The sequence below is a fragment of the Phodopus roborovskii genome, unplaced genomic scaffold (assembly GCF_943737965.1).
Source record: "Phodopus roborovskii unplaced genomic scaffold, PHOROB, whole genome shotgun sequence".
NCBI lineage: Eukaryota > Metazoa > Chordata > Mammalia > Rodentia > Cricetidae > Phodopus > Phodopus roborovskii.
Genome location: NW_026126515.1, coordinates 16,847,284 through 16,991,462, shown reverse-complemented (window position 1 = coordinate 16,991,462; position 144,179 = coordinate 16,847,284).

Below are 144,179 nucleotides of genomic sequence, written 5' to 3'. Positions count from 1 at the left end.
GAGAGAGAGAGAGAGAGAGAGAGAGAGAGAGAGAATAAGACTAGTGGGACTGGAGAGATGGCTCAGCAGTTAAGAACACTGGCTATTCTTCCAGAGAACATGGTTTCAATTCCCAGCACCTACATGATAGCTTACAACTGTCTATAACTCCAGTTCTAAGGTACCTGACACCCTCATAAAGGCATACATGCAGGCAAAACACAGATGTACATTATTTTTAAAAGGAATATAACTAGCAAAGTCATTGTAATAAATTGGTTGCCCAAGTGTTTCATTTTTTTTTTTTAATGGCAATTGGATCTATTTATTTTAAAGAACAAGCTGACATTTTATGAAATTATAACTAAAGACCATCATACCTAATGATGGGACATTCTGTATCTCCTGTATTTGTCATATCTGATACTACAAGGTCAAGACTAATTATCCCAATGCATATTTGCATCAAATAAAAGAAGCTATCTTGACTCACCAACTGAGGATCAGAGCTGCATGACCTCGATCTTTGAGACTGAGCCTATGGAAATATGACACAAAAGAAGAAGAAGGCCTTTGATGTGGGGCACCATGCCAAGTTTTCCTCACCATTTATATACTACAGTGAAACTTTAGGACCTTGAGCCTTGGGTCTAATACTTTCAACTCAAAGGAAACCCTCCAGACTTTTGGAACTGCATCCCAGTGGGGATCTTAATTTATAGCTGACCATGGAGATCACACCTCTAAATCAGATGACACCCCGAATACAGACAGTTTTCCCAATGTCATAGGTCAAGAATCTCTTCTTCTCATCACAAAACCCCTGTTCTTTGATCTCTCCTGTTTCTTCCTTTCTACTGAGTATGGCCTGGTAATGAGAAATTAGATTTTTCCAGTCAAAGACATTTGCAGTAAATTTAACTGAATATTGGACTAGCCACACTAAATCCAGGTCTTTCTATGATGTTAGAGACTTTTTAGTATGCATTATGGTTGAATTTCCCAAAATCCTAAGCTTCCCCAAAACCATCAGCTTTGACTTTACAACTAGTCCCACCTATGGGGTTAAGCTTTAATACCCATTTATTTTGTTGTTTTTTGTTGTTGTTGTTTGTTTTAATCTAACCCACCAATGGACTGGGATGAACAGATCCATTTATTGTATTGAATAGAGACTATGTAGCAAAAAGATAGCTTAAATACTGCTATTTGCAAGGGTACCCACATACCTATCCATGTTAGCAGATTTCTGGTATGTAATTACTCAACATCATTATTTTTTGTTTGTTTGTTTTATTTTGTTAAAAACTCCAGTGCCTTGGTTTCAACTAATTCATCCATAGTGAAATCACTCAAACAGGATTCTTGTATATCCCCAACTTTTTGCTCTCAACTATAAGCAAAATAATGGAGAATGAGAGGCAAAGGAAGACTAGGGATTTTGAGGGTGCCATTGTCATTCCAGAACTAGTTGCAAGAAATATATTAGTCCACACCCCTAAACCTATATTCTAGATCACCTGAAACTAACTAGCAAATGTTAACCCTGCTGGGTTTCTAAAGTGTAGTAAGTCCCTTTTATCATGGGCTAAAGTTGAATAGAAGTGAAGTGATAACTATAAATTTATTATAACTACTATGACTGGTCCTACATCTAAGGTTATAGCTACCCAGTGAAAATCTAGAGCCCCTTGCTCAAATAATCTTAGAAGAATAATACTGTATTACAGGGACATGGCAGGCGGAATGTGTGTATTTATATCTTTTCCTATTGAACCAAGACAGGCACTTCTGATGTGGTAGAAATGTAGTTATAAGAGTAAACAGCTTACTTGCTTAAACCAGATTGTCTCCCCTTTGATGCATTCCTGGATTTGTTTGATTTTGGCTGGTTTGGATCATGGGACCATGACTAGGCAGCACACATAGTTCTTTTTGTATCATCATCATCCTGATAAACATCACTGTAGTCTCCCCAGTGGATTGTAGTCTCTCGAGAATTTTAATTGCATGTTCACAGCCACTAACGGCACACCAGATGGCTTCACTGCGATTAAAGAGACAAATGACAAATGAGAGAACAACAGAAAAGGGATCTTTCTTCAATGAGCGGGATGTTGTGACTTACAGCCAAGACAGCAAGACAGACAATCCAGCCATGATGGTCACAAGGAATACTACTTAGACATAAGCGTTCCCCAGTCTCTCCTAAAAAGGAGGCTGGCTAAAAGGCTAGGTTAAAGATAGCAATTGAAGACAGCAAGGGAGCTAGAGGATGAGAGAGCAAGATTGAGAGGGTGAGGTACACACACACACACCAGAGAGAGAGAGAGAGAGAGAGAGAGAGAGAGAGAGAGAGAGAGAGAGAGAGGGGTCAACTGATTTCTGATTCAGGTGGGTCTTTCTTGGTAAGTCAGTCACTTCAGTGCATTTTGTTTTCCTCTAGGCTGCAACAGAAGAGCATTTGTGCCTACTCTCCATCAGGGTAAGGACCTTGTTCAAGAAGATTTTACTTGTCATAAAATTCATCAACTTTCACTTGTCTCATATTTTCTGTTAATAGTATTTAAAGGCAATGAATGAACTTTGAAATCTCTCTCTTCCTGTATCATTTTTTTTACTTAGTATTTTAGTCAGTGTGCAACAGAAGATAGAAACTAGGCTAGTAATTTGAATTGAGGAAGAGTTGTCCTTTAATCTGGAGTTGATGAATAGAACACTGAGAAAACAGGGGTTCTGCTTCCTGTACTTTGATTTACCAGTTAATAGGGGTGTCGGATGTTAAGCTTGGTGGGCTTAACACAAGACCATCAGTAGGGTGTTGCTGAAGAGATACATAGGCCTTGGCTAGAACCAGAATCCTATAGTAATATCTCCCTGGAGGATGCAGGTGACTACCAGAAGCTGGATTGTTCAGTGGTAACTACAAATGAATGACACTAGAGATCACTGATCTACAGCAAGTAATCACCAACAGGTAGAGAAACTTCTTGGAAAGCAAATCCCCTGATTCTCTGGTAGGTATTTAGATGGAGGGAACAAAAACATACCATAATCAGGGAAAAACAAAACAAAAAAACACCCTTCCTTTTCTATGGTGTGGCAGCTGGTTAAGAAGAAACAGAATCATGATACAGGTCAACGAAAGCTGCATTTGAAATGAAAAAGAAAAGTCTGTGAAGACAATGGCTGATGTATGCAGCCAGACATAAACAATAGAATATAAGGTAAAATGATCACTGAGGAGTAAAGAATGTGCACCCAGCTTGAAGTGTAGTTAGATGCTAAACTTTGGGACACAGTTTATTTTTCCTTGTGTCAACAAGCACTGAGAACATATTATACTGCTAGTGGTGTGTAAGTCTCTTGTGTTGGCAAAGGAATTCTGCATATGGTGTTCCTAGAATTTCACTTACCACTTTCCTACTTGTAGGCTTTTTAACTTGTTTCAAAGTTATAATCAAGTAAGTGCTGCATTATACATTATTGCTATTTTACTTAACAAATATATATATGTACAGAGAAAATTCTGGAAGACACATAACAGAATATGGTGTCTTCATCAATGGGAGAGTTTGGAAAGTGCTTTCTTTTTACTTTATCCATAGCAGTTTAAGTTGTATTTTTATAGCCATGAGTTGTTTTTTTTTTTTAATGATTAGAAGTACAAAAATAGTTTCAATGCTGAAAAACACAGTTTAATTGACTTTGAATACTGCCACTGAACATCTGTTTAAATACTCAGATATTTCTGTGATACAGCCTTGTAAGGACCAGCAGCTGGTAACTGCATCATGGGGTCCCATCAACACCATATGGATGATCTTTCACAGCCTGGTTTTCTGATCACGTGCATGGCTCACAGGGAAAGCTTTCCTCTGGTTGAGGCATCTTCCAGGCATTCATGGTGTGAGAGTATGCAGAGGAAGGCTGGTCTGACTCTCATCCTCTCAATTGCAAACCGTGAAGACAGCAGGAGCTAAGGACATGCTATCTCTTTGCTTCTAGTCCTGATGTGAGGTTCACTGCCTGAGAAGTGAGCAATGGCAAAAGGGAGGACACCCCTAACATATCTGCCACCAGATCCATGTGACTATACAGCCAACAATTCTGTCTTTAAACTGTGAACAGTTTTGGTTTTTCTCCATTTATTGAAAATAGATTTTCCCCTAACATTAATATATCCCAATAATAATCTTCCCTTACTCATTTCAGTACTCCCTCCCCTCCCCTTCCATTCAGATCCACCCCCTTTCTATGTACTCGTTAGAAAACAGACTTCTAAGGAATGACAATAAAACGAGATAGAATAAAAACTAACATATCAGTATAGGACAAAACAAACAAATAGAAGGAAAAGGGGCCAAGAGAAGGCAAAATAAACATACCCATTCTTTATTTCTGAGCTACACTCACAAATCGTACACTAAACTAGAATCCATAGTATTACACAAAAGATCTACAGGGTAAAACAAGAGAAGAAGAATATATAAATAAACTAAAACTAGAACCAATAAGATAAACTAAGATAATGTTTTATTAAAAGAAGGGAAGAAAGAAAATGGAAAATTGGATAATCCTTGACACAACACAAGGAACATCCAAAGATGTCATTGAGTTTGTTTCCCATTGACCATCTACTGCTGGATATTCAGCCTACCCATAGCAGTAGTTTGTTTCCCTAATAAGACTTCCTCAGAAAAAACTAACTTTTCATTGACAGTGGATGTCCACTGGAGATTGCTTCCAGGTTAGGTATGCGGGCATACCCCTTTTCTTCTCTGGGGTTCTATCTGGTGTAGACCCATGTAGGCCCTGTACATGTTGCCTTAGTGCATTGCTCCTGTTGATTTAGAGGGCCTTATTTGCACTGTGTCCTTTATCCCCTCTGGTTCTTACTCTCTTTCTGACTCCTCTTTCACAGGGTTCCCTGAGCTATAAGGTGAGGATTTTGATGGAGATATCCAATTTAGGGCTGAGTGTTCAGAAGCCTCTCACTTTCTACATAATGCCTGCCTGTGGATATCTGTTTTTATTTGTTCCCATCTGCTGCAGGAGAAATCTCTCATGATGGATGAACATGGCACTTATCAGTGTGTATAGCAGAATGTCACTAGGTGTCATTTTATTGCTACCCTTTTTGCTTGATTATTTTAGAACAGTGGTGTTTAGTTTTACTTTAGATCCATCTGATCTTGCATTTTTGGTAACTCAAGCAGTATTAACTATGGGTTCCAACTCACGAACTGTGCCTAAAGTCAAGTCAGATATTATATTGGTTATGCTCACAAGCTTTTTGTCACCTTTGCATTAGCGTATCTTGCAGGCAGAACATAATTGTTGGTTGTGTTCCAAGGGTGTGTGTCTGGATTGGTGTTTATATTTCTCCTTTAGGATTATGCAGAGGACCTTCCTATATTAAAGGCTGTAGCATGTTGGGGTGAAGACTCTGTGTAGGCATTGATTCAACTTCTCCATGTTCAATGAATTGTGTAGGTGTTGTCTTCAGCAGTAGGGTCTTGCTATCAGCTTGTGGTAGGTAATCTATAGTCTTGGCTACAGCCTTGGTTGTTTGGGGGATTCCTATGGGATCCCTTTTGCCAACAACTCAATTATATCAATCCTAATCTCAGTACTGGTAGCTTCATTTGGGGCTCTGTTTCCCCATTATTTGGAGATTTGATTCAGATCATTAGGGTAGTTTGATTAAGAATGGTCTTCATAGGCTCATGTATTGGAATGCTTAGTCACTCTGGAAAGGAACTATTTGAACTGATTATAAGAATGAGGATGTGTAGCTTTGTTTGAGTATGTGTAAACTTGTTGGGGAAAGTATGTCACTAGGTGTGAGCTTTGAGGTTTCAAAAAGCCCATGTCTGGTCCATTCTGTCTGTTTTTGCCTACAGTTTAGGATGTAGCTTGTAGTTCCTGCTCCTATGCCTGCCCACATGCTGCTATGCTCCCTGCCATGTTGATAATGAAATAAACCTCTAACTGTAAACTACCTTCCAACTAAATGATTTCTCTTATAATAGGAGCCTTGTTATGGTATTACTTCACAGCAATAAAAGAGTGACTAGGACGAATGCCTTCATATTTGTATGTCTTTTAGGAAGCTTCTGTCTATACTATGACCTTTAATTGAAGTTATTTTCCCATATATTCCCTCTCCTTCCCCCCCCCACTCTTCCTTCCCCTTTTCCACTTGATAATCCTATTCCAGCCCCCCCCCCCCCCGTCTGCTTATAACTATCTATTCTATTTCCTTTTCCAAGGAAGACCTATGTGTTGCCCACTAGTTTCTTACCTTCTGGTTCTATTGATTGTAGCTTAGTTGTCATTAACTGAACAACAAATATCCACATATGATTATATACCATATTTGTTTCTCTGGACCTGTATTACCACACTTAAACTTGGTTTTATTATGGGGTGTCTTATTTTTTTCACTCTATGGTGATTGAAAGCTTTGATTGGTATAGCAGTCTGGGCTGACATTCTGTAGATTCTGGTTTTTAGAATCTACACTGAAAAGTCAGGTGTTATTCTTTTTTGTTTGTTTGCTTACAGGGTTTCTCTGTGTATCTCTGGCTGTCCTGAAACTCACTTTGTAGACCAGGGTGGCTTCAAAATGACAGAGATTCTCTTACCTATGCCTCCCTGAGTGATGGGATTAAAGGCGTGGACCACCATCACCTGGCTAAGTCAGGTGTTATTGTAATGGGTCTTCCTCTATATGTTACTTTTCCTTTTTCCTTTGCAGCTTATAATACTCTTTCTTTGCTTCATATGTTTAATGTCTGATTATTATGTGCTGGGGGAACTTTCTTTTCTGGTTCACTCTATATGGTGTTTGGTATGCTTCTTGTACATTATAAGCATCACAGTCTTTTGGTTAGGTAAATTTTCTTCAATGATTTTATTGAAAATATTTTCTCGGCCTTTGAGATGGGTTTCTCTTCTATTAATCTTAGATTCCTATTCCTATTAATCTATTTTTATTAATCTTAGATATGGTCTTTTAAAATTGTCCTACATTTTCTGGATGTTTTGAGTTAGGATCTTCTTAGTTTTAACATTTTTGTCTGACCATTCTTCCGTGTCTTCAAAACCTAAGATTCTCTCTTCCATCTCTTGTTTTCTGTTTGTGAGGCTTGCCTCTGAAGTTCCTATATTTTTCATCTCCAGATTTTTGTTCAAAATTTTTTGATTTCCAGATCAAAACAAAATCATTTTGGGTTTTCTTTATTGTTTCTATTTCCACTTTCAGGGCATGAACTGTTTTGTTCATTACCTTGAACTATTTGTATTTGTGTTTTCATAGATTTCTTAGAGGCTTTTATTCATTTTCTCTTTAAGGACCTCTTTCATAATCATAAAGGTGTTTTAAGATCTCTCTCTTTTAAGGTCTTTGTTTTATGCTTCAGCTATGTTGCAACACACAAGGCCTACTGTGGTAGGGTAGTTGGGCTCTAGTGGAGAAATCTTGTCCAAGCTGTTATTGATTGCATTTTTACACTGGTATCTAGTCATCTGGGATTTGGAATATTGTAATTCTAGGATATAATGTCTATTCTTGCCTTTTCTAGGATGGGTGTTTTGATCTTTGGTTTTTGTTGCCCTGTCTGGCTTTTAGAAGTGTGGTAGTTGTGTATTGCACAGTAGGAGATTCTTCTGGGTTCCTACTAGGTTTGGCCACATGGGCTTCTGGGTGAAATGTGTTTCTAGATATTGGGAGCTGACACAGGAACAGGGTTGGGCTAGAAGGTAGGGTGATGGGGTCCACAGTAGGGAATAAAGCAGTGCCACTAGCATCTGCTTAGTCCCCTGGGAATGGGAGCAGGGAGTGAGTAGGAACCACAATAGGTAGCCTACTACAGAGCTGTGGATGAGACTGGGGGATAAGATTTGGAGGAGAGGAGGAAGAGTTAAGATTTAAAGTTAATTTTCCTGCTTCCCTGGCCTGAGTGGCCTGTGGGTTCCCATGAAGTGCCTGTTGGTGTTGGCCCTGGGATAAAGGTTTGAGGAAGGGTCTAAGTGATCTGTAGGAGATGGGGGCAGTGAGGAAGAGGTCTCAGCAGGTGTTCTGCTACAGAGCTGGGGCTGAGACTGGGGAGGGGTAGTGATTGGATTTGGAGGCAGAGGGGAGTAGTTAGCCTGCCTCCCTGCTTTCCTGGCTGGAGTGGCCTGTGGCTTTCCAGGTAATGAAATGAGCATTTTTTTTTAAACTTCTGAAATAAGCATTAGGTGTAAAGGGTTCAATGAATGACCTAGCAGGCACTCTCCAGATTCTAGAGCTAAACTCCTTTTCCTGACAAGCTGCAATAAAAATTCAAAACTGGGGCAGGACAAGCTTTGTTTCTATGATGCCTTTGTCCCTTCCCAGAGACAGATGTTGAAGAGTCAGGGTGCATACTTGTGAACACTGACAGCCATAATCGGAGATGGCTCAGCAGGCCTGTGTCCAGGGCCACATGCCTTACTTACTAGGTGAGCATGAAACTCCAATGCCTCTGAGGTAGCAGGGTTGCTGGTGAGCTGTGCTTTATTCTCCCTTTGATAGACTACTGGTTACCTTCAGGGAAGGGGCAGCCAGCTCTCCTAGTGGTGGCAGGAAGGCAGACCACAGCGGGAGAAGACAACAAAGACCACAAGGACTGGGGATATAAAATAGCAGCTTTAGCTAATGCAGGCAAATAATAACTGTCATTTGAAGACAGCATGGTGTGGCCTTCACTCTTTTGTTTCTTCCTTGGTCCTTTCTGTGGAGCTTCCTGGTTGGCCCTGTGTAACTACTGTGGTATCATTGTTGTGTAAGGCTGTGTATGACAGGCCTTTAGCCTGCCCATCACAGTCTTTGTTCTCAATGCATTTTGCAAAAGAAAGAAAGAGAAAGGATGAAAGGCACTTAAAGAGAGAGCAACAACCTTTTTTTGAAGTCTCTCTCTCTCTCTCCCTCCCTCCCTCCCTCCCTCCCTCCCTCCCTCCCTCCCTCCCTCCCTCCCTCCCTCCCTCCCTCCCTCTCTCTCTCTCTCTCTCTCTCTCTCTCTCTCTCTCTCTCTCTCTGTTCAGTTTCCTTTCCAGTGGGGTCAGACTGACAACATTATTATTGTGAGAGGCTGAAAGCAAGCAGAGAATTAATAAGAATTGCATGTTTATTTTAGAGCAGAGACTTGGGAGTCAGATGACTCCGGAGTGCTGGTCCTATGTATCTGCAGTTCCCAAACTGGACATTTAGCTACCCATCACTTTCACAGAAACTGAAATTTGCAATGCACTGAAGCAAGCTTGCAAACTCAGTTAGGCTTGGCATTTCGAGTGTGGCTTAAAGAAAGCATTGGGAATTGGCACTAGGGTAATGTGACGTCAATATTGATTGTCAAGTGGTGAGTTCTAGAACCACCCCAGCTATAAGGGCATATTTAAATTTGGTTAGTTGGAGTGGGAATACTGATTTTATGAGTGTGTGTGTCTGTGTGTGTATCTCTCTCTCTCTCTCTGTGTGTGTGTGTGTGTGTGTGTGTGTGTGTGTGTGTGTGTGTGTGTGTGTGTGTGACCATTCTATGGGCTAGAGTACTGGACTGAATAAAAAGGAGAAAAATGAACTGAGGTCTGGCATTGATTGCTCTCTGCTTTTTGACAGTGGATACAGTATGGCCAGCCTTCTTGTGTCCTTGCTGCTATTGGGTCTTTAAATCCTTGCTTAAGTTGCTTTTGTCCAGTATTGTTTCAGGAGCCCATCAGACTCCTTTGACACAGCTGATATCCAATTGAAAGCTTTTATTCCAGCTGGCTGGGACAACACTTGGGTGTTCAGGGATTGAGGTATGACCCTGAGTGTCTGGAGCATGTGATTTGTGAAGGCAGAAGCAGCATCATCCTCTCATCTTGCTCAGCAGCTTGTGGGATGGGGTGCTTTGCAAATAGGGTTGAAATAGTGCCTGTAGTTCAGGTCTCTGACTTTTCTTATGTGACAAGTGATATCATCACATGTCCTCATCTCAGTACACTGGACTTGGAACTTCTATATATTTTCACACTGAGACCTTTCCTTTCTTATTGGAGACTGTGGCAGCCACCAAAAGGGAGTGTTTCCTTACTTTGTCTCCTGTTCGTTGTGAGCAATGGCACTTGGCTGGCATTTCTAAACTGGGGGGAAAGGATGCTTAACTCACCTCATCTGATCTTGCCAGTAAATGTTTTCAGAGCAAACAGGAGGAGTAGTAATAAATATTTCAAGGCTGAAAAGCATGCTTTACAGCTCCACGGCCTTACAAATGTTCCCGTGCCACTGCAAACCTTCTGTGGGAGTGCATTAAGGTGATTCATAAGAATGGGAAGTTCACCCTCATCAGCCTGGCTGGACAGATTACCAGTGAACACGCTATTAGGCCAGTCTTTCTGCTTCTAGCATTACAGCTGGTGTTCATTTCTAATATGTCATGCTGAACTAGGTAGTAGCATTTACCTGTGCTACAAGATAGAAACATCTTTACAAATGAGCAGACACCATTTTCCTTGTGTATATAATAAATAAACCACTCAGAGAAGAATTAGTCTCCTAAAAGGCTTGAGAAAGTTTGCCCGAAGAACCAGCATGACTTGATAACGAGTCATTGCTAGAATGTCCCTTTCTATTAGGCTGCTTGGAGCTAATGCTCAAGGAATGCACAAGCATGGCATTTGTAACTGTCAATGCTAGTGATCAGCATTATAGTTGTTACTATGTGAGACAGTGTGTGCATGTGTGTGTGTGGGGGGGCGGGTATTGTGCTACAACTACTATTCAAGCAAGAGTTTGTCTACACATATGGATGTGTAAACTCTTCTGCCTTGATCTCCCCTCTTTGATCTTGGGGTTCATGCTTCTTTTCCTTTATCTTGCTTGGTGCCTGGTTTAGAATCCCAGATACCTGGTTGGGTTACTTTGCAGTTTCCTGTGTTCTGAATTGGCTTGGTAGGGAAGGAACAGTGAAATACAGAAATTACACTACTAAGTGGCCAGTGTGGTTGTGTACTTTCTATAGCCATCACATACAGCTGTTAGTCTTCAGGTCTACTTGTAGCTATGGGCGAAGACCCAGGTATGATATTGTGATACTGTTTTCAGAAGTTACAAGCTGGATTGCCCATTGCATATGACTAAGGATATAAATTATGGTTCCTCTTTACCATAGGATGTGATACAGTTACACAGGTGTATATTAATTTGAAACCATTTCTAAGAGGTAATGTCAAGTGATAATGGCAAGTCATAAAGCAATGCTTATTATTGGTTGATTGTTACATAAAAAAATCAAACAAATGGCTCTCTCCATTGTTATATATTATGCCTTAGGCATGAAACAGTGCTGGCCATCAAGCGAGGCATCAAGCTAGGATGAACAAAAGACAGCCATCAGCTCTGCTCTGACAAATAGGAGACCACCAGCAAGGTATCTCTTTGCCCATTGCTAGAGATTTAGAAGAGTTCTTTAAGGAAGCCATGTTACTGTTCTAGGGTCTAGATGTTCCATAGGAGAATGACAAAGACAGCAGAGTTTAAGTAGCAGAAATGGCGTGTGTGTGTGTGTGTGTGTGTGTGTGTGTGTGTGTATGTGTGTGTGTGGTTTTCCAAACTAGAGGTTTAAGTTCAAGGACCTCTAGAAGGGTTAATTATATTCTGATGCTTTTCTTTTTCTGTGCCATTCAGATGGATGCTTTTTTTTTTTGAGATTATAATTATGTCATTCCTTCCATGCTTTCCTTCCTCCAAAACCTTCCCATACATTTCCCCTTACTCTCTTTCAAGTTTGTGGTCAGATGCCACTTTTTAACCATGTCCTGCTGTAGTCTTGCTTCTGTGTACATACCCACACTGTCTCTATGTGTCCTAACCTCTTTGAGAAGGGGAGCTGTCGTATTAGGTTAGGACTTGTTCAAATGGCTTTATTTTAACTTAATCACCAATCTTTAAAGGCCCTATGTTCAAATATAATCACTTATGAAACCAATACACAAATTTTGACTGAGGATGCAATTCAGTCTAAAGACAAGCCCACATACCATTTTTCGAAGTTATCTTAGGGAGGGAAATGTGAGCCTTGGAAGAGTAGGGGTATATTTTTCATCATACAACTCTGACAAGTGTCTGAATAGATCTGTTTGCTAAATTCTTCTTAATCACAAGTGATTTAAAAATAACATGCTTTCCAGATCTTTCTGTGGTCTTTTTTTCCACTTACTGCACTGTGAGTAGCAGCATGCTTTTATTTTATGGAACCATGGGGTCAGTGGTAAATTACATCCATGCCCACTGATGGAATGGCTGTCAAATCATATATGGACCATTTATCACCTTCTCAAGGACCATTTTTTTTTCTTACATTTCTATTTATAATATGGTTGTTTAAGACCATATACTTTGTGAGGCGACTTGAAACACAATTCCAATTCTAACTCTAGGATGCATTCTCATCTTTACCCGGTGGCAATGTGTTTGTCTCAAGTATAATTAGGTCTCTGTTGGAACACAGATGGCACAAGTGTGTGGTAAATTGTCCCTTTTGTTTTTGCCTAGGAATAACAAACAAATGGGGGGGGCATAAAGTTTACTACAACTCCCTCCACCCCCTACCTGCAGTCTTGTGGCCAACGATGCTTTTCTTTTATTGGATAATTACTCCGGAAACTTTCACTTCTTTCCACTGTGTTTACTGAGAAATACTCTCATCCATTACCATCTGCCATGATATGTGGGCATGAATGTGCACATGTATAATGCATTGTGATGCTTCTGCAGTTGGCTAGTGATACCATGACTTCAGACACATGGGCACAAAATGTACATGTGAACCAAAATGTATGCATGGGCCCTTGCTCGTGGTGGTGCTATTCTTGGTGCCATTTCACTTCCTGAGTATTCTTTTCCATTGGCTGAAGGGCATTGGCCAGAAGCACCTGCTGTTCTCCACCCAAGGGATTTCATCTTGGCATAGGATTCAGACCGCCACTATTTCACCTCAGGGATCCAGAAATAGCTGTTGATGTTGGACAAATAATACTCAGCTCCAGTGACTTAGCTCTTCAGCTGGAATGACTTCAGTGAACACTCTCCTTTATCCACGAGGTTTCTCTTGTAATAGTGGCCTTGGTTGCTCATGCTGATAACTTCTTTAGGGACCCAGTCTTTGTTGGCTTCCTTCCTTATGTCCTTCCCTCACTTCCTCCCTTAAGAGTTTCCAAGAATCACTTCCGGATATTCTGTTTGCATTCACATAATCATCATAAAGCTTTCATTTGGGCTACCCAAACAAAATTTCTATTACTTTCCGCTGTAACATAACATATTCCCCAGCATCACAAGTAAGTAATGTTAATTAACAAGTCCCCCTATGTAGTGAGATATCCACCCCCCCACACCTGTTGTACTGACCACGCCCATTGGGGGGCATGGGGACTGGTGTGGGCGTGACCAGTGGAGTCTAGGTCTGGGTCCTGACCTGGATGCTCTCTCTTACTTTCGGGTCAGAGACGAGAGAAGATCGAAGGACATCTTTGGATAGGGAACCACGGTGGTTGTCTGTTTCTTGTGTAAGTGAATTCTCCGTGAATAAACCTTAATCAGCCAGTATTGTGTCCCAGAATCTTTTTTTTTTTTAAAGATATAAAGCTGTTGGCCTGTTATTAGCATTTCTTATTGGCTAGCTCTGCCTTAAATGTTAACCCATTTCTATCAATCTAAGTATTATCTACTGGAGAGAATCTTATTATCCTCTCTACCCCTGCTTCCTGCTTTGTTCAAATCCCCTTTTATTTATTTTGAAATAAAAAAGGTTCTATATCAGAAAGGAGAAACCCCAGAGATATGTCTTCCCAAACAGAGACACTTATCTTTTCTATCTTTTATTTTTGATAATTTTGTATGTGTATAAGCTGTTCTATATACAATTTATCCCCTAGTACTGTCTCTTATCCCTTTCCCATTCTTGCTAGCTTCCTTTTTATTCCATATTTTTCATGCTTCTGCCCCATGTCATTGATTTATGCAATTAGTAACAGCTCTGTGTGATTGTGATGGCCACGCCATATCCAGAAGACAATGTGCCATGTCCCCTCCTTCCTCCAGATCTTACAACCTTTCTTTCTTTTCTGTGATATTCCCTGCACCTTGTAGAGGGAGATACAGACAGACGTTCTTTGTCGTGATCAGAAATCAATCATTTATTCTCGAATCTTCTACCATTTGTGAATCTCTGTATTAACCACTGCCTTCTAAAAACAAGATTCTCTGCTCCAGATTTAGAGACACAACATTCATGAGTATAAACATCAATATTTGGAGGCAGTTGGATGTATGTTCCTGTAGGAAAAAAAAATAAGTAGTACATAGACCTTATAACTCTCCAGCCATAAGCTTTGACAATGTTTATAATGCCAAGTAAATGTTGTTTGTAATGGAATAGGCCTACAGTCTGATTGGAAAGCAGTTGGTTAGATCTCAAACATCGTTGCCGCTATTTCGAGAGCAGTCATACCTTACCTAGCAGGTCAGAATTATAACACACAGAATTCATACCTGGGATAGACTGATGCTTCAAGAATTGATATGATAAAGACACATGAGTCCTGAAAGGAGCCAAGCTATCCACCACTGGAAGGCCCTGCTCCAGGAGCATCTCTTATTGTTGTATTTGAACTGACAACTGTCTTGAACCAATATGGTTTAATCTTTCACTGCATTTTTTTTTCCTGCTCTTTGAATCTGGTCTCCAAGTTAATGCTTTTTAAATGCAGCTTTTGTGAACTTCTCTGCCTCTGAAGGGATATTTAGGAGGAAAAAAAAAAGAAAATCAGTTTTGCAAGTTTATCTTTCCATAGTGATTTATTTCCCTAGGAAAGGCTTAAGCTCAAATGTCATTTCTGGTTCTCATTGCTGCCCCTCTTTGTGCTGAAGGTCTCAGTAGAGGGAGGTACACAGAGAACTCAGCCCCAAGGTTGCCCAGGTGGTCTGGGTCTTATGCCAGATTCAACTTCTCTTGCCTGCTGTGTTCTGTAACTGCTGGAGGCTGGTATTTGGTGCAGGGATTAAGGCACTGGCTCTGAGAAAGGCTTACAAATGTCAGTTCCTCGGGGGTCATCTGGCTTATGGTGAGGCATGGAGGGGACATCATCTGGGGCTCTACAGGGTGTTGCCCAAGTGACTCTGGGAAAGCTGCTGGCTATGTGAGTACCAGCTGTGAGAAAGCAGCTAAGAGCTTCTGCAAGTTTTTAAAACCTCCAATATGGCCACATGCAACAGTGGCCACACATTTGTCTGCTACAGTTCTTATCACATGATCGGAGGGAGATTCTTCTCAGAGATCACTCAGAGGAGGCCACTTGGGAAGATAAGATGGACCCAGGGCACTCTGAGATAAGATCCTGAGGGTGGATGACTGGTGTGGCTCAGAAATGGGCTGACTCTGGGAGTATATAGGTTTGAATGAGAATGTCCCCCAGAGGCTCAGAAACTTGAACACTTGGTCCTGAGTTGGTGGCACTGCTTTGGGGAGGTTTAGGAGGTGTAGCTTTGTTGAAAGAAATATGTTACTGGGTTTGAGAGTTTAAATACTGTCATTCCAGTTTGCTATCTTTACTGCTTGGGGGTTCAGATATGAGGTATCAACTACCTCCTGCTGCCAACATGCTGCTTGATGTCATGGTTTCCTACCATGACAGGCTCTTATCCCTCGGAATTATAAACCCAAATAAACCCTTGTTTAATTTGCCTTGATCACAGTGTTTTATCACAGCAACAGAAAAGTGATTAATGCAAAGGATAAAGATCCTCCTGTATCACTTTGTGTCTTTAGATGTTAAAAACTTTGTATGCTGAAAGGTTTTTTAGGCTTAAGGTAAACCGGACATGCAGGTTCAGCTGGTTGTAAGGACTTCTACAACCATGAATGTGGTATTTCCTTATAAGGCCAGGATGTGAGAGATGATGAGTTCTAAGAGTGACTCTGAAGTGCCTTAGCTTTGGGATGTTAAATCCAGATGCTTCACTCCCTCCTTATATCATAACCCTAATGAGTGCTTGGGTGTGAATGTGTCTCTGTATAAAATAATGGAAGGTCAGGAATTTCACTGTGATGAAATCAAATTGCTTCTTTTTTTTTTTTTTTTTACACTGGTCTCTCTCTCTCTTCCAGTGTTTAGGAGCACAGAAAAGAAAGTGTAGGCAGAAGTTTTCTGTCCTGCAAGCTGCTCCCAAGTAACCACACAGAGGCTTAATAGTAAAAATAAATGGTCATTCAATAGCTCAGGCTTATTACTAACTAGCTCTCACAGCCTAAATGAACCCATTTCTATTAATCTCTGTGCTTCCAAGTGGCTCATAGCTTTAACAGTCTTCCAGCATGTCTTACTCCCTCTGTATCACCTGGCAACTCTTCAGATTCTTCCCTTCTTCTTCCCAGCATTCTCCTAGCTGGCTCTCCTGCCCTGCTAGAGGCAAGTAGTTTCTTTATTAACCAATTAGAGTAAAACATATTTACAATGTACAAAGATTGTTCCACAGCAGGAAAGAACAACATTCTCACTCTGGAGTGTTGGATACAATCATGGTTATTAATTTGAATCCAGACGCTTATAAACATTTGGTAAAGGGGCTGGAGTGATGGCTCCTTCCATAAAGAGCTCCCTGCATGAGCCTGAAGACATGGGTTTTAACTTCTAGAAACCATAAAAAAGCTAGACATGGTGGTTTGTGCCTATAATCCCGATGTTGGACAGGCAGAGAGAAGTAGATCATTGAGGCTTGCTGGCCAGTCAAGCCAGTCTAGGCAAATAATACGATGAAGAGCAACTGAGGAAAGACATCTACTGTTGATCTCTAGTTTCCATGTGCACACAAATAAACATGGACACACACACACACATACTACAAACACAGAACTAGAAGATATAATAAAGAAGCAAAATACCACTAAAACAAAACAAAAAAGCCCAGCCAAAGCTATTGGAGTGTTTTATTATAACCATAAAATATCAGAAACCGGGTTAGTTCCGGCTTCATCTTTGTAGATGAGTAGAAACCAAATTGGACTTCTTATTTGGTAGAACTGTGAATACCACAAAGAATCAAAATAAACCAGAAAACAAATGGACCTATTGCGGAGAGAACAGGTGTTCAGTTTTAAGATTTTATCCCAATGACCATGACAGTTTGCATTATGCAGTAGAAACAGGAATGTCTAGTGTCAAGGATACAGGCCTTATCTGAAGTGCCTTAGCTTTGGGATGTTAAATCCAGATGCTTCACTCCCTCCTTGTATCAGAACCCTCATGAGTGCTTGGGTGTGAATATGTCTCTGTATAAAAAAAAAATCAAAGGTCATTTTTTTTTATGAGGCCAGGATATGGTTTCTGGTAAATAATTCTCCTTATGGGGCTAATCATATTTCTTATTAGGTTTGTGTAAGGATTGAATGAGATGACATTTTTAAGTACTTATAACAGTATTTGGCATAAAAGTATTAAACAAATATCAGTAAATACTGGTCTGTCTTTTGGCTCCTATTTCTTTTATCATTTTGTATCTTTTCAACTAATTCGTACAACTCTGTAAGACAGTGTTGTGTTTTGTCCATTTCTCCACTAGGCTCTGTAACGGACACTTGATATTTGAACTCTCTTACTTCTGCTCCTTTTCTTTCCAGGTGTAGCAAATGCTGACCCTACTCTCTTGCTGTAAGTTTTCTGTTTGTGTCGCTTCTCCCTTACTCTAACAAAGCATTGAGAATTCCAGTGAAATTCTATCGGTTTACTTTCAGACTATGTTCTGTCCCTGCTATCCAAACCTCTATCTTGGCCCTGAATTGTCAGAGGTGTCCTGTTCTTCCAGATTCTACGGCTTTGCACCTTTCAATAATCTCAAATTCAGCCAGTTCATTTCAATTTCCTCCCTTTCACCATCTCCCATCCTACAGGAAAACGGTCAGAATGATTTGAAGTGTGTGTGTGTGTGTGTGTGTGATTCCCTTTGCATACACCTGTATTTATGTCTTCAATGCTATGATCTATTATTATTCTGTGCTCAGCCCTTCTCTCTAATCCTGGAGTGGATCCTCGAGTCAGGGTAGCATTCAGTCAGTTTTCCTTGCCTGGCATGTTCTTTCTTTGTCACTGTCCTTAGTCTGCTCCCTCTTACCTACAAGTTTTATTTTCAGTGACACCTCTTTAGCTGCCCTCACTTGAGGCTCTACCTCTGTCCTGATTTGCCTTTTTGCATAGTGCTTATCATGATGTGACAAACTATTCTTCCTCTCCAGCTAGAGCATAAGTAGGACTGAGGTTGATGGTAGGAGAGATAATTTCTACTTTGTCCATTGCTATCTCCCTGGCACTAAAATAGTGTTTATGAAATCATAGGTTTTTAATCATCATCTACTAAATAGAAAGCCCACCACATTCATGTTGTAGAGGTGAGAAAACTTGACCTCAAGGAGCTAATGTGGTCTGTACTACTGGGCATTCATGGAAGCTGCGAGGCATTAAGGCACTGCTGGACAAGTAGATGATTAATTTGAAATCTCTAATTTCTGGTCTTAAGCAGAAAATAAATACTCTGATCTCCCTCCTCCAAACTCTGTACTGCTTCTATAGTGAAGGAGAGACTGTTATAGAATCATAATGTCCTCCAGAATTTTTTTGATACCCATCTTATAATTGCAGTATTTTGTGAGACAGGGCCTGTAAATAGGTAATTAAGGGGCACCAAATAAGTGTGAGGCCCTAAACTAATAGGATTCATGTCCTGATAGGAAGAGGAGTGAACACCAGGGATGGGCAGGCACAGAGGAAAGACCAGGTGAGGACAGTGATAGGAGACCCTCAGCTGACTGAAGAGACTGGCCTTGAGAGTAATCAATCTGGACTGGGGAGTTTTTAGCTTCTAGCAATGTGACAAAAAATAACATTTTAAACCATCCATTCCAAGACTTCTGCTTATGGCGGTCCTAGAAATCCAAGGAAGGTAGGTAATACATTTCATTTTGTGTGCCCAAGAGAAGATGGGAGACATGGTAAAACATGCCTTTGGGGTTCTCTGACTACTGAGGCTACTGCTTGTAGTAGGTCCAGTAGGAAGAGTGACTGATACAGAACAAATACCCCTTTGCTGCATCTGCTACACTTAGGCGAGACAGAAAGGTTCGGTAGGTAACCTATAAGTGGCTCTTCCCCCTATATCGCAGCTGTCTTCTTTTAGCATGGCCTGAGGAATGCAGACTAGACTATGAAGTTCAGACCTCTCTCCTACACATCCACATGGACTGAGTCTGTGATTCACCACCACCATCCTCTAAAATGCAAGGTGGCAGACTGAGGGCTCCTTTCCAGGGTGCCTCTAATGCAGTCAACATAGGATATTTTTGAAAAGGGCTATTTATTGTTTTAACAGCTGTACTTTCTTGGATTATAAAACAATCTACCTGTGTCCACAAATGACTTCTAGGGCTTGGAAAAGTGTAGCTATAAAATTCTCAACTAAAAAAAAATAAATAAAAAAAAATAATAAAAAAACCCTCCAGGTTTTCCAAACCTGTCTCCAAACCACAGCATTTTTTCCATTTCAGCTTACTCCTTGTTCATGAAGGGTTGAGAAAGCCAGCAGCGGCAATCCTGGCAGCCAGAGTTGGACTGAGATTTTAGTCAAAGGTGTACATATTATGGCAATCCCAGCCAGGATCTGTCTTCTTGGAGAGGAGCTATCTAGGAAGAGCTTCAGAACTCTCTGCAACTTCTCATTTAATTTTCTTGAAGGTATTCATCTTCAAAGAGAGATTTGCTTTGAAGGGCTGCTGATGGCTTTGCTATACAAGCTCTGTGGGTTATTTGTTTGTAAATTGTACATAAAGTGCTAACATTATCATGACACAATTACTAGTAAGTAATCATCTGATTGCCATAAACACATCTCTCTCAAAATATTACAAATTAATATTCATGCTTTTCTCCACCCTACCATTCTGAGCTAATGTATACCTGTATTGTTTATCAAAAAGCAACTTACAGCAGGGAAAGTCTCTTTTGACTGTAGCATTAGTTACTTTGAAAGAGACTGCTCATAGTACTATACAGCTACCCAAAATAAAACACAAATGATTCCAGGTAAAACATCTCCACAGCCTTGGAATTACATTATTCAAAAAGCCATTCTAATCATTCAACCCTGGCAGCTGAGAAATCATGAAACAGCATGATCATATGAAATTGTCACATATAATGGTAGTTGTGGTTATATTTCTAAGCTGATGGCTTAGTTATTGTTAAGGGGACATTCTGGAATCCCACTATGAATAAATAAATACAAATGCTTCTTTGCAAGCTTTGCATCTACCTACAGAAGGCAACCTTCAAGTAGGCTTTGGTTTTGAAGCAGAAGATTAATGAAAGTGATCAGAAAGAAGGAAGGCAGGACCAGAAAAACAGAACTAGGAAATGTTAGTGTATTCACAAACTAAGGACATAAGTGGGTAGAGTTAATTGTATACAAAATTTCTAAGAACAAGCCAGATGTAGTGGTGCATGCCTTTAATCCTAGTGTTCCTGAGTAAGAGGCAGGTGAATCTCTATGAATTCAAAGCCAGGTCTACATAGCAAGTTCCAAGACAGCCAAGGTTACACAAAGAAACCCTGTTTCAAAAAAACCAGCCAACAAACCAACCAAACAAACAAACAAAAATTATTTCAAAGTATAATGATAATATTCTTTTCTGATAATTCAATAGGTGACCACCAAAATTTATTAAGATGAAGACAAAGAGATAGCTCAGTGGTTAAAAGTGTCTACTCTTTTTGTAGAGGACTTGAGGTCAGTCCTTAGAATGTATATTAGGTGCCTCATAAACACCTGTAACTCTAGTTTCAGGGAACCCAAAGCCATTTTCTGGTTTCTGTCCACCCACACACACCTATACCCAATCACCCCCCACACATATATAAGTAAAATATAATAAAATGCATATTATATGTCTATATTTTCTATCATCTATCTACCATCTATCTATCTGTCTGTCTGTCTGTCTGTCTATATATCTCTCTGTCTGTCTATCTATCTCCTACTTATCCTCTACCCATCCAAACTTTACTTTTACTAAGCAAGGAATTTTAAAAACCTTACTGATTTTCATGTATCTGATATAGCTATATCTTTGTGTACAGTGGTGATGTTGGTAAACATTTAGCAACTGATTGTCTTAAAAGGAACTGATAGAAATGCAGACTTTTTTTTCAGTGTCTACATTATAATCATCCTAGAGTTGATTCCAAGCTACCAGCATGCCCACAACTAAATGCAAAGCTGGGGAGGAGGGCACGCAATTAGCTTCTGTAAGTTAGTACTAGATATTTTTAGAACACTGCAGTAAGACTTGTAAAAAAGCATGCTCAATTTAGGAAAGCATTTTCAAAGAGTCACTTCATTTGAAAAGAACAGATTTGTAATAAAATATAACATACATTGTTATAGTAACTTACTGAGAAACAGTGGACTACAAGGGGAAGAGAAGTTCTTGGTTCAGTATTACTTTTGATGAAACCTTATGTTGCCCACCAATTCTCTATGGTGGTGATAAGACTAGGAGAGAGATATGGGATTTGGGGACAGAGAGACCTAGGTTCGACTGTGACTTCTATCATATAATTCATTTATTCCATGGAGAAGGAACTTAGAGCCTCTTAAGCTCAATTTCTTCCTAAGTGAGTGGTATGCTGAAAGTCAGTCATTATAAAACATATCATGTTCAAGGTGGTGCTTGACATATGGTGGTCATTGAATGTTGCTTGGATCTGTCTTGTTCATGGTTTATAAGAAATAATCACAACACATCATATCTTATGTTTTCTTTTAATAGCTAAAACTCTGAAAATTTTTCTCTAATCGTGTACATTTAACCAAGTAAGAGAATCTAAAGTCCTTGATGTTTAAGGAACATTTGGTAAATATTTCTTAAATGGATGGGTGCATGAATTTTGAATTATCTCTTGGATTTTCTCCAGGTTAAAAGTCACAAAAGATACCTTTCTCCATGCTATAAAAATACTATCCAGTAAGTTATAAAGTACTGCCTAATTTTACCTTCTAAATATTTTATTTACTATGCCTCTCTGTCTTTATCTAGGATTCTTCTGTTGGCTTATGGCATCTTTTTATCCTAATCAGTTTTCTGTCTCTTATCTTGAAAACCTCAGAACTATCCTCAATAAGTCTGTTTCCAATCAGACATTCCAAATTCTTTAATGTCAAAAGTTTTCTTTCATTAGTTTTCTTTTTCAAAGGGAGATGGAGGTTTACATACAAGATGCTCAAGGAATGTGTCTTCAAATATATAAGAATTCAAAATAATTGACTTAGTTTTCTGTGTTTAGGAATTACTTTCCAAAATATTCTCTCTATTCTCCCTCATATCCATTATCCTTGATAATTTCAAAGTCTGGGCTGAAGACCTTTCCATGCTTATTGTCACATACTTCAGGGATATCTTGTGTCTAGATATTATGAGGTCCTGCTCCTACTGTGTAAGGGATAACCTGTGTTGTTGTTTCTCTTGCTGTTCATTTTCTGCATCATCACATCTGAGGATGTTGTTTATTTCCCTTTGACCTTCTTCTAACTTGAGGTACCAAGAGCATAATCAAGTTATAACTTCCAAAATTATTAGAGGTTTGTCCAAGGTCTATAAAATCATAGTTGATTAAACAGATCTTCCATGACTCTCTAAAAAGTGGATTTCCGTGAGCCTGGATGAAAGTCAACACAGAAACATGGGACTAAGATGCATTGATATACTCCACAATGGCATGAAGGCCAAAGATTGATGGCATATACAACAGTGGCTGCATATGCAGCAGTGGTTATTACACACTCCTGTGATGTCATGGTCAAGCATACATGTCAAAACCCTTTAGCAACATATTTCTCTAGGCCAGTACCAATCATACATTTATTAAGCATGAGAGATGACTGTGATGACATGTCTAACTGCTTATCTCGGAGTAAATGATGCTATGAAGAAGACAAAATTTCCAGTGCAACCAGTGTAAGAAATCAGATTGTTCTAGCATATTTGACAATGGCTGACTTCTTCCTAATGTTCAGTGTCCAGAATTGTTACAATTAGGATCTTACAGTTGATTTTGATTTTACCTATACACATGCACACAGTTGTAATCACAAACATTTCCATCCTATGACTTTTACTTTTGTTCTTAATCAAAGAACTTGACTTTTGTGACTCAAACTTCAAGGAGACTCCTTCAAGGAGACTTGAACACCCAGGATTTTAATTTGCTCTCCACTTAGTTAAATAATCTTGTTTAAATAGCTTAACTTCTTCAAGCCTCAGTTTCTCATCTCACGTCCTCCCTATGGGTGACTGGAGGGCTTTAGTAGAGGTGATATATTGGTCTTCTATCCTGGGGCCTGCCTGCTTTTTAAGTGGCACTTAGAAACAAAGAGAGCTTTCTGCCTTCTCTGTGAACTATGGGTGCTCTGCCGTTATTGTTCAAGTCCTTTCTTCAATTATACCTGCTTCAAGTATCCAGCAATTCATCTCTTCCTGTTATTCTTCAGCTCTGATAGGTTTCATAACAAGTAGACAGACACATATAGCAGTGTGGTATAGTTCCTTATGACTGAATTTGTGTGTCTCTGCTTTGGCTTATATGATGTCTCTTCTCAATGAGACTTCAGAGATTATGTTTGATATAATAATATTGTTCAGAAATTATTCAACAAACATGCCAAACAATTTTTAGGCAGACAATTTTTAGTAAATGTACTAAGTGAAATATTTGGTTGATGTGGACCAGTTAGTAAGGGGTTAACATTTTAATCCCTGAATCTTTAAATAAACATTGAATGAATACATATCCAGGGGTTTGGGGACTAGCTCAGTTGGTACAATGCTTGCTTAGCATTACATTAAGTATAGATTCAATCTCCAATACCACACAAACCCAGTGTGTCAGTGTATGTCCATAATCCCAGATCTCAGGAGATGAAGAAGAAAAATGAGAAGCAGCATTTTGAGGCCAATATAGTCTACAGAAGAAATTCCTCAAAAGTAAAATGAGACAATCAAAAGTATTCATTTTAGGTCTTTCTCATCTGTGTTTGATCAGATATGCACAGGGTTTCTTACACCTATTTAACTCTTTCATTGACACATTCAAACTATACATATTTATGAGGTCCTTATGCTATGCTGATGCATGTATACTCTATGCAATTATAAATCAGGCTATGCATATCTACTTCCTCAAGCATTTATCATTTCTTTGTCATCAAAACATTCTAAATAATTTCCTCTTTGTTGTTGTGTATATACATTACTGTTATCTATAGATGGCATGAAGGCCATTGGATCAGCAGTACCCATTCCTGTGGTCTAACTGCAACTCTCTTGGTATCTATCTACCAACCTCTACCCATCCCTCTGACATCTTGTCAGCCTCTGGTAACTACTATTCTTTTTCTAGGAATTGGTATATTGCAAGCTAGAAAATATTCTGCTTCCCTTTACTTCTGCATTTGTCACCTCTGTGCTGAATATTACTTGATTATAACACAAATGATACTACCCAAAGAAGAGATTAAGTTCTATGACAAAGGCAAATATTGTACCCCTAATGCCACTAGTCACCCATTGTTACCCCTTATGTTCTTTGTTTCTGTCTTTGAGATCAAAGTTCTACTGTGAAGGCTATTGTTTTGTAGTTCTGAGAATCTGCACTTACATAACATTTTAGTCACCGAAGAACACCGATTTCATAACTATTTGCTAACTCAACACATCACAGTCAGCAGGGACTGTGGACAAAGACACTACCACCTTCCTCTCCTTTAGCTTGACATTTTCTTGGTCTGACACATCATTGTGGGGTCTCAGATCCAATATATTGCAGGAAGAATTTGGCCCTGCCAGCTGGAATGGGGAGAAAGGGAGAGCTGGCATCTGCAGTATCTGCCAGTGATTATTCAAGGTATGGCAGGAACAGAGCTTTCTGTACGCAGGCCAAATGAAATTATTAAGGTTAACCTTCTCACTCAGCACTTAATAGGTAATCAATTTTCACTCCCAACAGTGGAGGGTAAAAATCAAGGCGGGAATGATAATGCTGCCTGCTTACATTTGTGACGGGCTGTTGAGTGTGCCAAATGATTTTTACATGTATTATTTCATTTAGTTTTTGCAGTAACATAAAATTGGCGGAGCGCACATGCATGCATGCCACGCATTAATTCTGCACCACTTATTTAACAAGTATTTTGGATCCAACTACCACACACCAGACTGTATGGTAAGCTTTGGGGACAAAGTGGTGGCAAAATGGACAGATATCTATTATCTTGTTTTTAGCAAGGTGGAAAAGGATGCATTATTACGTGACCCAAGGTCACAGGCAGAAAAGCTGTTTGAAACCTAGAAGTGTTGTCCTAACCTTGATCCAGGATCACAGGGCCATTGTATGTGGAGATTATTTTACTTTGTTACACTCAGCATCTGTACAAAATTCCCCTCACATTGATCTATTGAGCACAGAAAATCTTCTGTGGTTCTCCTTCTGGTTCATTTAAACACACCTTGGGTAGTTTTGTAATTTTTAGAAGAGCCCTCTCACTCTCTCTGCAGAGGTTTATTGTGGTAATACCAGTAGTGAGTGCCCTGTATGATTAGATGTATCGCTACAGCTATCTCCCATTGATGCCAGGAAGCAATGGGCAAATCCCCATTGTCTGCATTTATTATTATTTTTTAACCACACTTCTCAACTTTAAAATTTCAGTGAAAGTTTTATCCCATTCTGTTTTCACCCTGTCTTTTCAATGGTTCAGCCATCTCTTCACTCTCAGACTTGGGGATTTGTACACAAAAGCCAGGATAGCTTGCCTCTAAACAGTGGTCAACAACACAGGGCTGAACTTATCTTTGAGTAGGAAGAGGAAAAGAGCAAATGACTGAAAAAATGGCTGTATATTATTATACCAAAGTAGTCTAATTACACTAAAGAATCCAGTTTTTGATTGGAATCTGTGCCTATGGTGAGGACAACAAATGCAGACAAGGCTGGGCATCAGCCCTGAGTATCTGTTGGGTCTTGCTCACAGTTGCATGGGCATCACCTAAAACATCAAGGTCAGCAGTACAAAATGCTTCAAGGCTAGGGTAATGTAGGAAATAGAGAACAAAGTCAAAGTGACTCATGACATGGAAGCCCTACTTTATGTCGTGGACTTGATAAGAAAATAAAATGTGTGTAGGTTTCTCAACCAATCATTAAATAAGAAAGATGAGATGTGTCAGCAACTCAGAGCAGAAGGTGAAATAAAATGAGCCATAGGGAAACTTTACATGGTCAATATCTGGAGTCCTTTCTCATGTGTCAAAATGTCTAGCTCTTGGGATGATTTCCATTTACAGAGAAGGAAAGTCACTTGTGCAAATGTTTATTAAGATAAACATACAATGTGATCTGAAGTATACATTCCTAGATCTTACCAGTCTACAGGAACATTTGGGGACACAACATTATTAATGATGAACTAATTGGTTTTTTTTTTTTTTCTGAGAAAGAGTCTCACTATGTAGCTTTGGATGTCCTCGAACTCACTATGCAGGCTAGGCTAGCCTCAAATTTATAGAGATCCACCTGACTCTGCCTCCCAAGTGCTGGGAAGAAAAGTGTGCACCCCCACACCATGCTATTTGTATTGGCACTTTTTTTTTTAACATTAAACTTCAAGAGCCACCTCTCCCACATATATTCCTTTGACTTATCTGAGACTCATTATTGAACAGATTTCTATATGAACTCTCAATGCATTTTCTGTACCCTGATTTGAGTTCCTCTTTTTCCCAACTTCTACTTAACCCATTTTCCTCAAGATTTTCTCATACAGCTTAAAGATGGCTATCAATCATGTTTGTGTTATTGCACTAAACAGTTTTCAGAACTCATATATGAAAATCCCAAATCTGAAATTTTGAAACATTTGGAGCACTTATATGATGCTATGTGTAGAAAATTCCATATCTGGCCTCATGTGATGAGTGGAAGTCAGTGCACATGCACATATAGGGTTGTGGGCTGTAGTATAAATGGCTTTCATGTTTAGATTTGCATCCAGACTCTAAGACATAGCATTATACTTTATATCTATGGAAAGACTAGACAAAACTCTATAAAGCCCAAACCCTTCCTGGTTCCCAGAGGTCTAGATGAGGGTTAACAAGCACCTTTATTCTTACTGTGTGAGCAGCACTTGTTAGGTGTCATATTTCTCTACTCTTAGGATACCTCCCTGTGGTCTCTTAGCCATGGCCTCTTTGTGGATTTCATTGCAGCTTATTGGCAGTACCTTCTCAGTCTCCTTTGGTAGTTTTTCTTTATATATTTGCTGTCTATTGCTCTGCCAGTAGAGATTCCCTATGCTCGTGCTCATTCATTCCAAAGGCCATCCCACAGCAGTCTCACAGTCTTGCCACCTGTCATCTGGGGGGTCCTCCAGACCTACAGATTGAGCACACTTGTTTGCCAACACCCCTGACTTCTCAGTGTCTTCACTTGGCTATCTAGTAGACATCTGAAATGTTGAATGTTACAAGTGATCTCCTAATGAGCTGTTCCTCTGTTGCTTTCATGGTCAACTGCCAGTTTTAGTCATAAAGATTGAAATCAGTGGAGACACATTCGACTGTTATTTTTTTTTCTCATTCCACATTTGATATGATCTGTAAATGTTTGTTTTCTCCTCAAAATACATACTAAATGACAGCATTCCTTGTTACTTCTTCTCTGTCCAGGAGTGTGCTAGCCACCTTTGTCTTTGGGTCTTTGTAAAAGCTTCTTTTATTTATTTATTTATTTATTTATTTATTTATTTATTTTATATAACCAAGTCCATTTAAATGAAAACAAACATAGACAATATTTGGGAATTTGGGCGTCGTTCTTTCCAAACTACTTCCTGCTGGTAAGGGGTGCTGTCTTGGGGGATTCAAAGACGATGCAGAAATCCTGGCTGTAGTCTATAAGGCTGCTTTGTCCAGCTGTTTTGAATGTAGGATCACCTGGTACTCTGTTTCAGGAGGTCTGGCTTGATCAAACCACATTAGTCTGGAAGGAATCCACAGCTTTTCATTGTTCTTCCTATCTTCCTCTCCACATTGTATTCCCAATACAGCAATTAGAGGACCTGTTAGTATGTAAATTAAAGCTGAGACTGGTGGTGCAGGAGACTATACTTATAGCTCCCATCATTCCAAGCTACCAGGATATTGAAGCAGGGAAATCAGAAGGCATCATCTGCCTGGCCTACTGAGTGAATTTAGGGCAAGATTTGCTCTATCATATAGAACAGATTTTAATTCAAAAGTTATTACAAAGATCAGAGAAGGTAACCAATGATAATAGATAAATCCAATGGAAAAAATAACAAGCATATGAACCCAGACTTGGAACACTCAGTTATATAAAATAATGATTTTGATTTAGGCTCATTATGTCAATGAATCTCTCCAAATCCAACTATATGAAATTGACCCACTATCCCAATATATCTATCTTTCCTCATTGGTTTATTACTTTTTTCAAATGAATGACATGATATTTTTAATGGTTGTTTGACAGACTAGAAGGTCTGTGGAGGCAAGTGTACATTTATACGTATGTGTGTATGTGTGTGCATAAGTGTGTGAGTGTGCATGTGTGTGTCCTAACTGCCTGATGTATCATTGGCTTTTAATGAATGGTTGCCTAATGAATGAAGGAAGGAATGCAGTTTAGAGCATACCTCTATGTTCTTTCTGACCTGGAGCTCCTGCTTCTCTGTCTTGTACAAAATGCCAGACATGGCTATCTTCTGCTAGTGGTTTCACTTTGCTTCTGAGATGCCAACTCTGTTGGAAGCTCTGTGTCTGAGTGGACTGGATTGTAGGGTCACTTAGCCATGCACACCTTGGCTTATGCTGAATTTTCAAAGGATTTTGTAAAGAGCTTCTTCAATGGCAGGCCTTATCTTCCTGCTCTTTTCAGTGGATTCAAAACCAGCTCAGAACCAGGTCAGGAGGGTGCGGGATAAATACTCTCCAATCTCATTCAGACTTTGGGACACCTGAGCCGAAAGTCTTTTTTCTCTACAAGTGGAATAAAGTAACGATTCTTCCAGGCTTTTTGAGTCAGAGTAAAGACCACATAGAGGTCAATATTCTAAAACGTGTCCTGAAATCTACATTTGGGTTCCATTCAGTCACTCTGCCAGTTATAACTGGACCGGACCAGTCACATCAGGTGGAGAGGACAGATGTGGTTGGTGTGGCAGAGGCTCAGTGCAGGATTTGTTTCTGTTACTTGTAAGGAGAGTGAACCTCACTTTCACATTTTTTTTCTGTAGGGCATCCTGGTTTATCAGAGAAAAAAACAAAACTAAACAAAACGAAAAAACTGCTGGCTTCCTTAGCATTTCTTCTTTTTCCCCCCCATTTCTCCTTCTCTCTGCTCCTTTCTCCTCTCATCAGAAGATGGCAGCAGAGGTCACTCTCTTCTGCTGCTTGCTGCTGTGGCTTCATCTACCATCTGTCCAGCAGGACACAAATGCTCCCAAGTGAATAGATGCAGGGCAAAGTCCTTTCCAAAAACATATCGATTCCATCTGAGGAAAATAAATTCACAAGCTACTACTGCATTCATCAGTTCATTCTGGGCAAGGTGATACAGAAGTTGTGCAAAACTGCACTCTGCAGTGGTGGGCATCCTCAGGTGTGTGTCTTCCATGTGCAGCAAACTGCAAGGCTCACAAGAGGGAGAATTGCTGTCAGGGCTGACAGTTGCTCTCCGAGTGCCCCTGCTTAACCCAGCAGCCCTGTGTGGAGCCAGGCCAGGCTGAGTGTGGAGCCCCTCCCCAACCCTTTGCAGCCCACAAAGTCCAAGTAGCCTGCAACCCCGCCTCCATCTTTCCATTGTTCGTTTTTTCCTTCTGACTTCCTGCCTAGGTTGGTATTCTGGTTCTGAATCTGAGGAACATGTTCCTCTCCCCAGACCCCAGTTTTATCGTTTGTGTCTGTTTGGGTGAGACAGATATTCTTGGGACAAATGTTTTCCCTACCATGTGAGGGAAGAGATTCATATCTAATTTTTGTTTGTTTCTCCCCTGTCCTTCGATTTCCACTTGTATTGTTTTTTAAAAGGTATCGGGATTATACAGAATAGCTTGATATTTGTAAGTTCCATTGACGATTAATGGAAATTTAAATTATTATTTTCAAATTAGTATCACTTTAGCTCCAGCAGAAGACCTGATGAAAATTGGTATTAACTGGGAGTTAAGATTACTTATCAGAAAAAAGGGAGGTTTTAAGTTTTCCCAGTTCTGAATACCAGTGATGTCTGTGCCCCAGCTAGATTCTACCTGTCCTTTTCCTCAATATTCTCAGGAGAAAGGAGTCTTCTTAAAGTATTATATTTCCCTCCAGGTCCCATCGAACAGAATTGGGTCATATGACCATTCCTAAGTGAAAAGCCCGTGTTATAGGAACAGTTTTACCTGGATGTACTTATGAATCTTATTCTATTTTTAGGTCTATTTTCCTTGAGCATGCTGCTGCTAGTACTATCTAGATAATATTAGGTTTCTTTCAGTTAGCCAAAAAGGTATGACGGTTGTTGTTTAAGGAATTGCCATGATAGTCTAATTCCAATCAGAAGTGAAAGGATGTTACAGTAGGCAGAACTTGGATGCATGCATTTTGCTACTCATTTTGCCTGTAAAGAGATATGGCCAGTGTTATAACACCAGGGATTTCTGTAAGTGACTTTTTGCTTGTGGGTCAAAGGTTAGAAGATCAGAACACTGATGACAAGAGGATTCTGGTAAGTGATATATAGATGGATTTGATAGGTGGAGTGTGAATTTATCTCTGCCTATATGTACCTTATATCAACAGACAACTACTAAAGAGGTGTTTAACAATGTGGAGGCTACACAGTGTGTGTGTGTGTGTGTGTGTGTGTGTGTGTGTGTGTGTGTCCACAAGTGTGTACATATCAGAGATAGTCACTGGACCCCTTTCATAGCCTCAGCAATTGGAACAGTGTCATCAAAAAGCAATCCCTCCTCCCTATGGTGATTTTAGGGAGAGTTTTATAGGTCACTGGGACTACTTGTAAAGTGGAAGCATGATATTACTACCACCTTTACTAAGAAATTAAGCAAGAGTAAAACTGTGTTGTGGATTATGATCAAATAAGAGGGTGGACTGTGCTTGGTTATCTTTGTCGATTCAGTACCACCTCCTTCTCTGTGTTCATCTCTCTTCTATATCTGATAAGACAATCTTGGGAACTAACTTTTGTAATTTTGAAGTTCTGGGTTGGAGTTTTCCAATGAAAGAGACTCACACAAGCTTTGTTTGGCAGAATATAGGAATGTCCTGGTATGCTTCCATGGCCATTGCTGTCTAAGTAAGTGGAAATTTGTAGGGACTTATCAGTAAGCCCTGGGGAATAATTCTCTTTGCTGCTGTAGATGGAAAAAGAGGGTAAGAAATCCCAGATGAAGTTGAGAATTCTGGATGTTTCCCAGCAAGAACCTGTAATAAGGGTGCATCAAGCTAAGTTTGCCTGATGCATGAGTTACTTTTCTGTTGCTGTGTTGAAACACCATGACCAGGGTATGATGGGAGATGTCATTCTGTATATGTTTCTCATACTGGTTAATAAATAAAGCACTGTTGGCCAATAGGAAAGGAAGATAGGAGGGACTAGGAGACAAGGAGGAAGAGGAAGTAGTAAGGAGGAGCCAAGATGGAGAGCCTGGAGAGAACAGAACTGCCATTCCTCCGCTCTCGGTAAGACCACATGGAAATAATTAAGACAGAGCTAGCCGATAAGAAACTAGTACCTGGCCAATAGCATAGTATCAAATACAGAGTCTCTGTGCATTATTTGGGGCTGGCGCGGTGGCCGGGACAAGACCAGCAGCGGCAGGCGGAAAAACCGAACACCTTACAAGGGTAACTTGTAGAAGAAAGAGTTTATTTGGGCTTATAGTTCCAGAAGGGTAAATATCCATTACAGCAGGGAATCGTGGCAGTAGGCAACAGACATGACAGCATGAATAGTTGAGAACTCATATTTTGAACTGCAAGCAGGAAGCAGAGAGAGCAAATTTGAATGACATGAGTCTTTAAACTGTCAAAGTCTCCCACCAGTGATGTGCCTCCTCCAACAACACCAAACCTCCTAACCCTCCACAAATAGTGCTACCAACTGTGTACTAGTGTGCAAATGCCAGAGCTTATGGGGGACATTCTCATTTAGACACTTGTTGGGGTTTCTTTACCTCTTCCAGCAGTCTACAGTTGGGGAAGCTCTTGCCCTCTATGTGAATGCTGTTAGTGTTTGGAATATACACAATGGTTTCTTCTTCCTGATATAATTTTGGCACATTTAAAGGTTCACAAAGTTGTAATTAGAGCATCTATCAGCATGGTTATCTTGCATTCTCTCTCTCTCTCTCTCTCTCTCTCTGTGTGTGTGTGTGTGTGTGTGTGTGCGTATGTATGTATGTACACAATGGTTCAAAGGGCATCATCTCTTTAAGTTACAAAGTGGGCCTATTATTCCCATGAGAAGTGAATGATACAGAGCTGCAGAGAAAAGTCTCTCTCATGACATTCTTTTCTCGATTACTACTCAGTGTTTATCTCAGTGTTTACACAGTTATTGAAATTTTATGTACTTGTTTTGTAGCCTCTGTTTTTTCTATAGGTTCCTCTTGAAGCTAAACATGTAATTTGACTATATTTGTCTAAGGTTCAATTTTTCTTTTTTCGACTTTCCAAGTGTGTGTTTGCAGACACAGCCTCCTCATTCTCTTTTGGTATTTCTTGGAATGATGTGACATCATTTATAAAATCACATTTCCCACTGTGGGCATTCATGTAACTTCTAATATTTCCCATTACAAGTAGTATTGCAGTGAATATTCTTATGACTATTTTCATACTGACATGAGGATTTGGAGGGAAAAAAAAACTCTAAATATATCTCAATGTGAGCACATTCCAAAACTGTCTGAAGAAAATCTTAATTTGATTCAGAAAGATAATTTGAATCTTTCCAATAACTCTGATACCACAAATCATCATGATTTCCAACAAAACTAAGAAAGAGGCTTTTGAACTTGATACACAGCACTTGGCACCTGCCATGTAATTGAAGGAGACCAATTTTAGAGTGGTTTCATTGCAAAGGATGCTTGTCTTTCCTGAAGGCAGGAGGGGCAACAGGACAGTCAGAATAATCTTTGCTCTGCCCTTAATTCATTTCCATTTGTGTAATGGTGTATTCCCAGGCACTGCTTTCTCTATCATTTCCCATAATGCATCATGGGTTGTGATATATTTTATATTGGCCTCCCTGATCTTTGTGTTTACTTACATTTAGCTATTCCTTGGAACATTGCATCTTCAAAGGGTTAAGACTACCCAGCGAACGTGAAAATGATCGGAATAGCAAACCTAAAAAGAAACCTTTGTACTGATCTGGATATTAGTCATTAGTGGGTGGAGCACAGTCCAAGAGAGCCTAGGAGCCCCATCCCAACTCACCAAAAACAAACATGCTGAGTAACAAAAGAGAAGACTCAGAAATCTCATGATCAGACCTTTTTTTCCCTCATTATGTGCTTGTGGGCCTTTGGTAGAGTATAATTAATCCCAAATAACCAGACTACAAGATCTAGACTTGAAATTAAGGGAACTTTCGATTTAAATGAGTCGAGACTGGTAATTACTAAACACTTACATCAGGATAGAGAGTTTAGATAGATTATTTAAATTGATATCCACATAACCCTGTGAGGCAATTGGCCATGTTGCATTTTATTGCAAAGGAGAGAGTAGATCTGACAGTATACAGTAAGTCTACCTACACAGCCAGTCATTTGTCACTGGGGTTTTCTTGTCAAGCGTGCCTCCAGAGGGCACACACCACTATTCACTGTGCATTATGGGGACCCACACAAGGGAAAAGATGAAGTAAACATAGAAATGATGGACTAACTATAGAACTAACATTAAAGGGTTATATTTGTTATATACTTTATTAATTCAGTTAAGCACTGCCTTCCAAGAACAAATAACCTCAATTAAGAAAACAAAATCTTTGTAATCAGTTTGTGAGTGCCAAAAGTTCATGCATATGTATCTTATTTATTAAAAGTAAGGCTTGTCAACACACAGCACTATTGATATTTTAGTTTTAGATATTGCATGAGTTTTTGATGTGTGACATAGGGGACATATCCTATGTACTCTAAGAAGTTTCAGTGTCCTTTACTCACTAGATGCCATAACACCTCCTCCAAAATGTGGAATGTTGACATGGTGGGCGAGATAGCTCAGATAGCTTGAGGACCTGATTTTAGATCCTCAACACTACATAGAAAATCTAAGTGTGGTAGAATGTACCCAGTAGATATAGACAAGAGGATCCCAGGAGTTTGTTAGTTGGTTTAGAGCAATGGTTCTCAACCTTTTTAGTTCTATGTCCTTTTAATACAGTTACTCACATTGTGGTGATCCTCAGTCCCAAAATTATTTTGCTGCTACTTCATAACTGTGACTTTCCTATTGTTAAGAATCACAATGTGAATATGTGATATGTAGGATATCTGATTTATGACCTCCAAAGTGGTCACTACCCACAGATTGAGAATTGCTGGTATAGACAAACTTTTGAGCTGCAGGTATAATGAATGAGAAGGACACCATTTCGAAATTAAGGCTGAGTGTGGTTAAGGAAGATATCTTAACATTCATCTCTGGCCCTCCAGTCATGCACACATAGGCAAGTACCTCTGCAGACATACGTGCACATATGCATATGCTACTATCTTCCACCCTCCCATACATCTCCAGACATTGTCTCTTTGAGAACTACTGATTGAAAGCAAGAGAAGAGGCAAATCAATAAAGGAGGAAAGATAAGGGAGAACCTTCTTCCTCAAAATCAATAAGAAAAATTTATAATGAGTTTCATCAAGGTCCCGCTGTACACAAGTGTATGTGTCTGGATCAACTGGGAAGCAGAGGACCATTTTCAGTATGATTTTTGGTGAATCAGACCTACACTAATTTGTTAAACATAAATAAGAATGATGTATGTAAAGACAGCTGACTTGAACAAGGAGGAACTAATGGGCCCCCAGACTGATAGCTGGGAATCCAGCATTGGGCTGACTCAGACCCCCTGAAAATGGGTTTTAGTTAGAAGCCTAGGAAGTCTAAGGGACCTCTGACAGTGGACCCAGGATATATCCCTGGTGCAGGAAAGGACTTTAGGAGCACATTCCCCATGGAGGGATACTCCCTTAGTCTAGAGGCAGGAGGGAGGGCCTAGTCCCTACTCCAAATGACTTGACAGATTTTGTTGATCCCACCTGGAAGTCATCACCCTCCCTGTGGAATGGGGGGAATGGGATGGGATGGGGGCTAGGGGCATGGGAGGAAGGGAGGAAGGAAGAGGGAACTGGGATCAACATGTAAAATAAGAAAATAATAATAAAACAATGATGTATGTGTAGTTAGAGACTATGTCATTGTTATTCATATGGAGTCTCTGGGTGGGTGTTATAACTTTAACTTTTTCAATTCTGCATCATGATTTCTCAGAGAAGTAAAATTAGGTAAGCAATCTCAAAGTCTGATTATTGAACTATTTCAGCATTGAACTATTTCCTGACAAGGTGGTGGTTCAGATATAAAGTTACTCACAACTATGCAGTATGAATCACTTGTCCAAACTCCAGGAAATTTTACAAGATTTTTTGCCAGGTTTCCTAAGGACATAGAGGAATGAAGCCCTTTATGTTTGATGGCTTTCAAGGTGGTGGCACAGTGAAGTAGACATATTGAACTAGGGATCTAATGATCATAATTCTGGCCTGGAGCTGTCCCTAACCAGTTGCAGGCCCTGGTCCAGGTCACATGGACTCCTTAAGGCCCAATCATGTAAGAATAATGAAATAAAACTCCAAACTGACCATGATTTGTTCTGACTAAATGAAGATATGTGAGACCGATTGCATCAGTGGCCTCCATCTCTATTTCTTTAATCCACCACTGTGCCACTCTGTAGACAATCCCTCCCTAATGGCATCAGCTATGCACATTGCTTTGGCAAGTATGACATTAGCAGGCCTGATACAAAAGGAGACTTGAGAAAATGCTCACATTTCTGCTTATAGTTGTTCTCTGTTGTCTCTGTAACTAGGATGTGTTGCTGATCCCAGGAGGAGGCAGGAGAGACGTGAAATCATGTAGTCTTTCTGTCCCAGATGAGGTCACCGCCCTTGAGCCTCCATATGGGTAAGCGGCCCTGCTATGATCCCACAGCTGAATGGCTGAACCATATGGACATTAGATGATAGTTCTCTGTCACTCAGTTTTGTGGTCCATTCTTAGAATCTATACCTTATTTAAGAAAAACTTCAGTGGGCCTCCCAGAATATAGAATTTGAGTCTATTCTTACACAAATTAAGTGTCTAGAAGGACATGAGAAGGTTGAATCACTCTGTATATAAAACAAAGTGGGAGGGGGGTAATTCTGAGAGTTTTTTAAGACAGCTGCAGAGAAGAGAACATGGAGGCTGACCTGGGAGAAATCAATCAGTTATGAGATGGTGCTATTCTCAGCATGGCTGAATTTGTAAGGCATCTGAATCAAAGGTTTGCTGTTTTATTGTTTGACATATCCATCCAAACCACAAGTAAAATTCAACAATACATACAGTTCCCACAACAACATACAATATACACACAACCATCCAGCATAATTGCCACACATATTTGAAACGAGTCATCTCAAGTCTTGGCTTTCTTATAGCCCAGCCTGACCACATGTTTCCTTTGCTACCTCTCCTCCCAACCCTGTCAGGTTTCAGTCATTTTGGTTACCCCTCCTGTGATACCTAGCTGGTATACTCCTAGCCCCTAGCTTGGCCAGACAATATATAGACAGCCAGGTTGCCGTTTGGTGACCCAATAACTATGTGAACAGTTTAGAGGATCTTTGGCAATCCAGGAAAATAATCTGTATCTTCAATGATTTAAGGAGGAGACAGTATAGCTATAGGAGGAGAAAAGAATGTTTCCAGGGAACCTATAGAATGCATAGAAAGCCAGAAGAATCCATACCAACCCTGTTTTATCTAAACAGTCTAAAGACTGGTAAACCCAGTGTGCTGGCAGAACTGGGCACATCCAAGGGAAGACAGGGGAACCTCACAAAGATTTACATTTAAAAAGTGACTACCTTGGTTGTAAACCAGGCCCTTGTGAATGTCCTTCTCAGCCATATGATTTTTGCAAGCCATCTTAATAGGTTGAGGTAAGGCAGGGAGGTAAACACAGGTAAGAGGGAGTTGGGTTTTGGGGGGGGTGGCTGAGGGAATGTATAAAGGGGAGTGAGGCCATTGGTTGCTTATTCCAGGAGATAGTGGGAACCTCTGGGCAGATGAGTGATGCTCCCTCCCTCCCAAGCAGGTCTTCCTTTTTTCAGGGCTCCCTATAACAGACCGGTTCCTTTATTTGTCTGGTGCTCAGTGATTCTCTATGTAAATTAAAGAAAATTCAATGCATGCTAAGTGGTGGGAATGTATTTGCAGCTTAAATATGTGATATTTAACTATGATGGATTACCCAGGCTAACGAAAGGTTGACAAACCTCAGCCGTGCGTCGCACACTCTGAAATGAAATAGAAATCAATGAAGCAGCTAAATGCCCCCTTAAATGCCAGTCCCCCTTTTCACTATCAACCCCCTTCTAATTCTTTCATGAAAATACATGGAAGGATTCTTCATTACATATTCATTTTCTGAATCCACTTTGCTCATTAGGTTGAAATAAGGGGTAGGTGAGGGTTTATTAGGGAGTAAGCATATCTGATAAGCATTAAATTACTTCTGATGGCTTTATGTATTTAACAGAGTTAGCAAATTAGCTTAGTATTTGATCTAATGGAGCTGATGCTGATGAGGGCTGTGGATTTAACCCTGCATTAAACAGAACACTGACCCCAGGAACAAGGTGAGGGACTGAAGCGCTGATGCTCACTCCCCACTCTTGTCCTTGGAAACATTACTCTTGTTCTATTTCCAATTGCCTACAGATGGGTGACATTGCAATCACTGTCTCCTCTCCTGTTCCTCTGAATGTTAGCCTTTGTGTCACATCCCTGCTGAACACTGCCTGGTCATCCAGTGTTCCACAATCAACAAGTCATGAATCCTTTCATTTACTGTTTTATTTTTCCTTGGCCTCCAAGATATCTTAATTTTCATTTGTTCCACCACTCTCCCTCATGGCTCAGACTCGAAATCTTACTGTTAAGATGGCTTTTTCCATGCTGTGGTAATTTTCTCTCTAACCCTGGCATTCTGACACTGTTCCTTACTGTAATCAGAGAGGGAGAATATACAACTATGAGTTGTGTATTAGAAATGAGAGACTGTAAGAAAGGTCTCTTACCTCCCTGGATCAAAATCAAGACAGGAGTAGAAGCCATTGATTGGTGGCTATAGTATAATATGTACATAAATCATGTACAGAGGATAGGAAAGGCCATATGAGGGTAGGGATGAGCCAGAGGTAGCTTCGGAGATTAAGCAATATTGGGTTTGACACAGATGAATGAATAGAGTTAGCCAGTGGTTAGTGTTAGGGATGGCAGGATGCTTCAGGGGCTGGTGCTAAGTACTTCTGTAGTTTTCCTTGGGTTGTTAACTCTGTAAAGATAATTGAAACCTTTCTATTTCCAGTTATATCTATAGCTTATAAGCCTTGCACATTGGGGACTTAGGAGAAACAATCTCAAGTTTCCCTGCCCTCAAGCCCAATGCAAGGCACATGGCAGATAATGAGAGATTATGGGTTAGAGCATAACCATATCCCAGAAGCACATGCATGAAAGACTTAGTGTCTGATATAGTAGTGAGCAGAAGTGGGACTCTTGGGAGGTGATTGGTCATGAAGTTTATCAAATTACCAGTAGATTAATCCATTTGGAGATTAGTCACTTAAAGGTTATGGGGAGGTGGTGCAAACATGAGGGGTGTGTCCTGATTGGAAGAATCAAGCCATTAGTAATGTCCTTAGAGAGTTTATCTTGACCCTGCCCTTCATCTACTCTTTCTCTTGCTTCCTGGCTGCTGCGAAGTAAGCTGCTTTGCTTCCCTTTCATGCTGCTTTGTTTTAGCATAGGCCCAGAAACAGCAGGTGCAAGGATCATGTACCAAAACCTCTTTGCTCCTTCAAGCTGCTTTTTAAAGTTTGTTACTATCCCCCATGGAAAGCTGACTGACCCATACCATGTATCAAGCTTTTGTTAGGAAATGGCTAGTTCTCAGGAGACTTTCTTATAAAAAATAACATTTTTTAGCGGGAAAAGCAAGGTTGAGGACCATCAAGATAGTGTCCTATGCTCCAGCTCTAACAATGGCAGACAGCTCTCATCACTCCTCTCTGAGGAGGCCATCAGAGACTATCAAGAGAATAAAGCATAAGGAAGCAGACTGCTTCCAAACAGGAGAGTCACGGAACAATGCCAGAACATCACCTAAACAAGAAAGATGCCAACAAAAGTTCTTTATGTCCCATTTTAAAATTCCCTGTTCTCTATAAATCCCTTTGCATATTTTATTGGGCCAAAACCAACCAGAAGTTAGCAAGCAAAGGGGATGTGGCATGCATTATGAAGAAGTCAACTTCTTAGGTAGAGTTCTTAGGGTATAAGTTCCCTGGCAAGGTTGGGAAACATACAGAGTCAAAAACATTAAAAGTCAAAGGATGATTCTACTCAAAGTGAATTTTTATAGTCAAATCTGCCTCAGCTTTCATCTGCTGGAAGGGAGTTCCCATTTGTAATGTGTAAGAGCAAAAATAGCATGAAAACAGCTGGAGGAAGTAAAAGTATGTGTGTGTGCGTGTGTGTTTGTGTGTGTGAGAGAGAGAGGAAGAGAGAGAGAGAGACAGAGAGAGAGAGAGAGAGAGAGAATATGTATTTGTATTTGGTGTTAAGACCATTGCAGAGTCAGATGGAAATCCTAAGGCCATGCATGAACAAATACCTCAAGTAGGTCATGTGACTGTTGTGTCTTTGGAGCATTCTAGTCAGTCTTTGACCCAAGAATGCACAAACTACTAGCCTGGGGTCTGGGATCTGTATCCAGCTCTCAATGCTTTTTTTTTTTTTTTTTGTAAAGTTCTTTTTGTATTGAGGCTACTGCCAGAGTAAAGTTTTATATTTATCTCCAGTTAATTTTGTGCTTCATTGGCCAATTTGAACGACTTCTCCTAGAGCTATGTGGTCTTCAGTGTCTAGAATGTTCTCTAGTTATTTCTTGTGCCTATTTGGGGCCTTCTGCTCATGGGAAGTTTGGCTGTTATTTGATATTTTAAGTTCACGAAAACAGCAGTATCTGACTAGAATTTATTAAATAAAATCAGTGGGGTTTATTTAATATATGTTTCCCCTCCTACCTTTACCTCCCTCCTTAAGGAATGTGCCAGAGTGTTTCCAACCAGTTGGCTGTGGATACCAGTCATGTTGTGTCTCAGGTTAAAACATTCACCGTTGGTAACTCCATAACCATTTGCTGGGAACTTTGAGAAGTGGATTATTTGGATTAACTTAGAGGTATTTATAGGAAGGTTGTCACTTTGTACAGAGTAAAGTTCTAGAACTTATCTTGTAGGAGTTAAAGACTCCCTAGCTACCATCTTTCCCTAACACACTGTAAAGGTCCAGTAAAGAAATGACCAAACCTCATATCCTGATAGGACCCAGATTAAATTTATCCATTGAAAAACCTCCAAGATTTCTTGATTAATTAAAAAGAGTTGAGGAAGCTGGGCAGTGGTGGCATACCCCTTAAATCCCAGCACTCAGGAGGCAGTGGCAGGCAGACCTCTGTGAGTTTGAGACCAGCCTGGTCTACAGAGTAAGTTTCAGAATAGCCAGGGAAGTTACACAGATAAACTCCGTCTCAAAAAAACCAAAACAAAAAAGAGTTGAGGCTTGTTTTTACAAAATACTCTATTGTCTGTACTTTTAAAAGTATGCACATAGAATAAGCCATAGAAACAACATATTAATAATTGTTAGAATCAACTGAGTTGTCAATCATACATATAACTTAGGCTAGAATCTAATACATTTTAAGCACCCAGTGACTGTTAAATGTTATTGTTTGAATAATTATGTTTCAGTGTGCACAGTTCTTTAACTTCTTTGATAGATCATAAAGCTATCCTACTATCAGGTAGGGTAAGATATTTAGTTAGGCAATGTGGATATGTTTATATGCCATTTATTTCAGCATTAGAAACTCAATAAAAATTGCCTTGCATAGTAATGTCAAGTTTTGGGTATCCACTCCCCACAAATAAAAAAAAATGAAATATGGCCATGCATTTACGAAGTTGCATGTATATTTGTTCATTAAATGAACCAGCAGTTTCACTTTACTTGGAGAATAGACTATATTGATTTGCACCATAATTTAGGAGACTTACCTATCATTCTGAATGAATAAAAACTTATATGAGATTGGATTTCAATGTAGGAGACAGGAAAAAACATACTCAGCTGAAGGCAGCTTATGGCCACGAGGCCAAATTCAAGAGGTGTCATCAATATATCAGGTTCCTGCTTTCAGTTTTTAATGATCTCTGTCATCTCTTATAAAGATAACCTCACTTTTATTGAAACAGGATTTTTCCTTGTTTCCCCTTCCTCCGCATTTTTAAAAGCACATTCACTATACATTCACCCTGCCACTATCCTGGAATTGATATATCCGCCTTCTAGATTTGTTAGTCTTGAAGAATCAATAAGATCCTAAGAAATTTTGTCTTCCTTTGGCTGTGGAATGTGGCTTTTTTCTGCACAAAGTTCAGCTCATTTCCAATCCACCTGCACAGAAAGGGAACACAATAAATTCTGAATTCTGAGTTCAACCCCCATGTCTTCTGACCTTTCCTCAGCCTAGTCTTGCAGCTGGATAGTTGATTTAAAAACTTTCTTAAATATGTATCTAGTTTCAGACTCAATCTGTCCTCTGAAGAGTCTAGATGGTTCTCTGTATCCTTTTCCCATTTGCTCTTTGATAAAAAAAACTCTGAGCCCATGTTTATGTAGCTAATAATTCTAATTTCCTAGCATTAAAAAAATACTTTGGTATGCCCATACGACTCTTCTGGCTTACCGGCTTACAGTGATGTCAACTTCATATTATATTATATTATATAAGATTTTTTGTACTTATTTCTTGACCTCTGTGCTCTTCACAGTACTTGCTACCCTTTATTGTGTCTCCCTGGGGACAGTCTGAAACACACAAATTGTGTTTGGGGTCTGATTTTGAAGCTGCCATGGCCCCCATTATCTGGCCAAAAGCACTTTAGGAAGGCAAGGAAATCTAGGATCCATACACAGCTCTTAGTTCTTGCTGTTACTCACTATCTTGTCCATGATCTTAACATGGGAGTGTCCATTTAAAGATGTGAAGCCAATAAATAGGATTCTGGAGTCCTGATTGCACAGAGCTGATCAATCACCCCTGACTATTTAAGCTAAGACAACCCAGAAAGTGGAAAATTAATTTTGTTTAATTCCTGGTTATTTTAGATCTTGCAAGAGCACCTGAACAGGAATCCTCATCAACATAGGGTGTGACAGCAATAAGACAAATAGATTGTGTTTACTTCCCAGTTGGCCAGGGGTGACTGACATCCATGTTTCAGGCTAGAAAGTCAGTACTGAATTGTTATGATATGGCAAAATATTTAAGAAAATTATCACCTATGAATTCTCAGAACATGTCACACCAGCAGAGGAAAATATGGAAGATGATTCTTGCTGTTGTTTCAAAGATATTTGCTGCAATAAACTCAGATGAACTGAGAAGTAGCTATAGCAAGAGCTGAACATGAGCTTTATCCTTTCACAGGTAATTTCTTCTATCTATCTATCTATCTATCTATCTATCTATCTATCTATCTATCTATCATCTATCTATCTATCTATCTATCATCTATCTATCTATCTATCTATCATCTATCTATCTATCATCTATCTATCTATCTATCTATCATCTATCTATCTATCTATCATCTATCTATATATCTATCTATCATCTATCTATCTATCTATCATCTATCTATCTATCTATCATCTGTCTGTTATCATCTATTATCTAATTATCATATCGGTCTGTCTATCATCTATCTATCATATCTATCTACCTATCAATCATCTATCTAGCTACCTGTCTGTCTATCCATCATCTACCTATCTATCATTTGTCTGCTTATCTATGTATCATCTAACATCTATCTGTCATCTATCATCTGTCTATCTGTCTGTCTATCTTATCTACCTATAAATCACCTATCTATCATCTATTTATCTATCTATGTATCTATCTATATCTATCATCATTGTCTATAGGTCTGTCTATCTATCATTTATTTAGTGTATGTGTCTGAGGGGGAGAAGCTTCCATGTCAAGCATGTGGAAGTCAAGAGACAACTTTTAGGAGTTGATTCTCTCCTTCCAACCATGTGGACTCTGGGGATTGAAGTTAGGTCATCAAGCTTGCCAGTACATGCCCTTGTCTACTGAGCCATCTCTCAGCATCCTTCACAGTCTTCCATAAGTGCCTTTGTCCAAACAATGGGAGCCATTCCAGAAGCAAAGTCAGATCCCAAGTATTGAGGACTGTATTTCACATGGCCTCAAGAGAGTTACCACATAGAATAAAGAGATTGTTGGAAAGAGCACAGAGGCCAATAAATTAGAATATAGGTTTTCAGCCACCAAAATAGGATCAAATGAGGCTTGTGTGTGGTTTGGTAGGGTTGGAAGGATTTGGAAAATCATGTTTGTTTTTGAGGAATTGGTATATCCCTGCAGCCCTGAGTGAGGAACACAGTTTGATATCCAGTTCATATAAGTTTGTGGAGGATAACAGACAACAAAGCAGAGAAGATCCTCTGATTTGTTTTGCTTCCAGCAGGGAGGGAAAGTCACCACAGAGACAAAGACTACCTTATGCTTTGGCTTTATGGGAGTTCTTATTGCAGTCTGAGGACTCCCTGAAGCCTTGTCACTCTGAAAGCAAAGGCTTGTAGGAAGCTAGGGCATTGAGCATGTAGATTGGACCTAGTTGAGTGAAGTGTAACACCTGACATTGCATTTGAGCTTCAAGCAGAAACCGGACACAATCTGTACTATATACTTGACAATAATGGCTATTTCTTGACTGGAAAGAGGAGTGTGCATCAATGTTTGGTCAGTAAAACGGGAGACAGTGAAAGAATGCTAATCTTCAGTGACATCTATTATGTTTTTTCCTTCAGTGATAGAAATTCCTATCAAGGCTTCTTAGCTCAAGACTTTATATCCAAGCCTCCCATGTGGCCAACTTGACTACTTGACTAATTTCTGCACATGAGTGTAAGATATGAGTGCTAATCTTTATTGAGTCCTTAGATGATCCCATGGGTACATGTCATACTGCTATCAGATTGCCACACTCTGATGGCTGAGCCCTTAAAAGGATTGCAGTTAATTTTGAATAAGATTCCCCCTCAGGTCCAGGCTGCTCAGCCTGTTGGGTATTGCCCACCTGATCACTGTTCCAGTCTGGAGATGTTGTATTATTCCAGCTGCTTCAAAACTGACTTGTTTGAACCTAGATGGAAAAGACCTTACACTGCAATTCTGTAGATTCCTACTTCTATTAGTTAGTATTTCTGCCTGGATTCATCACGCAGACCTTAAGAAGGCACTTGAGGAACCCACAGAAGTGGAGCCCTACTCTACAAGGTGGAAATTAACTGAAAAGGAACTGTTAAAAATCAAACTTTCTAGGGTTTGACTCACATACCTTTGTGTTCTCGCTGTTAAAATTTGCATCATGATTGTGGCAAAAAAATGATAAATAGACATAGACATTGTTTACCTTCAACTTGCCAACCTCTCCATTCCTTCTGTGTGACGTATGGTCATGATGGAAGGGTCTGAGGCAGCCATCACAGACCATGAGCTATAATTTGCATAGTATATGTTCCAGTGTGCCATGGGTACAAGGTGTCTAAGTCACTTCCATCAGAGTGCTCTGGGCTGCTGTATGTGGAGTCTTGTGTATCAGAAGAAAAGCCTTCCTGTGGCTTCTGGTTGGGGAGCTGACATCTACTTTAACCAGTGCAACAGGACATTATTTCTTGTGAAATGTAGAGCTGAGTTGCTGTCAGCTTCTCCTTCAGATTGGAACTGTGGGGGCATTAATCATGGTCTCAGAGATCCTCCTGTCTGTTTCCAATTGCTCCAAAGTAAGATCTGCAGCAGCTGTACAGTGACTCATCCCTTAACCCTGCGGAGGTGGCAGGATGTCTCAGGGTTTACTGTCTGGCCTCACCTGGGACAGGTCGATAGGAGTATGTGATATGGTTATGTTAAGCATCCTGCCCACGATCAGACACAGTCTGTCTTAACGGCAGAAGTACCAGGAGCTGGCAGGGCTAGAGTGATCTAATTGAAAAGAAGGTTGTGACCTCTGTCTCCCACTCATGAATCCCTACAGCTGTCACTGTGTCCCCAACAGCTGAAGCGCCCTGCCCCCTGCTCACATGCTCTGCCTTGGAAACAGCTTGTCGCCAGGCCTCTGGCACAGTTTATATGCAAGCGGCCAGCTGCTGTAAAGGCCCTTTTTCTGTCCAAAATCCTCAGGATGAGGCAAGATGCTTTTTCCTCATAGAGCCAAGGTGATTATATTAAATTCTTCAATTTCATCCATAGATCTAGAGCATGACATACTATTCAAGGGGAGGTTCTGGAAAGAGCACAGGACTGACATTTTCATGATTTTGAAAAATCTCCTGGTGGACATTAAGCTAGGAATCAATGAGATTTGCATTGTTTGATCAACTCTTCAATCAATTAGCCTGGATGGCTCTTGTGCCAAAGCAGGCAAATCACTTTTGCTCTGTAATCATGAGCCTAATTGCATGACCTGTGAAATGGGTTCTTTAATTTTTGTGATGAAACATCACTCACTTAGCTCCTATGCAGTGCCTGATTGAGAATGAGCCCTAGGGAAGTATTGGATGTTACTGACATTTTTATCATTGTAACTTTTGGTTCACTAGACATGTATATTACTAATCATAAAAAGTCCTTCTGGTATCTTCTGGCATCTAACCTTTGAGAGAACAAGAAACTCCTACTGAGAACAATGGCACTGATGGTTAAGTAGGGGTTATTGGAATGGCCATAAATACATCCACACTGCAGATAATAACCTTGAAAAAGTAGTGTCAATGAGGAGCCCATAGTCCCAAAATGAATTTAGATACTATGCTGGGCTAAGCTTTCCACTGTTGTGGCTAGCATCTGAAATGTCCACATAGGCTGTGTTTCCCACACTTGTTCCCCCAGCTGATGGGGCTATTTTAGGAGGTCAAGGAACTTTGCGGGTGGAATCCAGCTGGGGGAAGAGGATTACTAATGGAGGGCTTTGAAAGTTCCAACATGGCCTGGGGTTTCAGGTCCACTCTACTTCCTGGTCTGCTGAGATGTGAGGAGCCTCCAGTACATGCTCCAGTCACCATAAACCAGGCTGCTTCCCGTGTTCCCTCCCATGGTGACACTGAGAGCCTTTGCAATCAGGGGACAAAATAAAGCTGTCCTCATTTAACTGGTGTCTGCCTGGCATTCTGCACCAGTCAGAAGTTATTTCACGCACAGACTGTCTGTTCAATGGGGACTCATATTGTGGAAGATGGCTCTTTGGGAGCAGTTAACATTCCCCTAATGCACATAACTCACTCTTTGGTATCTTAATTTCCGTATTGATTTCCAGTGTTCAAGTGACTTTTCACTTCTGGCCCATGAAAATGTATTTGAATGGACTAAGTAATCACTTGGTGACTGCATACAAAGGTGAGCAATGCTCACCAAAACTCTTGTTGGTTGTAATTTCCCAGCAGGCAATTGTTCTTTACTGTTTGTAGCATAGCATTGACAGAAAGACCCCAGAGACCAAAGCATAACAGAGGACATTGGCCAAGCCATGCAAACACTCAAAAGGCAATTTTGGGTAACTGGGGCCTTGGGAGGCACTGGGTGCATTTTTCTGTTGGCTTCTTACAGCCACCGAGTAAACAGGCTGTATGTACTTTAAATACTACAGAGAAGTTGTGAAGATGCTTAAGCCAGTAGATTCCATCCCTTATAAGCCTAGATACCTGATTTAAATTCCCAGAATCCATTTCCAGGAGGGTGGTGAGACAGCTCTGTTGTTGAGAGGCTGGCTGCTCTTGCGGAAGATCAGAGTGTGATGCTCGGCTTCCATGTCAGGTGGCGCACAAGTAACTGCCCGTGACTTTAGCTTCAGAGGATCCAATGTCCTCTTCTAACCTCAGGGTCATCTGCACTTATTATAAAGTGGGTACACACACACACACACACACACACACACACACACACACACACACACACTGTGCAAGATTTGACACTAAATGAAAGCCCTTAACTTGGTTGGTGGAGAAGTTCTGTTTGAAACTATCCCCTAACTAGAGACAGAGAGGCAAGGCCCAGGATCTAGCTGCTGTGAAGTGGGGTATCTGAGAGAGCATATTTAGAGATCAGAGTAGCATTCAAGAAAAAAGGCTCCAGGAAGCACTAGAGATTATAACAACTATTAAGTGGATGCAAGGTTAGGAAAAATACTCTTTTGAAATGAATGGAGAATCGTTCAGACAGTGAAGAAGCTAATCAGAATAGGATATGACATAATAGTAGATAGAATTGGGAAGAGCAAAGTAAAGGAAGTGCAGTCAGATGCCCAGGCCTTGGCTGCCCTCCATCTCACCCATGGTTGAACAAATAGAGAAAGGGATGCTTTGATGAGAACCCAGGCCTGCAAAATAGGCTCGTGTGCACTGATCCAGACCATGACCACACATCTGTGCCTAAAGCTTCATTTTTCTCAATCAGCTGTAAATTTTCAAGTCTTCAAGGTTAAGTGCATTTGTGTGATAGAATGAAGGTTAGGGTAGCCCTTCATCTAATACAGAAATGTCATATTTTGCATGATATGCCAGTCTTCAGGCTGTTACAAAATGATAAATCAGTTCCCTGTATTTCCACCTATAGTTTCTCTTTAAGGGACAGGAAAATAGAATAGGAAAGGAGTAGGAAATAAACTCTAGTACCATGAGACCTAGGCAAGGATGTTACTGAGCAGTCATGTGACTTTGGGAAAGCCAGGCAACATCGCTGAACTACTCTGTTCCATAGTTAATGTACTATACCTATGTCATATGAAGATTCAAGATATGTACTCTAGATACAATCTTAACTTATAATAAGCTCTCTGCAAATAACAATTATCCTCATTTTAATAGTTTAGATAACACAGGACAAAATGAATGGTATTACTTTTATTAAGTCTGTATTTTGTTGTTAGCTTTAAATATTTCTTATTTAATTCTTTAAAGAAATGAAAATGTCATGGTCACACTGTGAGTCCAATGGATTGCAAAATGTATTGTTTCTATACTTTCCCTCAGTTTTCTTATTATTTTTAAGCAATTTAAAAAAAAATCAGTAAGAAGCAGACATAAAATAAGAATAGAATTATGAAGGCAGTTGGAGGCTGGAAGTTCAGGAGTCCAAATTCAGCTTAGAGTACATAGCAAGTTCCAGGTTAGTCTGAGCTATTTGAGACCCTATCTCAAAACAGACAAAAAGAAATTAGACTTAAAAGTTTTTTGAAGCAATTTTAGGTAAAATACCAGATCCAGGTGAAAGTTGTTGTTTGCTTATTCCTTGTGTGACCATTAATTCTACAATAATTTATTCTGCCTTTATTTCCCCATTTTATCCCTTTCAGTATCACCCAGAGATGACACAGATGAGACCTTTAGTCACTGACATATTATGAAGTTCTCAGAGACAAGGCATCACATGGTACCATGGTGCCCTTTAAAAGCTTATGTGGTCTTGGTCGTAAACAGGTTTTTCAAGCAACTCCAAGCCTTGTTAGAATCAACCTCTTTTCTCCCAGGTACTTCTAGCACTCTGTTCTATGTTCTAAGGTTGGAAGTAAGTACTCCCATGCACAGATCAGTCATTCCAAACAATGGTGCTGTGATCTCAGTGGCTGAAGTGCTGCTGCTATCTTGTAGTTACACAGTTCATTAAATGGCATGGGAGGCGTATCCCTGGGAGCTTTTTCTGTTCTCTAATAGTCTTAACTGTTCTTTAACATGGCACCATGGACACACCAACATTCAGACTCCCCAACCACAACATGTTTAAAAACCATAGTTTGGCCAAGTGATTGTCCTTTGTTATTAAATGGGTGAGAGAGAGTGTTTTAAAGCAATATCCTTGGTCTCCACAAAGCAACAGGCCATAGGCAATCACAATCAAAAATGACCCCGTATTGACAGGTGAAACTCTTAAACTCCCATTTCTATTCAAACTGTGGAGCAGAGCCTGCTTCTGCCGTCTGCTGCACTCATTGCTATGTATACTATCTGAAGAATAAGAGATCCATCCTGTGACATATTCCTGTGACAGCTAGCCAATCATTCCAGGGAAATCACGCCCCACCTGCTCAGCTGTCCGCCTATCTTAGTCTCCCTTCCCTTCCACAATGGGATAATGAAGACTGGGAGAGAAAGCCCCTGGCCCTTAAGTGTTTGCACCGGGCGCTTGAGCACTGTGAGGCAGGGAGATAAGGGATATTTCAGACTTTCTTCTGCTCGTGTGAATAGCACATGATTGATTTCAGAAAAAGAAATTTATTTCCCTGCAGACATATTTTTATCATTTGCTTGAATTCCTTGATGCCTTACTCACCGTGTGTATAGGAGAGCCAGGTCCCCTTTAGAGGGGGATGGAAGGAAAAATGGATAACACTTTAAGCCTGAAAAAAAAAATGTATATAAATGTACTGCCAGATAAAATGTTCTATGACCTATAAGCTTTGGAACGGGTCAAAGGGATTATGCGAAGGCTGACATTTAGAAATGATGAGATCCGTTGGCTGCTGCGTTTGCATGTAGCAAGCCAAAATATCTTCCAGAACTTCCCTTCTGGGGGATCCTCAACCAACACCCCTATTGAATAGCAGGCACTTTAACCCTGTGGGTGAGAACCAGACTTAGGGGGTCACTTTGTGCAGACTTTTACAGGGTGAGACGACTTTATTTAAAGGGGCAAGTTCAATTTAGTTAAATTCTCAAATGTATCTACTCTTTAAAAGAAGACTGAGGTGTGAATAATAAAAATGGAAATTATTTCAGGGAGAATGATGACAAGAGGGAAGGCAGTGGTGATGGTCTGGTTTGCAGAAGTGGGTAGAGACATAGGGATTTGAAATCAATGAGTTTGGACACGTTTTTTTTCTCGTATTCGCTTGGTGTTTAACATGTAAGCAAGTCTCAAAATGTTTGGGTAGAATCATTTTTTTTTTTTTTTTTTCTGAGCAATTTGGCAATCTTGACAAATTTCAGGACTGCTTTCTTCCCTGGTTAGGAAGTTCATCGGCTGAGGCATACCCCTTGATTTCACCTATGAACAGGGAACACAGGTGAGGTAGTTTGGATGTTAAGGGTCTGTTTTGGTAATTTGTGCAGGAGCCAATCTGAAGTGGAACAGTTAATTCACCCACCAGGGCTGTCTTGTGAAGGTGTTATTGCACTTATGTGTGAATGCCATGCAGGCTGATATTTGGGGAATGTGTTTCACAGCAAATGCTCCAGAGACACAGACCTATCTCTGGAATGGCTACAGGCTGCCTCATTTTCCCAGCTGGCTTCCTCCCCAGCAGGCGTCTGCTTCTTCTGCCCTGCCAGCAGGAAGACATTTAGGACTGACCTATGGTTTATCCTGATATTCTCAGACTCCAGCAGGAAGGGGTCTCTGGAGTGACTTCATCTGAACGAGGGGTAGACCGTGTCGTGTAAACACATTGGCTGCAACTCAGCAGGTCAATGGAATAATGCATGTTGGCTGCTGATCAAGGTGAACAGCACATTATTTACCCAAGACCATGCTTATGAAGCTAGGGGGTGATTAGCAAATCTTGGAGAGTGAAATGTGTACATCCAGAGTGCTGTTTAAGCTGATGCAGATTGTAATTCCAAAGAATTTACTTTCCAATCATTGATTTGACCCGGATTCATGCCATGTTTCCCAATTCTTTCTTTATGGATACAGCTTCATTCTTTATCCTTCTGCTTATATTTAATATTTCTTTTGCTTTCTTTCTTGGATTGCTATGCTTTCTCAGGCTCTAGGCAGTCCACTTTCCTTTTTTGTGTACTCTTATAGTTGGCCATTTCTTTGATCTCTCTGGGGTTCCATCCTTTGCTTACTTGTTTTAACCCATGCCCCTCCCCCCTCCACACACATACTGTAAAGAACCTTAACTATATGTGTGTTGATTTCTCTTAATTCTGTGAGTTTTACTTATCAATCATAGTCTCTGAGATGGGTCCTGGCTATCTCTGACATAGGAAGACCACTATACTCTGGTCTCCCAGTATGTTAGAACCTGTCTTTGTGGGCCTTCAGTCAGAACCAGCCTACTTGCCCAGCCTGTGCCTGAGAAGTGGAGTGTGGATTGAGAAAGACCAGGGAATGAGGCAAAGAAGTAGACAGAAATACAGGATCAAGTCAGGAGGGCAATCTCATGAATACTGAATGCCCCAAGTTTATTCTTCAACATTCTTAAGTACCTGAACCAAAAGGGGGACATGGTAGAAGACTTCTATTATCATATATAAAGAGCAAACAGACTTTCTTCCCTTAATCATCCAAGCATTTGGTAACCACACCTGTAATCTGGCCTTGAGGGTCAAAAGTTAACACACCCGAGTGCAAGTCTGTTATTTAGATAAGACATTGGCTACCAAGGCCAAAATATCCTTCAGTAGCCAAGCCTTAGACCTTTAGGTCTTTTGACTAATTAAGGACAGTTTTGAACTCTGACCTTGAAGCAAGATGAAACTAACCTTTTTGCTGCACCCCCCACACCTATAGTCATCACAATATCAATATATAACCCAAAGGACCAATTTCTCAGAGCAGGCTTTACTGACTTGTTTTGCTTACTCACATGGACATATACCACTTAACACCATGTTAGTTGAAGATAAACATATGCATATATGTCTGTGGTCCTGTAAGATTACAACTTGACTGGTTCCCACCACTTACTTAGCCATTGTAACATAACTATGCAATATCTTACAGACATATGACTAGCATACACACACGTATCATCCCTGTGAAGGCATAGTTCATGCACCAGAGTTCTTAACATTTCCATTGTTGGTATTAATTGCCATCTTGACAGAATCTAGAACCATCTGGAAGACAGAATTCTGAGCATGACTGTGAGATATTATTTTATTGCATCAGCTGAAGTGGAAAAACATGCCTCCTGGGGTTTCATCATTCCCGGTGGGTGATCCCAGAGTGTGCAAGTGAAGGAAGAAGCTGAATGGCCACATGCTTTTATTACTTTCTGCTCTTCTAGAGTGGATACAGAGAGACCAGGTACTTAAAGTTCTGGTCACCTAACCTTCCCCTAGTGACGGACTTTACCTTTGAATCAATATAAACACTTTATCACTTAAGTTTCCTTTACCAGAATGTTATATCACAGCAACAGAAAAGTAACTAAAAATTAGTTGCAGTACAGGAAATTTATATTGCTGCTTTGTGTATTTACTATACATTTAAAAACCATTACTTTAGTTACTTATTTAGTTCTTTTGAGACAAATCTCACTGTAGTTCAGTCTGATCTGGAACTTTTTCTGTAGTCTACCTAGGCTGCCTTTAAAGTCACAGAAATTCTTCTGTGTCAGCCTGGGATTATTTCATGAGCCAGTACTGGGATTATAGCATGAGCCAATGTGTACAGCTATGTTAAACTTTTTTTGTGGTTTTGTTGCTAGCCTAAGTATTCAGTAAGTAGTCAAAGATGACCTTGAACTCCTGACCTTACTTCTAATTCCAAAAGTGCTAAGATATGGGCTTGTATCATCACTTGTGTTTCTTACAGTGCTGGGGATTGAACCCAAGGATTCCTGAATGCCAAGTGAGTGCTCTACTAATATAACATTATTCTTAGTTTACCATTGCTTTGGAGTATATGCCTCCTACTTACAGACAATAAAGAATTAGCTGTAAAACACTGTGAAAACTATGTTGTGTTTGCATGTTTTTCATGTTTACTGTTTCTTCATTGCATTGTTTTCCTTTTGTATTTTATTAAATTTTATATTGTTTTGTTTATTATGGCATGAGGTACAATAGGCTACACTAGAGGTGCTCACATATACACATCCATTATATAGCTTGGGCATGCCTTGGGCCATACCACTTAGATTTGTATTAAGTACTTTCTGATGTTTGAATAATAACAGAGTTGCCTAAAAATATACATTTCTCAGAACATATCCTGTGATCAAGTGACACTATTGTACTGTGATTCCTTCTGCTGACATCTTCCCCTCCAGGACATTTGCAGTGTTGTGCTTAGGTTCTTTTGAAGGAAGCAAGCATGAGCACAGGCATTTATCTAGCTTTAGTTCCCATAGTGTTTGCCAGAGAGAAATAGGGTATTGCCAAGTGTGAGTGCTGTCATACTTGTCTGTAGTGTTTTGCGACTGCTTTAGATGAATCTAAACATTCAAAAAATAGTCCTTTGACCAATACTTATAAGTACATTTGATAACTCTGAGCCTGTCATATAGTTTATTACAGTAGGTGTGTGTGTGTGTGTGTGTGTGTGTGTGTGCGCACGCGTATATTCACTCATGAAAGTATGTCTAGAGACAAGACACAAAATATCTTATATTTTTGTTCTCCACCTTAGTTTTAAAGTCAGATTCTTTCACTGAATCTAAGGATCATCATCATTTTGCTTAGGGTATCTGGCCAGATATCCACTTGTCTTCTTCCCTTCCCTGAGAACTAGGCTTTCATATGTGTGCCTGGTCATTCTACCTTTAAGTAGGTGATAGAAATCCAAACTCAGGTACTTGCTTCTACCCAATAAACAGGTTATCTACTGAAACATCTTCTCAGATCCCCACACCCTCTCTCTAATTTTGAGATGGGGTCTCAGACTTGCTGTACCTGAGGATGACTTTGAACCTCTGATCCTCCTGACTTAATCTCTGAAGTACTGTGATTGCAAACTTGTGATACAATATCTGATTTACACAGTGCTAAGTATTGAATCCAGGACTTTGTACTGTTATATGTATTTTACCAGCTGAGCCACATTCTAAATTCTTATACTTATTTTTATTTATGAAAATTTGCTTCATTCCTTTAACCCATATTTCAGCATTTTGTCTTTCTTTTCCTATTTAATTTTGTGCCTTCAAACTTCAAAGACAAAGCCATGGAGTTTGAAGCACAAGTGAAATAATTTTGTGTCTATGTTTTTCTCTCTCTCTCTCTTTCCATCTTTATTTCTGTTTATTTTTCTGTCTCTGTCTCTCTCTCTCTCTCTTTCTCTCTCTCTGTGTGTGTTTGTATGTATGCGTATGTGCTTATACATAGTACAGGATTCAGCATGGTCACTGGTGTTGGAGAAGCACTAAAATGACCCAAAGACATGCTTTAGATTTCTCATACAAGCACCTATCAAAGCAGAACAGTGTTTATTCTCTAAAATCTTATACCATTTAGATATCAGTAACAAAGAAAGCAATATTACATTATCTTCCAAGTCACATAAAAATCCTCTTGCATCTCTGCTCTCTCTTTTCTAGATTAAAGGATGCCATTCCCTTAGAGCCTCCTCGACTAGCCATGTGATTCTGTTCTTCATCCATTTCGGAGCCCTTTCTGCTCTGCAGTAAGAACAACATTCACTCACTATCTGGAGCTGAGTGCAACAAGAGAGTCATCTTTAAGGATCAGCTCTCTCTTTTCAAAGCTTATGATAGAAACCAACAACTAACTCAGCAAAATTGGTGATTGGAAGCATTATTGGTGACATAATTACAAGGGGATGTGAGAGTGACCGATTAGCTTTGCCCATATGATAATTATTTTTTGTTAATAACTTCTACCTTCTTTCCTTCTACCTCTTAAGAATCTAAGACACTTTCACATTAAATTTACTTTATGTAAAGAGCCCTGATTGGTTGACCTTGATTCATGCTCACATTTGAGCCAATCACTAAGCTTCTGACCAGGATTAAATTAAGAGTCTTCCTTGGACAGTGCCTGTTATCAGGAGATGGGGAGATGTAAAGGGGGGGGGAGTGAGAACCAGTCATTATGCTTTTGGTACAATAGTGGGTGCTTATTTTCCATCTTTTAATACAGGTTACAGTGGCATTGTTTATCTTCATAGTGTTGTGTTAGAGACCCATGTCACGCTGTAAATCTTATCTTCCCTGAAGTTACCATTTGATAACTGGTTATCTGATTGATCTATATGTTATAGTGACCTGGCTTGCTTTGAGTTACTATTGAATTACAACCTTTTTTGTCAAATGGTTTTTGTTCAGCCACCACATACTCTTCTAAAGAACTGAAAAGAGCAAATCCCCCAAAATTCCCCTAGGATAAGTATTGGACGGTCATTTAACATTCTGAAATTCTGTGTATTTGTGTTAAATCCATTCTTACAGCCATCACATGATTGTCTAAATTGGAGAAACCTGCTTGCCATTTTTCACAAGGACATTTGTGGGCAGAGAACTCAGTTAGCACTCTGTTTGCTTATAACATCACTTGATTTAGTGGGGGCAGAGAGAGTAAGGTAGGAGGTTTGACAGGCAGCGATAGCTCAGCCAGGAAGACTCAAATACCATTGCAGGGGGATAAACCCGTTAGCCAAACAGTCTTTCTAAATACCACCACAAAGCAGGAATAAAGCATGGAGACAGGAATGAGGCTCCTGTCCAAGCATTACAGAACTGCTATCACACATCAGCAAACTCAAAACACTCACACACATGTGTATACGTCCTTCCTTTTATTACTGGTAACCAGAGAGCTGATGGTGTAAACTTAGCATCATACAAACTCATGTGCTGACAACTTATTTTTATAGGGTAGCCTAGAGAAATCCATAAGAGGTAAACTAAAGGCAGAGACAAAGTCATAAAAGAGGTGGGGACACATGATTTAATCCTTGCTATTGATACACACTGGCTTTTAAAACTATAAGCTTTAGTGGTGAATGGGAAGTCAAAACAGGGTTAGATGTGGGGCTAAAAGTGACACCATGAATTATGTGTAATTGGTGTGTGTGTGTGTGTGTGTGTGTAGGCAAAGAATACAGGCTAGAATATGAATTGATAATCATCCTGATGAAAGGGGCATTTTCTGTAAAGTTGATTCTTTCTGATGAGGAGAGGAATTAGGCTACTAAGGTAAGATCCTAACACAACACTTCTAGGATTTCTGTCAATGATGCTACCTACTAGAGTGAGCAAGAGTATAATTATTCTTGTCTACAAAAATAACCACCTATGGTGGATACACATGTCTGTTCAGCACTGTAGAAATTATACTGAACTCAGGATGAAAAATCTAGTCAAACTCTTGTTTTATTTCCTGTTGACCCTATACTCTTAAATGTCTTATATCTTTCAGCACTAAATGGGGCTGTTAGTACTTTGTTGATAAGAGGACTGGAAGAACTTGTAGAAATATCCAGGGAATCACTTTTTAAGATACCCCAAATGCTTGACAAATACAGGTAGATGTTATTGGGTTTCTGATAAGAAAAACTTATAAACAATAACTCTAACTGAAAACTCTAAGGTCTTTTACTTTTGTATGAATTGTTTTATATGCAGTGTATCTAAACTGTTCTAGAAGCTCTTAGGAGAATATTGTAGAAAATGAGAATGAATAAATCCTTTAAAAAGAGTGAAATGAGGGGAAGTTTACCTCTGTCACCTTGGTAAAAAATTCACTGGTTTTAATATAATGGTCAGATTGAATATGGCATATTCAGCAATATATACAGATATGTCTTATCTATTGAGGGGCTTCTTAAGACATTTAGAACAGCAAAAGTTGGAGTTAGATATCCTGCAGTGTGTAGCACAGCTCCCCACAACAAAGCATTACCTGTTACTACCTGTTATAGTGCTATTATCTGCTTTATAGGAAGGACTCTCCTCATTGGGTTTCCCAATAGGTCTGCTTTGTGGCAGGCTTCTGGAAAGAAGACTGTATCTACATCTCTATTGTATTTCCTAATCTCACATCAAAGCTTATATAATGTCTAGAGTTTAATAAAATGATGTTATAGACCAGATGTTATATGTCTAGAAATTATCATACTTAAAATTTTGTTCTTTAACTATCTGTTGCTATGATCAATATAACCAACCAAGGCAACCTGAAGGGTGAAGAGATTTCCTTTGGCTCACAGTATTAGGGGATTCAGTCCATTGTAGAAGGACTCCTTAGAGAATGGTCGTGGGAGCATATGGTAGAGAAGTACTGTTGACTTCATGGTGAACCAGGAAGCAAAGAAATGTAACTCTGATGCCTTGATTTGTTCCTTCCTCTTTTTGTTCTGTTCAGGTTCACAGCCCACAGGATGATGCCATTCACATTAGGGGCAGTAGTGTCTAACAAATTAAGTGACTTTTCTCTGGAAAGAGTTCTCTATCCATAGAAGTATGACTCTAGTTTCAGGTTGACAATGAAGATCAACCATCACAAATCCACCTCTTGTCAATTTGACACCCAAACAAAATTCTCAAATATGTGTTCTTCCCCTGTCCCTTGAAAAGGCTTATTATGTCTATCTCATAGTGTAAAATGTGCTCAGTCCATCCTCTGTGATGTGGGTCCTTACCATCTAAAATCGAATTGTGTGTTTCCAAGTTACAGTGGTAAAAAGTAAGCATCACTGTTTCAAAATGGAGAAACAGAGTATCAAGGAATGATATGACCAAAGCAAAAGAAACACAACAGTTCAAACATTAAATCCTGTAGTGCCAGTCCTGGCATCTTGGGCATGTGAGCTCATCAGATTTGGAGAGATGCAGCACAATGAACTTATCAATCACAACCCACATAATATCTTTTGTGGTATGATTCGATCTACTGTCTAAGTTTTCCTTAGTTGGAAGTCAATGTTCCTGGCATCTCCTGCATCTAAAGTTTATACTGAAGCTTAGACTTAGAATAAGATCCTACACATTTCCTGGAAGTTCCTTAAAACTATTGATGAACACTTTCACAACTCTTGTATGTTGAATGCCTTTAGAATCAGAACAATAATGATACCCCAAAGATTTGACACTAGCTTGGTCAAGAAAGGCACCCCTTTGAACCTAGGGTACAAGTTTCACAGAAGTATTTCCCTAGTGAGGGTGGGATGCTATGGTGGTTCTCACTTTTTAAAGAAAGGCTTTTAAATGAATTTACAGTCTTATACTTTGAAACATACAGTAGGTGGAGTATTGCCAGTTCCCCCTGGTTTGGGTGGAAGGTGCTTAACTTCTCTTTAATGATGCTAATCTCACTAAAGATCCTGTTTTCCTTTTTCTGTTATTTTTCAACTTGTCTCTTCCTTGGCCAGTTTGAAATCCTCCTGCTCTGCCTTTTGTGTCTGTCTGGTTTATGCATTACATTGGACCAAATGTGTGTTTTCTTGAAAAAGCTTCTATCAATTTCATTAGTTTCTCATCTTTAAACTCAGCCTCCCACAAAATCTGAACATACACATAAGGTATGCTGATTCTTTTTCTAGGTGGAGCATGAGTGGGCTGAATGTCTGTTCCCATTTGAGACCTCGTAAGTACATTCTTACTGTCTGCTTTCAGTTCAGTATTTTGATCTGAGTGTTCACTTAGGATCACCTAGTCATCTCTGTACACAACAGGCTGGGGCTTCTTCAATACACATGAGGAAATCCTGTCAAATTCCTCCCACACACCAGTTCCAAAGACCTATGAATCCCATAGTCTGATGTAGTTATAGAGACATCCCCACTCTTGGGTCAGTTTTCTCCTGTTATTTATGTTTTTATCTCTGTGACCAAAATCCATGATGCCAACAAAGTGAGGGTGGAACTGATTTGTTTGGGTTTGTGGTCTCAGAGGGCTTAGTGAAACATGGCAAAGCAGTTTATATCATGATGGCGAGAAAGCTCTTTGACTCGTGGCTAAACAGAAAACAGAGAAAGGGGAATTACAATTTTGGGCTACCAGTCCATGGAAAGTGCCATCCACATTCTAGATCTTTCTTGTCCCCTCTTTAATCCTCTCTGGATATGCCTTTGCAGATGTATCTGCAAATGTCACTCTTCATCACTTAAGTAATTTCAAATTCAATCAGCTTGACACTGAAGATTAAACACCACAAAGATGTTACAGATGGCCAGAAAGAAATGACTGTAGGTTTGGAGAGATGGCTCAGTGGTTGAAGATCACTTGCTGCTCTTGCAGAGGACCTTAGTTTGGTTCCCAGCACCCACAGCAGGTGGTTTACAACTGCCCTTGGTTCTATTTTGGGGAGATCTGAAAAACCTCTTCTGGCCTCTGTGAGTCCCTCCATGCATGTGATGTCCACACTTCCACATACGGTTAAAAAAAAAAAAAAAAAGTAAGTCTTACTTAAAAAAAGAAATGACTTTAATATTCTTTTGCCTTCCCCATAGTTTTGAACAAATTTTTACGCCCCATAAGCCTTTTAATATAGAAAGTTTGAAGGTCACTGTGGTTTCTGCCTTTACTTTTTGTTACTATTAAAATATAGTTTCTTGAAATAATTAAAACCTGTTGTATAATTCATACAGAAATGTGATGCCTATAGTAAGAACTGCAGAACACTTCAGATTAACCTTATCTCAGAAAATGTCACCATCTTTAATTTAGTAGTAATTTAAAAAATTAATTTTAGTATTTTGAAATAAAAACTTCAAAAAGTTAGTATTATATCTACATATTCTCTTTTCATATTCTAATTATTGCTAGCATTTTTAAACTTTTGTCAAGGCAGTTTTTTCCCTCTGTCGCAACTACACACACATACAAGCACACATGCACAGATACACACATTCATGCATGTGCATCCTACATCCTTCTTAGCCTACTTCCTAAAATGAATTAGGTGTCTGTGCCTATTGACACTGCTAAATTGAGCCCTCTTTCCTTTGTGGTATACTTTGGTTGTAGGTCTGTCTTGTGCTCAGCTTCGAAACCAACCATTTCCAAGTTTTATCTCCTTTCCGTGGACAATAATTTAGAAGTCATGTTCTCTGATATGGTGTGCTCATTGTCATCAAGGTGTCATTAGTTCTAGGTTCTAACATGCTATCTAGTGGGAAATATACATTTGTAATTCTGTTTTCAGGATCTATTTATTTTCTAGCTATCTTTGTATCTATTTATTTATGGGCATTAGCTATTAGAAGCTAATATCCACACATGCAGTTTGAAAATAACTTCAAAGATTCCCCAATTTTTTTAAAAAAAAAAAAAGTATTCTATTTTTCCCATTTTCATGTTTGTGTTCCTTTCTCTGGCAGTGGAAACTTGATACCATGCTGTGTTGATTTTATTTATTTATTTATTTATTTATTTATCTGGGAAGTAAGAATCTTAACTGAGAAAACACTTCTTCTGTAAGCTTGTCTATAGACAAGTCTGTGAAATGTTTTCTTGATTGATGATTGGTGTGGGAAGGCCCAGTTCCTTGTGGGCAGTTCCATCCCTGGGCATGTGGGTGTGTGTTGTATAAGAAAGCAGGCTGAGCAAGCTAGGTGGAGCAAGCCAATAAACAGTACTCCTCCATGGCCTTGGCATCAGCTGCCGCCTCTCTGTTTCTGTCTTGACTTCCTGCCCTGACTTCCCTCAGTGATAGACTGTTTCTCAGAAGTGCAAGATAAAATAAACTTTTTCCTTCCGAAGTTGCATTTGGTCATGGTGTTTTATCACGATAGATACCCTAACTTAAGGCAAATATTCTCATTATTCACTCAGCCCCTGGTGTCTTCCAGTCTCCTAAACTATCCTAGTCAAACCTTAGTGGACCATCTTATTACTTAGCTATTTCCTCCTTCACTGGCATAATCATACAAAACATACAAAGTTTCACTTTAAGGAAAATTACAGATTTTCCTTTTGGAAAGGAAGGACAGGACCTTGCAGACAGTATGAGCATAGTCATTGTGTTATTTAACCCTGGGCCTAAGAGGTATACCCACTTCCTGAGCCCAGAAAACTTCCACTGTAACACGTTGCTAACCTTAGATGTGTCTGTTTTAAAACACATGGAAAACAGGTAGAAAGGCATAACAATTAAATATATTATTCAACCTTAAATTAGATTCTGGGAAATCATTCTCTCTCTCTCTCTCTCTCTCTCTCTCTCTCTCTGTCTCTCTCTCTCTCTCTCTCTCTCTCTCTTGTATTTGTTTTTATGTGTATGGTTGTTTTGGCTGCATTTATGCCCATGCGCTAAGTATATAGAATGCCCACAGAGGCCAGAAGAGGGAATTAGAACCCAACGAACTGGAGTTACAAATGGTGACCTGCCATGTGGATCCTGGAACCCAGTCTGGGTCCTCTGCAAAACAATTAGAGCTCTTGACCGATGAGCCATCTCTCCTGCCCCCAAATTTCTTTTATAAAAGGCATTATTAACACAGCTGCTGAAGTTGGTTGTACAGTTGTCACAGTGGTAACATCCTTTCTCATACTGTGATTGCATAAGACTATACCTTCCTAATCTGCAGAAACACAGTGTTTGGGAGTATTTAGGAGTAAATGGGAAGATACTTGCATCTTATTCTGAATGGATTCATTAGTCATGCTGATCCCTACTTCTGAGCAAGAGACTGATTCCCTACTTTACACTTAGCAGCTGAAGGCATTGGGGGAATTAATATACCTTTTGCATCTCAATTTTTCAGTTTGTAAGATAGGTGTTAACAGTTTCTGATTCGGTGGCTCTTACAATAATTACTGAAAATGCACATACAATACCAGCTATAACAAGGGTTGCTGTGTTGGTATGAGTCTTTTCACAAAGTAGTGGTTTCATTCTCAAAGGAGCCAGGACACACAAAATTGTTATGGCAGCCATAAGTTTTCAAGAAATTCTCTTCTGCTTCTTCCTCCTCCACAATCTTTTCCTCCTCCTTCTTTTTCTCTAAGCAAAGTTTAAGCGAAATTTGGAATACAGAATTACTCCCACAGACACACAAGGAAAAGGCATGTAGAGGGAGTAGATAAGTTAGTTGTTCAAGGTCAGTTCCATGTTCTCTAAGTAGTAGGGTTAGGTTCATATCTTGAGCACAGTTATGCCACAATGCTGGTGATGGCTGGGCTCCTCTTCAACTGGTCAGCATTATATACAGTTTTAGCCTTTGTTTCCCTTAGTGTCAGTTTATTCTAGAGTTTGTGGCTTCATCACATCCATTGAAACCAACAAACAAACGCAACAGTTCTACGTAGTCATGTTGCTTATCTTCTTGATGGTGAATTAAATACCTTTGGGCATTAAATACATTTTAAGACAGAGTGCATCCATTCTCAATGGTATCCAGCAGCCTTCTGACTTTGTAATTAAAATGGCACCTGAGAAATAGACTTCGTGGAATTATGCAGACAAGCTTGAGAATGAAAACTTCCTCCCTCTATTCTTTTGTTAGCATTGTTCTCTCTGCCTCAAACAGCCCTTTGACTCCACCTACTTTTCTAATATTAAAAAGAACCTCTTATACAGCATTCTTGATTTCGCTATTAATATAAGACATTTATCAGATGTTCATTGGTACAGAGGTAACAAAGATAAATGCTCTCAATGTTGACTTTGACAAGAACATAGTCTAATTAGACTAATTATTTCCCTCTTGTTTTCATAGTTAGACTTGACTCTGGTTGTCCTGGAAATGTCTGTTTCTCTTAAAGCAGTTTACTTTTTTTCTTTAAGGAGGGAGACAAGCTTTATCGTCTTAAAAATATTCAACACCCTAATTTCACCTTTAGTTGGTTTTGGTAGGGCAGTCTATACATTTTCCAAATGATCTGTGCATTTGTTCATTTATCCTTATGCAAATATAGCTGCTGTTCATTGAGACTGGCAAAATGCCATGTATTAACATTGGGATTGAAAACCAGAAGTACAGACTAAGACTTCTCACTCTATGAGAACTTAGGTAAGTGGGGACAATTTCACCTCTGTGTCCTGCCTCCAGCTGACACTCAGAAATGTCTAAATATGCCAGGTTGTCACCAGTGAAGAGGCATTTATAGTAATTCATGTTTAGAAGCCAAGGAAGTTGCTAAAAATCCAGCAGTGCACAGGATGTTTCCCTCCTAGCTGACTCACCTTACCCACCCAACAAATTACCTAGCTTAAAATATCAATGGTGCTGAGGTTGAAAGATCACAATATGGATTCTGATAATTCTGAGTTGGACAGAGTCCCACACTTTAGTCTCAGAAGTCACCTATATTTCTCTGCAACAACATAAAGACGGTGATCACCCTCACCTGCAAGCCACAAAGCTTAGATTACTTTAGTTTCTCCTCACAACACCTCTGAAAGACAGAGGACATTCCTGTTTTACTGATGAGGCAACTCTGCCTGAAGAGGTTAAGTAACTGTCAGAAAGAGTGTGCACTTTCCTCTTTCATGAAGTATAGCAAAGAGGTTATTGAGTTTTTACTGCGAGGCTTACCCTGTGCAGTTGGGTGTCAACACTAGCACTTTTTGGAGGAAATTCAAGTCCTTCCTCTATAGAGCTGTCAAGTCATGACTCGTCCTTAAAGGTGGGCCAAAAGTTCCTCTATAGTTTTTCAATTATGTGAGAACAACAGTTAAGGAGTTATCGATCTCCAGAGTACGTGCTGGCACATGGAAGGCTGCATTAGCCAAGAAACAAGACAACTGTGGTCACTGGTAATTTTTCCTACCCTGAAGTTTCATACAAATCTGGCTGCTTTTGAAGTTCCATTGGATAACTTTTCCTTCTCATGTTCCTAGTTCTCCTCCCATCCCAGATACTTGGATAAACATTGCACTTGACCATTGAATCTATACTTATTTTCTATATTGCTTTGTAAGTTTCCCCCCACAACTTTACTTATGCTTAGTTTAGACTAACTGATGAGAACCTTCTTTGTGGGCAAATAATAAATGATATCAACCGATAAATGTGGTCACAGAAAGGTCACTCTCCATTCACTGAAGTCTTTCACTGTATTTCAAAAATTATATATACATATATATATATATATATATATATTGTTCACAAAGCAAACATGTAAATGAAACTATTAAACATTGGAACATAAAAGATGCTTAATGATGCTATAAGCTTGTGTCAGTTTATTTTCTGATAAAACACCCTGACTAAATAAAGCAACTTGTAGAAACAAGAGTCTATTTGTTCTTGTAGTTCTAGAGCGATAAGAGTCTAACATGTTGGAGATCACGGCAGGAAGTGGTGGGCAGAACAAGATTTGAGTTCACGTCTCACCTTTAAGCATGAAATAGAGTGACAGAAAGAGCAAACTGAAAGTAGGGCAAAGCTATGTAATTTCAAAGCCTACCCTTAATGACACACCTCCTAAATTTCCCTAAACAGTGCCTCCTACTAGGAGCCAAATAGTCAAGGCTCAGTCTATGGGAGACATTTCTCATTCAAACCACCACAGAATTCCATGGAATCGTGTGAGGAAGTGATGCAGCATAGTGTTTGAGACACAGAAGCATGTACTCAGTAAGCATCAAAGATGGTTAGCATTCTTCCCAATACATAGAAGAATACTATAGAGGCATTTGGTATTTATACAACTTCATTGTAGGATTGAAGGAGCCTTCAGTGGGACCCACAATATATGACAAAATGTTGACAGATACATTTGTAGACCTTAAAGAAGAGATTGGGTGAGCAAACATTTTTATAGATGCATCATCTATTCCCAGAGATGGCTCTGGGAATATTTGACAAGAAAATACATTTTTCAAGTCAAGCGAATGACTGGGCCTGCACCATGAGGAGGAATCAGACTGGAGCATACTGCTCAGCTGTGGGTGTAAATGTCATTTGATTTTGCTGGAAATCTGTCAGCTGCTCTTTACCGGGTGAAACTTCCATCAGGAAGGATTCTGGCAAACAAGATGTGCAGTGCATCTTATGAGAGAAAAACCTTGTAATAAGAAAAGTCATATCTACACCTGGCATTTGAGGAAGCCCAATAAACAAATCTGAAGTGTCAAAACCCAAAGTAAAAGAAACAACTGTCTAACTGGAAATACATAGAGTTGTAAGTGTTCAACCATCTCTGATGCATTTATTCCAAGATCAGAAAGTTGAAAATGAGATTCTGGCTCTGCCTATGGTAGCATTGTTCCATATTTAATAATACAGGCTTTGCCATTTCAAGAACGAGGTCAATGATCAAATTACTCCTTGACAACAAATGCCCCTGTGTCTTGTGACAAGTAGATAGCAAATCACAGCCTAATCTAAGTTGCTGAATGGGTATTAAAGTCAAATGATGTACTCTTACTAAAAATCCTGGTACCCCTGAGTCTATATTATTGATCTTGTCACATTTCCCCAGGTTTAGACCTATATTTCTAGTCTTAGACATGTTCAGTGTACCTCAACTGAGGTCTTCCTTTCCAAAATTTGGTTTCCTTTAGTATTAAGCATTGTTTGAGGGGTTTAGCAAAATTTTCCTTACTAGAAGGCTGGATTCCTTTTTCTTCTAACACTTCCACAGTATTTGCTTCTTTTCTATTCATTACTCGACATAAGGTACATGTTCTGTAAAGAGTTCTCTTTAGCTATTTGTTGACTAAATGAATAGTTATTGGTGGTGTTTCTCATTTCTGTGAGCAAATACCTGACAGGATGATTTAAAGGGGGAAGGAATTATATTTGTTCATAGTTTTAGGCAGTCGTGGTAGAAAAGATGGAATAGAGTTCATGGTGGCATCAGTGTGTTACAAAGGCTCCTCAAATATTGTAGGATTAGGTACTAGAGAAAGTATAACAGGAAGAAGCCAGCTAGATTCTACCTGCTAAAATTTACAGTCTACCAACATGTACCACCATCTGGAACTAAGTATTCAAACACATGGTGATTTGAGGAATAGTTCACATTCAGATCACAGTGAAATAGGTTAGTATTTCCAAATCTACCTTAACACTATACTTTCTGCCATGCTTCTTTGGATGCCTCCATGGCTTGTTGGATTGAAGACATCATCATACCTGCTAGCTTTGATTATTGCAATAATCTCTTAACTCTGTTTATTCTCACTGCTGTATCTTCCCCTATCTGTCTCCACTCTTTATAAAATGCACCCATGCCTCTCCTGTGCTCAAAACATCATTGTCTACTCACTGTGTTGCAGTGCAAGGATGCTTATGATTCAGGGTGTGTTTGTAGGATAATGCTGACTTGGTCTCAAGCCATTTTCTTCTTCTTTTTTTCTTTTTCTACTTATTTAGCAGTCCTTGTAACTCAGATATGTTAGTGTCCTGCCTCATCTATGACTTCATTTTGATTATTTTACATGCCTCAACTTCTATAAACATGATCTCTTTTTAATTATTTCTTTTCCTTTGCCACCATCTAGCAAATATCTACTCATCCTTCAGGATCAACCAGAATGTTACATCTATTCTGGAACAGTTAGTAGACATACTTGGATTTTCTACAAACTTCTGTCAACATTGTCATTAAATTTTCCTATTCAAATATTTTTTCAGTACCATTTAACATTTTTTGCATGGCTTACTTATTTTATCAACTTGTTTGATTTTTGGATAAATTGTTTAACAACATTTGTGGCTAGATGTCCTCATTTGTAAAATGAAGACAGTAATGTATGTGTGTGTGTGTGGGTGCATGCATATGAGCACATATGTCTATCTGTAAGTGGGTATGTATGCTTGTATGTGTGTTTCAGAGGTTAACATTGGATATTTCTTAGTCACTCTCTATATTTTTATTTTTATTTGTATTTTTTGAGCCAGGATCTCTTGCTAAACCTCGAGATAATAGATTCAGCAAGACTTATTATCTAGCCAACAAGCTCCAGGGATCCTTTTGTCTCTGTCCCCTAAAATTAAGAATATAGGTTCATGCTATCATGATAAGCTCTCTACATGGGTACTGGGGATTTGAACTCATGTTTGCACAGCACTTCCCTGACTGAGTCATATTCTCATTGATTCCTATAAAATATATCAGAATCATATGTGGTTTAAGTGCTTGGATGAGTATATTATATTTAGCACAGTTACTAACAAACACTTGGCAAATGTTAACTATTCAATATTTACCTTCCAACAGTTCCGTAAAAGAAGTATTATTATCTTTATTTTGTAAATGCAGGTGCTAAGCTTACGAAAGTGTGAAGGACTTGACCCAAGATGCAAAGTGACAAGGATGGAACTTGCACTGTGACTCTAGACACCTGGGGTCCCACCAGATCTCGGAGTACTGCTGCTGTACTGTTACTGTATAGCTGAAGTAGTATTCCAGGACTAGGATGGCCTCTTTGAGGGTTTAAAAGAGAGATCAGAGAGGCCAACACACTTCTATGGGTGAGAAGAGGGTTTTTATTATAGATATGAGAAAGAGAATGGCCAGAGACCTTTGGGGGAATCCCTAAGCAGCCATGGCTACCTCTCTAGGGCAGAGAAAAGAGAAGAAATGGGAAAACATGTGGCTTGTAAAAACAAAACAACCAGCCAACAAACTGGGAGTTGCAGGCTTGGGAAAGGGAATCTTGTGAACTGGAACAACCTGGAAGTTTTGGTTAGGGGTGGGGTTTGCCAGCCATAAGAGCCAAATCAATTGGGACCCAAGGACTCTGAAGGTTATTAGGGATGTGGCTCTTCCTGGACTATGAAACCCATTTCACAGGTTTCTGAGGAATGATGACCCTGAGCTTTGATCTATCTGCTAGCAATCCTTCTGTCACACGCACTTCTCTATCACTTTTGGAGTTTGGTACCTAACAGCAGAGGCTTGCTTGTATACCATCACCATATTAAAAGGATATGAGCAAACACACTCAATATGTAATGTAGCCTTGAGCTTGGTCATCAGTAATTGACCTTGTTAGCTTTTTCCCATTAGAACACAATCGAAATTTTTAGCTTGAACATGCAACTTGCCCTAGTTTCCCATTGCTGTAATGGAATGCCCGAGACTGGACTCCTTTTAAAGAAAAGCAACTTACTTAGATATTTCTTGAGGTTCAAGAACCTGACACTGACTCTAGTAAAGGCATATGGCAGATGCTATGACAGCTGTGGGACTGTGTCCAAGACGGGAAATCACAAGGTGAGATGGCAAGCCAGAGTGTGGCTGGGTCCCATGAAAACATTCCCAATGACCTCACAACCCTCCACTAGACCACATGTTTTAAAAGACTTAGTAACTCTGAACACTGTGGCATTGCAAACCATGCTTCTACCATGTGAACTCTTAGGAAATATATTCAAATCATATGCCCTAAACTAGATTTGTAACACAAGGAGCCCTGCAGGCAGACGGAGTGTGAGTGAGACGGAGCTTCCCTTTCCATTGCTTCTTTGGTGGCTACTTTCAGCATGAAGTATGAAACACTATAAAGGCTGCTATATAATTTTCAGTCTTTTGAGTCTGTAACTCTAGAGTGCGAAAAATGTCATATTCTTTTATTTCTCTAAATCAATTTTATTCTTTTCTTGGCCCCTTATCACCTGGATGGTGATAAATTCAGCTTCAGTTCTTACTGGGATTCCCTTTCCTTCTCTGTAGACTCTAAAATAATCTTAGGTTTATAAGGTGTTGAGAGCTGGAGGAAGCCTGAGTCCCTTGTGCAAGCTGTTCTTCATCTTTGCCAACACTTCTTGTTTCTGACTTCTGCTGAGTATGTGTTGTGCTCAGTCCCCTCGGTGGCCAACCCTGTGGTCCATGTAGTTGCATAAGGAATTGGCTACTTTGATCATTTGGAGTCAGCAGGTGCAAGCGTTCCAACTAGGCTAAGGTAGGCTCATACAGAAGGAACCTCATCTCCATTCTTACTGTAACATTTTGCAGCACTCCTGCAGGTCCGAAAGCTTCCTCCATTCTTGTCATAGCTCTGTTTTCCTCATGCCCTTCTAACTCATCCACAATCACCCAGCACAATCCTCTTTTCTGCTGGGTGCTAGAAACCCATGCTGGATTCTATTTTTCCAGACTGTGGTAGCAGAAAGTGGCCAGTACTGGTTATGATTTGATTTCACAACAAGCCTATTTATACAGGTGTGCCTGTGGCTTTGGGCAAAGGAGATAGCAGCCAGTAAATGTTGGGTGGAAACCCAGAGAAAGCATTGCTCATGAGGCATCTCTCTCCATCCTTCTGTCTGTCCAAGTCCTTGCTGCCTTTCCAGCTTTTCATTCTCCAGTGACTCTTCCTCATTTCACAAGTATATGGGTGTGAGTTTTCTTAGTCTCTTGTGACAAACCAGGCCTGAATTCTATTTCCTTTTCTCCAAAGGACTTATTGAAAAGAATAAATCATTTTTTGGTCTGCATGTTACCTTTGAGTTTTCTTTTGAAATCCCACGTGTAATTTTGCAGGCTTCACCTGTACAAAGAACCCGCAAGCATTTCTTATTTGGCAGCCCTCTCGCAGTTTTTTTCTGTATTGGGATACAGCAAATAATTTAATTCTATCTCTTTCTATACATCACATTTAAGCTTCCTGCCAAAGATGCATGTTGCTTTCTTTAGGTGGATTTTGTAGGGCTTAGCAGATCTGTTCATTTTTCTCTTTATTGACCTTGGGGAGTAGGAGATACAAACATATTTTTAGGGCATGGTACTTAGATAATGAGGCTGTGACTACATCTAGGAGGCCTTATGCTTCTAATTTTATCCTCCATGCAGGTGATGGATGGTACTAATAGGGGTTTTTGCTCTAGATTGGTGGAAATGCTTTTCTTATTCAACAATCTTTCATATTGGGAAGATGGTGTCTCTTTTATAGTATTTCTGCCTGTTTAAGCATTTAATATAAATTTTTTCCTTAAGAACACCTTCAAAGGAAAATATTATTTAACAATAGAAGTCTTGTTGGCCATGGCACATGCTTATAATTCTAACATTGTGGAGGTGACAGGAAGAAGGGCAAGATTTCAAAGACAGCTATACAGTGAATATGATGTTGGTCTGGGTTATATGAGATTCTTCATCAAAATTAAAACTTAACAAAATATATATGGGAGGAAAAAGTCTTGGAGGGTTCAGATGAAGTCTTTTTACTCAAGGATGTGGGGAACCAGCTTGCTTCCATTTTAGGCTTAAAAAGCCATCTTATAATAAAGACAAACTAGGCTATTTCCTGTTCATGGTTAAACCTCTGTGTCTCAAGGATTGTACTATGCCCCATCTGTAGTTTTAACTATAAATGGTTTTGTACTTCCTGTTTCAGGGAATAGCAACAATTTCTTTGTTTCAAAAGTTGTTTATAAGCATCCTGCAACTCTACTTTGTTTCAAAGGTGGTAATGACTACCTGTTGTTACAACTACCTTGTTAAGGTGGTCTTGAACCATGTATTTGTTACTCCACCTATTTTGTCTGCCAAATTCCCCATTTGGAAACCCTCAACTCCTGAGTTATAAAAATCTTGCCTTCCTAGCATCTAAGGACAACCTCTTGAACCCCACCTTAGTGGGAGGCAGCCCATGTACACAAATAATAAAGCTTGCTTTAATTAATTGCTTTCTTTAATTAACTTGGCTATGACGACTTGGGTCAGTGGTATTTCTTCCCCCATCTTTGGGATTAAAAGATGCTTGCTTCTCATATATCCAGTTCTACTTCTAAATGCATGAGAGGGAATCCAGGCTGAAAATATAGTCAAATTCTTATTAAGGACCAAAGATTCAAGGTTGTCAAGGTTAGTTGTCTTGGTGCTGGGAGGATGCTGACTACACCAATAATGACATCTCACTTAATGAAGCTGTCAATGAGAGGCCAGAACCTCTGTAAGCAGGCTGAATAATCAGAAAAGTGGGGGACATTGAGAATGATTTCTCTGTATCATTCATAGGAATTTTTTGCTTTTGGCCTGATATCAGCCATCCATGATCATGTGTACTGTGTCAGAAACTACTTTATTAGAATTCTAGGCCATTTCTGAAAGGAAACTACATTTGATAGATGTGTGCAGTGCTGGACATTGTGATAGACACTTCACATGCAATCATTCTTCACCAAGGATTAATATTGCTAAGTGCTTAGAATAGGGATGGACATATCATAAGTACTCAAACAAAAGATGTATTATTGTTACTTTTGATATATTTTATGAGTGCACTGAAAAATTAGGTTTATCATCTCTCCCCTGCTGGTAAAGGTTAGAACCTTGCTGTACTCAAAACAAAGCTGGAAACAAGTCAGCAGGAAACCTGAGCCACTGCCATGATTCCAAATGAATAGCTTGCATAATTTGACTAATAAACCATCAATATTCTATGTAGTTCAGGATGTAAACCAGATATCTGTGAACCTGTGCTGATTTGGATAAATGATTGCACAAGTAAATAAATGTGAGATGGGAGGCAAGTCTTTTGGGACAGTCTCTCCCATTGGAATTGTCTCTTTGTCTGTCACTTAGTTTTGCATCATGATGGTGAAATACATAAGGCAAAGCAAACTAATACAGAGAGTTTCCATGACTCTCAGTTTTGAAGGTTCATGTTTAGTACTGAGTGGACCTTGTTGTTTTGGGTCTTTAAGGATGGTCATGAATGGTCATGACAGGTGTGCATGCCAGCGAAAACAGCCACATTTCATTCCAGGAAGTAGACAGACAGGTATGTGGGTAATCTCACATATCTTATTGAAAGTAAATTCCCAATGAAGTAAGGACCTCCACAAGGCCTAAAAGTCCACAGGACTTCCCAGCATACCACCCTGGGAACTAACTTTCTGTGGACTTTTGAGGAAAACTACTCATTTGTAAGACACACACTTTTCCTTTCCTCCACCTTGACATGTGAACTGTATCTAACGGCTGTTTCCAAAAGCGTAGGGTTTGGAAAATGAAAAAGTGTTTTATAGCGCAAGAACCTGGTAAGGGCTATTTTGGCCAGGCAATCAAAGTTTTAGCATCATCTTAAAATGGCTATGTTGATAGTGTGCAGAATGATATTAAGGACAATGCTAATTAACTTCATGATCCTCTGTGCTAACCCCATGATTCTAATGTAATCATGGGGAAAACAGCAAAACAAGCTCAAATTAAGAGGCATTCTGCAAAAATGCCTGATGGGTACTCTTCAAAACTGTGATGCCATGTAAATCAAAGAAAGGGTGTATGTGTGGGGCAGTTAATAGCTTGGGCAAGAGGAATTTCAGAGTAAAGTACCATTTTATAATTTGCTGGGTATATGCCACCACACACTATCTGAACTCATAAAAGTTACATTAACAGAAACCCTAATATAACCTGTCAGCTTTGAGTGACAATGATATGTTAATGCACGTTCAGCATTTGTAACAGATGTATAGCTCTGGCATGGGAATGCGGGCTGTTGGAGACTTCGTGCACATGTGAGCATGGGGACGTAAAGAAAATCTCTATGCCTTCTATATTTAAATGTAAATCTAAACTGCTCCAAAAATAAAACCTAAGAATAAAATTAAAAGTCAAAGATCAAGAAGCCTGAGAAAACTTCTCCTTGTAAGAAGGTGTCACAGGTTAATAGAACCCAAGAAAATGAGGCTTTCGTGTGGTATCATAGCCTAAAGACAGTCTGTAACACAGAAAGGCCATGTGGTGGGAAGGAGGAGCAGTGAATTTTGATTGAGATGTGGGGATGAGTTAACAGTCATGTATTAGAAGGTTTCATTAGCAGAGGGAGCTAAATACTGAAGGGAAGCATGGGAAGGCTATGGGTAAGCTCTGGGGACAATACCTTTCCTTAACTGTAACATTTTCCTAAAAAGAAAGCTGTAAGCTACCAGTATCCAAATGGAAACGATTCTGTCTATAGGCAAATTTTCTTCATATAGTTTAGACAGTTGTTTACAGAAATTTAGTTTTTAAAATGTATTTAGGGTCTAGCAAGGTAGCTCAGCAAGTAAAAGTGCTTGCCACAGAGGTTGACTTGAGTGGCAGGAGAGAATGAACTCATTCAAGTTGACCTCTGGTCTGCATTTGTGCTGTGACATGTATGGCACACCCCTGCATACAAACAAACAATAAATACATGTGATAAAATATGTAAAATGCATTTAGGTGTTAAATTACATTTTTTTAAAAAAAAGCATGTTCTCATACAAACAAAATAAACGTCAAATATTCAATTCATTTAATTAATGACAAAACAATGTAGTACATTTAGGAATATTTATGAATCTTTTTAAAAAAAGGACTAGTGGGTTAGAGGCAATGTTAATTCATATTTCACAGGGCCATAAATGGAACTTCTGGGTTTTCCATTTAAACGGAAATTAATTGCCTCTCTATCTGCAAAATCTCTAGAAGAATCTTTGATCCTATTTGTAAAATAGAACAATCAATAGAAAGTCAGGTTGAGCATGGCATAGAACAAAGCATGGTAATCGCTTTTGTTTATTTTAAAATTTGGATATTTTTGTTGTGAGTCTCCTACCTTTGCTGATTATAAATAATCACCAATGATTATTCACAATCACACTAATAGGTCATTGCCTTTATGTGTAGCTAGATAATTCATAAAGGCAGGGTACAAGTCAGGGTTTGGTTATAGAGACCATACAGATTTTATTTTCCAGAGATATGCAGCTTTGAGATCTACTAATTCTGGGAAATCAGCTCTTACAACAAAATGAAGCAAACAACACAGCAACAACAAAGCCAAAAAACAAAAAACCAAACAAAACCAAGCCAAAACAAACAAACAAACAAACAAACAAAAAGCACAATGAAATGTATATTGGACTTTCAAAACATTTTTGTGTGTGTGTGTGTGTGTGTGTGTGTGTGTGTGTGTTTCTGTGTGTCTATGTGAATGTGTAAAGGGGTTCCAGAGAGTGAATCAGATCCTTTGGAACTGGAGTTATAGGTGGTTATAAGCTGCTCGAGTGGACGCTGGTAACCAAACTTAGATCATCTGGTAGAACAGCAAGTATTCTTAACCACTGAGTCACCTGTCTACTCTTTTACATTGGACTTTTTACAGTTCTGCAGTATTTGGCTTATTTGTGGAGGCTACAAACCTCAAGCTGAGATGCAACATCCTATTTGAATTGTAGTTGACTGTAAGATGTAACTAAATGTTTCCTTTTTTTAATTGCATCTGTGTGTTTATGTGGTGTGTGTGTGTGTGTGTGTGTGTGTGTGTGTGTTTGATTGTATAGGTTTGAATGGCACCTACCAAGATGCAAGTATGCCAGAGGATAACATTGGGTGTTGGTCCTTATCTTCCACTTGGTTTAAGGTGGAGTGCGTGTTTTGCTCACTGCTGCATACAGTAAGCTAGAGGGCCCACAAGCTTCCAGAGATTCCCTTCTCTCTGGAATTAGACACGTGTGGTACTATGTCCAGATCCACATGGTTGCCGGGTGTCTTAGTGGAAGTCCTCTTCATTGCATGGCAAGTGCATTATCCTGTAGGTGTCTGTAGGCAATCTTTTCTGCCAGCCACTCCCCGAATAATCACATAGAGACTTCTTATTAATTATGAAAGCTTGGCTTGTTACTAACTAGCTCTTACAATGTAAATGAACCCATTTCTACTAATCTGTGTGCTGACCCAGGGCTCCTTTATCTCATGTACATACTTCCCATTCAGCTGGTTCTGTCTCATGGTGTCTCCTCCTTCTCCTCCTTCTTTTTCCCAGAATTCTTTTAGCCATCAGCCAGTCAATGAGAGCAACACATCTTCATGGTGTACAGATGAATCATTCCACAGCAGTCGTCTCCCTGGCTCTGAATTCCTTTTTCTGAGCTCTTCTATACCTACTAATTCTTGATCTGTTCAGGAATGACCTTCCTCCCTACCTCTGGAACTCAGCAACTACTGACGGTGTTTCTTAGAAGGACTTTAGGCATCGACCCATCTTGCAGAACCTTTCCTTATTCTTTCTGAACTTTGTAGACCTGTGGCATTCTCAGTAAGGCTTTGGACAGAGTCTATTTGTCCCATTTTATCCTGGTCCACCAGAGAGTGGATTTGCACTGAACTTAAGCCAAAGTTAAGAAACTTAGCCCAAGTCTTGGGTTCTGAGTTTCAAGGAGCCAGTATGTGTCAGCTAACACTTAAAAAGTAGAATCTGTTAAATTGAAGGTCAGAGATGGTTCAAAACAGAAAAAGAGCTTCTTCATAGAAATTAAACCCAGGGAGATTAAGTCCCACAGAGATCTCCCCTGATGCTGTATTGTCATTTTGATTTTCCAAAAGTCCTTTCACATCTAGAGGCTGCTTCCTGCCTCCCAGCTCCAGGGGTCCCATTCACAACCGATGCCACCTGGGGCTGTGACCAGAGTCACTACAGCTAATCAGACTTAGAGAGTGTAACTGAAGTGCTCTAACTCCATCATGACAAAGCTAAGAGGGAGATGGGTGAAGAAGAGACAAAGAAAAGTCTCAAAACTCTAGTAAGTACACTGTGGGACACAGGGCATGAAGCAGAATGTGTGTTTCATGTTTCTGCCCCGGTGATAAAGAAATCGACAATAGAAACGGACACCGTCCTTTTCCTTTAATGGCCTCATGTTCTGCTGCTTGTAAAGCTACTGTAAAATCCTATGGAAAATGAGCTTTTCTTTTTTCCACCTTGCCTTAGTCAACTCAGCACCCAAGAGAAAGCCCTGGAAGTCTGAGATGTAGTGTAGTTGTGGAAGATCACAATCTTGTGTTCAGCATTTGCTTGCATTTAAAGTGTTTCTCCTTCTCCGCGGTGTTGATGTTCCAGAAAGTAGCGATGCTTGGTGGAGACTGAGTACGGGAGAAAAGCAATATAGAACTAAGAGTCCAGGACTCACCTGCTGTGACAACAACTCACTGAACAACAAAACACAAAGGAAATGATACAGACAGGACCAAACACTGACACAAACCATCGCACACCTGATGGGAAGTTATTTGTAGCCAGTTCCTTTACTTCCATGGAGTGTCCAGGAATGAAAACTCAAAGCAGATTAATTTCCCGAGGAGCTACTTACTCACCAGACACTAAAGCACATTTGAATATTATCTCAATTTAAAAGTACATGTGGAGAGAAGAAGCAAGGACGTGTTAATGGAAAATCAATTGACCGGTGGTGTTTACCAGAGTGCAGGACAGTTGATGGCTCTTGGCTGAGTGGCCACCCTCTACAGCACAAAGGAGGCTGGCTCTTGCAAATGTTGTGGCTTTGTGTGCAAGAATGCACTCAGGTGTGTTTGTGTTTGCTAGCTCCCTTGTACCATCTTTCCCTGATCTATTTACTTTATCTGGTGACTTTACTGTATGGGCATCAGCTCAATTTATTCTATAATATGGGCTCCATTTTAGTTCACGGTGCTCACTTAGACATAAGGCTGACCGTAGTTTTTTTATGGAACCTTTCTGAGATCTGGACTTCATTTATCAAAATGTTTGTAGCTTTGGGGCCTGATCCATATTGTTGTTTATAAATACCATTGTATTTCTTTTTAGATATGTGACCTAATAACTTTTATTTTGATATGGTAAGAAATCCTGCTAGATTCTAATGGCTGGTATTTTTTATTTAAACAACCAAAACTCCATTTGGCCATGAAGGGGAAAAAAAACACAACACCCCCCCCCAAAAAAAAATCCTGCATTACCATCACTTTAGTATAACTATAATGAAAAATAACATCCTTCAATTTTGCGTCTTCCCAAACTTTTTCATAAAATTATGCTCTTATACAATGCTGTTACACAAGTTAAGGCTTGGATATCCATTTTCCCCCATTACCAAGGAATTCCCAGTAAGCCCAAAGGCCTGTCTTTCAAGGTGACTTGTGCATGGCCAATAACAAGGCCAGCCTTCTCTGCAGCAAAGAGTCTCTATCCTCTGAAGCCACAGGCCTTCCCTCACCCTGGAAACCTTTATGGTTTTACCTCTTGTGTCTAGAAGGAGAAATGATAAACCTTCCATTCCATGGCCAACCCAGGGAGGCATTCAATCTCCCTGCTGGTTCCACTCTAATTAAATGTGGATTTTATGTAAACCACAACCCAGACTTTTTATGAATTCAGAATATACTGGCTCCATTATTCTTGTCAGACAGCAAAACTAGACCATGACAGATGAGTTTCTGAGCATTTGCTGATCACTCATCTACAAAACATAATAGTTTGATTCTTTCATTTAAGGCTATTTACACAAACAGAAGTTGATTAATTGAAGCACCAGCATTGGGTACATTCCCATTTTTTCTTTCTCTCAAATCTTCTCTTAACGGGTTTCAAGGAAATCCTCATGAGCAATGTATTACCTAAGGAGGGACACAGTAACTCAGTCCTTATAGAGAATCATTGGATTACATCAGCCTCAGACACATGTGCAAGGATTTCTTTAACTCTGCTTTATATTTGTTAAACATAATCGCACATATTATTAGAGTCTACACAAAGTTTAAAATATATGAATTGTCTACTTTTAAAAGTCTCATGAAACAGGGTGGCAAGAATAATAACAACAGCCAGTGTGATTTTAATGTTGAATGTAGATAGATCCCTTTTTCATCTGTTATTTCAAATCTTGAATGATGAGTCTGGTACATAGCCATGTATAGCCGTTTCTCCAACAAGGAAATGACACAGAAGAATTGAGTAATTTATTCCTGGTTAAATTGCTAGTTAGTGAAAGATAGGTTTGGGGAGTAAACATGATTGTTCCCAAAGCTTACTCTGTTAACTACTCTCTTACTTTATACTGTAGATAGATACAAGTAGACCACAAGCAGAGGGTACAATGAGCTGGTGATAGAGAGGGAGACCTCTTGTTGAATGTTTGGACTCCCTACTGCTTTCAAAGATTTTATCCAAACCAACATCGTTCCCCACCAGCACTTTTGTTGAACCACCCATTTCGCCTGGTGAGCTCCAAATTATAGAATAGGAAAACTTCCCCTCCAAAGTCACAGTGTGGACTAGTCAAGTTCTGGATGCTTTTTCAATAAAACAGGATAGGAACATTATCTCTCTAGCTATGACAATTGGCTACTATCAGCTAATATAAATGGCTAATTCAACTAAGTTGGCAAGGATGTCCATAGTCCCCATGGCTCATAAAACGCCTTGGGTTCTTAGGCCCTGGCCTTGAAGATGTTTCTTTGGAGATTTTCATTCTTGGCAAGGTGGTCTTGTAGTCCTGTAAGGTGTTATTTATAGGACTAGGAGGCCTTAAGGGAGGGCTCTGTTTCATATCTTCGGCTTCTTCCTCGGCCTTAGCCTACTACATGGTCATGGAAATGAGAAGGAATGAAAACAAAGGAAAGACTGATAAAAAGTTTGTCTTACAAGGATTCAGTGTATCTTCCTAGGGGGCTGCTGCCAACTATATATTGGGGACATGTCATGACATCACTTTTGATCAGAAGACCTGATGGGAAGAAAGCAAACTAGAATGAGTCAGGAAATGAGATGTGCATCTTAACAGCCCTGTGACCTAGAGTTCATTTTATCCTTTGAGTCTCAGTTTTCTCATCTCTCAAATGGAGTTCCTACCTGGTAGCCCACCTAAAGACCACTGTTATCATGACTGAAGGTAACAGGTTTCTGGAGACCAGCTTCCAAGGCAAGAAGTCTTTTATTTAGAAGGCTGTAGGGTTACTTGGCTAATTGTTTTTTTTTTTTTAGAGTTTTTGACATCGCAGACTCTGAACTTTTTCATATTTATGCATAAGTTCTATAAAATCCACATCACAGCATCTGCCCACACTGCCTGTCTTCTGGTTAAGATGTTGAGCCAAATTTTCATCCTCTGTAACTCACTGGTATATTTAGCAGTAAAATAAGTGTGTCTTTATCAAGCTTTCAGGAACAAGGCAATGGCACCGTTTAATTTAGCATTTAATTACAATATCCCGCTTGAGTGACAAGTTGCTTGGCTCTGGCTAACCAAACTGAATGGAAGATAACTTTAAGTTTTAAACTTCATTTTCTTGTGAATTGCCCTATTTAGCCTCAGTCTTTCCATTTGAATCCCAGATATAATAGAGAAAAAGCAGTGGGGATGGAAGTGAAGAGATAATGTGGATCTTGACTGCACAAAATTCTAATTTGGGACCCTTTGCTCATCCAACTTAAGTCTATGTCATGAATCATTTAGTAAGCAAAGTCCTAGACTCCTAGGTGTGTATGCTCCTGTTGTTGCTGTGATGGTGTGCTTTTAAAACTTGGAGGATTAAGACATCACAAATGTATTCTCTGATTCAGGAAAGGACAGCTCCAAAACGAGTGTTATGAAGCCAGAGTCAAGGTTTCAATAAGACATGCTTCTTCTGGAGATTTCCAGAGAGAACCTAGTCCTTTGCCTTCTTTAGCTTCTGGTGGTTGCTTGAACTCTGACTTGGGGCTTTCTCTGTCTTCAAAGAGCACCATGGAAAGCTCTCCTTCCTCACATGGGTTTCATTCCATACTCTGAACCCCCCCTTTCCCTTCAGGACTCCTTTCATTCCATTGGTCCTTAAGTTAGCCCTGAATTATCTATCTCAAGATAGATCATTTAATCATATCAGCAAACTCTTAATGGCTATTAAAGCAAGGGGTTCTTAATTGCTGTAGGTTAGGATTTGGATATGTGTCTGCCATAACTTCTCTCCATAGACATAAGGTGTGCTTAAGGCTAACCACTGTGTCTCTAAATCTCCAGTCTCATGTTAGACTACCTAATATCTTCCCTTCACCAGATGCTTAGCTTTCTGCTACTTGAACCTCTTGGCAAGCCCATGATTTCATTTCTGCCAGGTATCTTGGAAATCTGGTCCACTTGGCACTTACATAGGTCAAGATTAAGGTACATTTTATATACCCTGAAAATCACACTCAGAATTTCCCAGCTGATGAATGTGGAAATGATAGTTAAAAAGGTTCTGCTTTGTCTGGTGACTGTATAGTCTCTACATCCAGCAGACTCACTGTGTTCAATCTCAAAGAGCATGTTGCCTCTGTTTCTGAGTAAGAAATATCTCAGTGTTTAAAAGTATCACTTACAAGCTCTGCATTTCATCACTTTCTACATCCTCTAGGATCTTGACTTCACTTCTATCTCTGTCATATTGGTTCCTCCCTTATCTTTATCTTATCCTCTTCAAATCTGAAACCACAGAATAGTATTTCCAAAATTTCCCTTACTTTCTCATTGTTCCATCTAATATCTGGCCTTTGCTGTATTTTTCATAAGAAACGTTTTTTCCTTCTGTTCCTTGGCTTCCTACCAGTTGGCTTATACAAAAAAATTTTCCACGTTTCCCAACATCTTTGCTAAATGTTGCTGTATGCGCCACACATTCCATCTTGTGTGGGCCATGAATTTCATCTTGGAATCCTTTCCTTTTTGTCTTTCAAAAGCCTTGCAATCTGTTGATTATTTTCCTATAATTAGTCCATTCTGTGGTTGCTTTCTGCTATGGTTTAAATTCAACCTGAAATTTAATTACCATTTTAATAGTGTTAGAAGATGGAATCTGTAAGAAATATTGGATCTTGAGCCCTCATAAATGGATTAAGGCCATTGTTTCTTGGAAGTGAGTTAGCTTTGTATATGTTGGAGGGGGGAGGGCTGTTTGTCTTCCTTTTCCCTCTGTCTTGTGTGCTCAACCATCTTTCTATCTTTCATCATGGAATGAGGTAGTATGAAAGACATTACCAAATGCCAACACCAGCATATTGGATATTTTAGAGTCCAGAATCCTCAGTCAAATAAATCTGTTTTTTAAAATACATTACTATGTCTGTGATACTCTGTTATAGTAACACAAAAATCAGCTAAGATAACTTTCTCTTTCGGAATTGGCTTTTTTCCCACTGTACACGGACCATCATCTATGAATGCAGCCATCATCTTAATACTGATGACTTCCTAAATTAGATTTCGCTTTACTTTTTTATGATAATATTTTTTTATTTATCTTTGACACAAGTTTGTTTTACACATCAATCCCATTTTCCCTCACCCCCATCCCCTTTTTGCTCTCCAGGGAGAGTAAGGTCTTCCATGGGGGATCTTCAAAGTCTGTCATATCATTTAGAGCAGGGCCTAGGCCCTCCCCCATGTGTCTAGGCTGAGGCCTCTATGTGGAATGGCCTCCCGAAGTCCATTTGTATACCAGCAATAAATACAGAGGTACCACAGACTGCTCAGTCCTCCTAACTAACACTCATGTTCAGGGGGTTTGGATTGGTCCTATACTGGTTTCCCAGCTATCAGACTCAGGTGCATGAGCTCCCCCTTGTTCAGGTCAGTTGTTTCTGTGGGTTTCTCCAGCCTGGTCTTGACCCCTTTGCTCCTCACTCCTCCTTCTCTGCAACTGGATTCTAGGAGTCTGACTCAGTGTTTAGCTGTGGGTGTCTGCTTCTGCTTCCATCAGCTACTAGATGAAGGCTCTAGGATGACATATAAGGTAGTCATCAATCTCATTATTGGGGAAGGGCATTTAAAGTAGCCTCTCCAATATTGTTTAGATTGTTAGTTGGGGTATTCCTTATAGAACTCTGGATATTTCCCTAGTGCCAGATTTCTCTAAACCTATAATGGCTCCCTCTATTATGTTATCTCTTTTCTTGTTCTCCTCTATTCTTCCCAAGACTCAATCTTCCTGCTCCTGTAAGTCCTCCCCTCCCCTCCTCTTCTCCCCTTCTCTTCCTCCTTACTCCCTCTCCCCTCCCCCCATCCTTCCAATTTGCTCTCGAGATCTTATCCATTTCCCGTTCTTCAGGGACTATGTATATCTCTCTTAGGGTCCTCCTTGTTTCCTAGCTTTTTTGGTGGTGTGGATTATAGGCTGGTGATCCTTTTCTCTCTTTCTAAAATTTATATATGAGTGAATACATACCATGTTCCTCTTTTTGTGACTCAGGATAGTTTCTTCAAGTTCCATCCATTTGGCTTTGAATTTCAAGAATCCATTTTTTTTTTTTTTTTTTTTTTTGTGTGTGTGTGTGTGTGTGTGTGTGTGTGTGTGTGTGTGTGTGTTTTCTACTGGGTAGTAAGTAGTCCATTGTGTAAATGTACCGCATTTTCTCCATCCATTCTTCAGTTGAGGGGCATTTAGAATGCTTTAAGGTTCTGGCTATTACAAATAACGCGCTTTAAACATAGTTGAACAGATGTCCTTGTTGTATGAATATGCCTCTTTTGGGTATATTCCTAACAGTGGAATTGCTGGATCTTGTAGTAGACTGATTCCCATTTTCCTGAGAACCCGCCATATGGATTTCCAAATTGGTTATATGAGTTTTCACTCCCACCAGCAGTGGAGGAGTGTTCCCCTTTCTCCACATCCTCTCCAGCATAAACTGTCTTTGTGTTTTTTATTTTAGTCATTCTGACAGGAGTCAGATGGTGTCTCAGAGTTGTTTTGATTTGCATTTCTCTGATGGGTACCAAGGAATTGTGGCCTGGTAAAAAGAGTTTGGCAATGACCCTTCTTCTTTGTGTGGAACACTTTGAGGAGTATTGATATTAGCTGTTCTTTGAATTTCTGGTAGAATTCTGCATTGAAACCATCTGGGCCTGACTTTTTTTGTTTGGGAGATTTTTGGTGACTGCTTCTATTTCATTAGGGGTTATAGGGCTATTTAAATTGCTTATCTATTCTTGACTTAATCTTGGTAAGCGGTATCTATCCAGAAAATTGTCCATTTCCTTTAAATTTTAAAATTTTCTACAATACAGGTTTTTAAAGTATGACCTGAAGATTCTCTGGATTTCCTCAATGTCTGTTGTTATGTCCCCCTTTTCATTTCTGATTTTTTTTTTTTAATTTTCATGTTCTCTAAGCACTAGAAGGCTCCTAAATTAGATTTTCAAACTGGGACCTATACTTTGCATACCACCCTCATGCTGGGATTTCCCAATTATAATATGTGCAAATGTCCTGAAACTCACATGTTCAGTAGCCTTACTTGCATGCTATGTATGTATCAAGAGTATTCTTTGAATGAAGTCCAGACATTAGGGAAATTTCATGAAACTACATTATTGTAGTTGAATGGGATTGATAGTGAGAGATATAACTTGGGGTACAGCAAAGGTATGGAGAAAAGTTCTTACTCTGCCTCAGCATGTAGTTAGATCAGAAATGTTAGTTAACCTGTAATGGGGAGGTTGGGTGACAGAGAAGCAGAAAAGATGATTTGTGCAAAATGGACAGGGTATAGTAACACATGCCACTGAATATGGAAGGATCTATTTTTTATTCTGTAGGTCTCTCTGCTTATTAAGTTAAGGGAACCTCCTATTTATCCTAGTGCTGGTCTGATATATGTGTGAGTGTTCAGAGCAATGTGTGTGTCTATAAGTACATGCTGAACAAAGAATAAGATGGGTGATATTCATTTCATAGAACAGTGCTACTGTCCTGGTTGTAGATTGAAAGTATCCTTTTATGGTAAGTGGGTGTCTCTCTAGAATTCTTTGATAAGGGTACAGTTTTCCTGTATCCTCTTGCTTCTAGATTCAGGTGCTATGATTCCATTTGCTTGCCGTTCACTTGCCTGCCCCCATTGATATCTAAATCTTTGTGCATCCATTTCTGATTCAAATAAACTCCAAGCAAGGGTCTGAGAATATTACTGGCACTGTGTGTCCTTACCTCCTAAAAGTATTCCAGGAATATTTAGTGAAAGAGTAATAGTCTACCAGAGAAACTCTAGACCTTTGCATGTGGAGAAAGTGATATTTTTAAGCAGACTCCTTTTGCTTCCTTGGTGAAGTCAGACCCATTTTCCCCAGAGAATCACTCAGATAGACCAAGGTTCTAAGCTATAGAAGGATTTAAAGGCTCAGCTTTTACCATGCGATCCCATTCCCAATGTGACTGTAATGGGATGTTGTGCTTTGGGAGGTTAGATCACTAGGTGAGGCTTTCTTTTGAGGAAGAGTTGGTGAGCTAGCTAGCTTCTTTTCCATCATGTAAAAATCCAACAACACTTTCCAGTCTTTCACCTTGGAGAATGGTGCTCATTAAAACTAAGTATGCCTTTACCATAATCCTGTATTCCCAGCCTCCAGAAATATGAGGAATGACTGTTTACTGTTTTAGTCACCCAGTCTGAGGTGATTTGTTATAGTGGTCCTAGCAGCCTGAGACAGCTGCCATATTGTCAAGTACCTGGGTGAAATGCTTATGAGGGAAAGCTGACCTTGACCTGGTGGGCTGTCCAGGCATTTTCTTCTTAACCTGACCTCAGATAATGAGTTCAAGTTTAAGAAGAGGAAACATGTCAAGAGATAAGTTTCCTTTTGCTTTCCTCTCTAAATCTAGACATATTCAAGGTGCCAATAGTACTTGGGACCCCTGTGAGGGTGAGCATGAGTGTGTGTGTGTGTGTGTGTGTGTGTGTGTGTGTGTGTGTGTACACAAAGGCACACTCACTTGAAGTTGAGTGTGAAACTTGCCCCTCTAGGGCCTAATATTGGGAGTTGAGTCCTTTCTCCTCTTTTCCCATGAGGCTATTAACTACTTCAAGCTAAGCTAACCCTTCTTTATCTTAATGTCCCTATACAGTAATATCTATATAATAAGTGCTCAGTAAGTATTTCTGGGATAAATGCGTGAATAATAAAGTAGAAGGTACAAGCTTTTTACTCACCCCTGGGGCATTGTGGGACATCATTAGTTAACATATGCAAAGACTTATATGAGCCTTAATTACCAATGTTATTTTATCTGCCAACCTCTGATGGCTTAATTTTGGCATATGAAATGACAGTTGGGCCTGGAACAGAATTCCCTGCTGTCCACTACAACTTCAGCTCCTGCACTGAATCTGAGGTAGTGATAGAAAGCATCTTAGGGGATACCTTCCCTGAGGCACATGTGAAGAGTGTTCCTTGGCAAAAGCAACAAACCATGTAAGTGGTCAAGACCTGTACCCCTGGTGAGAAGCAGATGAGATGTCAGTTCTTCCCACATCCTTATGCTATCTGGGCCCTGTTTGTAGAGAAATAAGTGCAGGGTTCATCTGGGTTTTCCACCTTGAAGATGTGGCAACCTTGCTGTTCCTGCTCTACCAACTGCCTGTGTGAGAAACACTAGGAAACTAACCTACATGGTTAGGGAGCATTCAGGGAAGTCACAGATTGCAACTTTGGTGATCTGCCATTCCCTTTTTATCGAGAAGTAGCCCCCCCATTTTTTCCCATAAATTTCTGGGTAGAGTAGAGATAAATTTTGTTCTCCAAATTTCTGATGGCAATTATCTTGAGAAGATATTGTATATATACTTGTGTACATATGTATCTCTGTGTGTGCAGAGATGTGTGTATATGTATGTGTTGTATACACATGTGCATATGGCACATATGTAGATCTCATTAATAAATGTTCATGCTCAGAAACTGGTGGTTTTGCTAAATTCTACTAATGTGTCTTCTGAGGAAAGGATGTTCAGTATGTAAGTCTTTTGGGTGCACATGTGTGCATACATATATAGATATGGCACTGTTTAGAAATTTATTGGGGGATAATTAGTACTATTAATGTGGAAAAATAATAGTAACAGAGCATGCTACTAATTAACCAATGATTGGAATATGCAGGAGATCCTGGAGATTTATTCATGTTATCCTGGGAGCCATATAAAAGGCTGTTTGGGCAGCTGGACAGCTTCCTCATGGAGCCATGCCCAGTTTCCTTTCCATACCTCCTTTTCTGTAACTATATTGAATTGCCTCTAGTTCTTTCTTAGTTGAAGTCTCATTTTGATGCTTAGACACTGGTGACCTCCCATGGACACTGTGTAGGCACCTTCACATAGGTAGTTCACTATGTATCACATACATTTTGAGCAGTCTATTCTGTTTATTCTGGTCCCTTGTTATCAAACAAATGCAAGGCTCTGGAGTTCTATAGGTAACATAAATGCTATAGTTGTCCAGGTTAGGAGAAAGATAACAAATGGTATGTTTTAGTAAACTGGAACACACATATTCTTCCAAAGATTGGGCAGGGTCATCCAGTTATGATTATAATTAAAGAATGAGAATGAATGCAAACACAATATTAGCTAATCCATTGGTGAACCAGAACCCATGTTAACCAGGATAGCTTATTTGAATCTTTCCAATTTATAAACATTAAAACCTGTCTTGATTTTAAGAAAACCTTGGTTTATACAATCAAAATAATTCCCCTCCCCCTCAGTGTACATGAGGTTAAATTGCTACTGGTTCATGGACAACATATCAGAGCTTGCATTTTGATAAGAAAGAGTCCCTCTGCCTCAGTAGCCATTAACTGCCAATAGGTCCTCAGCTTGGGGGGGGGTGGAGCCTCCTGTGACACTCCAGCATCGTGCAGGAATATTGAAAGTCTCCAATTTGGGCTGGTAACTGTAGCTGCTATAACTGTTAGTTCAGCATCCCCATGTCCATAAGGCACAGCACTTTCCTTCATCCTGTATCCATGTTCCTTTTATATTATTTCCATCTACTTTTTTTTAAATGGTGCTAGATAGTGAACTTTGGGCCTCAGGCATGGTAGACAAGGACTCTGCCATTAATCTGTATTCCCCAGTCAAATACAATACCTTTTATCATTGGAGTTTCAGTGCAAAAGACCTGTCTCCAGGAACTACACCTGATTAGACTGGATCACATGTATACCGACTAAAGGGATGGGTAATGGTGAAAAGAAAAGAATGGAGATTTAGTGAATATGGAACATTGGAATGATGGGTAGACAATGGGGTGTACACATTGGACTTCTCCTCCAGGTTTCTGAAAGTTGAGTTTTAGGTTTAAATAGAGGAAAGATTGGGACAAGAGGCAAGTATAACTAAGCAGTTTGGTCCAGTGTGATCTGGTTCACTGTTATTTCAGGTCTGTGTCTATCAAGTGGCACAGGGAGGAAAACATCCTCTTCCCACAAGATGACCACTCCTAATCCAAGGTACAGCCTTGCAATGATAGCTAATTACCTTCTTTTGTGGGATGTGGTTGGGAGTGGTCTGTTCTTTCAAGTATTGTATTTATTTGGAAGAAGTTTTAGTTTCTTGTCATAAGGCTCTACTGATCAGTTCTGTTGTTCCTGGAATACAAGGTGGCTTGGGTTTAGATGCCTTTTCAGGTTCTGGAATAGGACATTGTAACAGTTGACAACTAATTTGCCTGAAGGAAACTGAGAAAAGGCAGAAATGCTAGGCTTTTGAATTGCTTTTAGTTACCTTGTGGTTTCAAGTGACTCATTGCCTCTAAGTACCCACTACAATCTCCATGCTACCTCCTACCTGTAGACCTATAGCTTACAACATTTGACAGTTAACAAATGATCATGAAGTCTTGTGTCCCTAACAGAAGAGAAACAAGTTGTAAATCTTTATATTAAAAAAAGAAAGAAAGAAAAAAGAAAAATGGCAGGACAGAATGAAGCAGGAGATAGCATAATACAAATCTTTGATCACTTACAAAATTCAGCTAAACCACCTCTGGTATCATTGAGTCAGGGAAGATAGACCACCACATGCTTCCAGAATCCTGTTGTTGTTTACTGGGTTCTATATCCACAGAAATGGAGACCAGTGTGTGTGTGTGGGGGGGGGGGCTGTTCAACATGAGACTGAAGCACAGGAGAGAAACAGCAGCTGGACCCTGAGGCTAGTGTCTGAAAGCAAAGTTATTCTCAGAGACTTCGGGGAAAAGCCTACTGAGAAATGTCTGCATGCCTTTCTACACAGAGGTAGGGGTTGGGGATGAGAAAGTGAGCAAGACAGAGCATCCATCACAGGGCCTCCTAGGGCTGGATATGGGGCACAGTGGCTGCCTTTAGTCTCCTCATTCTGAAAATGCTATTCTTAAAGCCAGTGCCCTTTCACACCCCAAGTTAAAATGACTATTTTGAGACACTTTACACTAGAAATCACATCTTTTTGATTTAAAGAATGTTTTAAAGGTGACACATTCCACATTCCAACTCCTGAACAAATTCACAATACAGCAGGTTGCTCCCCAGTCTATGGAAGCAGGCTTAGCACCAGAGGGCTCATGCTCTGTTTGCTGTTCTTTCCATGGATTCCCAAAGCTGATTTCCCCCCCCCCCCTGCTATCTTTGTCAGTACCATATCCTCCCTCCATCTTTAAAAAATAGTTGTTCAGAGTTATGGGTCCTTTGGCAAAGAATATCACTAAACAAGAATTATTCTGAATCCTTATCTTGGGTAAAATGATTTTCTGTTCAGGCACTCTATTCCTTTTGTTTTGTTTTGTTTTGTTTTTTTGGTGTGTGTGTGTGTGTGTGTGTGTGTGCATGTGTGTGTGTGTAAAGCAGCTTACATCTTTCTGAACAATCAATGGAATTGATATATTTAGTTAAGTGTTTGAATGAGCCAGGTAAATGAGAACCTGTCTTATTTCTAGGTAAGGGATAGTAGTTGATCTAAATCTGACTCTCTTGAAGTGTCAATCTAGAATCTAATGGAATGACCCACAATGATAATCACTTATTTAAAGAACCTCTATAGCCAGATGTCAGTCTTGCTTTACCTTCTCTCCATCCTTTTTCTCTTCCCTTCTTTCTCCCGTCTCTCCTTCCTTTCCCCTTATTCTTGTCTTGACCTTGGGTAACTGAAATTTATGCAGAAAGTACTGGGAGGCATCATTCCTTCAAAGAATCCATAAGAAAACAGTGAAGGCTCGGTTAGCAATAAGTGGGGATTAGGGTTAATCTGGAAGCTCTCTGAGGGAACACTTCCACAACACAAGAACACTCCAAGTGGTGTCATGTCTACTAGGAATCATCACTGTCCCTTTTTAAAAATTGTCATATCTCTTGCAAAGTAGAGACTTTGCAAACTTAACAACACGGGTAGTGAGGATAGGTGGTCTTGCCTTTGCATGGTTATTTCTTCTTCATATTTTCATACTTGCATACTTTCAAACTAGAAAGTTCCCATCTTCACATTTGGAGAGATAAACCAACTTATGGCAGATAAAATGGACTAAAGTCATGTGTGTCACTGTCAACTATGTAACTGAAAATCCTTTCACACATAGTTCACCATTATCTTTATTGAATCTTTAAGCTAAGTGATGAAGATACACAGGGATGTCCTACTTTTTGACATTGGGGACATGATGTTTCCATCCACACAGTTTGCACTCTGGAATCCCATGATTGAGTAACAACATCAAAAACACTGTACCAAATCCACCTCACAAGATTTTTGATAGGTGTACAGTGTTATATTGGGCTTCATTCACTTTTGAGCCACATGTGGCCTACAGGCCATGAGTTGGATATGCTTGATAACATATAGCTTTAACTACATAGGCTTGATCTTTTCTTAAATACCTAATCTATAGTGGAACTAGTGTGTCAGGTGATTTGGGTCATATTCAAAATAGTCACTACCTTTTTTGACTGAGGAAAAAAAAAACAAAAAACAAAACAAAACAAAACAAAAAAAAAACAACCAAACTGCTTTCCATGTACTTGGACAACACAACAAGGTTAGACTTCTCAGTTTCCAAATGTTCCCAGTGTCTGCACTCACCTCATGGCAGCCCATTAACAAGCACCTTCTGGCTTGGCACTGATTCATTGATTATGCTGGCCTCCAAATGAAGGCTGGAAGTGTAGTAATCGAGAGGAATTGGGTGTTGCAGTGGAGGAAACTTGGAGTGGAGCTGTACAGGAAAACCACACAGTCAGCGACATCTGTGTTGTCACTCTCACAAGGCAACAAAGCATCTTTGTTTTTCTTAGCTTCTGACACACTGAAGCTGGGTGACAGGTCCTAACTCATGCAGCATTTGCTGACTTGGGAGTGCTAATCATCTTTCAGTTGCACTTTAAATGTCAGAAGGAAGGGAACACACAGGCTGAAGGTGATGCCTGTTTGTCCTTAGTAAGAGACAGAAAGGGTATGGATTCTGATGGACATAAGGTACAGAGATCTTGGAGGAATTGGGGGGGGGAACCATAATCAGAATATATTATATGAAAAAAATCTATTGTCAATAAAGGAAAAGTGAAAAAAAAAAGCAAAATAATACAAAACAAAGCCAAACAAAAACAAATGGAAGGAAAATGAAATATGACTCATAACATGTTTTCCTCTTAATTATTAAAATGAGGTACCCACTCACTTCTACCCTACAATGTATCACTAAAGATGCAAAGAGGGTGTGGAAGTGTTTTTGTATTTGACTCTGTCATCTCATGTGCACATTTATGTAACTTCAGTGTTGCAGTTTTCATAAGTTCTAGGAACCTGGCTGAAAGGTCTCTTATAACTGTGATGATTTGATACTAATTGGGGGTGGTTGATAAATATAGTGGAAGAAAGAAAAGCCAGGGACTATTCAGTGGGTGTGGGTTGCACGGATTCTCTAGAAGAGTAATGTTTTGGTACTTTTAGGAATGCCAAGAAATTACTGAGTTTCATGATCTTACTATTCTTTATTAGAAGAAAAATAGAATTACAATATTTAAAAACAACAACAGATATAAATGAACTTTGTAATGCAATTTTACTATACTAACCCTCTCACTGACTCTTTTATGTCTATCATCTATCTATCTATCTATCTATCTATCTATCTATTTATCCTTCTATCTATCTATCTATCTATCATCTATCTATCTATATCTGTCATCTATTATCTATCATCTATCTGTATATATTCTATTCATCCTCTATTTACCTAAATATAATGTTATCTATGTATCTACCTGTCATCTACTTACTGATTATCGATTATATCTATCCATTGACCAATTAATCATTTATTTGTCCACCCACCAAGTGGAATCTGCAGGTAGAGGGGGTAAGAATAAAGAGTTTCTTTAGTTCATCTCATCATCACAAGAAACACAATCATCTGGTTAAAGCTTCATATATTTTCATTGGTAGGACAGTTATACCATTAATTTCCACATTTGTCTTGGAAGCTATATTGCTACACAATCTCCATTTCACCAGCCCCACATATGCACAACTGGCCCATCATATGTACAGCTGGCATATCATCTCTCCAGATTTCCTTATATACCCACCCCAACTGTAAAGTTTCCAGCATATCCTTGCAGGATAGTTGTTGAGGTAGATCTGAGCAAGTCCAGTCTTCCCTGCTTTATTTGGAGTTGTTCTCAGGAGTACATGTAGAACACACTAAGGATGTCGTTCTGGGATAGGGCAGGCTGGCTGGGATGGCTCAGCTCTGTTCTAATCTTCTTTGAATGTCAGTGTCCTGCATCATAATTCAGGTTTAGCTCAGCATGCCCTTTTCCTGTGTGTATAGAGCATAAGATGGGTGGGTTACTGCTCTGGGTCCCTTAGCTGTAATGCAAGTGAGATACCCACAGAGAAAATTGATTTTGCTTTAGATTGCTTTCCTGACTCATGTGTACCAGCTTATAATGACGCTTGGCTGGCTAGTGTTTAGTGTTTTCTTGTAGTGTGTGTGTGTGTGTGTGTGTAATAAATCCATGTCTTGAAACCTGTTGTATATGAGACATGTTCTTTGTCCTTGGACTCAATTTGGTTGTCATTGCATAGTGAACCTGATTGACATTTATGATCTGTGCTCACAGTCACATTCTCCACAGTTCTGATCTGCTTTTGGGGATCACAGACCACAACCATTTGAGATAAATATGTCCTTCAAATACCAGCACCCAATGCCCCAGTACCTCTCACTGTGTAGTAAGCATGTGTTAATCTCCACTAACCAGTGTGACATTGAACTGTATCACCATTGTATTGTTGTCTGCACCACACTAGGAATAAATTGCCTCCTACCCACCAGCCATCCAAAATGCCCTGGCATTGAAGGCAGTCAAATACTCCAAAATCAAATCTGAAACTTTTCATTGATAGCAAGTTACCGTTAAGCTTTAAGCTTTAGTTGACCCAGCTGCAAAACTATAGCTCCTTAGTGGCTTAGAAAGAGCAGTATGTTTGTGAGAATTAAAGGACAAGAACATGGGAAGTGCTTAGTTGATGGACCAGATCATACATAACCATTCAAGAAACATTAGCCATTAGAAATGTTAATAGCACAATTACCAGAGTTACTGTAATTATTCATCCATCAAAATGATTTATCCACTTCTGTCTTATGCTATTGATTCTCAGCCCCAAATCAAGATTTCTCCTTAGTCCTATAGTGGTCAGTGTTCTTTTAAAGACTTCAGTTTTGTTTTATACTCTTATCACTGAGTCTTTAAGATATTATTTGTACTACTGGTTAGAGTATATTTGAATTTACTGGAGTGGATATGAGTACAGGAAAGGAAGTTTCCAGCCCCTGCATATATAGCTATTATATCCAAAACACTATTACTGATTATGTTTTATTTTTTGTGAAGGCATAATATTCATCTATGCTGCTGCTAAGTACAGGCACAAGAATATTTTTCCTGAACATCTAAACCAGGCAAGCATACTTTTTGGTGATAAACTGTGCAAGTTTTGATTTTGGAAAAGTCCCATGGATTGATGTAAAAGGCTGTGGCTGCCCATTTTGCAGTTATGAGCATTTAAATGCTTGTATCTGTCATAGGTATACATAATCATGAAATATGTCACTATCTAAATAGACTCATGCAAACAGGCCACACTGCAGAACAGTGTTGCATCTTAGAGTAATGCAGTGTATATGGTTGAATGATCTTTTTTAGAATGAGCAGGTATAATAATTTTCTCCAAAATATTATCTCAATTGTGCTAGCTAGATATATGTCACTTTGTCACAAGGTATAGTCATTAGAGAGGATGGAGCCTCAATTGAGGAAATGCCTTCTTAAAGTCAGGCTACACTCAAGCCTGTAGGGCATTTCCTTAATTAGTGATTGATGGGTGAGGGCTCAGCCCATTGTGGTTGGTGCCATCTGTAGGCTGATTGTCCTGAGTTCTATAAGAAAGCAGGCTGACCAAACCATGCGGGAAGCAACCCAGTAAGCAGCACTGTTCCATGGCCTCTGCATCAGCGCCTGCATCCAGGTTTCTTCCTTGTTTGAGTTCCTGTCCTGACTTCCTTTAGTGGTGAATAGGGATTTGGAAGCATAAGATAAATAACCCCTTCCCTTTCCAAGTTGCATTGGCCATGGTGTTTCACCACAGCAATAATAACCCTAACTAGACCAACAAGCTTTCTTAGGTTTGAGAAAATTCCAGAAATTATGATTTTACTGGAAAATTGCCCAGCTGTGCCACAACAGTTTCCTCACTTGTATTTACATATGGCATGCATGAGTGCCTTAGAAGTTGTATTTACAGAGATGTGTGATAGAGACTATATTTTTAAGTAATTGGAGTAATTCCTTCCAGCCCTAAAGATACACTCACTTGCATTATGATAATAATTATAATTAATTGCATCAGCCTTTCTATTTCTCATCTTTGATGCTGCAGTGCGTATGGTTGAATGATCTTTTTTAGTATAAGCAGGTATAATAATTTTCTCTTGATCAGTAGGGTAAAGTTTCTCTAGTTTATTATTGCATCTTCAATTCCAGAAACTGCACAATTGATCATATGCTGACAAGATTCAGGGATTGGTTAACATTGTGAAATAGGTACCCTTACTAGTTTTTGAAACTGTTCTTGTCCTTCCCATCATGAGCCTTTGAACTTGAACATCTTTGTCAATTTCCAGTGTGTGTTTTCCCCATCTGTCTCTCTCACTAGGCTGCCACCATTTATCTATAGAGTGTACATTTGGAGAAGGACCCAGGCATTGCATTTGCAATGCTGTAATGATAGAATGGCAAACTAACTAGCACACTTCTAGGTATCAGTGACTCTAATTCATGGGTAGAGGATAATAGTTTTATGACATAAAACATCAGATTTAAAAATTTCAAGTGTACTGATGTTTCCACATATTTTCAGTTGCACATAGAATTAATTGGGTGTTTTGATATTGCAAAGGCATGGGACACCTGCATACTTAGATGTGAAATCTCTTTTATAGGGCATCTTTTGATATTGACTCCTCCTGCTAGCAGTATTGGTGGATGTCAATACCGAGCCTTCCAGCTATATTTTCTAGTTCCATATAAGATGTATCTATAGTTGAATCAACTAAGTTATATCATTTTTATTTATCTTCATACTTCTAAGATATACACATATATTTTTAAGTTAAGTGAAGAGTCTATTTCTGTGCATCTAGGTCAGAATGGTTGCTCTTGGGTTCTACAGATCTTGCTTGTAAAGATGAATATATCAACACTGGTATAACCACTGGTAAGCTGCTTATGCATATATGTTGAAATATTTCCTCTATTTTTCTGAAAATTTCAGAGTTTTAGGTTTTACATTAAGAGTTTTGATTTTTTTGAATTGATTTTTGTGCACCGTGACTGGTAGGGATCTAGCTTAACTCCTATATATGTTACCAGTTCTGAATATCATTTATTGAAGAGTTTGTCTTTCTCCCATGTATATTTCTAGTATATTTGCTGAAAATTAGATGACAGTAGGTATTTTTTTGGGGGATTGTTCACAGCTCTATTCCATTTAACATCTGTCATTGTATGTTTTCTAGCCTTTTTATCTAAAATGATACAAGATATTATTTAAGTTATTTTGCATATGTTAAAAGTTGCTTTATTGACTAAAATGTGATTTTTTTTTTCAGAGAGCTCTATGGGCTGCTTAAAAGAATTTATCCTCTGGTGTTGGGTGAAAGGTCTTTCAGATTTCTGTAAGGGTCATTTGTTCTATGATGAAATTTAATTTTGAAGTTTCTTTATTGACTTTAATTTTTATTATCTGGATGATGTACTTATTGATGAGAGTGCAGAAGTGAAATTATCATCATGATAGTATACTCTCTGTCCCTTTTTGTCCAGTAGTGTTTGTTTTATGAAATTGCATATACCAATATTCAATATACATATATTTATAATTGCTATTTCTTGATGAGATTGATTGCCCCACTCATACATATATTCAGATTTTTAAAAATTTAAAAATTGCTGAAGTTTTTTTTTTGTCCTGCCAGTTCCTGCCACCACTTCAGCCCCAAATAAACACATATACACTATATTAATTATTAAACTATTGGCCCATGGTTAGGGCTCCTTATTTGTTGGCTCTGTCTTAATGATTAAGCCCCAACTACTAATTTATGTATTTCTACATGGTCTTGCCTTACTGGAGATTGTCCAGACCTGTTACTCCTTTGGCAGCTTACATGGTGTCTGTTTCTCAATCTTCCTCTACCTACCTTTTCCAGAATTCTCGTTTCCTTGTCCTGCCTATCTTCCTCCCTCATTAGCCAAACTGTTTTATTCATCAACCAATAAAACTAATATGCATGCATATATGTATATGTATATGTATATGTATATGTATATGTATATGTATATGTATATGTATAGGTATAGGTATATGTATATGTATATCCCCCATCAAATCTCTAATTTTGGTTTTAAATCTACTTTACCAGATAGCTACTTTTCTTTCTTTTTTTTTTGGTGCGGGGGTTGGGGGCTTCCATTCGCTTAGAACATCAACTTCTATCTTATTACTTTATATTTGTGTGTGTGTTTGCTAGTGGGGTATTTCCCTCAGGCAACACACAGTTATATCTTGTTCTCAACCAAATCGATTATTACAAATCTTTTTTATTTTTCTTGTAGTTCTATTTTGCAATTTGCATATCTGTTCATGTAGAAATGTATTTCTGTTTTAGCTGCACTACCATGTAGAAAGGAGAAAAGAAATCAAGGTAATAGCTACAAATTAAAACTAAATATGGACATATACCTTAGATTAAATTGAAAAAAATCATACTGCCAATGATCATAAAACAGAAAATTATAAAAATAGTACAATAAACAATGAGAGTATATATTAGGGTAAAAAGAAAGAAAATAAATGAATTAAGGATGGGACAGTGAAAGCAGAAAGTGAAAGGACAAACAAGTTTGAAAACATGGGAAAATAAGCAGAATGAAGTAGAATATTATGAAAAGAGAGAAAATAACGTGGGAAAAGTATAACAAAGAAAAAGTGATGGTTGTTGTGGTGCATGCCCACAGTACATGCTGCAGAGGTAGACAAAGAGGATCAAGAGTGTGTGGCAAGCCCCAACTACAAGTTTAAAAGAAATGGGCTGGAGAGATGGCTTTGCGTTTAATAGCACTGGCTGCTCTTCCGTGAATACTGCATGCACCTGGTCTACAGACATCCACTTACACATGTACAAAGTAAATAAAATCTTGAAATAAAAGTACATTCAATAATTAGACAAATATAAGAAGAGATATAAAATGAGAATGCACTCAATTAAAATATAATAGCAAAACTGATAATGAAATATAAGGGTAGAAGAAAAAGAAAGTAGTAAAACATTGACATTTTGGGTCAACTTCTTTCTGGATCCTCTGACACTGAGTCTGTTTGATCAAGGGAGTGGCCACCTGAACATAGATCTCTTACCTTTCCTGCTGTTTAGGCTAGTGCTGAGCCTGGACAAATGTCAGAAATTTCATAGAGTTTCTTTTTCCTCTTATTTGTATATTGTAAGCAGCTTCTCCAATGCTCCTAAGATACAGTAGTTCATATCTCTTGAATTACTTACCGAGGTAAGTACTGGAGCTCTACTTGGTGATCTTTAATTGAGTTCAGAATGAGGTTCCTCCATGGGAGGAACAATGTTACAGGAGTCAAGTGCCCTTTGGGACATGAGCTTTAGTGCTATGGTCAGTGACATGCATGGCACATAGGTGATACTCGTCAGGCTACCCATTCTTCTTTGACTTGATGCTGACAGGTTTGCAGCTATCCTCAAAGGTAATAGGGTCTGTTCCTAGCCATAGTAGGCACGGCTATGGAACACCATGACATCAACTGGGAATCTGTTGTCACAATTGACTTTTCTGCTGGCCTTTTTCTGCTCCATAACTGTCTTACATTCAGTCTCCTATCCAGGTGCTATAGCAAGTTGGGTCCTTGATCTTTGCCTTGGTATCATTCCTTGTTTTCAGGCTTCCACAGTAGCTCAGTCTTCATCAATAGCCTTCTTACCAAGATGATGATGCCCAACCACAACAATCTCAGACATGGAAAGTGGCAAAATAATCCTCTTTTAAAATACTGACCCATTATGTGATGGTGATAACTGTCACCATATACTCTACCTGGACCCAAACTTGTAAGAAACAGAGTCCTGTCTTATGTGTGGGACTGCTGGTCTCTTTATACCACCACTGACTGACATACCTTTTGGATGAGGCTTGTTTTTTATATGCCAGGGAACTATGGCTGGAGCTACTTATTGTCCCCTCCCCACTCCTTTACTCTGTATCATCCTCCAGTTTCTTGTGCTTTCCTGCTCTCCCATCAGTTCCTTTGTGACTTTGGACTCTTTTCTAATCTTTTTATTTTCTTTTTGGTAATAGAGTATATTACTTTTTATTTTTATGATCCTTTTACTCACTGTGAATGCAGCTTCTAATTGGGAATCTTACTCCAAAAGTCTTAAGTCCCATCTGAAAAATTCCCTAAGATAAACATTTACATATATTTGTCCTTCCTTATAAATTTACAACACATGGATGTCTCTAACATGAGTAGTAGAGAAGCCAAGCACTGCCAATTATGAATGATATCATTTGTTATTGTCTATGAAGAACCTTTTACCTATAAGTAGTATTGGGATCATCATTCACAATTCTAACAGAACACTACAAAATGGTAATTTGTAAAGAACTTTTTCTATGACTATTCAGAGAAGTAGTCCAAGTGAAGGCTTGCTTTAGCATCCGCTGTTTGGTAGGAACTTCCTGCATGGTAGAAGGCTGAAGAGAAGAATGGGCATGATACCTTGTCTTACTGTGACAGAGGAGCAGAAGAGAGAACATATTTCCACAAACTCTTTTTATGATGGCACCGTTTTCCATTCATGAGGGCAGAGCCTGAGTGACATACATGCATCCTAAAAGGCTCCATCCTTCAACCTTGCTGTCTTGGAGATGATGTCTATAACACATGGATTTGGGGGCGTATGCAGAGCACAACAGCTTTATTTCATGAATCACCTTAGCTATGATAACCTTTCTACTTACCTTTGTCAATTCTGGATTAAAGTATCATGATTCTATTTCTATACCATAATTAACTCAGGACTTTGTCCCTGGTAAATGATCATGCTAATTTTTATATATAACTCTTACACAAAACCACTATGGAGCATCCTGAAATGAGTAAAAATGAAGTTATTAGAAATTTAGCTATCTTACTGGTGAATGTGTACAGGAAGAGATGTAATCAGTATTCAGAAGAGTTATTAGTACCTTTATTTGAATTACAGGTATATACAAAATCATAACATTTTGTTCTTTGAATAAATTTTTATGTGGCAAGTACATTTTTTTTTAAAGAAAAGAATATCAGGAAAAAAAGTTTGCAGATGAGATTATACAGAACAAGGGACAAAGTCACTTCCATTTCCAGAGCCTCACATTATAGGATTACTGAAACTGTCTAATGATTGAACATTTATTTCTTTTCTCACTATAGTACAGTTCCATTTGCAGATATATAACTCAACAATAAGTGTGCAAGGACAATAGGTTGCCATGGAAGCTGTTATTACATTGCCCAAAGTTATCTAATTCTTTGACATTGATGCATTAATTAGATATTTCAGCAGCGAATGTGCCCTGGGAATGTATGTTCATACAAGGCGATAAATGTTCCTTTCTAAATATTTAATGTAAGAATCTCATCTTTAGGTAGTTACTTTGTACATCATCATGTGAGATAAAGTGAAGATGGATAGTTCCATTACTCATCTTTTTGGTAAAAAACGATAAGCAGAATCTGCAAATGCATCACTTTACTCTTCTCGTTATTTATCCTGTGGCTTTAAGAATAATGGTTCCATTAGAGTTTCATGTATTTCCCGAATCAGGGAATGGTCAATTATTGGCAACAATCACATTCCCCACACTTCACTAATGGCTGGTGGCCCACACTGTAAATTAAATAGGAGACAGAGCAAGCATAAAATGTGGACCCCTGCTCTGGCTAATTTAAAAGGTGTTTCATAACATTAACCCTGAATGGAGAGACATGCCAATTGCCATGGAACCATAGGAATATGTATAGAATATGGCTTTTGGTTTGGGGTGCTGCATTTTGAGACTGTAATTACCTATCTGGATGGTTACCAGAATAACAAAGAATGTAGGAATCATAATCATGATGGCTGGCTTAATAAATGATCGGAGGAAACAGGATGACTTTCACCAGAGAAAAGGAAATTTGAAGATGATTTAGTAGGTGTCTTTAAATGTTTGAAAGCAGGAGAACTGACATATTTTGTTTTAAAGGGCCATACTCAAAGTGTGGTTACATGTTCCTATTATTCCTGCTCCAAGGAAGAGCATCACAATGGAAATATCTAACAGAGCAATAAAATAGTCTTTGAACTATTCTTCCTTTAAAAATATTCTAATCAACATAATGAAGGTGGATGCAGATGGGTTTGTTACATAGCAGAGTTAGTTGGGCCAAATGATTTCTTGGGTTTCTTCCATGTCACTGTTTGCTGGCATTCCCCATCCCTCTGATATTCTGTTTCAGTACCCATTAATAGGATGAATCCTCAAGACAGAAAGTAGGGGAGATCGATAATAACATTTCATTCACTCAACAGCTAGCACCATATACTTGCCATATATGTGAATCATCGTTGTTTAAGAGAAACACAGGGACACCTCAGATGCTTACGTTTAGTGATGTGTTTTCGTATCATGGTGCCGGAATGGTGGTTTTGTGTGCATTGTCTGCTGGAAGAGAGAAGAATCAAATAATAAATCGAGATAGCACAAAATGGTCTCTTGTGATTGTTACATCCACAGAGGCCATTGTACCCTTCCCTATAGCAAAGGCTGACTGCTAAATGTAGCCTAATCACCTACACTGTTTTATGATACCCCCACTGAACTGAAGCAAAGTGGATTAGTAGCTTATTAATAGCATATTAGTACAATATTGCAGTTGTAAAGCATCCCAGAGTGTAGCTTCTCAGTTCGGGTAGCCTAATTCTCAACTTTTGAGGGGTTTTAGATAAGATTCTTCTCTCCTGAGAAAGTTGGCTATGGCAGTTGAGTGATTCTGCATAATGGAGAGTGTCAAGGTTAGTGGTGAAGAAAGACAGAGCCAGCAGCCCCACTCTGACAGCTGCTTAGATTTCCTCTTTATGGTGTCTTCGTGTTTGGTGAAATCGCCATCTGTAGCCCCAGGCCAAGTGCTCTGTCAAAAGTCTCTGAACATTAGTTGGCAGAAATGATTTGTTCAGAGTCTGTTTCAATGTAGCCAAGTTCTGATCCACTCACATATAACTGGCTTAACAATTTCTCTGTTGAGGCTCTATAGAGGCTCTCTGTGAGATGGCAGGAAAATTAAGAGATGAGCAAATAACATTCATGTGTTCTGGTCCCTGCTTCTTGGCAAACTATTAGATGATGCAAGAATTTCTGAGGACATTAAAAACATTCTATGAAATTTTATTAAATTTTTTTTCAACCCTGAAAAGACAACGGAAGTTACACCAAACATTTGGGGAAGATTGAGGAACTATAAAGTATTAGTAAGAATTTGACAACCTTAGTGTAGGCTCGGGCAGAAGGGATTGCTATTAATTGAGAAATGACAGGGAGAAGCTGTGAGACATCTTTTACTTAGTGTGGAACTGTGTTCTCAGTATTCTTTTAAAACTGAGGGGAAAAGTGAAAAGAGAGGCAGGTTGTTGTCTCACATGAGTGACCTTTATTGTCACAGGGATTGAGTAGAAACACTAACTTTGCTCTGTTTTTTTCTTTTTAGACATCAACATGCCTCAGAAAGTCATCAATAGGGTGTGGGAATGACATGTCGAAATTGTTACTGGTTCCTGTGAGTAAGAAAGGGCTGCATCAAAATGAAACCTTTCCAATCCAGGGTTATTTGAGCATGGGCTGCATTTCTGACCCTAATCGGGTGTTCTTTCTCCCTCAGAACCACCAGACTACCTTTGAGCTTGTGTGTAGGCAGCTCACTGTTCTTGTTCTCCAAACCAAAGTCAGTTTATGTCAATTCTGTTTCCTTTCCAGCTTTCTGTGAAGTGAAGCCATTCCCTTCATTATTTTTGACACACATTCTTAGATTAGACCCATATGTTTATTAATTCCAGGAGAAATCAGATCGGGGCAATTTATGACTCCTGAAGCCCTCTAAAGATTACAGAAATTTTTCAATAATAAAATACAACATGCAGTTAATTCTGGAAATTTCTGTTCACTTATCTTCATAATCATAAATTATTTCATACCTAATTACAAACAGGCAGACTGAATAATTGTCTTCATTGAGGGTTGTTTGACAGTGAGAAAATATAGCCCTATTTTATAAACCTTTTAATGTTCAGTCTATAAATATGTCACAGCTAAGGAGTACTGCATCTTTAAGTGTATTAAAGTCACTCTTGTGTAACAAAACATAATGGGATTTTTAAATGAATTATAACTGAAGTACTTAACAAACAACTTTTTAAACTTCCAACATATGTAAAGCGATTTGAAACTGTCCGTTTCATATTAAATGTCCCAAAGTACAGTTCATTCAACTCATTTGGCAAAAAAATTATATTGGTGGAGGCTTTCCCAAGATACAGAAATAACAGAAAGGAAAAGATTCAATGGGAAATTTAATACCTTATTCTCCTTTCATATGTGCAAAAAAATCTCGCCAATGAGGTGTCAGATATCTGTTTATGTTTGGAAGAGTTTTGGAGTAAGATCAGGGCATATGCATTCAATTTTTAGTAAGGGGATTGTCCATCTGTATTCTGGTGCCTTGGAATGAAGTAATGAAGTTGTAAAACACAAAGCCTTGCCTTCTGTTTGAGATCTCAATTCTGCAGACTGGCTGGCCCATTTATAGAGAGAACAACTTTGTGTCTCTTTCCATTCATTTGATCATCCATGTCTTTTTTTTCATGTCTTTTTTTTTAGTTTTAAATATATTTTTATTTAAATTAGAAATGATCTTATTTTATGTATCAATCCCAGTTCCTTCTCCCTCCCATCCTCTCATGTTTCCCAAGGAGAGTGAGGCCTTCCATGGTGGATCATCAAAGTCTATCACATCATTTGGGGCAGAATCTGGGCCCTCCCCTGTGTATCTAGGCTGAGAGAGTATCCCTCCATGGGGGAATGGGCTCTCAAAGTCCATTTGTGCACTAGGGATAAATACTGGTTCCATCGCCAGAGGCCCTATAGACTGCCCAGGCCCCCTACATTTCTTATTTCATAATCCCAATGACAGATTGCAATGACTGTCTCATTTAAATTTTCAGTTGACACCAAAATTGGTCCTTGCATTACAGAATAACAAGATCTTTATCTGTTTTTATGACCGCTGTACCCTAGATAGTAGTAGCTCAATGAATGGTTTCTAAATGAATGGATAAGCATTTGTGGAGTGACTGTATTCTAGAGTTTGGAAATGCAAGAACAAACAAAGAGCCCTACTCTCAGAACACCCCCCTCACTCCTATGAAAGACAGTGTGGTTTCTGGCGACACTAAGAGTCAAATGGAGGCAATCAGAGCATCCTTTGCTTTACTGCTTTTGTCTATAACCAAGAATTTACAAGAGTAGATAGAAAATCTATAGATAGTGTTTCTGGAGGACTGGCTCCAGGGTTGTCTTGTGATTGATTTAACTATGGACAGAAAGGCCTTATAATTTTAGTTTTTTGAGGACCAGTGCACTAGAAAGTTCTGTTGTTATCAGAGCAAAGGATGCTGCTTCCGTTTGCAAGAGAGAGAATATATTAGACATCTCCAGCAAGGTGCGTTGACTTGGTACATTCTTTGTAGTAGCAGACAAGGTGATATGCTTGGATTTATGAGGGAATAACTTCATAGCATCAGAATTCTAGTTCTACACTAGGAAGTTTTCCATTGAATTAAATGTAACACCAAATGGTACCTACAATATAGGTGTCTCAAATCTAGGGTGGGATCTTAGTTGTAATTTCCCTAAACTGGCTTCTGGATCAGAAAAGAACATATTGTTGAGCTTGGGCAGGCCACAGGACTCAGTTACAATTCCAATGAGCTAATATAAGAGAAGCTTAAGGCTGACAAAGCAAAGAATCAAACTGTGTCCTTAAATACCATTCCATTTTTATCTATTTATTTTTTCTTATTTTACTTATCAATCCCAGTTCCCTCTCCCTCCCTCCCTCCCATGCCCCCCTAACTCCTCCCTTCCCAATCCATTACTATCCAGCTCATTAAACAAAATCTAGGAACTCATTACCACACTTTGCAAAAGGAATTCTTTTTCCTTCTTCTTTCTTTTATACATTCTGTGATGATGAGCTCTGAGTTCAGAGTACACACATGATCATCAGTAAATATTTCTACAAGGTGGTTCATAGCTACTAAGAAACACTCAGCAAATGGAGGCAATTGTAACTGAATCAAGAAAGAAGGGTTTGTTCTGCCTTTCCCAGCTGCCTTTGCAGCTATAGAAAAGCCAGAGAATTCTAATTATCCAATGGGGTTTCCTTTCCATTACCAGAATCATAAAAACACAAAGCCCGGAGGACTGGGCCTTGTGCTTTTCACTTCATCTTTCTGAGATCACTTCTGGGAATGTGGTTGTTCTGAGGGTACAATTTGTCTTTGGGCCCTGATGCTGGTGAAAGGGAACACCTTACTGCATCTATTTGAGATCCTGGGTTGTTACCGTGGATTAAAGAGAGATTACAAAACAGAGAAGAATGAATAGGCCAGGCAGGGGTGCTGTACAGAACGTCATCTGTTGGTTTATTTCAAAGAAGGCTCCTTGGAGACATTGCATCATACAGAATAGTTTTGCTAAAACTATATTGTTTCTTCATCTTCCCATCAATGTTTTGCATTTATTTCTTCTACTCATTTCCAATTTTGTTGATTGTCTGCTGCTGCTGTTGCTGGGTTTCAAAAAACAAACAAACAAACAAACAAACAAAAAAAACTAGAGACTGCTTTACATATCTCTCCCAATTCTTATTTATGATATTAAGAGCCAAAGTACACAAGAACTGTCAACATATCAGGGAGAAGCCAAATGAAGTATATTTTATGCCAGGAAGAACTCAAAAAGGTCTTTATTTTTATTTAAGATTAGAATATGTTCCTTCTTATAAAACTGAGAAGTTACAATGGCATTCAGTAGGTCAGCAGAGGTTAACACGCCTCATTACAACACATTGGTTACTCTTTTCATACTTGTTCATACTCTTCTCATTCAGAAACAGAAGTAAGTCATGGTATCAAAGATTCCTGTAACTGCTTTAACCCTTTCAGAGGTCACAGAAAGCTCTTGTGAGCTTGCAAGTTGAGTTAAAGCTGATCATTGATGTTTTCCTTAGGTAACCATACAATGCCTAGAATGGAGGTGGAGGTTGTACATCGATATCTTATAGATGGCCTCTGTAGTTCTGAGACAAAAGACTGCACTTTCTTCTCTTTTTTTATGAGCCTGGTGTGAGAGGTAATTTACATCATATTGTCAGACAAACCATTGTTTTGGTGAAATGGGAATCTCTTAATTGACCTTTCTGGACAATAGAGATGAACAATGAGTCACTGGACCTCAGATGGGATAGGGTAGGGGTCAGCTCATAGAGACTTGATCCAAAGCACACGGATGAAGTCTGGTTTTGCCATTTATTAGCAGACAGCCTGGACACATTTAACTAGGTTCCAGAGTTTCCACATGTCTTGTGATACCTCTAGAACACACTGAGAACTACAGGCCTCAGTCATGATACTGTTATTATTCCCATTTAGTCATCCACCTACTTCAGAATTCGTATCCAGTAAGTGTCAACTCTGTAAAGTACTTTGTTATGACTTGACCTCTAGCGTGGGAAAATCAATGAGATTTTCATTTTTTTAGAGACTTCTTGGGGAATAATATATTAAAACAGCATATTTTCAATGATTTAAGATATGATAAGTGTCAAAGCAAGTGGTAATTGTCACAAGAAGAAGATAAAGTACAGTAACCTTTGAGACAAGATGATGGAGATTTCAGATCAAGGTCCTCTCTGAGGATGAAAGGCAGCTTTACCAGTGAAAGTACAAAGCATGAACTTAAGGTCCTCCTGTACCTGGGATGCTGTAAGGCTTGAGATCTGTTTCCATGTCAGGTTGTGTGGTTTCTTCCTTAAGAAAGCCTCCTCATATTTGTAGCAGCAGAGATCAGCATAATTAAGGCCCAAGACCCAACCTCCAGGACCACAAAAAAGGAAACATACTTTTTCATTGTCTGTGTTGTTTTAAGGCTCCACCAAAACTACATGCATGTCTACTGTGGAGGTGACATGTGAGAGTGGGCAGTCATATACATACTGGGAACAAGTACCTTTGGGGAGTAGGAGGCCCTATGTACAAAAGCAACAATGACCTTATCAAGTTCATAAGAATAAAAGAGGCCTTTGTGCCAAAGAGGCTCACAAAGGTAATGTCTCCCAGGGACTAAGTGGGTAAGCAGGCTCTCAGAGGTAACCAAAGCTAGTGTTTGCTGGTTGGACTCTATCCCACAGACACATGGACACCACAAAGAACTTCTAAAGTTGATTTTATTTAGAAATAGAACCTTTTAAAAGGCAGTCTTGTTAAAATGATGTCACTTGGTTGGGTCCTATCCCAGTGTCACTGGTGTTCTCACACAGATGGAGGCATTGAGCCTGAACTCAGACACCCAGAGACAGCAGATGATGGACGCTGCATGCAGAATTGCCACTTGACCCCAGATAGTTGGGCTGGCACATGTATCGGCCTCATCACTAAAACTGTCCAGAAAAACAAAACAAAATAAAACAAAAAACAACCATAGGGTAGGAGATGTCAGAGTGGGCTCACTTATAGGGTTCAGAGGCACAGTAGCCCTTGCTAACATACTGATACCAGACTTGTCACTTAGGGAAATTATAAGGCAGTACATTTCTGTCATTTAAAACTACTCAGTTTGTGGTACTTTGTTTCAGAAGTTCTGGGGAACAAATGAAGACGGGAAGCCACTGGAAGAATTTAAAGACTGTGAGAGTGGGTGAAATTTACGAGAATGAGTGGATAGAGAGGCATCAGTCTGGTTTCACATGGATCCAGCTGGTAGACAGATCTGGTGGCTGCAGTAGAGAAGATGAGGGATCCTGGGTGAATGTCGGCAACTGAGCTGATGGTATTTGCTTATTAGTTGGGCTTGGGGATAGGACAAAGAAAAAAGGACCCAAGGATGCCTGAGTCTGTGAGGTTTCCCATCCATCCTATTTATGTGTTACATCACTGAGAAACATCCACAACAAAGTCCTCCCTCCCCAGTTTCATGGCATCATTTCACTTAATAATCTCTCTTGTTTATTAACTTTAATAGTGTTGTAGCATTTAGTTTCCTTGCTAAAAGGGATGTTAGCTATTATGCCAGATGGTTCAACAAATAATTATCTTCATACTTACACAAGTGCTTTATTTATTTATTTATTTATTTATTTCTGATTACGGGTATATTTTTGAACGTATTAAAAGTCTGAAAGCTCTGCCGATGGGCACCTACAAGAGGCCCTATAATCTTCAAAAAGGATTTAGTATATGGTTGTTGGGCTCCTAAACTCTCCCTAGCTACGCTACTGTTTCAGTCATTGAGAGTTTAATGGAGGAGAAAATCAGAATGTATTGATTTCCTCTTCTGCCCCTTAGAAGATACATTCCAAGTTGTTTTTGTAATGTTTTGAAGCACCCGTGGCAGTGCCTTTTAGAGCACTTGAGAAAAGTGAACTCTGTAAGGTGAGCAGGGAGGCAGCTTTTATTGGGGTCTGCCTCTGAGTTAATATAGATGAAAGAAAGGAGATGAGGATAGGAATATATTCCAAAATGTGTGTGTGTGTGTGTGTGTGTGTGTGTGTGTGTGTGTACCACAAATAATAAAAACCCAGAGACTGATATTGGTGTTCAAACTTCAAGCTGAAGATCAGAGATGCAAAGCATCCAAGCTAGTAGCTGTTACCTCTTTCTAGGCTGAAGCAATCCTGCCCTCAATGTGCCTGGAGACTAATTGCTCAAAAGTGACTGGAGACTAAAATGCCCTAGACTGAATGTCTGCCCACAGACAGACATGGTTCTGGAAAGGCAGCTGAGAGTTCTGCATCTTGATCCACAGGCAGGAGGAAGAGAGACACCTCAATGCCAATATCCAGTGACACACTTCCTCCAACAAGGCCACATGTACCTCAATGAGGACACACCTGCTAATAGTGCCACCCCCTGATGACTAAGCATTCCAGTCTATAAGACTATGGGGCACATTCTTATTAAAGCACCTCTCTGTGTGTTTGGATGCTCTTGTACGTACATGCATGCGTTCCTGCATATGTGTGTGTGTGTGCGCGTGGGCCCGTGGGCGCGTGTGCAACCTCAGACCATAGGTCACATTTAAGCTTTACATTTTCCATGCCGATTCCAAAGTCTACTTCACCTACCTCAACTATGTTAAAACCTTTCTACATTTTCTATGGGCTTGTTTTTATCACTTTACTTGGAAAAACAATATCTCACTGGGAAGATTCAATTATGACCCCACTACCCTTTGTCTCTCTTGCTCTTCTCTATTAGTTTAGAACAGAAGGTTATATACTTGTGAGAGTATAAGTAGTACAGATTACAGAACTTTGTCCACGTAGTGCTTTAGTGACAAACAAGTGTCAAGTGGTCATACTATAATTATCAAGCTTTTGTAGGCAAAAATACTGCACAAATAGAACATTGGGTTGGAAACTCTGGGCCTGGCTTTCCATTCTCTCTGACCCTTGGAACTTTTACCTATAAAAAAATCTGTATAATGAACCATGAGTAAAGATCAGATGAAGTTGTTCATATGAAAGGACTTGAGAAACTCTAAAGTGTTAGATATATGTAAGGTTCCCACTAGTGATGTCTGAAACAAAGTGAGGAAAGTGTTTGTAGCAACTTTGAAAGAATGTTAGCATGTATTGTCAATAAAGATACACAAAACGAACAGGAATGTGCCTGGTGTGGTTTGCATTTGTAGAAATGTTTATTCAATGAAAACCAAAACATAGGAAAACTTTGTGGGAATTTAAAAAAAAAAGAAAAAGAAAAGAAAAGAAAACAAAAAAGAAAACCTGCTTATCCCTTATTCTCAACTCTAGGCCTGGGCCTTCTTGCTTAGTCCGTCCATTGTTCTAGCATGGTAAGTTCCCTGGTACCCCACTTGTCCACATTATCCCCAATACCCAGCTTGTCTGGTGGGACTGGCCTGGTGAGTACCTCATACTTCCAGCAGGGTTGGGGAGTGCAGCTTTCTGACCAGCCCGTGTAGACCCAGCCAGTCCCATGTGCACATTTTCTTGTCTGCCACTGAGTGGAAATCACCCTGTTCTTCCAACGAAAACAAATCAACACTAAGTGTTTGTAGGATTGACTCACTGACTCTTCAGCTCTAACCTCAAATCAGCTAAACTAGAACAACAAAAACAAAACAAAGCTTCCTCTCAGCCATGTTCTGGAAATGTTCCAGGGTGTAAGGAGAACAAGCTAACCCAGTCAAAGGTAAAATTACAATGGCCAAGTATGGTGGAGTCTGTTAGTTACTTTACCCATTTCACACCCTTTCTATTGATAAGCTCTTGCTGATAACCAGGCCCTGCCCTACGTGGCAGAAGGTGACATCTAAACTGTCTTCTTTCTTGTTGTTTGAAGAGAATCTGTGTGGCACGGACTGGCTAGGTGTCTCTAAGAGTGGGCTTTGCCTTTCCATGTAGTGGGCAAACAAGGTGGTAACATTCCTCCCTGATGGATTATGAATTTGAAGGTTGAAGCTGAAGCAGCCATCTTGATATCACAGAACATGCTGAGAACTGAAAAAATATTAGTTCTTCTTGAGTTTGATAAACCATTGACACAATGCCCCGCCCTCCTTCCTCAAGTGACAAACTTGTTGCCACTTGAGGAAACAAAACACTAATTAACAAAAGTGGAGCAGGTAGTTAGTTGCATTTTGATGGTTTTTTAAGTAGTACAGAAGTGCATGAAAGTATATATACTTTAATATGGCAAAAATGTATATTTGACTCATTTTATATTTAAACCCAATTTTACATAGGAAATCTCCAAGGAACCTGATAAGCTTTTGGAGAATACTGGTATGCTACCTCATTTTGAAAAATTCCTGAGTGTAAGTTGAGAAACAGAAAGATTTGGTACCAGAGACCTATGTATGATGCTGGGTTGGACTTTGTTCAGAAAGCAGGGATGGAAATGTAGATAGAAGCACAGCAGACCCAGGTTGTTGGCAGGTATAACACATCCAGTGTGGTCATGTGTTCAGGTCTTTCCCTGCTTCCTTACAGTCAAGCTGTCAGATGTAAAACCTAAAAGCACAAAGTGATGAGTTTAATTTGAATGTCATGTGACAAGTAATTTTGAGTGTATGAGTATGCTCTATTTGCTATTACTTAACAATATAATCTATGAATCAGCTAGTTTAGACATTATTAATTTCTTCTTAAGTTTCTGGTGCTGGGCCAGAGTGTCTCAGATTCAGTTTGGAGCTCTCATTTTGTCCAATAGTGAGAAACTGGACATTGTCCTATCTTTCCTGTTGGAAGTTTCCTGGGCCCAGGCTACTTCTGTTATCCCACTGGATCCTAAGATGGGCTAGTTCCACAACTGCAAAATCCAGAGTTCATCAGCAGCAAACAGTATAAAACAACCTGCAGGCGCTAAAATTAGGTTGTAAACAGATGTCAGAAACACAGCCCTAGGTATCCAATGTGTTCAGGTTCGATTTTCACAAGGCAGCTGTCCAGCTAGATAACCGGAAGGCTTCTGGAAGCAACAGCGCACAGTGATGACAAAGGCACAGACAGATTAAATTAAGGGAACACATGAGCAGCACATACATAGCACATTATCTCCAAAGCAGGTTACCGGGGCGTGCCCTTCAGCCTTCTCAGAAGGGTTCCCTGCACCCTGCCCCATGAGTGCTGTCGATTTCTTTTCATTGCGTTCTCTCGGTTTGTATCTAAAGATGAACACTGAGTCATGACCCGTTCCACTTACTTAGGCACACTGTGGGTTTTCTGGAGTGTTTCCTTTCATTCTTACTAAATCTGTGTGGGGACTATAAGCAAAAAGAAATATCCTTGAGGGAGACAGCTAGATAGTGGACAGTTTTGGCTATGATGCTTCAAATCAAACCCAGCTTGGGTGTCACAGCTCTGCCACAGTGCCTCAGGCAGCCCTTTTCCATACTTGAAAGGCACTGTGGTTATCAGATAAGCCTGCCATCAGCATCGAGCCAGAATCACTTTGGTTCCTAAAACCTTTTCTCATAAATCTCCACCTAAATTAGCAGGAGGAAGGATGGCGAGCTTCAGATCCCTGCCAGGCTTTCATTAATCCTCCAGACACCGCCAGGATCTGTCTCGCTTTCTCCTTCTCTTTGCCAGCAAAATGACAGTTAACGAAGAAGGTACCCTCGAACATGCTGGTACATTCCTGACAAACGTTCATAAGTATGCCCAGCTGTTTTCCCCAGCTCGGCTCTGTGTAGCCTGCAAATCACTGATTAATTTGCACACAGCTTCTACAGATTCAAGGCAGACGAGCTCCCTAGAAACATTCCATGTTGCTGGTATTAAGCCTCTAATTTCCTTAAGTGAAAAGTTTCTAAAGCTGTTCAAATTTTGGGAAAAGGCTGCAAAGGCAGGGCCCCTGGGCTTCCTCCCCACTTGTCTGACAGCCATACTGTCATGCTGAAAAATCCACTTAACCGTTGTGTGTCTGAGCGCTACTTTGTAGCCTAGCAATTACTAGGTCTCTCTCTGTTTAGCATTGTCTGGACGATTTTTGAAGCCCCCCCCCTTTTTTTTTGTGCAAGGCCTGAAAGGGAGACTCAACCCTCTTGGGGGTAAGACTTTGAGTTTTAAAGTCAAGCAGATTAAGGTTAAAATCGCTCTTCCCTTCTTTGGGTCTGGGGCACTGTGCATCTCTGATAATTGAGTCTATATCAAAAAGCCCCAGGGAGCCTGGTGGTAGTGGTGCATGCCTTTAAAGAAGAGGCAGGCGGATCTCTGTGAAATCGAGACTAGCCTGGTCTACAGAGCTAGTTCCAGGACAGGCTTCAAAGAAATACAACAACAGCAACAACACAAAACCAAAACAAACAAACAAAAACCAACCCCCCCCAAAAAAAGTTCTAGGGAGTCTTTAAGAAGATAATTTATTCAATGTGAAAGATTTTAGTGAGTTCATAGACTTTCTCCTCAGTCTATGAGAAATTTGAGTCCTTGTAGTGTAAATTAGAATAAGGAATAAAGAGAGTGATTTGGAAAGGTGTGGAAGTTACTCTAGGAGGGGTAGGAATCTACTTCTGAAAGAAATACTCTACCAAGTGGCTGAGAGGCCGAGGGACCCAAAATAGATTGAACTTTGAGAAAGCATTTGGGAGTTTGCGGCCTATGGGGGAATGATGGGAAAGGCAGAGGTAAGAGATGAGCAATGAACCACATATCCGAATTCTCTGGCCTTCCTGACCTCCAGTTAGAACATTCCCCGGAATTGATGCTTTGGGGTCCATTCCAATGATATTCTTCAACTGGAAAAAAAAAAATCCTAAACACATAGAATCACAAAGGTGTCTAAAGCCAAAGTTATTCTGAACAAAAATAGTAATGGAGGTATCATAAAACTTGATTTCAAATTATAGTGCTTTGGTAATAATCATAGCATGGTACCGGCACAAAGGCAAACCTGTAGATAAAATGGAATAGAAGATGCATAAATAAATATAAGCATGAGAAACACTTGCTTCTTAACAAAGATGTCAAAAAACATGTTGGAGAAATGAAAGGGATTTGGTTTTAGTTTTCTACATGTGGATGTCCAGTTTTTCTAGCACCAGGTTTTGAAAGGAGTTTAATTCCTATAAAAATTATTTTAAAATGGGGAAGATATCTTAATTTAAGACTCAAAGTGTTAAAATTGTTAAGGGAAAATACTTCACAGTATAAATATACAGAAGGCCAGCCTGAATAGAACTGTGATTGCTCTGACAAAAACAAAACAAAACAAAAAATAAACAACAAAAAATCCCAAACCAAACCAAACCAAACAAACAAACAAACAAGCAACAAAACAAAACAAACCAGCAAGGCCTGACAGTATGGGGTTTATTCAAAGTAAAAGCTTTGTTACAGCAAAGAAACTAACTTACAAAGGTTAAAAAAAAATCATATAGAGTGAGTGAAGAATCTTTGCCAGCTTTTTATGTTTTTGAAGCAGGGAATTATTACCCACACTATATAAAGAACTCAAAACTTTAAATAGTAAAAGAAAAAAAAATCTAACCATGGTTAGAGAACTGTAGAGAAACCTGACTGTTCAATGAAAATGAGATCATCTGCTGTACTTGTGATGAATTTTGAAAATTATTCAAATACCAGTACATATAGGCATGTGTCATGTCGAATTCCTGAACTAAATCTGGGACTCACCTGGTGTTGGGATCCAACACCAACAGGCTAGTGTTTGAACATACTCACATACAAGTTGTTTCTTCCTTCATTGAAATCTGTCAGAGTATTTAATTTATTAATATAGGTACTTGAAAGGTTATATATTATAGAAATTAATATAATGCTTACAGAATACTTTTTCATAGTTTAAATAAGATTTGGTTTTGTTATTGGTTTTATTTGCCATTTATTAGTCCTTCGAGAATTTTGTACAATTTATTTTGATCCTATTTACCCTTTGAACCCCAACTCTTGCTAGATTCACCCACCCTCACATTCCTGGATATTCACCTTTCTGTATTTTATGAAAAAGAAATTTCAAGTCCAATTTGTGCTGTCCATTTGGCTTTTCAATGGATCACTTGTCAACCTACCAGGGGCTATAATCTTAAGAAAATTGGCCCTCTCTTTCCCAGAAGCTGTTAATTGCTAATAGCTTCTCAATTAGGGGTGGAACTTCTCATACAAGATCCAGTCTGGCTTGAGCTCAAAAGTAAATACTGTCACACCATGGTAAATTCATGTGTACATCTACTCTGGTGTGTCCAGAAAGCACTTTTCCTTATAGTCTTCCATTACCTATGGCTCTGACCATCTCTTCACCCACTGTTCAACAATAATCCCAGAGCTTCAGGATGAGGGGGTGTGATATTGATGGACCACTTAGTCTTGAGAATTTTTCAGTCTCTTATTCTTTGTACCTAAACCAGTTGTGGGCCTTTGTGTTAATCACTATCTTCTGAAGAAAGAAACTTCTCTGGTGAAAGTTGAGATAAGCATTAATATATTGGCATAACAATAAATCACGAAGAGTCATTTTGAAACTGTGGCCATTTAACAGAATAGTGGTAATAGGGTTTTCCTCTATGACCAATGACCTGTCTAGCCACAGGTTCTTGGCCTTGATAATAGTGCCAGATGTGGGTTTCGTCTCATAGAGTGGGCCTTAAATCTCTAATCATAGAGTAGTTGGTTATACCATGATGCTTTTGCCACTAATGTACCCATAGTTATGTTTGCCAGCCTGGTTCTGTGTAGTTGCCAGAATGTACATTTTAAGTAAGATTGATAATAACTTTTCTCCTCTAGCTGTGTGTGTAGCAGTTGTAGAAGGGTGTGGAAGGAAACTGTACCGGTACAAAAAGACTTGAATAGTCTTTTCTAGCTGTGAGTCCTGTGAATTATAGTAATGAACAGCCTGGCTAGATGTGTCCACTGGTGCAATAACAGCACACATTTTTGAGATGTAACCAATTGCTTTATTATTGTGTTTAAGGCCCACACCACAGGGGGGACTCATACCTGGTACTAGAAACCTGGTTAAGACCTGTGGCTATTGAAATTATAGACTCTAGGGAGAGTCTGCTACTATCATTTTGTTAAATGGACACGATATCAAACTGTCTTCTAAATATACCCTTATACCCCCAGATTATTGTAGTTCTCAGCATTCATCAGAGATGTTTCTTTTTTTCTTCGGTGGGCAGTGGCTAATACAGAGATTCATGATTGATGAAAGTGCAGAGGAAAAGTGACAATGAAGTGATCATTCCTAAAAAGGACATCTAACTCATTCCTTTCCCAAGCTTAAGGGGATACCACCAGAGAAGAAGCAGAAAAGGGGCAAGTGTCAGGGGTTGAGGGGCATACTCTGAAACAGGGTCCTCTGGAAATTGCTGATCTACTCATGAATCCAGAGCAGTTATAGTCACTAAAAGAATACTTGCCTAAGACTGATCTCCTCAGCATCCTACCCATATTTGAGACACTATGGACAGTTAAAAAGGATTGGTGGAAGGGGGGTTACTGTATTCCGTGTATAGCAACTGATACATTGACCATGTCCCAGTAAAGAAACTCCTACCCAAGCTCATGTAGGAAACCTCAATTAAAGCCAGTGGATTTAACACATATAAAAGACAGAAAAGGAGGAGGCAGACTTGCTGGGAAGGAGTAGGGTTTCACCAGGAAGAAGGGGATGAGACAAGGTATTAATGAGTGACTTGTATCCAAACTATTATATTCATGTATGGAACTGTCAAAATTTAAATTATAAAACCAAGAGAAACCACACACCAATATCTTAGCTAATCCAAGAGCAAGGCAGGTAAAGCCTATGTCTGACAATGAAAAAGACTGGAGACTGGGCTGGCGAGATACTTTAGTGGGCAAAAGAGCATGAGGATCTGAGTTTGATTTCCCAGAATGCACTTAAAGCTAGATATACTATGTGAATTTCTTTAACTCTAACACTTCTATGGAGAGATGGGACATAGAAAGGGGAAAAGTCATATACCAGGACAGATAATCCTTCTATATTCAGTAAAATAAGCAAGTGAATGAATCCTGTTTCATACATGAATTGAGTTTGAAGTTGTACTCTGGCCCCATACATGGCACATTTTAAATAAGACTAGGCTCTCGTGTGTACACACACACCTCACTTTGCACACGGTCACACATATATGAATAGATGTAGGAAAGGAGGGAAGTTACTAAAAGTCTTCCTGGAGCCATGTGCTGAAGCCTTGATTATCACGGTGCAGCGATATTGCAAAGTGGGAGAACCTCTAGATGCTGTGTCCCAGTTTAGGGGGACTAAGTCATCGGGGTTCCTTTGAACTCAGGGGATGTTGTGATGAGGAAAACTCATTCATTCTGTGCTGCTGCCTCACGCTCCTTATGACATCATGCACCAAAAAGCTATTCTCCAGCACTGTTTTCCAACTGATGCTTAGCCTCACCACAGGCTCAAAGCTTCAGGGCCAAGCAATCATGGATCGAACTTCTGACACTGTAAGTCACAATAAATCTTTTTCTTTATGAGTTGATATTCTTTGGTATACACGGGGCTGAGAATACAATTGGCACAAGGATCATGTTCTAGAAAAACACATAGTTGATTTGGCACCTATTAAAGTATGTGTTTGATTCATGCCTGCTTTCTCAGTGATAAACAGATCTTAAAGGGCTGAGAGAGAATGCAGCCAATGGAAGTCAGTATCTGACCAATGCTAATCATCCTAGTTTCATGTTGTTAACTGACACCTAAAAAGATGAGGACATTTAAAAATAGCCCATTAAATGATAATAGTTTAGTACTTGGGGGAATCTGGCTTTGAAAATACTTATGGTATAAAATCTTACATGATCTGTGCATGAAGGGATGTCTAGCAAATAAATCACTTGTAGATAGATTTTTTTAAGTTCCTTTAAAGACAGCCAGTGCACTCAAATTATGATTTGATTATGAGATATTTGGCTTACTCACAAGTTATTATACAGAAAACAACATTAAACTTGGGCTGTTAGGTTAGTTTTATTTTAACCTGAATTAGAAGTGACCAATATGACTTAAAAGGTGCTATTTCTTTCACATCAGTTTTCACTTAATTTCCTTATAAAATGTGGAAAAAAGGTTTTATACTGTATGTCTTTTCAGCATAGATATATATATATTCTTAGGTGTGACTAAACTTTATCTTCCATTTTCTTATCTGTCTAAGAAGATGCAGTTGTTCAAAACCAATTTACTTGGTTAATTCTTTTCTCTGTCACCTTTGTAATTATTTCCAATAGGCTTTGGCCAAACAATTCATTCTCCATCATGTGGTTTCATCTTAGCTAAAAGTTTGTGTTCACAAAGTCAGTTGTCATGGCAACAGCTAAGCTGTTACCAGACTAATATTGTGATTATACTGTGAGAAAAGGAAAAGGGAAGTGATGGGGGAGGAATCAATTTTTTGGACATTTCCTCATATCTGTGTTTTAATAATTAATCTTATCACTATTGTACTTATTCTCATATGCAATTCTGTTCTTAAATTCTCCAAGTTCTAGTACACTGATCATCTTACACACATTTGTCATACATTTATAATTTAATTGATATTTATTAATAAGAACCCATGATGTCTGGTAGAGTGTAAGTGCAGTAGTTGACTTATTTGTGAATTTATTCATAAATATGTATTGTGCTAGGCAAGGTTTTAGGAATTGAACCCAATAATGAACAAGGCAGATAGTATCCAAGCTGTCCTAGAGAAGTAGGAGACCTGGACAGTGAAGAGGTAAACACACATAGGAGTACAATTATTCATGGTACGACAGGGAGAAAGCATAGTACCATGGGGAAGTGATGAGCACTGACATTGAGGAAAAGCCAGATAAATTGACATTGGAATGGGTACCTGAAGGATAAAGAGCGAGTCATGCAAACTATGTGGGGAGCATTTATTTCAGATAGAAACTTCAGTGGGTGTGAAGAAAGGAAGGCACAGACATGCTTAACTTGTTAACGTGTTTGTTTTGAGACAGAGTGTCACCATGTAGCCCAGTATGGCCTTGCACTCATGGCAGTCTGCTGGAATCATAAGTATTTGCCATCACATTGGCAAGCACATAAACTGCCTAATGAGTGTGGAAGACAGGGAACAAATGAATTGAGAACAGGAGGTGAAATCTCAGATCTAATCTCCAATGACAAGAGGGCCAAGTTCATGAGTATTGTGATAGTTACTTATTGTTTGACAAAATACCCAACAAAAGCAACTTAAGGAAACAGAAGTTTATTCTTCTGGTTCACATTGAGGGGACAATCCATCATGGTGGCAGGAGTATAGGGCAGCTTCTCACATCACACCCATATTTAGGAAGCAGAGATAGAGGAATAAACTTCTCAGCTTACTTTCTTACTTTTGTTCACGGCAGGACTCTAGCCCATTAGGTGATTCCACCATGATTAGGATGGATCTTATTTCTAGACCTTGATTAGGATGGGTCTTCCTATTTCTATATATTCAATCTAGAAATTCCCTAACAGACATACCCAGATGTTTGTCTGTCGAGGGATCTGGATTCCGTCAAGTTGACAGTTAACATTAGCCACCACAGGAATGTTACCTGTACCATTTTTAAGGTTTGGGACATGCCAAAGGGCCTGGTGTTTGGTCTAACTCTCTACTCTGAAGCATGGATATGGGTGGAGGAGACATGCATAACGCACAGCATGAACATCAGCTGTTCCTCATCTCCCTATCTGCATATAGAATTCACAGTACATGTGAATGTAAACTTCTGGCAGCCCCATGGTGTTACAAGTTAAGCAAGACTCAAGGTGCTTTTGCCGTATAAATCACTATATATGTAAAGGCATTAACGTCTTAGAGTAGCTACATCCTCCGAACCAACTTTGAAGGAAGGGTGAATATACAATGTTATACTAACAAAAACCATTGAGGGTTAAGAAACTATATTATGCCCTTTCTAATGGGCGTGTCTTCAGTATTACCCAAATATTCTTTCAGTGAAAATGAGGACATAGAATTAATGGGAAAGGACAGTTCTGAGCTCCATTTCCTTATGCCCATTCCTTGCTCATCAGTAAGCCAAAGAACAGAAAATTGTACCTGAAAATTACAGTAAAAGCTAGTCAAGACTGTAGTTATTCTGCTTAAATGGATATGTACACTCCCAAATATGGGTTTCATATTCTGTGGCTTCGCATTTAGTTAATGACACGTGTTTGCATCTAAAACTAGCATGTTATTGCTTTAAAATAAATAAAAATATGTTAGCAATTTAAATTTTATGATGGTTATTATTATGCTTATTTTATTAATCATTTTAAGTTTCCTTTACTGAGAACAGCATCAAATAGCACTCAGAAAATAGAAGGGTGTGCCTACAGAAAGGCAGCAGATGGAAAATCTATTAATTTAGAAAAATTTTCACTGCTTTTTATGAATTCATGACCAGTTCTATAACACAAGACATATAATAACACATATTATTGTATAAGAGACTCTCAGACCAATTACTTAGCAAGTCTGAATCTCTAATTCCCCAGCTTTCAAACAGAGTTAAAGAAACTGATGAACAATGTTGTAATGAAGGTTAATTCTCAAGATGATGCATGGGTAAATCCTTCACTGGGAGACTAATTTTGTTTTGGTCAGGTATTCCATAAAATATGTGTGATGTTGTAAAATTACCTTATAAAATACTGGGTTCTTTATGGATACAATTTATTTTAGGGATGTAAGCAGGACAATTTTGTATCCCTAAAGCAGTATTTTTTGCTTAAAAGTAAATTGAGAAACAGCATTCAGGAGTACACCTGTGGTAGTTAATTTTATGTGTTAACTTGGTTGAGCCAAATGATATGTAGATAGCTGGTAAAACATCACTTCTAGATAAGTCTGCTTCAAGAAGAGATTAGCATTGGAATCAGTAGACTGAGTAAAGATTTCCCTCATCAGCCTGGGAGGGCATTATCAGAACCTTGTGAGATCCTAATCAGATTAAAAAGGTAAAATATGGCCAGACATTTTGTTTGTTTGTTTGACTCAGGACATCTGTCTTCTTCCTGCAGGTTCTCTGCTCTTTAGATTCTTATCTTTCTTTACACACAGTTGATCCTTCCACCCTTTTGAAGTTGAACAAAAATATGTAGCTGCAGGGTGGCATGTTATGGACTTCAGCCTCAGCAATCATGTGAACTAATCCTACAATAAAACTTAGTTTATATATCTTTTGTCTCATGAGTTTTATCTCTCAAAAGAATTGCAATATAGTACCTTATGATAGTCTAGCTTCAGGAAAGTGTCTGAAAATTTATTTATTTATTTATTTATTTATTTATTTATTGATGGTGGAAAACAAAGAAGAACAGGCTTGACTATTATGTAGATAGATTTGTATTGTTTCCATAGCTGTCTTTAAAAGGTTTGATTGATGCATTGTCACTTGGGAGAGGCTTCCTGTGAGAGACCAGGAGTGTCTGTTGCTGGTTCTTTATCACTATCTTATTTGAGAAGATATTAGACATTATTATCAAATATGTGACTGATCCGATGTTAGAATGAGGGAGCTGAGGAATGATCCAAAATAACTGGAATTGTGAAGCAGTTCTTTGTTAGCATGGGATCTGATAGGCTTGCAAGTAGTTAAGGTAAGAAAGAAGATGGAGTTGGTTAGGAATATAAGTTTACTGTAGGAAAGGCATTAACAGCCAGGACTGAGTGAGCCATGCAGTGGTTCTAAACCTGTGGGTTACAACTCCTGTGGGAGTCTCATATCAGATATCTAGCATATCAGATGCTTATATTAAAATTAGTAACAGTAGAAAAAGCAAAACTACTGTTATATAGCAGCAACAAAATAATTTTATGGCTTGGAGTCACCACAACAGGAGGAACTGTATTAAAGTGTTGAAACATCAGGAAAACTAAGAACCACTGGCTTAAAATATTTTGCTTAATAGTTGCTGGCAAGTAGGTTGTTAGTAGAAATATGAAAGAACTAGAAAATGTGACGATAGTGGTAAACTTAAAAATAAACATAGCATAACCCAGCCATGCTAGGTAATAGAGGGAAGGTCAAGAAACCATGCCAGCTCATAGTGGTGCCTTTTCATGAGTTATTTTATCCATAATCATACTGAAGATTGATTTTTAGTTCTAGGAACAATGATTATATTTCATAAAAGAAAGTTTTGCAAGATACATTGATGATGACAGGAACAATACAAACTTCAACACTATTAAATGAGGAGTGAAAGGGATAATTGATGATCTGCCATTGATACTGCAGCTGTAATTAACTAAAGCTCATTCTACCAAAACCAAACCAAAAGAGGAAAAAGAATTCCTAACTCAGCGAATTCTATATATTTAGCCCTGTAAAATGCAATTGGTAAGTGTTTAATTGCCATTTTTAGACACTTAACAGACTTTTATGTGGAAACTAAAATTGGTCTTTCTCTATTGAGCTTTATTTAGAATTGGGACAAATAAGAGGGCATTACAGGAAGATGGATTTTGGCTCAATGCACAGAATTTTTTTTTTCTCTACTAAAAGTTCTTCCCATCACTGGCCTTGTCCTTCTCTAGCCTGAGTGACCATTTGTCAGGCATGACGTCAAACTTGAACAAATTAAGGCCTGAACCAAATAGCTCCTAAAGCTATTTTTAAGATTCTAAAATGTTGTCATAGAAGGAAATTAAATTAACAACCATTTGGTGAGTTCTTTGGGGGCAGTCATTTCACTATGTACTTCAGAAATTATGCTAGACTTTGAAAATATTTTTCTCTACCCAATTCACAGTGTACATGATTCATCAAAGATGCTCAGCCAAAGAAGTTATCCTAACACATGCCATTTGAGTAAAAAATTTAAAGTTTATGGTTTCATAACTAAGTGGGGAAAATGAAAGAAGAGAGAATATGCAGTGAGCATTCATATGCACTAGAAGATTAACTGTTTATTTGGAAGCAGACCCCGAGTTCTAAGACACAACATGAATATTAGGAAAAGTTACATAAAGGTGTATCTTAAGTGGCCTATTTTCCATGTTTCCAGTACCTGGAGAGATGAAGAAAGGGAATAAATTATGAAATGGCTTTAAAGACATTATCCTGCAGAGGTGTTGAGTTCCAGTCTTGCCTGAATGGCATCTGACACACAGGTCATTCTTTTTTTGTTTGATATTAATGTATTTTTTTGTCACCAAATGATTCTGGCATCCTATCCTTGGTTGATAATAATGAGGACAAATGTGCTAAGGGTCACTGTATTCCAGTGTGAGGCTGATGTGACTGCTGTAGTCAAGTCAGGTTCTCTACAGGCAAATGGCTGTTAGGGCCCGATGCTTTTGTTTTTTATTGTGTATGTGAACATGAAACATCCTAAGCAGTCAGCTAGTAGGACCTAGTCAAAAGAAGTCATGCATGCCAATGACAAAGAGTTGTGACCAGGATGTAGAAAATACAAAGAGATCAGGGGAAGGGAAAACAGAGATAAATACAGAGATGCAAGCCAGAGAGAGTGGTACAGCAATGCAAAGCAGAGACAACAGAGAGATACAGCAATACCAGGGAGAGAGAGAGACAGAGAGATACAACAATGTAAGGCAAAGAGAGATATAGCAATACAAGACAGAGAGAGGAAGAGAGAGAGAGAAAGAAATGCAAGGCAGAGAACAGGGAGAGAGATACCAATGCAAGGCTGAGAAAGAGAGAGAGAGAGAGAGAGAGAGAACAATGCAAGGCAGAGAGCAGAAAGAAATACAGCAATGCAAAGTAGAGAGAGATATACAACAATATAAGGCAGAAGGGGAGAGAGAGAGAGAGAGAGAACACAATACAAGGCAGACACAGGGAGAAACAATAACTAAGCCACAAGCATCATATTAGAGCTCTGGAGGCCAAAATAATGGGTGCCAGGAGCACAAGTCAGCAGACACCCTAAGAAGACAGCAAATGCTGAAGCACTTGAAACCAGAAGACAGAAAGAACCTAGTGGCTGTGAAAGAGGAATCCCTGGCATAAGAGGGGTCTAATGAATGCACGGATAGACTTTGGGTGGCTCGGGAAACTACTGATGGGAAAACACAAATGAGATGGGGATGCAAAGACCACCATTTGAGAAAATCTATTCTTAGGAAAAACATGGGTATCTATGCTAAGTGAGAGTAGGAAAGACTCACACTACTCAGAAGCTATTGTGTGCTTTAAAAGTGTCAAGATAGTCTCCATGTAACACTTCCAAGGGTAGCCTTCTCGCACAGAGAGGCTTAAAGGAAGACCATGATAGGCAAATGGCCTCTGATTACTTTCTCTGTCTTCAGTGTCTCTTGCATAGGTGCACCGAACTCTTGGAATATGCATTCTCCTCCACTGTGACAGGACAAAAGGGTTGTTCTTATTGCTTGACACTATCTACCGATGAAATCATAAATCAGGAGGATGATTTGGGGATATGGACAGCTGACGCTAGCTAGGGCCGGCATAAAGGCCTTCTAAATAATTTTCTATAAACAAACTGAATTTTTCTCAGCTGGTAATGATTTTCTGTCTCTCATGGTAAGGCTTGAACTTGAACCAGGAAGCACATTGTTCTGACCACCTCTTCACCCCTGGGTCCTTTGAAAGCACATTGTTCTGATCCCCCCCCCCCTGCTTTTCCAGGTCCTTTGATAAACACCAGTGTGGAGATGATCACCCATTAAGGGTGCTTCAAGGTTTGATTTTTCCCTTTTGCCAGTGATAAGTTTTAAATAAATAAACCCAGATTTTATACTAGGGATCCATCTTTGTTCCATGCACGGTGCATATAAGTTTCTACTTTGCGCCTGGCTGTAGGCTAGGGAAAGACTGTTTCCACACTCTTCTGAATAGAAAAATTTAGGCACAATTCAAAATGATGGGGAGAAGCCACAGCAAATGTGTGAGGCACAAGGCAAGGCAGAGTCTATTACAATCCCATTAACTGGCTCACAAATTTCTTATTTTCATACACACTTAAAAAAAAGAAACCTGCCAAGTTTGTCTCTTGGCTTATTATTCATACATGAGAGAGCTCCTTGGAGAAGATCATAAATAGAATTTCTGTCAGCCAATTAGATGGAGGGTTTCTGATGAAGTGATAAGAATGGTGGAATTCAGAGGGATGAGGAGATGAAATGGAAAAATGAAAGCGGACGGGCATTTCTGAAAGTTGTCTTGCATGAAGAAACTGGAGAGATGAAGTGAATTAAAGAGTATGAAGCAAAGCTTGTGAGGTGATTGGTGAACCTACCCATTGGCAAATATGGGCGGTCTAACTGCTGGCTTCAAGGGCCAGTGCAGGACTCCTCTAGCATGGGAGAGTGAACCTGTGAGAGCTGTAACCACTTGGATGCAACTGCAGATTATCTGCACAATGCCCTGTGAATGCAGTATACTCTTCAACACTGCCTGCTTTTGCAATAAACCTTCTGGAACAGCTAGGATATGAAACAACTTGATAGAGGGATTTGTGTTTTGACTAAAATCACAGGGCTTTGGACTATCAAGTCCAGGGAACAGTGATGTTGGAGACATGGCCAGAGAGGGTAAAGTTGCTCTCAGTAACATAGGCTACAAGTCACCTGCAAGTGCCTTCTCTAAGGCATTGGGGCATCAGGTGTCCACTGGGACTCACAAATAGGTTGCTCTATTCCCCAAGAAGAGTTGCTTTTCTTTATGGTATTTGAAGAACTACAAGAGGACTTAGTAGCTTTTCCTGGAAGGCTAGGTGACTTCAGATAGGGAACTTATATTTATGTCTTGATAGTCTTGTAAGTAAAAGACAAGACTGATGATTACTGGCACACATGGAGGGTGGCATGGTGACCTGGGGCTCTCTTATCTCCTATCACATGGGTCAGGATCCTAAATGAACTGGTGAGTGTAGAGGATCGACTCCTTGCTTAAAAAGGGACATTTACTATTTTGAAGACTAAGAATGTCAGCTATCCCTCGCTCACAAGGGCAAGATTGTATGTCCAGGTCATGACCTTCTGGGGTAGACTTTATCCAGTGACTTTTTAGCACCAGAATGAAAAACCCCAACCTTCTCTCTTTCATCCAAAGCAACTCACATGGGCCATCTGAGTTCTTTGGTACAAACTGGAGTCAAGGCTTCATTATGTGATCAGTGTCCAGCTTCTCTTAGCCTAACCTCATTTCCCTGTCACTTTCCTCCCAATCTATCCAGCAGATTCATGGTTTGCTTCACAGTTTACGACTCAGGAGGATCAAATTTAGAGAGTGAGAGTCTAGAATATTGATCTTTATTACAGAAATGGGTAATGTTATTTAGGTGGGTTATTTAATCTCATCCAAAGTTTTAAATACCATTGGAGGAGGACTTGAAAGATGCATATTGTGATGGATCACGAGTTAGAAAAGGCCTGTCTATGTTCTCATAGAACTTCAGGAACCAAAATGAAGCAAGAGGTTGTGTTTTGTTCAGACATAGTAACTATTAAAACTGCCAATGCTCCCTGTGTGTCAGGTTCATGAGTGGGTTTGGCTGATTTTCATTGTCACTAACTATCATGTCATGATTTGAAATTAATTTTTCTTTCAATAGCTTTACTGTCAGGGAAGCTGCAATGGTCCAACAATTAACCTTACCCTGAAGATGTGAATGCCCCCACCCACGTTCTGCTTTACCTCATTCATAGACAGGAAAATCAGGAGCTCCATTATCATTATTGTCCTTCCCTCCTTCTATGCCGAGGCAACACCATTGCTTCCAAGGAGAGTGTGGAAAGAAAAAGTTGACTCCAGAGCTCCAAAGTGATATGTTGGAAAACAGACATAAGATGGGAGTGTTTGAAAGACAAACAAACACATGTCTGGGGAGCTGTAGGGTGATGAAAAGAAGGTTTTCAACTGAATTACAATGAATAACCAAAAGTTCTCATAAAGCTAAAGTGTATTTACTTAGTGACTATTCAGTTGAGTTAGTACTTACCACGGGCAGCATGCTCAGCAGCTGTAAGAGAAGTGGCTTTGGACATTTAAGTACAAGAAGTGGAATTACAGAGGACCAACTTTCCTAACACCTGTCTTGGTAGGGTTGAAGATGATCATCTGTTTTTCCAGTATCCATCCATCAATGTAATGCTCTCTTGTCAGTTTCTATAGGTCACTATGATATTCTCCTTAATTCCCTCCATTTCCTTTAATAATGCACACGTTTTTGACATTTTTAGAAGAGATAAAAGGTAATAGGTTATTATCAAAGCTTGCTGTGTTCTTCTGTATTCAAATTAGAATAGGGAGACGGGCTTTCATCTGACACAGTCCCAGTACCACTGTTGAATGCAATTTAAGGGCTATCAGTCTGCTGTGTGAGTGGGCAAAGGGAGGCAGCGAGGGAAGAGTGAGAGCAACATAAGGCATAAAGACTCCATGAACAGGAAGTGGAAACAAAGGTGGAAGAGCAAGAAAATCCCAGGCAGTGGAAACCTGTCATATAAGTCAACTGGAGGGTGAAGACTGCTTTTACTGAACTGACACTAGAGTCAAATACTTCATAGAAATAAAAGGGCTAGACATTATTTCCCGCGTCTTATTTTGATGTGTGTATATTTAAATACTACCATATTGTTTACCCAGCCTTACTCAACAATGACACACTGCTTCACTCTAGGAACAGCCACTGTGACCAGTTGCCATGAGAGGGCACCAGAGAGCTAAGAACCAATAGTCCTTGGGACATAGTGATACCCAAATAATCTAGCACCTAGTTTGCTGAGTATGGAAAAGAGTGTGGGGGATGCTCGACAATAGTGTTGAGGTGATAAGAAGTTAAAACCATAAAGTACCAGTTTAAAGGTGCTGTTCCTTCTGAATGCTAGGAGAGATTGGTAGAAGAAACAAGTTTAGGAATGGTGGCTTTGTTATTTATTTATTTACCCTTGATGACAATTTTTTTCATTGCATAAATATATATGAATTGAAAACTTAGGGTCTTGCTGTTTTCAAAACATTAATGCTCAAGAAGGTTAAGATTGAAAGAGAGGTAAATTCTGACTTGTCCCTAAACTCAGTATTCCAGGAAAACAAAGACTTACTGAACCGAAGATGTGGTTGTGAATATTCTGCTGTATGCTTTGGGAGACTGAGGCACCATGGCCAAAACAGCTTTTGCCACTGTTCATTCCAGTGGACATTCTCTGACAAGACAGAAAGCTAGAGGCCATAACTCACCAAGTCTTCCAACCAATGACTCATAGGGTCGAGACTCTGGTTAAAAGCCAGAGCCATCTTCTGTTCACATGCGGGGGATATCATAAATATTATCAACTATTGACTTTTCTCTACCACTTTTCTCCTTTTTCTTCTGGTTAATGATGCATCAAAGTCGGCTTAATGGACAAAGTTTCTCACTAATCACTGGGGTAGACAAATAAACAAAAATGATCTATAGTGAATGTGTAATGTGGGAAGAGTAAATGGGAGTTTTGGGTGAAGTAAGCTAAATATAAGTCAATGGTGGGAAGTGGCAGGCAAGAATGCAGTGTGAGACTCAAGGGCAGAGTTTAGAGAAGAGGGAAGAGTGAAGCCAGGAACCCTCAACATTCTTAGAGACCTTAATTTAATTTCTTTATGTCTTAAACAGCTTTAGATATTGTGACAAACAACTTTAAAAAAATTTTTTTTGAGGTCATAATTATACCATTTTCCTGTTCTCTTTCCTCCTTCTAAACACTCCCATTTACTCATCCTTGATCTCTTTCAAAACAAGGCCGCTCTCTCATATATATATATATATATATATATATATATATATATATATATATATTTTAATTTAAATTTGAAACAAGCTTGTTTTACATGTCAGTTCCAGCACCATCCTGTCCTCCCCTGTCTCCCCCGTTCTCCCAACCAACCCCAGTCCCATCCCCTTTCTGCTCCCCAGGAAGGATGAGGCCTTCCATGGGGAGTCTTCAAAATCTGTCTGTCATATCATTTAAGCAGGGCCCAGGCCCTCCTCTATGTGTCTAGGCTGAGGGAGCATCCTTTTATGTGGAATGGACTCCCAAAGACCATTCATATGTTAGGGATAAATACTGATCCACTACCATAGGCCCCATAGACTGCCCAGTACTCCCAACTAACACCACATTCAGGGAATCTGGGCCAGTCCTATGCTGGTTTCCCAGCTATCAGATTGGAGTCCATGAGCTGATTCTGTGGGTTTCTCCAGCCTGGTCTTGACCCTTTTGCTCATCATTCCTTGCTGTCTACAACTGGATTCCAGGAGTTTGGCTCAATGTTTAGCTGTAGGTATCTGCCTCTGCTCCCATCAGCTACTAGATGAAGGTTCTAGGATGGCATATAAGATAGTCATCAATCTCATTATCTCATTATAGGCGAAGGGCATTTAAGGTGGCCTCTTCATTATTGCTTAAATTGTTAGTTAGGGTCATCCTTATAGATCTCTGGACATTTCCCTAGTACCATAAAGGAGGGAGCCATTATAGATTTTAAGAGAAATCAGACACTAGGGAAATGTCCAGAGATTTACAAGGATGACTTCAACTAACAATCTTTTCTTCAATTGTACACACACACACACACACACACATACACACACACACACTTCTAAATATATAAACTCAACCTGCATAAACTCAGTCTGTATAATGTAATTTGTTGGTATTGGATAACCAGTTGATGTGTTCTTCCCTGGAGGAAGCAATTTCTCCTGCACTCAGCATTCCTTAGTTATCTATAGTTCTTTGTGTAGGGCTGAGGCCTCATGGTCTTTGCCCATCAATCGTGTCAATTGCTGTCCTCCTTCAGGTCATACTCAGGCAGTCCTATAGGAGAGACTTTATTCCTTTGAATATGATTGTTGTTTATGAAATTCTCTCCTATGAAAAGCTATGTATGCATAGATATTCATTTAGAGTCAAATAAAATGAATTCTTGTCCCAAACTACCAAATTTTATGGTGATATGCAGCACTGTTATTTACCAAGCATTGTCCATGAGAAGATATGTACCATTCATTGCCTATCAACTTGAAATAGGTAGATGAGCATAGTGTACAGAAACAACTCAAAGACAAGAGCCTGTCTGGCACTATGATTAGGAACCAGTTAAAGGACCTATTCAAAGATTTGGGGGCTCCTTTTTATGACCAAATTTGAAGATCAAACTGCTTTGACATTCAAGGTCAAAGTAGAAATGAAGACAGACTCTAATACCCACCAAGTATATTGAAGCCAACAGAGCTGGAAAATATAGTGGTTACCTTAGAAGTCACAAGTTAATGAGATGTTGCAGAAATGGCAGGGAGAGTGTATGAAGCTCTACTGCTTATTCTAAAGTATAGCAAAGATTACAATACATTGATGAATGGATAGAAATAAACAGATTGATGAACAAATTTGATAAAATAGCAATATCCAACTTCAGTAGTGTATACTGTGATTTTTTTTCCACTCCTGAGTTTTGTATGTTAAAATGTCAGAAACAAACTCTCTGGAATTTACTTTATCAGGCTGATCTGAATAGCAATAACCAAATCATTAGAAATGCTACATCACCAGTTAGTCCTAGGAAATGAAAGTTTACTCATAGTGCCTGATGCAGATTGGATTTGTTATCAATACTTTGGGAATCCATGTGTTGTGTTTTGTATTATATCAATCTATGGACGTGTAAGATTTTATAAAAGAACATGTTCTCCTCCTGCTCAAAGACACAGGGCAATTAGGATGAATTTTTGCAAAGGAGCAAGGCATGGAGGAAATATGATAGAAAGATTCAATGTTCACTGATGTAAACAGTAAAACAAAAGTTGAACTTCTCGCCAGCCTAAAATTATTCATTTTCTAGTAAAATAAATAAAACTATGCCTTTTACATTTAAATAATTTCATTCATTCTAGCCCATGTCCTGTGCGTATTAGTTACACTTGTCACAATGTTTAGGGTTGCTGCTTTATAAAGAGACCCCTGGCCTTTTTGAAATTTCTTTGTATTTCTTGACAGGTGTGTGTGTGTGTATGTGTGTGTTCATTTTTTTCATTCTCTCTGCTCTGAAGCCTGTAATTGTCACAGTTAGTTTTCATAGTAAAAAGATAGTTCCTTCTTATTAAATTAAAACTACAGATAATGTTTACTTTTGTTCTATTTCTAAATTTTCATCTGAACTTTTCTGAAGGCTTATAGAAAAACTCACAATAATAATCAGAGAATTATTATGTGTTTGTTGCTTGCCTTGTTACAAAGGCAGTGCACACTTATCAGAAAATTGGCATTGCTACAGCATTGTAGACTAATTGGTAGACTGCTTGTTTCCGTAAGTTCTGAGATGTAGGCAAAGACCTCACATTTCATTTAGTAGTCATATCCTTCCTATAATAAGTCAGCAATTTTCCATTTTGTTTTGTTTGAAACTGGGCTTCATATGATAGAATGACATTCCACTTACTTTGTAGTCAAGGCTGGCCTTGATTAACCAATCTTCCTGCTTCTGCCTCCCAAGTACTGGAGTTAGTGTCTTTGTGGATTCTTTTCTTTCCCTTTCCTTTTCTTTTTCCTTTCCTTTTCCCTTTTCCTTTCCCCTTTCCTTTCCTTTCCTTCCTTCCTTCTTCCCTTCCTTCCTTTCATGACCTTGCTGATTTTAATAAGCATACACACCAGTTTTCTTTTATTTGAACTTGTCCAAATGTTTTTTGAGATAATTAACATTATATATTTGGGTACATCAAGTGTGATATCGGTGTGGATGATGTCCATGTGTCTTCTGGTTGTCAATGCTAATGAAGTATGGTACACTGACTATCAAAGTCTCAGCAAGGACTAATTTTCCCTTTGTAATTCATTAAGTAGCACCTATCTGGGTAAACAGAAAAACTATCTCCTACTTTCACCAACTTCAGCATTTGTTTTTGGTTCAGGTTTACTTTGTGTTACTGTGCTGTTTGACTTATTGAGATTCATTGTTTCCATAGTTCTTTATTAATTAATTGTTGTTGCTGAAGTTTTCTTATCCTGCCAGGTCCTGCTGCCAGTTCAGTCTCAAATAAACACACAGAGACTTATTTTAATTATTAAATCCATGAGCTGATAGTTAAGGCTTCTTATTGACTAGCTCTATTGTAATTATTAACCCATTTCTATTAATCTGTGTATTTGCACATGGTCTTATCTTACTGGAGAATGCCTGGTACATCCTTTCTTCCTGGTTCTTACATGGCGACTGTTTCAGTCTTCTTCTGCCTATCCTTTCAAGAATTCTCCTCATCTCCTTGTCCTGCCTATCTTCCTGCCTCATTGGCCAAAGAGTGTTTATTCATCAACCAATAAGAGAAAAATATATATAGAAGGACATCCCCCCATGGTACTATAATTAATTAATTAAGAGCCATCACAAATCCCTTATTTATTTACACACATATCTACTTTAATGTATCAATAAATTCATTAGTATTTATTTTACAATTTGTTGGATTATAATTATTGCTTACATGGCTTTTTTTGATGCTCACAGGTTTCCAGATTTGTGCACTGAGTCTTCTTTCCAGCTGGCTCTATGCCCTTGCAACATGCTTTCTTCATCACTAATTGAGAATTTCCTCAATTCCCAGAACCACAGGACTTTCCAGGATTAGCTTAATTTCCTTGTCCCAGAACTGCTGTCAACCCATGTCCTGAGATGTACTGGCTCCCGTTATTTGGGAAGCAACATATAGTTGTGCCCATTGCCTCTAGGTGCCGTTTACTCTGGGCACTTGGCAGGTAGAGTGAGAGCATGCAGAAACCACCATGTGAGTTTTCCTTTCTTTATTATCATCATGAATTGACAAAAGAATCAAATCCCTCACTCAGAAGTAATATAATCAATAACTGAGAAAAGGATTAAAGAGACAATTCTTAAAAGTGCAAGTGGCCAGCACATACACAAAAATACCCAGCATTCCTTTTCATCAAAGAAATGCAAATTATAGCTACACTGAGATTCATCTCACCTCATCAGAATAACTACCAACCAGAAAACACATATCAAATGCTAGTGAGGAAGTACAGGAAAAATAAGCCTTATATGCCAGTGATGTGAATATGAACAAATCTAACCCCTGTGGCAATCTATGTGAAGGACCCTCAAAAAACTCAAAAAGGAAATAGCAAATCATCCAACTTTGCCATTTTGAGCAATGTGCCCATGGGAATCTAAGGTAGAAATACCTGCACATCCATATTACAGCCATGTTTCTGATAGTCAAGTCATAGAATTAGCCTAGATGCTTATCAAACAGGTGAATAAAGAAAATGCAATGTGTATAAGCAGTAGAGTAATGAAGCCCCAAGTAAAAAGGGAATTTTATCACTGGTGGGAGAATGGGTAGATCTCAAGTAGACTGGAGATTATCAATCAATGTGTAGTAAGCCAGACTGGAAAAAAAATAAATTCCCATACACAAGACTTTAGTTCTAAAGAAATTTTGTATATACACAAATGTAATTGTACATATATATCATGAAAGTAGAAAGTCCTTTTTTGTATGTGGAGTCTCTTAGGTAATTCTTTGATTTTGTTTTCCAACATGCAAAACCAAACTTAAATGCTACACAATTGTACCTGTCAGTATTTGATCGCTTTTTGAACATCTAATCTTTTCTAGGAATGATTTTTCCTATAGATGTTAAGTGGGAATTCACTAATGTCATCTAAGACCTGTGTAGATCTTTCTTTTCCCCATTTCCTCTTCATGCCTCTCCTTTCTTTTCTTTTCCATTTTTGTCTCTGACCTCTTTGTAGTTTCTTCTTGTGCATGGTGTGAAGTATGTGTCTTTTTCTAAGTGACTATATAGTTACACTGATCCATCTATTTCAAAGGGTATCCCTGTTCTCATAATTTGAAATGCTGTCAACTTTAAGTAAATGTTTACAGGTGTTTGTGGTGATGTCTAGATTTTTTTTGTTTCATTATTCTAGCTTATTTGTGAATTTGTGCATCAGCACCACCATGTCTTAATTACAGAGATTATGTATTATGTTTTAAATTCTGGCAATCCTAGCCTACATAGTTTTTGTGTTTCATTTTTTATTCACTCTTCTTTTTCAACTAGAATGTTCTTTGTTTCAGTTAGGCTTCTTATATTGAATTCATTTTTTTTTTTGGTATAATTACTATTCCATCTTCTTTTGTTGACTTGAATTTATTTACATATGAAAATATCTACATATAACTACCTAAGTAGGGGGCTGCATTTCTGGCTATGTTATCATGCACCTGATATAACCTTCTTGTGGTTCTCTTATCGCTTTTATAGTTAATTCTTTACTGTCAAGGAATATATAGTTATTTTATTCTTTATCATCTCAAACATCATTTAAACACCATGAGATCAGATTACTTTCTCACCCTATGCTCTTCTTAACCTTTCACCAGAAAGATCTTCAACTTCTACTTGTAGACTTCCTGGGTGATCTTATCCTGGGTGTTTCCCCCCATAACACAGCTAGACTATATGCATTAGTCTTTCTTTTCCTTCTGGTATTTAAAACATGGAGAACGTTTTTATCCACATAAATTTAATTTGACTATTTTGCTAAAATGCTTCAGCCATATTTATCAGAGTTTGAAATTATTGGTGGTTACTGGTGTTTTCCTTGAACAATGGTGAAATTAGTTTGCTTTCAGTGACTCACAGCATATCTGTTGTCCCTTTCCAATTTTTAGTTTTATTGGAAGGTTCAAGAGTTTTTATTATGGTTCAATATAATTAAAATCATAAATTTCTAAAATGAGCTATAATAAAACTATAATACTATAATAAATACTACAATAAAATAAAATGTTATAATAAACTACAACTTAATATTAAATATAAGACCATAATAAATGTTTCTTTATTCAAGAATTAAAATAGTTATGTTCTATTTTATAAAGTTCAAAAGCTATTTAGACTAAATTTACTGCCCAAATAATGCCATTCCTTTCATAGTGAATTCATCTATTTTCAATTTACGCCTTTTGAGAACCCATTACATATCTAAGAAGTATATGTATTTATTTTGTTTCTTTCGTCTCTACATATCTAGGGATTTCATGTGTTATAAACAATAAGAAATAAGTGGGGAAATGTCTTTGAATATAGACCCTATAGTATAGTGGAATTTAGCTGACTTGAGCTGGTGAGATGGCTCAGGGGGTTAGAGTACATGTGCCAAGTCTAATGACCTCAGTTCATTTTCTGGAACACAAAATGTGAAGGAGAGAAGCAACTCCTTCAGGTTGTTCTCTGACCTGTACATGTGTCACGGAACATGAATGTACAAGTGTGTGTGTGTGTGTGTGTGTGTGTGTGTGTGCGCGCGCGCGCTGGGGTACAGTGTTAAGTAAGCCTCAATCATTAAAACCAGAGTTTTGTAGTCTTGTACCACTCTTTTGTGCACCTGCATTTGAAGAACTGAGAGAGCACTTTTAAAGTTCCGTGTCCTGCTCAGGAAGGGAGTCACACTCCTCAGTGTTGTCCATGTTCTGCAGGGCTCTGGCCCTGCAAATCTACATCCATGCAATCCCCATTCAAGAAAGTCTTATTCTGCTCATGCTGATACAACAGAGTACCCAAGGCTGAATGACTTACAAGTGAAAGAATTTTATTCTCACATCCTCTGAGGCTGAGAGAGTCTCAATCAAGGTAATAGTGGGTTTGGTAATTGTGTGGAGAACAGCTGTCTAAGACAGTATCATGATTCTTCTTCTTCCATGGGGTGGAAGTCTCCTGGGGTGGGCTAGTCGCCTGTGAATTAGAAAAGGCTAAGTATCTGCAGATCGAGTCTCAACTGTGACTATTTCATGAAGATCATCTGAGTGCTTGAAGTTTCTCCAGTGTGTGAGTGTGTGTATGAGTGAGGGTGCATGTGCTTGTGTGTGTGCGTGTGTGTGAGTGAATATGTATGGGTGTACTAATGTGCATGTACATGATCATCTATAAATATGAATATATATATATGTATCCACATATGTGTGAGTATATATAATATTTTGCTGGCAGGCCCATGCAAGTTTTCTACAGTTCCAATTCTGTCTCTCTACTGAAAACTATTTTGTTATTTTTTCTTTTATCTGAATTACAGGGTATATGCTGCTTTAATCTCTTTGAGAACATGAAACATTTCTGTCAAAATATTGTTCTTCCCTGGGGTAAGCCTTCTCAAGCTTGCCTTCTTTATTGCCAGTTATGAGTCCTTTTGCTTGTTGTCTTTTTTGTTGTCCTTGCATATGGTTCTCAGTCACTCTCTCTCTCACTGAAGAGTTAGTTGCATTTATTTGGAGTGTTGACAGCTTTACCCAAGCCTTTCTTTGCTTCTCACAAACTGTACAATAATTCATCCTGACTTGCTTCTTTGTTTCATGGGTAGTGTTCTCTCTCATATTTCCTTAGGGAAGGAGCTTGCAGGATTAGAAACCCATTGATAAGATTGTGTCCTCCAGTCTGTTCACTTGATAGAGTAAATCTGGCAATGGGTCAATGAGTGAGGCTAGCCACAGACTCTGTTTTCTTTCTTTCTTTTTGTTTTTACTTAAGCATGATCTTTTTATTTTAGAAGAGTAACATAAACCACTTCATACAAGCAAAAAGTTATCACTTCATGACTTTTTTAAAAATTGAGAATAGATTCTTCTCTCATCCAATATATCCTGATGACGGTTTCCACTCTCTTCACTCTTCCCAGCTCCTCACCACCTCCCCATTGTCCCAGATCCACTCCTACTTCCCTTCAGAAAAGAGCAAGCCTCCAAGAGACAACAACCAAGCATGGCAAAACTAGATACAATGAGACAAGGCAAAAACTCTTATAACAAAGCTCGACAAGGTAACTCAAAAGGAAGAGAATTCCTAAGAGCAGGCAAAACAGTCAGAGATATATCTGCTCCCATTCTAAGCAGTCCCACAAAAAAAAAAAAAAAAAAAAAACACTGAGCTAATAGCCATAACATATATTCAGATGACCTGGTACAGACCCATGCAGGCCCTGTGCTTGCCTCCCCAGCTGTGAACTTAGTTGATTCAGTAAGTCATGTTCTCCTGGTGTCCTTTATCCTGTCTGACTCCTACAATCTTTCCTACCCCTATTCCATGGGGTTTCTAGAACTCTGAGAAGTGGGAGCCAATGAAGATCTCCAATTCAGACTTTCTTTCCAGGTAGTGTGTGGCTGTGTCACTCTGTGAGCACTCCTATCTGCAGCAGGAGGGAAGCTTTTCTTATCTATGAGCACAGAAGAGTAGCATTAGGAATCATTAGAGTGATTTTTTTTCCAGTCTTCTTTGATTCTCTGTGCTATCCAGCCCCCAGTTCCTGGCCATCCAGGCAGTGTAGGTCATGGGTTCCCTCTTGTGGAGTGGGCCTCAAGTTAAACTAGACATTGGTTATCCATCCACCAGTTCTGCACCATTACTGTACCAGCATATCGTTCAGGCAGGACAGATAGTAGGTCAAGGGTCTTGTGGCTGGGTTGGTGTCCAGGTATCTCTTTCAGTAGCCAGCAGAGTACTTTTCCACACCAAAGAGACTGGAAGGCAAGGGAGAAGTCTCCATGCAGGCATCCGCTCATTCTCTCTATATTCAATGAGCTGTGTTGATTTTGTCCTTGGCAATAGGTCCTGCTGTCAGCTTTCAGAGAGGGACTCTCTGTCTTAACATCAGCTTGAGTACTTTATGGATCACCACAGGGGTCCCTTGGCCAACAACTCAACTGAATGCAACCCAGTCTTCCATGTTCTAAACAAAAGTACATCCCAACTTATAATAACAAGGACATCAAATACCAACAAAGCCACTGCTGCAGCTTCAATCACAGATTATTAATCATATACTGATAATGTGAGACTTCAGTACACCACTCTCATTAATGAACAGTTAGTTATCTAGGTAAAAACCACAGAGAAACACTGGAACCAATAGATGTTATAAACCAAATGGACCTAACAGATATTTAGAGAATATTACACCCAAATACAAAAGAATAAGAAGTTCTCTGTACCTCATGAAACTTTCTCCAAAATTGACCACATACTCAGACAAAAATCAAGTCTGAACAGATACAAGAAAACTGAACTGACTCCTTGGTTAAATCAAGATCAGATAAATAATTTAAATAGACCTGTAATTCCTAGTGACATGGAAGCAGTCATTAAAAGTCTTCCAAGAAGAAAAAATGTTCAAGGCCAGATGGTATTAGTGCAGAATTCTACCAGACCTTTAAAGAAGAGCTAATACCTATACTCCTCAAATTGTTACACAAAATAAAAAAGAAGGAACATTGCCCAATTCACTTTATGGGACCACAGTTACCTCTAATACCCAGCCACATAAAGACAAAACAGATTTACAGACCAATCTCTTTTATGAACAAAGATAAAAAATTTCTCAATAAAATACTTGCAAACCGACTCCAAGAATACATCAAACAGATCTTCCACTGTGATCAAGTATGCTTCATCCCAGAGATGTAAGTGTGATTCAACAGAGTCTGTTTTCTTACCCCATTTTGTAGTTTATTTGTCAGGGTTGAGAGGAGAATAATGAAGCTGCGATTATGCTGTTACCATTCCTTCCCCCAGAGGCATTCTATCAGCCTCTCTCTCTATTAGTTTTATTTGGTTTATTTTTTTCTATATGTGTATATGTGGAAGAGGATGGGAAGAAGGAAGAGGAGGAGGGAGGGATAAAAATCAATGAGAATAAGAAAGAACATAGGTGGATTAACATTCTATTCAGATTGAAAATTACATTTTGCCCATGTGTATAAGTCCGTGTCTTCCTTAAAGTAATGGCATGCTGTTTCCAGAATTTTAAATGTTCCCCTAAGTCCCATAAGTTCAAGTTCTTTGAAATCAGTCTGTGAACTCCTGAGGTGTAGGAGAATCTGTAAGAAAATAGTCTTGGAACTATGGGGGCATGCCCTTGGAAGGAATATTGGGATGCTAGCCCTTCCTGTCTCTATTTGCTTCCTGACCATCAGGGGGTGAATAACCTCCACCACAAATCCCCAGCACCATGAAACATTGTCTCACCATGAACTGTGACTGGGCCAGGCCACAACTCAAGCCTCAGAAACCATGAGCCAAGAGAAGTCTCTCTTCCTTTAAGTTGATTTTCTCAGGTATGCTGTCACAGTGTCACAAAGCAAAGGCAGCCTAGAGTGGCAGTAACAGTCACCATATGTTAAACACAGGCTCTGCCAGACATGCTATAAAAGCATTTTTTCAGCTCATTTATTCCAAAATGTCATCTATCTTGTCGAAATGCTCCCGTGTTATGTGATAGTCAGCCTCATTAGAAGCCGTGTTGGATATATATATATATATATATATATATATATATATATATATATATTGCAGTGACCTGGATCCTGGACTGTCTGACTTCTTAGCAAGCATCTGATCCCCAGAGCAAAGGCCTCCAGTATTCAGCTGATTCCCTGAGTTCCATCAAGCTTATCTGTACATTTAACTGTATACACCTACTTTTGGGCACTTGTCTCTTGGCTTTCAGTAGCCTCACCAGATAGATAGTCTTGTTCTAAGACTAGCTAATGACCCTCAGTTCTTTGCACAGAGGTTCTTGTTCTCAGACTAGCTATTGACCCTCAGTTCTTTGCACAGAGGATCACCTTTTATTCCTTTGATGGAAAAGTGGAAGATCATCTCACACTTTGGACCAGGTGGCTGGAAGCCAGGTCTGGGAGCTGCCATGGGAGAGTATGAGGCTTTCTGATGATTGAACCCAGGGCTCAGGGGCACAGGCCACAGCCTCTTTGTAGAGAGTGGGAGTTATACTTTAGCCTTACTGCTAATGTGCTAGGTTAGATTTTGGGTGATCTAAACAGTCCTTGATTTCTGAAGCCTCCCGCTGGACTCAGGCAGGTGTATGAGGTTGGGACCACCCTTTGTTTGGTAGAGGAGACGGAAGAACATTGCATGCCTGTATTTTGATTTTAGGGCAGCTTGCTGGTCACATAAATTGTTTCTCAGACCTTGGTTTTCTTCCTTTAACTGTCTTACTGCAGTCCTTTGCAAGATGATCTTTAAAGGTGGGAGCATCCTGATACTTGGAAGGCCTTGCCCAGCATGGTGAGTTTGGAAGGGTGGAAAGAAAATTTACAAGTATTGGATGAGGTCTTCAATGGATGAAGACTTTGAAAAACATGGGAAGTCATTTTATTTAATTTGGTTGAGTAACAGAGATAGTTGACAACACTTTTACAGTACTAAGGATTCCATTTGGTGCTCAAAGTAAGCTTAGATAATAGGTGTTATCATTACGGTCCTGTTTTACAAATGAGGAAATGGAGACAGTCAAAAAGATATGGAAAGTGAGTGAGCAAGTCCCTGTTGCTGTTGCCTGAAAGAGAGAGCAGTTTCACCAGGAATTAGGCCAGTTACCTACCAGCCTCTGCTGTGGGTTCATTCTGAACTTGCTTCTTCAGGCTCATGCTTTGGATACTTCTCCAGCTGATACATTATTTTGGAAGTTGGAAGCTAGTAAAAGTAGGTCACTAAGGGCAGACAATGTCAGTTATAGCTTATCTACTGCTTCTGGTCTCACTCTAATCCTGGGTCCACTCTGTGACCAGTCTCTGCCTCCTGCCCTTACCACCATGGACTGAACTCTTGACCATGCTAGGCTTTCTATTCCTTGATGGAACAAAGCCTCTAAAACCACGGGCCAAAATAAATCTTTTCTGCTTTGGTTTGTGTCTGACAGGCAATTAAAATGTAACGAATGCACAGGCCTTGGGATGTTGAACCCAAAGGAATAGCTGCCTTGTGATTACCTGCCATTGTGTCATGATAATTCAGTAACACATCACTCAGATGTGGGGTTCCTATTGTCTGTCACATGTCAGAAAATACTAAATGCTGCAGTGAGGTAACAGTTACCTGTATGGATCAACTTTCAATAATTCATAAACATAATGTACCTCCTTTAGGTTCTCCTTCCATCCTTTCCTTTATCCTTCTTTTTAAAAATAATTCTACTGAAGTTTTTGGTTTTAAAAATTAATGCCTGAAGTTCATACTTGATTTTAAGATGCCTGCTTATTCTAGTGGTAGTCAGATTTTGAAGCAGATCATATGGGCACTAGAGGTCACGGAGAACTAAAATTGTCCCAATAATCCTTATGGCATCTTTCCTTGAAGAAAATGATTGTGGCAAAGTCATGGAGTGAATAGATAAAGGTGATGCAAGCAGGAACAGGGGTAGGTTCAGTCTCTTCTATTCTATCTTGGATTTAAATATCACCAGCTGTTGGGTAATTGATAACTAATTGTGTTAGCCAGGGTTCTGTAGGAGAGCAAAACAACTAGAAGTAATAAAGGATGTGTTAGAGTGAATTATATGCTAGTAGCCCAACAATGACTTTCTACATGCTAGAGAGGCTCAGTACCCAGGAGCTGCTCATTCCACAAAGCTAGATACCTCATCAGTCCCAACCTAGTGCTGAAAGCCTGGAGGATGACCAAAGAGCTGCTGGTGCACAAAGCTGCACTCTGGAGTTAAAAAAGAAGAGCAGCAGCAGTGGACATGGTAGATGCATGAACCAGCAGAGATGGGCAGCAACATCTGCCTGTGACACTACTAGAAAGTGCTGCCCAAACTCTTGGGGAGGATCTTTTCCCTTTAGTCTTCCTTACATGAGATATTCTAACAGCCTTTCCCAAGGGAAGTATCTCTTTCTTATTTAACATTATTTTTTAAATTTTATATATCAATCCCAGTTCCCTCTCCCTCCCATCCTTTCACCACCACCCCCCCACTGACCGCCCCCTAGACCATCCCCCATCCACTCTCTAGGGAGGGTAAGGCCTTCCATGAAGATCATTAGAATCTGTGAAGTCATTTGGGGTAGGGCCTAGGCCCTCCTCCGCATATCTAGGCTAAGGGAGTATCCCTCCATGGGGATTGGACCCGGGAGTCTGTTTGTGCACTAGGGATACATCCTGGTTCCACTGCCAGAGGTCCCATAGACTGCCCAGTCCTATTAGCTAGCTAACATCCACATTCAGAGATCCTGGTTTTGTTCTATGTTGGTTTCCCCAGCTGTCAGACTGGGGTCCATGAGTTCCCACTTGCTCAGGGCAGCTGATTCTGTGAGTTTTCCCAGCATGGTACTGGCCCCTTTGTTCATTGCTCCTTCCTCTCTGAAACTGGATTCTATGAGTTTGGCTCAGTGTTTACCTGTGGATCTCTGCTTCTGCTTCCATCAGCTACTGGATGAAGGCTCTAGGATGGCTTTTAAGGTAGTCATCATTCTCATTACAAGGGAAGAACATTTAAGGTAGACTCTCCAAGATTGCTTACATTCCTAGTTGTGGTCATCCTTGTAGATCTCTGCAATTCCCTAGTGCCAGATTTCTCTTTAAGTCTATAATAGCTCCCTCTATTGATGTTTCTCGGAGGGAGGTAGGAGAAAGAGGAGGGAAGAAGAGAAGGGGGAGGAGAACATGAGGGATCAGAAGGATTGAATGAGGAAATGAATAGAAGAGAACAAGAAAAGGGAAGTATGTTTTTAAGGATTCCAGATCCAATCAAGTTGGATCACACAAATGCAACTAGTTGTTCTAAAAGAGTCTGGACAGATAAAGCTAGCCTCACACTTGTCTAGAAGTAATGCATTCTTCATAAATCTGGACAAGGGCTTTGGAGTAGGAGAATGCAGTCCATAAAGTTATTAAAGCTATGCTACCTTATAAACCTGCAGCAAGCCAATATACTCATTGAAATAATATTTTGGCTAATTGCCTATTCTAGTTTACAGAAATTTAATCAGAAAATTATATTTACTTCAACCACTATTGAGACTCTTAAAAAAAAAAAAGAGAGCAAAATAGGAATCATAAATGGATTTTTGTTTGCTCCAAAAACTTTTATGGTACATGAGGGCCATCAAGTTGAACTTGAATTTCATTATCTAATAATACAGTTGTTGAAGGTTTGGAATGAATGGCAGAACATGTACAAATACCAGGCTATATCTGAGAATTTAGATTTCAAATAATTCCCAACACAACCTGCTTTGTTGTTTCTTTCTTTAGGGCCATGTGTGCTAATGGAAAGAAAGGGATAAGGGCAAGATGGATAGACACGGGATGGGTCCCCAGTGCCTGCTTTTTGAGATGAATGGCTGGTGGATGTGGGTCAGACAGTTCTCTTTGGGCCTCAAGTCTTTATTTAGTTGGAATTTTTGTTCTAGCCTTTGTAAATAAGTTTCTAGATGCATTATATTATGACTTATGAGTATATGGGATAGGGAAATGGGAGAAGAGGGAAAGAAAGAGGGGAAAAAGCATTAGAATATGTTCCAATTATATGAGTGTCACTTATCTGCTGGAAGCAGCAGTAATGATATATGAATACTCAGACATCTTAACCTTCTGCTTTCTATCTATTGTTACCTTGTGGGCATAAGTGTGTGGGTGCCAGTGTGTTTCTGTTCTTGTGTGTGGATTCACATATGGAGGCCCAAGATTGATGTTGGGTGTCTTCCCTGATGGATTTCCACTTTATTTATTGGGTAGGATCTCTGGCTAAATGCAGAAACTCACCAGTTCCCACTAGTTGAGCTAGTCAACTTGCCCTAGGAATTCTGCTCTCTTCTGAGTGCTGTGATCTCAGACAATTGCAATGGCTGCATGCCTTTTATATGTGTCCTGGTGATCTCAATTCTGGTCCTTATGCATTCACCGATAGGACTTTACCCACTGAGCCATTTCCCTGGCCCTTATTATTGTTGTCTCTCTCTCTTTCTTTCTCTGTTTGTCTGTCTGTCTCTCCATCTTCCTGTCTCTCTGTGTGTTTCTCTCTGTGTGTGTATGTGTGTGTGTGTGTGTGTGTGTGTGTGTGTGTGTGTATGTGTGAATGTAGACATACATGTGATACAAATGTGCATGTGCAGGTCACAGCACAATTTTGGGTATGGTCCCCACTATCTACCTTCTTTGAGGATGCTCTTTGTGTAGTACTGTGCAGGCCAGGAGAGCTGGCCTGTGAGCCATGTACTATCCTGTCTGTCTTTTCTCTTTCCTTGGGAGAACTGGCATTAGAGTGCTCCCACATCCTACTGGCTTTACATGGGGAGGGAAAGGCTCTCATACTAGTGTGACAAGCTCTTTAGTTATCAAGCCATCTCCTCAGCCCCTAACTCCTCTTCAATATGGAGAAATACTTTATTGCCCATGGAACTGACTGGCTGTGGCTTAGAGTAGCCACATAAGAATAAAACTGTAGAGCTAGAAGGGCCTGAGCAAGGCTACATCCATGACGGGCGGACAAACCGAATCTAGAAAACTGAATTTCTTGGGGAGGAAAGATTGTCAGGCTGCTGCTGGTAAGATTTGGGGGAAACAGATGAGCAGGGGATGTTTAGCCGATCCTCTACGTGTGTCATGGAAATGGAAACCATATTTCCTACTCTTTAAGACTGCAGTAAATGTTTACATTACTTCTCGATGCCTTGCGGATGCCTGACTTGTGTCTTCCTTGAGTATCACAATGTGACATGGCTGTGCTCCTTTTATCTGTGTGGAAGGGGTTTTGCTACAGTGGGGATAGATTAATGTAGGCACTTTCAGACTCTCATGGAACAGCTAGCCATACTTGGGCTGTACCCTTTCTAGGTGCAGGCTTCAAGGAAAATGTAACTGAAAGAGGGCGTTCATTGGCAAAGGTGAAAGGAAAACTTGAAAATAAAAAGCAGGGTAGGCAGGCATGAGTCACTAGCACCAATGAAGTTTGCTTTTAATAGGGAAGCACTCCTTGTTTAATAATGGAAATTCTTTTCTCTGGTGGCTACATGCCAAGTGAGGAGATGACTGACAGGGAACAGATGACAGAACGAGGAAGAAATTCAGCAAATGTGGAACAAGTGACAGAGTCCTGTGGCTGGTTTCTTCCCTACAAGATGCTCATTGAGGCTACAGAAGGCAGCTAATGTGGGACCCTGGCTGCAGCAGGAGCCCAGGGGCAGCTCTTAGCTTCACAGGCCTGCTTCTTACTACATATGCTGGAGACCATGAGGAGAAAGGAAGCATGCCAGACTCTGCTTTGCCTAGTTTCTGGCTTTGCACCTCTGGAGATTGGAGGAGATTCTCCAGCAGTGTGGATATCACTAACTGATTGCTGGGAATTGATCACAAAATCAGATCAAATGACTTTTACACTTTGAGAATCTTCTCTGCTCTTAACTCCTATGGGCTTATGCCTTTGACTCCAAGTGATGTCATTAGATCCACGTTTATTTTTTCTCTTGAAAATTTCTTGATGAATTGTGCTTAGTAGATGTGCATGAACAGTTAGTAAACTATCTGTCATCTAGTTCAGAAATTATTTTGAAGATAAAATACCTAACACATATATATGTTCACAATTCAAGAATATCAAGGGATATAGCTATTCATTGACTGGAGTGTTTCTGCCAAAAGATGTCTTTGAGATTCCAAATATACACAATGCTTTCTGAGTGTGCACGTGTTGAAGACAATGATGTCTTTTAATGTTGCCAAAATTTTCAATGTTTAAAATTTGCTTTTACTTTAAAATATAAATATTGAAGAAAGACTACACAATAACTTTAAAATAGATAGTGGAGAAAAACAAAGCTCCTAGTTGTATAGTGAACAAAACATAAAGCAAAATACTTAATAACCATACACTCCATTAATGCAAATGTTTACAAACTTGAAATAGTACTTTTAATTCAGATGCCTAGGAAAAATGTGAGGCTTTCTACCTGCTGCCAAGTTAACTCTGCAACTGTGATAAAATCTCCCAAGGTAAATATATGAAATTCTCTATCTTTATGCTTGACATTAGGGCCTTTAATCTATGTTAGCTCTCTGACATATTATAATAACATTTTTTTTTGTAACTAAATTGAAGATGCTGTCTATAACATAGTTACTGGATAGAATTTTGCAATTTAATTGAATAGATATAAGACAATCTCAGTTACTCATCTTTAGGTAAATACTAGGAGTTTTGGAAAAGCAAAGCTTACTTTTTTTTATATGCAATGTATAT